General features: G+C 45.5%; 1 protein-coding gene across 1 annotated transcript; it reads left to right on the plus strand.

Annotated features, from left to right (window-relative positions):
- Positions 1-2,678: 2,678 nt before the first annotated feature.
- LOC309415173 (amyloid-beta A4 precursor protein-binding family A member 1-like) lies at positions 2,679-106,219 on the plus strand (the record flags this gene model as incomplete). Its single annotated transcript, XM_082012613.1, has 12 exons — positions 2,679-3,830; positions 27,572-27,670; positions 32,022-32,061; positions 34,277-34,422; positions 70,242-70,274; positions 70,821-70,907; positions 71,544-71,729; positions 100,363-100,542; positions 101,322-101,534; positions 104,894-105,013; positions 105,654-105,794; positions 106,148-106,219. The coding sequence occupies 12 exons, from the start codon at positions 2,679-2,681 to the stop codon at positions 106,217-106,219; spliced, it is 2,469 nt and encodes an 822-aa protein (XP_081868739.1).
- Between the last annotated feature and the right edge of the window lie 37,960 nt (positions 106,220-144,179).

Consider the following 144,179-nt stretch of genomic DNA (forward strand, 5'->3'; position numbering starts at 1 on the left):
CTTTTTCAGTTAAAAGATACCCCCCCAAATTTTCTAATACTTCTTTTTATGCAGGTCTAAATCCATGAGCTACTTCTGTTTGTTTTTTGTTTATATGAAGTCCTAGAAAGCTCAGTCAGTTTTGTGTATGGTATCTTTACCTGTTCAATAATGCTTTTATGATTTCTTAATTAGTATTTTGTATCTATGTATTATGTCCTAGGTTTGTTTTGGTTTGGTTGGTTTGTTTTTGAGAAAGGTGGGAAAGGTATGTATTAGAGGCTAAGCATAGCATGTTCGATTTATGCAAGTTATGTATGTGGTGTTTGGTCTGTCTGGAGCCTGGGCCAAGATTTCCTTTTCCTCTCTTTTAAGGACTTAGTTTTAAAGACTAAAACAATGGGTATGGCACAGAGAAGGTGAAACACTTGCTGAAATGGAAGCTACACTTGCTGGGGGTTCCTATAGAGCTGTAGCACAAATAACTCCTAGCGGTCCTCTCCTGCCTGTCAGGAACTCTGATGGACAGCAGCTGAAATCACTATTGCTTTTTCTCTGTAGGAGTAAAAAAACCCACCACCAACAACAAAACAAACCCCCAAAAAAACCTAATTTAAAAACCCAACAACCATTTCTGTGGCTTTGCACAGAGCTTGTTTAGTGCAGCAGTGTAATTTAAGACTCTGTCCTAGGGTGGTTTCAAGGATTTCCGAGAAGGGTAGACACATATACACAGACTACAAGGAAAAAGCAGTAAGCATTTTATTAACTACAAGCATGCGTTACACTAAGCGTATCTTGCAAAGCAATTGTCTTACCGACCCGAGGACTGTGAGGAAGGTGGCCCATCTGTACATTCTTGAGTTGTCCTGCGCCGCGCACTCAGCCCAGCAGTCGGTAGGTGCCAGCTTTATGTGGGCGTCCCCACGGAGGCAACGGTGGCCTTGCTGTACACCGGTCCCCCTGCTCTTCAGGAAACCCCGGTATTTATACATTTGCAGAGGAGCGGGTTTCGACATACGTGACCAGTGAGTGCCGAAACACGCCTCTGTTGCTGACTCTCAGCATAGGGAGCCTATGGCGTATGCGCCCGCTGGTCAGGCGCGCTGCACACACCATAGCCATCCCATCTATTGGTTCGTAGGCTCTGTACACACGGCATATTATCAATCATGCTTAAGCCAATAGCAAGGTGTTGCAAGGATTCCTCCCTCCACATCCTCCCCTAGTATTGTTCAACTTTCTTATCTCTGTGGGAAACCGTCTGGTTTCTCTCACCCGGCCTGTTATCTACTTCTCACCCAGCTATCTGTTTTTTCTCTGTGCTAACTGCGGTGTTCTCACGGATCAAAAGTCCATCTTTTAACCCCTCTGCTGCAGTTTTCTCACTGTCTGCTTCTCACTCAGTGTCCAACTACGGACCAAAATTCCATCTTTTAACCTCTCCGTATACATGCCACCGCGTGGTCCGTGGTTGGAACACAATGATATTCTACTATTCTTCTCACAGGCCAAAAGTCCACCTTTTTAACCCCTCTGCTGCGGTTTTCTCAGCTATCTACTTCTTACCCAGGGTCCAACTACGGACCAAAATCCCATCTTTTAACCCCTCCATATACAGACTCTCTGCCTGAGTTCACTAAGTTTGATTCAAGTTCTATTACATGTGTTGATTTTTAAATTATTAATGTATCTGAAATATTTTATAGCATCTTTTTATAGCATCATTTTATATATCAAAATATATCATAGATATATATCATAATTATAATTGTTGGCAGACCTCTGTTGTAATTATGTCATCATGTGAGATTTTTTTACTCTGAGCAGAACGCATTTGGTAAAACTAAAATGTATCACTAGTCTCAATGTGGCAAGGGTCACAGTTATGAATATTTGTAATGTCTATTCCCTGTTTTAGGAAAGGCATTTGGGGCAGAAGTAATTTTGCATAATTTCAGATATATTTCATGAAGATGTCTATACTGGAGCTAGCTATCTTATGCTTCTCTAGGGAAGAGAAACGGGCACTTTGCATTGCACCCTAAAAGTGTATTTTTCTCTCCATTGACTAAAAGGTGCCCTAGGATGAGGATCTCGGTTGAAGATATCATGTTGGAAATGTCTAGTCTGCAAAGGTATCATATATCTGACCAATTGCAGACTACTGCAATGGGATAAAATCTCTTTGTCATTTTACACTGCCACATCCTACCACAATATCTCTACCACAGTTGAGCCCCTGGTGTAAATTAGTTGCTTTGATGTGCATCTTGTCTGCATTGTCTAGATGTCTGTCCAGTCCATAGAAGCACCTCTTGGACTGGTCTGAGATAGTGCATTCTTTCCCAGAGAATTTGTCCATAAAACTGTAAACTGCAGTTCTCAAAGGAATTGTGGTCCCATCTCTGAACGAATGGTGCTGGTAGAAATCAATTTGCATTGGAAGGTCACGCTGTTGTGCTGGTTGTCCTCTGACTTCAGAGCTGATGAAGCCAAAACTTTGTTGAAGAAGCAAGGGTGCCTTTTGCTACTCTGGGTTTGTTTGTTGACTCCACATTGTGGGGCTTATTTGTTTGACTGTTTTGTTTGTGGTTGTGTTTGTTGTTTTTTTTTAATAACATCACTCTCTTAATTTCTTTCCAGTCTTGGTAGACAAAATGTCTATAGAATAAGTGGCCTACACACCAGAACTTTCCATGAACCATTCAGTCATACTGTTTGAGGCAAAGGTGAATGAAGAGCCAGCAAATGAAGATATGAATGAATCAGTGGAAGCTGACTTGGAGCACTCGCAAGTAGAAGAGGAACGACAGTCTGTGATCTGCTATTCAAGGCACAGAAACAGCAACCAAGGGGTACCATCTGGGCAGAAAGAGGAAGGTATGCTAGCTCGATCAGCCAGCACTGAGAGTGATTTCCACAATCACATGGACATGGTGGAAGGGAATGTTATAGCCACAGCAGAGGATGGCTATGATGTAGATATAGTACAGGAAAATGAGGATGAGAGTACATATGCAGTGCAGTACAGGCCTGAGTCTGAGGAGTATGCAGAAAATGCTGAAGCAGAGCGCACTGAGGCTGTTCATAATCGAACAGTGCCTGATCATGTACATTTCCATTCCATTGAACATGAGGAAGCAATGAATGCAGCGTACTCAGGTTATGTCTACGCTCATCAGCCCCTCCACCAAGGAGAGGATGAGCGGTATGCTGAACCCTATGCTGACTATAGGCAGCAGGAGCATGTGTATGAGGAGATAGGGGATGTGCTGGACCTTGATGTTAGGGAGGGGCTTCACCTCTATGAGTGGGAAAGGGAGGAAGCTGACAACTATCGCAAGGAAGCTCTTGGTGCCCGCCTTCACCATTATGATGAACGATCTGATGGAGAGTCGGACAGCCCTGAGAAAGAGGCAGAGTTTGCTCCATATCCAAGAATGAACAGCTATGAACAAGAGGAAGATATTGATCAGATTGTGGCAGAGGTGAAACAGAGTATGAGCTCTCAGAGCTTGGGCAAGGCTGCTGAAGACATGCTAGAGGCAGAGCAGAGCTTAGAGCATGCACATACTCTCCCTGGCAGGGGGCACAAAAGCAATGGTCAACTGTCAGCTGGCTCTAGGGCCACAGCCAACTCAGGAGAGTCAGTACAGAGGTGCAGAAAGGAAAAAAGGGATGCAATATCACTGGCCATCAAAGATATTAAAGAAGCTATTGAGGAAGTGAAGACAAGGACTGTTCGTTCTCCTTATACCCCTGATGAACCAAAAGAACCTATTTGGGTGATGAGGCAGGACATTAGCCCAACCAGGGACTGTGATGATCAGAGGCCACTAGATGGACATGTAAGTATACAGAGCTATAGGCTCACATGTTACAATTAAAGGAACAGGGACCATATAATACACATTACAGTGAAATTGAGAGGGTTATACTCTTCTGTGACTCATTTTATTCCTCAGTAAAGTATGTAATGCTGTATCTATTTGTTGTGGTTTAACCCCAGCCAGCAACTAAGCACCACACAGCCGCTTGCTCACTCCCTCCTGATGGGATGGAAGGGAGAATCAGAAGGGTAAAAGGGAGAAAACGCATGGGTTGAGATAAAGACAGTTTAATAGGTAAAGCAAAAGCTGCACATGCAAGCAAAGCAAAACAAGGAATTCATTCACTGCTTCCCATCGGCAGGCACGTGTTCAGCCATCTCCAGGGAAGCAGGGCTCCATCATGCGTAATGGTTACTTGGGAAGACAAAATGCCATAACTCCGAACGTCCCCCACTTCCTTCTTCTTCCCCCAGCTTTATATGCTGAACATGACATCATATGGTATGGAATATCCCTTAGGTGAGTTGGGGTCAGCTGTCCCAGCTGTGTCCCCTCCCAGCTTCTTGTGCACCCCCAGCTTTCTCGCTGGTGGGGTGGGGTGAGAAGCAGAAAAGGCCTTGACTCTGTGTAAGCACTGCTCAGCAATAACTAAAACATCTCTATATTATCAACAGTTTTCAGCACAAATCCAAAACAGAGCCTCATACTAGCTACTGTGAAGAAAATTAACTTTGTCCCAGCCAAAACCAGCACACACTTTTAAATTTTTACTCAAAAGGATGCATAAGGCGTATACATATATGTTGTCAGCGCACCAAATTTTCCTTTATGAAACACTGCTGACTTCATTAGAGTTGTACTAGAGATGAACTTGACATAGAAAGTTCTATTGACTTTTTTCTTGAAACAAGTGCTACTACATTTTATTTTCCATCCACTGGACAATTAGAATAACTACCAAATAATTTACCTTACGGTATAGAACCTTGTGTATTCCTGTTAATTCTGGACTTGTCAGTTTTGTTTTCTGTCAAATAATAATGCTAACAGTTTCTATGAAAAACTTGTGAATATTATTCACTATTTCTATATCACAGATGCAGATCTGAAAAGATTCAGGCTCCTTATCTGCTTACAGTCTCTAGAGATTTGCTATGAATCCTATTATATTATATTATATTTCACTTCAAAATGACCTACAACGATCATCTAGTCCAACTGCCTGATCACTTCAGGGCTGACTAAAAGTTAAAGCGTGTTGTTAAGGGCATTGTCCAAATGCCTCTTAAACACTGACAGGCATGGGGCATTGACCTCACAGAATCACTAAGGTTGGAAAGGACCTTCAAGATCATCAAGTCCAACCATTAATCCAGCACCACCATGTTCCCTAAACCATGTCTTGAAGCGCCACATCCACACGTTTTTTGAACACTTCCAGAGATGGCGACTCCACCACCTCCCTGGGCAGCCTGTTCCAATGCCTGACCACCCTCTCGGTGAAGAAATTTTTCCTAATATCCAATCTAAACCTCCCCTGGCACAACTTGAGGCCATTTCCTCTCGCCCTATCGCTGGTTACTTGGGAGAAGAGACCAGCGCCCTCGTCACCACAACCCCCTTTCAGGTAGTTGTAGAAAGTGATAAGGTCTCCCCTCAGCCTCCTCTTATCCAGACTAAACAACCCCAGTTCCCTCAGCCGCTCCTTGTAAGACTTGTGCTCCAGACCCCTCACCAGCTTTGTTGCCCTTCTCTGGACACACTCCAGCACCTCAGCATCCTTCTTGTAGTGAGGGGCTCAAAAGTGAACATAGGATTCAAGGTGCGGCCTCACCAGTGCCGAGTACAGGGGCACGATCACTTCCCTACTCCTGCTGGCCACACTATTCCTGATACAGGCCAGGACACTGTTGGCCTTCTTGGTCACCTGGGCACACTGCTGGCTCATATTCAGCCGGCTGTCAACCAGCACCCCCAGGTCCTTTTCCGCCGGGCAGCTCTCCAGCCACTCCTCCCCAAGCCTGTAGCGTTGCATGGGGTTGTTGTGGCCGAAGTGCAGGACCCTGCACTTGGCCTTATTAAACCTCATACAGTTGACCTCCGCCCATCAATCCAGCCTGTCCGGATCCCTCTGCAGAGCCCTCCTACCCTCCAGCAGATCAACACTCCCACCCAACTTGGTGTCATCTGCAAACTTACTGAGGGAGCACTCAATCCCCTCATCCAGGCCATCAATAAAGATATTGAACAAGACCGGCCCCAGAACCGAGCCCTGGGGAACACTGCTTGTGACCGGCCGCCAGCCGGATTTAACGCCGTTCACCACAACTCTCTGGGCTCGGCCATCCAGCCAATTCCTCACCCAGCGAAGAGTAAACCTGTCCAAGCCACAAGCCGCCAGTTTCTCCAGGAGAATGCTGTGGGAGACGCTGTCAAAGGCTTTACTAAAGTCCAGGTAGACAACATCCACAGCCTTTCCCTCATCCAATAGGCAGGTCACCTGGTCATAGAAGGAGATCAGGTTGGTCAAGCAGGACCTGCCTTTCATGAACCCGTACTGGCTGGGCCTGATCCCTTGGTTGTCCTGCAGGTGCCCTATGAGCGCTCTCAAGATCAACCGCTCCATGATCTTCCCCGGTACAGAGGACAGGCTGACAGGCCTGTAGTTCCCAGGATCCTCCTTCCGGCCTTTCTTGTTGAAGGGCGTCACAATGGCAAGCCTCCAGTCTTCTGGGACCTCCCCTGTTAACCAGGACTGCTGATAAATGATGGAGAGTGGCTTGGCAAGCTCCTCCGCCAGCTCTCTCAGTACTCTCGGGTGGATCCCATGAGGCCCCATAGACTTGTGGGTGTCCAGGTGGCATAGCATGTCCTTGACTGCTTCCTCCTGGATTATGAGGAGTACATTGTGCTCTCCATCCCCATCTTCCAGCTCAGGGGGCTGAATACCCTGTGGATACCTGGACTGGCTATTAAAGACTGCGGCAAAGAAGGCATTAAGTACCTCAGCCTTGTCCTCGTCCTTGGAGACAATGTTCCCCGCCATATCCAGTAAGGGATGGAGATTCTCCTCGCCTCTCTTTTTGTTGTTAATATATTTGTAAAAACATTTTTTATTATCCTTTACGACTGTGGCCAGACTGAGCTCTAGCTGGGCTTTCGCCTTTCTAATTTTGTCCCTGCTTGACCTAACGAGATCCTTGTACTCTTCGTGAGTTGCCTGCCCCTTCTTCCAGAGGTGATAAACTCTCCTCTTTTCCCTGAGCCCCAGCAAAATCTCCCTGTTCAGCCAGGCTGGTCACCTTCCCCGCCAGCTCTTCTTACAGCACATGGGGACCACCTGCTCCTGCGCCTTTAAGAGTTCCTTCTTGAAGACTGTCCAGCCTTCCTGGACCCCTTTGTCCTTCAGGACTGTCTCCCAGGGGACTCTCTCAACCAGTGACCTGAACAGGCCAAAGTCTGCCCTCCGGAAGTCCATGGTAGCAGTTTTGCTGACCCCTCTCCTTACTTCCCTCACAACCGAGAATTCTATCACATCGTGGTCGCTAAGCCCAAGACGGCCTCCAACCACCACATCTCTCACCAGTCCTTCTCTGTTTGTAAACAGCAGGTCCAGCACGGCACCTTCCCTGGTGGGCTCACTCACCAGCTGTGTCAGGAAGTTATCCTCCACACACTCCAGGAACCTCCCAGATTGTTTCCTCTCTGCCGTGTTATACTTCCAGCAGATGTCTGGTAGGTTGAAGTCCCCCACAAGAACAAGGGCCAGCGAATGCGAGACTTCTGCCAGTTGCTTATAGAATGTCTCATCTGTCTCTTCGTCCTGGATGGGTGGTCTGTAACAGACTCCCAGCAAGATATCTGCCTCATTGGCCTTCCCCCTCATCCTTACCCATAAGCACTCTACTTGGTCATCACAGTCATTGATCTCTATGCAATCAAAACACTCGCTAACATACAGAGCCACCCCACCACCTCTCCTTCCCTGCCTATCCCTTCGGAAGAGCTTATAGCCATCCATAGCAGCACTCCAGTCATGAGAAGCATCCCACCATGTTTCTGTGATGGCAACTACATCATAGCTGTCCCGCTGCACAATGGCTTCCAGCTCCTCCTGTTTGGTGCCCATGCTGCATGCATTGGTGTAGATGCACCTGAGCTGGGCTATCGATTTCAACTCTGGCACGCCACCCCTAGGCTCAACTCCAGTGAGCCTGGTTTTATCCCCTCCCCCCTCCAAATCTAGTTTAAAGCCCTCTCAATGAGGCCTGCCAGCTCATGAGCAAGAATCCTTTTGCCCCTTGGAGACAGTTGCACTCCATCTGCTGCCAGGAGGCCCGGTGCCGTGTAAACCGTCCCGTGGTCAAAAAACCCAAAATTCTGACGACGGCACCAGCCCCTGAGCCATGTGTTGATCAGGTGTGCTTTCCTGTTCCTTTCAGCGTTCTTCCCTGTCACTGAAGGGATTGATGAAAACACTACCTGTGCTCCCGCTCCATCGACCAGTCGCCCCAGTGCTCTCAGGTACTTTTTGATTGCCTTTGGGCTTCTTAGTGCAACCTCATCATTGCCAACCTGCATGACCAACAGTGGGTAGTAATCAGTGGGCCGAACCAGACCAGGGAGTTTCCTGGTGACATCTCTCACCCAGGCCCCAGGGAGGCAGCCGACTTCCCTGAGTTGGGTCTGGTCGACATATTGGGCCCTCTGTACCCCTCAGAAGGGAGTCACCTATGACAATTACCCCCCTTTTTTCTTAACACAGGACGTCTTGATGCATGGGGCTGGCTGACTCGCTCTAAGCACCCCCTTGGATGGACCTTCATCAGGGTCCTCATGTTCCAGGCCCTCACATTCCAGAGCCCCATACCTGTTGTGTAAGGGCAGCTGGGACGGTGAGGGAGGCTGGGAGGGGATTCGCCAACCTCTCCGAGGAGGGACCTGCTTCCATTTCCCCTCATCTCTTAGGTCCCCTCCTTCTGCCCAGCAGCAAGAGGGCAGGGCATCCCCTGCTGCTTGTGGAGCCTCCACCAGCTGCCCCTGCCTCAGGGATGGCCGGGTGTGGCTCCACCAATCTCTCTCTCTCTCACACTCCCTAATGCTCCTCAGCCTCTCCACTTCCTCTTTCAGCTCTGCCACCAGGCTGAGCAGGTCACTCACCTGGTTGCACCGCACACAGGTGGTGTTTCTGCTGGTCTCTAGAACAACTGACAGGCTCAGGCACTCTTTGCAGCTGGATAATTGGACAGCCGCGTGCCTGAGCGGGAGCTCTGTCTGTGTTGCCACATTCTTTCTGGCCACGGTTTTCAGCTGAGTGGCGACCATGGCTGAGCCTCCTCTAGGAGAACGATGGCCACTTGTCAGAGAACCTCTAGTGCCGGGGTGGGGGACTGCGCCCTGCCCGTACACCTTCCCTGCACGCCCTGCCCGCGCGAACTGATGGGCAAACTGTTGCGCTACGTCCTTCTGACGCGCCATGTCCTGTTTGCCCGCCCTGGTCGCCGAGCTCCGTGTCGCTCGCGCTCCCTGGGGCTGCTCTTGTAGGCGAGGTGCTTTGGCTGCCGCCGCTCCTGTCCCCGCCCATGCTGAGTCAGAGCTGCTGCTCATCAGGAGCCCGCTCTGCCGGCCTGGGGGGGGAACTGGGGCACCCTCTCTCCCCCTGTGCTGCCGCCTTCGCGGTTTGGCCGCTTCAGGAAGGGTCACCCGGCGCGATCCTTCGCTCCGGAGTCCTTCGCCTCGGTGGCTTCACCTCTCTAGGAAGCCTGTTCCAGTGTTTGACCACCCTCTTCATAAAGAAATGCTTCCTAATGTCTAGCCTGAGCCTCCCCTGGCGTAGCTTTAAAACATTCCCACGCGTCACTGGATACCAGAGAGAAAAGATCAGCACCTCCCTCTTCACTTTGTCTCCTCAGGAAGCTGTGAAGATCAGGTCACTCCTCAGCCTCCTTCTCTTCAAACTAGATAAACCCAGTGTCGTCAGACACTCCTCATAGGACATGCCTTCCAGCCCTGTCACCAGCTTTGTTGCCCTCCTCTGGACACATTCAAGGACCTTAACATCCTTCAACTGTGGGGCCCAGAACTGCAGACAATACTCAAGGTGAGGCCACACCAACATTAAATACAGAGGGATAATCACCTCTCTTCACCAGCTGGTTATGCTGTGTTTGATGCACCCCAGGATGCGGTTTGTCTTTTGGCTGCCAGGGCACAGTGCTGGCTCATATTGAGCCTGCTGTCAACCAGCACCCCCAGATCCCTTTCTGCAGGGCTGCTCTCCAGCCACTCCTCTCCCAATCCATACTTGTGTCCAGTGTTACTGCATCCCATGTGCAGAATCCGGCATTTGTTCTTGCTAAATTTCATGCCATTGATTGCCCAGTTCTCCGATCTATCTAGATCCCTCTGCAAGGCCTCTTGTCCCTCAAGAGAGTGAACAGCACCTCTCTGTTTAGTATCATCAGCAAACTTGCTAACTGTGCATTCAGCTCCTGCATCCAGAGCATTGATAAATATATTGAACAGAACTGTCCCTGGAATTGAGCCCTGAGGACCACCAGCCAGATGTAGCCCCATTCACTACAACCCTTTGAGCCCTGCCCTTCAGCCAGTTCTTCACACAGTGCACCATGTACCTGCTCATCTCACAGTTGGACAACTTGTCCAGAAGGATGCTGTGAGAGACAGTATCAAAAGCCTTACTAAAATCCAGAAAAACCACATCCACCGCCTTCCCTTCATCCACTAGGTGGGTGACCTTATCATAGAAGGAGATCAAAATAGGCACAACATTCCCTTTGTAAACCCATGTTGACTGTGCCTGATGACTGCATTGTTCTTTAAGTGCCTTTCAATAGCACCCAGTATGATCTTCTCCATAATTTTTCCCGGTACTAACAGGTCTGTAGTTTCCTGGGTCTTCCCTCATGCCCTTCTTGTAGATTGGAATAACATTGGCTAGCTTCCAGTCAGCAGGCAACTCCCCAGACTCCAAAGACCTTTGGCAGATCACAGAATCACAGAATCACTAGGTTGGAAAGGACCTTCAAGATCATCAAGTCCAACCATTAATCCAGCGCCACCATGTTCCCTAAACCATGTCTTGAAGCGCCACATCCACATGTTTTTTGAACACTTCCAGAGATGGCGACTCCACCACCTCCCTGGGCAGCCTGTTCCAATGCCTGACCACCCTCTCAGTGAAGAAATTTTTCCTAATATCCAATCTAAACCGCCCCTGGCGCAACTTGAGGCCATTTCCTCTCGTCCTATCGCTAGTTACTTGGGAGAAGAGACCAACACCCTCATGGCCACAACCCCCTTTCAGGTAGTTGTAGAGAGCGATAAGGTCTCCCCTCAGCCTCCTCTTCTCCAGACTAAACAACCCCAGTTCCCTCAGCTGCTCCTCATAAGACTTGTGCTCCAGCCCCCTCACCAGCTTCGTTGCCCTTCTCTGGACACGCTCCAGCACCTCAGCATCCTTCTTGTACTGAGGGGCCCAAAAGTGAACACAGTATTCAAGGTGCGGCTTCACCGGTGCCGAGTACAGGGGCACGATCACTTCCCTACTCCTGCTGGCCACACTATTTCTGATACAGGCCAGGACGCTGTTGGCCTTCTTGGCCACCTGGGCACACTGCCGGCTCATGTTCAGCCGGCTATCAACCAGCACCCCCAGGTCCCTTTCCGCTGGGCAGCTCTCCAGCCACTCCTCCCCAAGCCTGTAGCGTTGCATGGGGTTGTTGTGACCCAAGTGCAGGACCCTGCACTTGGCCTTATTAAACCTCATACAGTTGACCTCTGCCCATCGATCCAGCCTGTCCGGATCCCTCTGCAGAGCCCTCCTACCCTCCAGCAGATCAACACTCCCACTCAGCTTGGTGTCGTCTGCAAACTTACTGAGGGAGCACACAATTCCCTCATCCAGATCATCTATAAAGATATTGAACAAGACCGGCCCCAGAACCGAGCCCTGGGGAACACCGCTTGTGACCGGCCGCCAGCCGGATTTAACGCCATTCACCACAACTCTCTGGGCTCGGCCATCCAGCCAGTTCTTTACCCAGCGAAGAGTAAACCTGTCTAAGCCACGAGCTGCCAGTTTCTCCAGGAGAATGCTGTGGGAGACGCTGTCAAAGACTTTACTAAAGTCCAGGTAGACAACATCCACAGCCTTTCCCTCATCCACTAGGCGGGTCACCTGGTCATAGAAGGAGATCAGGTTGGTCAAGCAGGACCTGCCTTTCATGAACCCGTGCTGGCTGGGCCTGATCCCTTGGTTGTCCTTCACATGCCCCGTGAGCACTCTCAAGACCAACAGCTCCATAATCTTCCCCGGTACAGAGGTCAGGCTGACAGGCCTGTAGTTCCCAGGATCCTCCTTCCGGCCCTTTCTGTAGATGGGCGTCACATTGGCAAGCCTCCAGTCTTCTGGGACCTCCCCTGTTAACCAGGACTGCTGATAAATGATGGAGAGTGGCTTGGCAAGCTCCTCCGCCAGCTCTCTCAGTACTCTCGGGTGGATCCCATGAGGCCCCATAGACTTGTGGGTGTCCAGGTGGCATAGCATGTCCTTGACTGCTTCCTCCTGGATTATGAGGAGTACATTGTGCTCTCCATCCCCATCTTCCAGCTCAGGGGGCTGAATACCCTGTGGATACCTGGACTGGCTATTAAAGACTGCGGCAAAGAAGGCATTAAGTACCTCAGCCTTGTCCTCGTCCTTGGAGACAATGTTCCCCGCCATATCCAGTAAGGGATGGAGATTCTCCTCGCCTCTCTTTTTGTTGTTAATATATTTGTAAAAACATTTTTTATTATCCTTTACGACTGTGGCCAGACTGAGCTCTAGCTGGGCTTTTGCCTTTCTAATTTTGTCCCTGCTTGACCTAACGAGATCCTTGTACTCTTCGTGAGTTGCCTGCCCCTTCTTCCAGAGGTGATAAACTCTCCTCTTTTCCCTGAGCCCCAGCAAAATCTCCCTGTTCAGCCAGGCTGGTCGCCTTCCCCGCCAGCTCTTCTTACGGCACATGGGGACCACCTGCTCCTGCGCCTTTAAGAGTTCCTTCTTGAAGAATGTCCATCCTTCCTGGACCCCTTTGTCCTTCAGGACTGTCTCCCAAGGGACTCTCTCAACCAGTGACCTGAACAGGCCAAAGTCTGCCCTCCGGAAGTCCATGGTAGCAGTTTTGCTGACCCCTCTCCTTACTTCCCTCACAACCGAGAATTCTATCATGTCGTGGTCGCTAAGCCCAAGACGGCCTCCGACCATCACATCTCTCACCAGTCCTTCTCTGTTTGTAAACAGCAGGTCCAGCAAGGCACCTCCCCTGGTGGGCTCACTGACCAGCTGTGTCAGGAAGTTATCCTCCACACACTCCAGGAACCTCCCAGATTGTTTCCTCTCTGCCGTGTTATACTTCCAGCAGATGTCTGGTAGATTGAAGTCCCCCACAAGAACAAGGGCCAGCGAATGCGAGACTTCTGCCAGTCGCTTATAGAATGTCTCATCTGTCTCTTCGTCCTGGTTGGGTTGTCTGTAACAGACTCCCAGCAGGATATCTGCCTCATTGGCCTTCCCCCTCATCCTTACCCACAAGCACTCTACTTGGTCTTCACAATCTTCGATTTCTATGCAATCAAAACACTCCCTAACATACAGAGCCACCCCACCACCTCTCCTTCCCTGCCTATCCCTTCGGAAGAGCTTATAGCCATCCATTGCAGCACTCCAGTCATGAGAAGCATCCCACCATGTTTCTGTGATGGCAACTACATCATAGCTGTCCCGCTGCACAATGGCTTCCAGCTCCTCCTGTTTGGTGCCCGTGCTGCGTGCATGATAGAGAGGGTTCCTGCCATAACATCCGCCAGCTCCTTCAGTACTCTGGGATGATTCCCATCAGGCCCCATGGACTTATAAACATTGAGCTGATACAGCTGGTCCCTTACAATTTCAGTGTCCCCAAATGGAAAGTCACTTTTCCGGCAGTTGTGGTCCTCCAACTCAGAGGGCTGGGCAGCCCAAGGTCTCTCAGTATTATTAAAGACTGAGGCAAAAAACAAGCATTGAATACCTCTGCCTTTTCTTCATCCCTATTAGTTGGGTGACCATCCTCAACACATATCAGTCCAATGTTTTCCTTGGACCTCCTCTTGCTATTAACGTACTTTAAAAAGCCTTTCTTGTTGTCTGACATAACCTTGGCCATTTTCAACTCTAGTTGAGCTTTGACCTTTCGTATCTTTTCCCTGCATATATGAACCATGGCTCTGTAATCTTCCTGCGAAGCCTGATCTTTCTTCCAGAGGTCATGCAATTTCTTTTTCCTCTTTGGCTGCAAGAGGAACTCCCTGTTCAGCCAAGCTGGTCTTCCGTTCCGCTTGCTTGACTTTTGACACAATTGGATTGCCTGCTCCTGTGCTTCCGAAAGGTGGTTCTTAAAAACTAACCAACACTCGTAGACTCCTCCTGGACACCCACAAGTCTATGGGGCCTCATGGGATCCACCCGAGAGTACTGAGAGAACTGGCGGTGGAGCTTGCCAAGCCACTCTCCATCATTTATCAGCAGTCCTGGTTAACAGGGGAGGTCCCAGAAGACTGGAGGCTTGCCAATGTGACGCCCATCTACAGGAAGGGCCGGAAGGAGGATCCTGGGAACTACAGGCCTGTCAGCCTGACCTCTGTACCGGGGAAGATTATGGAGCGGTTGGTCTTGAGAGCGCTCACAGGGCATGTGCAGGACAACCAAGGGATCAGGCCCAGCCAGCATGGGTTCAAGAAAGGCAGGTCCTGATTGACCAACCTGATCTCCTTCTATGACCAGGTGACCCGCCTAGTGGATGAGGGAAAGGCTGTGCATGTTGTCTACCTGGACTTTAGTAAAGTCTTTGACAGCGTCTCCCACAGCATTCTCCTGGAGAAACTGGCGGCTCGTGGCTTGGACGGGTTTACTCTTCGCTGGGTGAGGAACTGGCTGGAAGGCCGAGCCCAGAGAGTTGTGGTGAATGGCGTTAAATCCGGCTGGCGGCCGGTCACAAGCGGTGTTCCCCAGGGCTCGTTTTTGGGGCAGGTCTTGTTCAATATCTTTATAGATGATCTGGATGAGGGAATTGTGTGCTCCCTCAGTAAGTTTGCAGATGACACCAAGTTGGGTGGGAGTGTTGTTCTGCTGGAGGGTAGGAGGGCTCTGCAGAGGGATCTGGACAGGCTGGATCGATGGGCAGAGGTCAACTGTATGAGGTTTAATAAGGCCAAGTGCAGGGTCCTGCACTTCGGCCACAACAACCCCATGCAACGCTACAGGCTTGGGAGGAGTGGCTGGAGAACTGCCCGGCGGAAAGGGACCTGGGGGTGCTGGTTGACACCCGGCTGAACATGAGCCAGCAGTGTGCCCAGGTGGCCAAGAAAGCCAACAGCATCCTGGCCTGTATCAGAACTAGTGTGGCCAGCAGGAGTAGGGAAGTGATCGTGCCCCTGTACTCGGCACTGGTGAGGCCGCAGCTTGAATCCTGTGTTCACTTTTGGGCCCCTCACTACAAGAAGGATGCTGAGGTGCTGGAGCGTGTCCAGAGAAGGGCAACGAAGCTGGTGAGGGGGCTGGAGCACAAGTCTTACAAGGAGCGGCTGAGGGAACTGGGGTTGTTTAGTCTGGAGAAGAGGAGGCTGAGGGGAGGCCTTATTGCTCTCTACAACTACCTGAAAGGGGGTTGTGGCGACGAGGGCGCTGGTCTCTTCTCCCAAGTAACCAGCGATAGGACGAGAGGAAATGGCCTCAAGTTGCGCCAGGGGAGGTTTAGATTGGATATTAGGAAAAATTTCTTCACTGAGAGAGTGGTCAGGCATTGGAACAGGCTGCCCAGGGAGGTGGTGGAGTCGCCATCTCTGGAAGTGTTCAAAAAACATGTGGATGTGGCGCTTCAAGACATGGTTTAGGGAACATGGTGGCGCTGGATTAATGGTTGGACTTGATGATCTTGAAGGTCCTTTCCAACCTAGTGATTCTGTGATTCTGTGATTCTGTGAAGGTGAGATGAAGCTGAGTCAAATTACAACTCCCTGCATTTCGCCTTTGTGCTCCGAAACCAGTTTAGCCGGGTGATCCCATACAGATGGACATGTCAGAAGGGTGAACCATCTTACAGAGAGACCTGGACAGGCTGGAAGAGTGGGCTAGCAAGAACAGTATGAAGTTTAACAAAGACAAGTGCAAAGTCCTGCACCTGGGTCAGAATAACCAAAGAGCCCAGTACAGGCTCACAGGATCTCTGTGGCTGGGGAGCAGCCTTGCTGAAAGGGACCTGGGGGTCCTGGTGGACAACAAGCTGAACATGAGTCAGCAGTGTGCTTCTGCAGCAACAAAGGTAAATTGGATCCTGGGCTGCATCCGCAGGGGCGTTACTATCAGAGGTAGAGATGTGATCATCTCACTCTCCTCAGCACTTGTCAGGACACGCCTGGAGTACTGTGTCCAGTTCTGGTCCCCACAATTCAAGTAAGATGCAGACAGACTGGAGAGGGTCCAAAGGAGGGCCACGAAGATGATCAAAGGGTTGGAGAGCCTGCCCTATGAGGAAAGACTGAAGGAGTTAGTTTTTTTTATCCCTGGAGAAGAGAAGGCTCGGGGGGACCTCATCACGGTATTCCAGTATGTAAAAGGGTGGCTACAAAGAGGATGGAGGCTCTTTTTTCACAGAGAGTCGCATGGAGAAGACAAGGGGCAACGGGTACCAGTTGCACCGGGAGAGGGTTCATCTCGACATAAGAGAGAAATTTTTTACAGTGAGAACACTTATTCACTGGAACAACATCCCCAGGGACGTGGTAGAGTCCTCATCTCTGGAGGTTTTCAAGATGCGATTGGACAAGGTGCTAGATAATCTCATCTAGGCTCCCTTTCCCATGACAGTTTTGACAAGATGATCTTTCGAGATCCCTTCCAAACTGGGCTATTCTGTGATTCTATGTATTTTTATCCAAAAGAAATGCTTTGTAGGTATATGAAAAAGAAAAATGCTAACAGCTCAGTGCTCATGGACAATTCTATCATAAAAAACTGTGGTAGTCATGTGATGTAGAAGGTAGTTAACAAACTTATGTGAATAAATAATCGATTCAAGTACCTATTTAATATTGAATGATGTGAAGTATTTACTGACAAGTGCCTTATGCAATCTCATTTAGTGATGTATAGTTTCAGAGGAGATGAATGAGCTCCAGACATCTTGTTTCTGTTGCAGTTGTATACTTATGTGTTTGAGGAAAATTGAAAGATATGTTAGTATCCTTGTGCTAAATGTATTTGAAGCTTGAGAAAAACTCTAACTCAAGTGAAATGATCCGATTGCTTATCCTTCTAACTTCTATTAACCAGAAATCTTTTTTAAGCAAGACTTGGCCATCACTGAATATGGCCTCATAAGTGCCTCCTTTTCATAGAATCATAGAAGAATAGAATAGATCTATTCAATTGGAAGGAACCTACAACAATCATCTAGTCCAACTGCCTCACCACTTCAGGGCTGACCAAAAATTAAAGCATGTTATTAAGAGCATTGTCCAAATGTCTCTTAAACACTGACAGGCATGGGGCATTAACCAGCCTGTTCCAGTGTTTGACCACCCTCTTAGTAAAGAAATACTTCCTAATGTCTAGTCTAAACCTCCCCTGACGCAGCTTTAAACCATTCCCATGCGTCCTGTCACTGGATACCAGGGAGAAGAGATCAGCACCTCCCTCCCCTCTTCCCCTCCTCAGGAAGCTGTAGAGAGCAATGAGGTCGCCCCTCAGCCTCCTTTTCTCCAAACTAGACAAACCCAGTGTCATCAAACACTCCTCATAGGACATGCCTTCCAACCCTGTCACCAGCTTTGTTGTCCTCCTCTGGACACATTCAGGACCTTAACAACCTTCTTCAATTGTGGGGCCCAGAACTATATTCTGGTTACAGAATACTGAACACACACAGTATTCAAGGTGAGGCCACAGCAACACTAAATACAAAGGGATAATCACCTCTCTTGAATGGCTGGTTATGTTGTATTTAATGCACCCCAGGATGTGGTTTGCCCTCTTGGCTGCCAGGGCACAGTGCTGGCTCATATTGAGCCTGCTGTCAACCAGCACCCCCAGATCCCTTTCTGTAGGACTGCTCTCCAGCCACTCCTCTCCCAATTTATACTTGTATCCAGCATTACTGTGTCCCAGGTGCAGAATCTGACATTTGGACTTTTTAAAATTTCATCCCATTAATCATAGCCCAGTGCTCCAATCTATCCCTCTGCAAGGCCTCTTGTCCCTCAAAGAGAGTCAACAGCACCTCCCAGTTTGGTATCATCAGCAAACTTGCTAATCGTGCATTCAGCTCCTGCATCCAGATCAATGATACATATATTGAACAGAACTGTCTCTGGAATTGAGCCCTGAGGAACACTGCTGGTGACTGGTTGCCAACCAGATGTAGCCCCATTCACTACAACTCTTTGAGCCCTGCCCTTCAGCCAGTTCTTCACCCAGCCCACTGTGTACCTGTTCATCCTACAGTTGGACAACTTGTCCAGAAGGATACTGTGAGGGAGAGTATCAGAGGTTGGAAGGGACCACTGGAGATTGTCTCATTCAGCCCCCCTGCTCAAAGCAGGGGCAGCTAGAGTGGATTGCCCAGGATATTGTCCAGTCAGGTTTTGAATGTCTTGAAGGACGCAGCCTCCACCATCTGTTCCAGTGTTCAATGGCCCTCATGGTGTATTTAAAAAAAAAAAAAAAAAAGTCTGGCTCTGTCATCTTTACACGCCCCATCAGCTATTTATATAGATTGATAAGATCCGCCCTGATCTTTCTCTTCTCCAGAATGAACAGTCCCAAGTCTCTCATCCCCTCCTTTCATGAGAGATGCTCCAATCCCTTAATCAACTTCATGGCCCTTTGCTTGACTGGCTCCAGTATGTCCATGTCTTTCTTGCACTGGGGAGCCCAGAACTGGACACAGGACTCTGTTTGTGGCCTCACCAGTGCTGAGTAGAGGGGAAGGATCACCTCCTTCAACCTGCTGGTGACACTCTTCCTAATGCATCCCAGGATGCTGTTGGCTGCCTTTGCTGTGTGGGCACATTGCTGGCTCATGTTCAACTTGGTATCCATCAGGACCCCTGGTTCTTTTTCTGCCAAGCTGCTTTCCAGCTGGGTGGCCCCCAGCATGTATTGGTGTCTGGGGTTGTTCCTCCCCATGTGCAGGACTTGTCATTTCCCTTTGCTGAACTTCATGACGTTCCTGTTGGCCCATTTCTCATTTTGTCAAGGTCCCTCTGGATGGCAGCACAACTCTCTGGAGTATCAGCCACTTCTTCCAGTTTTGTATCATCTGTTTTTAAATATAATATCAGTTCATTTTGCATAGTGGCAAGAATAATGACATCGAGCAACTGACACTGTATGGAAAAGGCTATGCAGCTGCAATTAGATTAGATATTTTGTGCATAGAACTGGAGAAGTGCAGTTCATGCCCTCCTGAACAATGCATGATGAACCAGCATTGATTTTTTGGCACATACACATCAGAGAGAACGGCATACAGGGATTCCCTTTAGAAAAGGCCATGGTTGTCCTAGGTATATATTCTCATATATACGCCTTCTGGAAGGGCAGGGCCCTGTATCTTCAAACTAGTCTCCTACGGAAGAATGATAGGCAAGAGCTATCTCCACCCGGCAATTGTATGTTGTGAATGCTCTTAGCTGAGTATGGGAAGGAGACATTTAAAGGTACAAATAGAAGATGTATGCAGTGCGCAAATCATAGGTCTTGAGATATACTGCTGCAAAAAATTGGTAAACAGCATCACTCCTCTAAAACGAGCAGATTTTAGTATTAGAAGACATTCTAACCAACTGGGTTGAGCAGGATAGGTTTGATGCTATTGTCTTTCCTATTATGAGTTTTGTTATTAAATCCCATTGTAAAGGGCAGTGAAGGACTCTCAGGTGAAGTGGATCACATTGTTAGACTGAAGCAATGCAATTAAGATGGAGAATTTTTGGATGTACTGGGCTAAAAGAGAAATGTAGGTAGGTCTTCAAGGAGGAGGAAAAAAAAAGGTTGCAGGTGCTTATTATTATTAAGAATCCTGGAAAAAAAAGCACTTTACAAGTCAGTAGCAGAGTTTTCTGTTGTAATAATAGGAAGACTGACATTCATTTATTGTTTGTATCTTGACAAAGTTTTAGTTAGGTTTCTAAACCAGTTCTATTACTCTTAAAGAAGCAGTATTGGACATTTTCTTTAGACATTAGTTTATAGTGTTTTCAAGTAGCTGCATAAATCCTCCATGATGTATCAAATATTTCTTGCTATTGGTATAAAAGCTACTTGTGGGCTGTAGTGTACGTTGTATATTGTACCTCTGTGCTTTCATTTTGCTGAGGAAGACAAACAGGCAATTATTCTTCAAAGACAAAACTTGGACATAAACTTGGGAATAACTCTAATTGCATGTCTTGCAGCACACTGTAGATAGTATGATGTTTGGATTTGGGTGGGAGTTGGTCAGGCTACTGACCAGGCTACTTTCTTTCAGAAACTTTTGTAACAAACATGGAAAGACAGTTCCTAGAAGGCAGCTGTATGATCTTTCTGATAGGTCAATAAGAATAATATTCTGTAGACAAGACTAGCTTAGGATTTTTGTGATGCTACTTGTTGGGATCACCCTGCCAGGGCTCGACCTTAAGGAGAAGGAGCTGTGGCGTTGATCTGCACAGCTCGGCCTTAAGGAGAAGGAGCTGTGGCATTGAGAAGCTGGTAAACAGCTGGATATCTGCACAGCTCGGCCTTGAGGAGAAGGAGCTGTGGCATTGAGAAGCTGGTAAACAGCTGGACACCTGCAGGGCTCAGCCTTGAGGAGAAGGAGCTGTGGTAAACAACTAAGAGGAAGTAAAGGAGCGCGTGGACACCTGCAGGCAGCGAATCCTGACTGTGGAGAAGTGTGTGGACTGTGTGTGGTAACCAACCAGGGCGTATTTTGTGGCGCGTGAAAGAGCTGTAACTGGATAAAAAGCGGGCACTTGTAGCAATAAAGGTCTTTGGCCTGAAACCCCGCCAGAGTCCGTGCCCTGTTACTCCACAAATGGCGCCCAAACAGGGACACAAATCATAGGAAGAGACGACCGGTGGAGTAGCCCACCTGAGGAGAAAATAGCAGCGGACCAGAGCTGCAGGAGAAAGTAGCAGCGGACCAGAGCTGCAGGGGAAAATAGCAGCAGACCAGAGCTGCAGTCTGGATGAATAATCACCAAAGAGGTGAGCAGCTGGGGACATTAAGTAATGGGGTCGCAAATATCTTCAGAAGAAAAAGCAATCCTTTGTATTATAGTAAAAAATTTGAAGAAAAGGGGGATTACTTATGATGAACAAACTCTGTGATTATTGTTAGCATTTTTGAAGAGCCAGGGGCTAGCAGCAGACTCTGCAACAGTTTTTGAGCTAGATACTTGGGACAAAGCAGGAAAATTGGTGTTTGAGGCAGCCTCTAAAGAGGATCATACGGCTGCGAAAGTGTTAACAACCTGGCGATTAGTCAGAGACTATAAAGGCGATAAAATCAGAGCGGACGGCGGCCGCAGCAGCTGCCGCTGCCACAGCCTCGGGGGGAGAAGGGAGGCCGAGCTGGGGATGATGAGAACGAGCGATCCCCACCCACGCCCCCCACCCACACCCCCGTCCCACCGCTAACGCAACCAACGGAAGTGGCGAGTCCTCCTTGGCCCCCGCCTCCTGACCTGGAACATGAGCGCTGGTCGCTCATGCCGCAACAGGAGGGAGCTGCCTGGGGCGATCCTTCCCCCAAGTCGAGATACGACCCTGCCCAACATTGGCAAAGCATGAGACAAGAGGCCTTGGCACAGGGGGAGGGGATGGAGCGAAGTGGGTACCGGCCAGGTCGGTACAGCCGGCAGTAAGATCAGAAGATCCTGTCACACGTCCCACGGACGCAGTCAACTCCGACGTACCGCCAGCTGACGCTTTCACTCTTTTGTATGGGGAATGACGGCTCATTGACTATCCCAGCAGCACTCCCTGGACGTTCAAGAGCAGGAAATTCAATATGCCATGTTTATAAAACGGTGTTGTGGGTTTGTTCTATGTCGTTGTAATTATTGTCACAAATGTATCATTTCTTTTGCAGGGAATCAAAGAGTATATTTGAGTAAGACGCTCTCCCCACGGTGTATACGGTGTAACAGAGTTGGGGGGATAGAGAATTTTGGGTAACTTGCAATCTGCCAGAAGTTTTTTGGGCGGTCGAAATAGGGCAATGACAACCTACCTCAAAAATGACTTTTTGCAACAACCAAGCAGACCCAAAAGAATGGAGTTGTCATATGCTAATAGATATGGGAGCGGATGTAACCATTATTTCCAGCAGGGACTGGCCTGCAACCTGGCCAACACATAATCCAGCCATGGGTTGATTGGGGTCGGAGGCGTCTCTAATACCATGCAAAGTTCAGTACTCTTGCAATGTAAGAACCCAGAAGTGTATACAGTAACAGTAAAATCATATGTAGCTCCAATCCCAATCAATTTGCTAGGGAGAGACGTTTTGGGACAAATGAATTGTGTTCTAAGTAGCACTCCTGAACATTTTGTGGAGCAGCCATTGAGGAGCGACTAATACTCAAATTGACATGGAAAACTGATACACCGGTTTGGGTGGATCAATGGCCGCTATCTCAAGAAAAGGTCGCTAAGCTACAGGAATTGGTAAAAGAGCAATTAGAAAAGAAACATATTAAACCCACTACAAGTCCATGGAATACACTTGTATTTGTAATTCCTGGGAGAAAAAAAAAAAAAAAAAAAGAAAAAATTCACAGAATTTAAGAACCGAAATCAGAACATTGAACGATGTTCAAAAATTAGTGGGAGATTTGAATTGGATTCATAATATTTGTGGAATAACAAATGTAGAAATGACACCATTGTTGAATCTGTTATCAGGACTTTGGAAGATTTAAATATGTTCATGTTTCAGTTGATTGCTATTCTGCAGTAGTTTGGGCCACTGCACAAACAGGAGAAACTAGTAGACGTGTACAAAAGCATTTGCGAGCTGCATTTGCAGCCCATGGTATACCCCTACAAATTAAAACCGATCATGGTCCTTGTTATGTAGCCCAGTCAACCCAACCATTTTTTGCTCAATGGGGAGTGACGCATGTTACTGGAATACCACATTCCCCAACTGGACAAGCTATTGTTGAACGAATGAATCATTCCCTGAAGCGTTTATTGCAAAAACAAAAAGGGGGAGAGGCTACCACACCACCCCAAGAATGTTTGAATAAAGCCTTGTGTTAAATTATTTGCATCTAGCAGAAGGAGAAACAGTACCTCCCATAATAAAACATGTAAAAGGAATGACAGGAAGCCTATGTGAGTTAACACAAAATATGAAAGTAAAAGTTAAAAATTTGGAGAAGAATATGTGGGAAGGACCTTTTCAACTGCTAACCTGGGGACGAGGTTATGCTTGTGTCATTACAGATTCTGGAACTCGTTGGGTACCCGCAAAATGGGTAAAACCATGGGTGAAACAGTCTCCATCGTCATCGTCGGACACATCCTGACACTATCAGGTGTCGTCGCAATCTGGTTGCCACCTCAGCCAAAAGAAAATGTATGGGTAAATCACACTGAAATTCACGGTATCATAAGAGGAACATGGAAAGCTTTTAGGGCAAACCGCTCTATAACTACAAGTCCTTTGGTAAGATATAATATTGGTTTTCATAGTTTTGTACAAGCGCTTTTTCCATCGCTAGGAATAGTTTCCATCGCTAGGAGTAGTACAGCTAGAATTGATTGCCTTGTAACATTCTGCTATTGGCTTAAGCATAGTTGATATGCGACTGCTGGATTATGGTAAGATGCCGTGTGAACAAAGCCTACGAACCAATAGATGGGATGGCTGTGGTGTGTGCAGCACGTCTGGCCAGCGGGCACATGCGCCATAGGCTCCCTGTGTTAAAAGGTGACAATGGAGGTGAGTTCCGACACTCGCTGGCCACGTGTGTCGAAACTCGTTCCTTGGCAAATGTATAAATACCGGGATTTCCCGAAGAGCAGGGGGATCGGTGTACGGCAAGGCCACCGTTGCCTCCGTGGGGACGCCCACGTAAAGCTGGCACCTACCGACTGCTGGGCTGAGTTCACGGCGCAGGACGATACAAGAATGTACAGATGGTCCATCTTCCTCACAGTCCTCAGGTTGCGAATGATCCATCAGGTTTTGTTTATAGATAAACAAAAAGGGGGAGATGTTGGGATCACCCTGCAAGGGCTCGGCCTTAAGGAGAAGGAGCTGTGGCATTGAGAAGCTGGTAAACAGCTGGATATCTGCACAGCTCGGCCTTGAGGAGAAGGAGCTGTGGCACTGAGAAGCTGGTAAACAGCTGGACACCTGCAGGGCTCAGCCTTGAGGAGAAGGAGCTGTGGTAAACAACTAAGAGGAAGTAAAGGAGCGCGTGGACACCTGCAGGCAGCGAATCCTGACTGTGGAGAAGTGTGTGGACTGTGTGTGGTAACCAACCAGGGCGTATTTTGTGGCGCGTGAAAGAGCTGTAACTGGATAAAAAGCGGGCACTTGTAGCAATAAAGGTCTTTGGCCTGAAACCCCGCCAGAGTCCGTGCCCTGTTACTCCACAGCTACTGGAACAACCATTAACACATTTTAAGCAGTGCTGAATTTCTATATGTCATCATTTAGATTAGTTTATGTAAAAGCTTTTTTTATTATTTTTTTGGCATATGAATATGAGAGCTTTCAGGTTTTTCAGAGAATTCTTTGTGGATACATTTGGTGTTGAAGAATCATATGCTTTTTTTTGTCTCTTTGCTTACTGCTTAAAGCTCAGTCTTCCAATACCTGTATATGATGTCATTGTTAGGTTGACAGTATTTCACAACTTTTATGTCCTTTTATGTTTAACCTTAATATAAACAGTATTATATTCTAATGGGAATAGGAATGTGATGGGAATGCTTTCCCAAGGGAATAGGAAATGATACTTGTGCAGTTGAGTCAGCACAGAACTGTAACATTTTATGTCACATAGTAAGTTAGGAAGTATATAACTCAAAGTACTTGTGAGAGTGCTAGGGTTCTTATGGGTGATAGATGATTCATCATTTTCATAGTGCAAGTATATTCCCATATTCTAGGTGCCATTTCACAAAATCACCTTTTCTGTATGTCTTTTTTTGCCCCACAGTTGTGAATTAAAAAAAAGAAAAAGCAAGGGCTACTGTTTACCTAGGATGCATCTGTATAAAGAATTGCTTTCTAACTCTTTGGTAGCCTCTACTAGTTGAACGTGATTCTGGAATTTCTTTTTAGTAAACATACAAGATAGGCCTTTTCAAGAAATGAGGAAAAGGAGGAGGGGGGTGGATTTTTTTGTTGTTGTGTGTTTATGAAGAAAAAGCAGCAGAAATAAGATTTCATAGTGTTATAAATGATTTAGTCCCAAACAGGATTCCAATTCAGATTTACAATTTATTAAGCAAATAGACGCAAGCAAACAGCGCTGGGTGCGCCGGGAGTCTCTGCTCCACCAAGACGCACATGGTACAGTTCCTGTTCCTGGTTTATATCCTGTCCGTTAATACGTATTCACGAATAGGCGTGTCTTCTTCGGCGCATGCCCTCTTCTCCTTCTAGAATCTTCTCGAATCTTCCTCAGCGTGATCCTGTTCGCTAATACATATTCATGAACAGGCGTGTCTTCTAATACATATTAATGAACAGGCATGTCTTCTTCAGCGCATGCCCTCTTCTCCTGCTAGAGTCTTCTCGAATCTTCCTCGGCGTGCCCCCAGGATGACCCCAAACCTTATGCATGCACTTTCTTTACACAATACTATGCGGTCAGTGGTCAAACTGGTTTGAGCTGATATACCAGCAAAGTAGTTTAACTTTCTCCTGTAAAATACCCCTTTTTATGGTGCAGGAGAAATCCATAAAAGTACAGAAGATTACACTTCATCACACGAATCAGATGAACATATTTCACAATAGCATAATATTTGATAGAGTTCAAGATTTAAGCTGGGGTGGGAATGCAGCCAAGAATTTGCTTCTGAGTTATTTTTGCTGCCATCTCAAAGCAGAAATATAGTCATATTTCAGTATTATAACACTAGCTGGCTTAGAGAAGGGATGTAATAATTGCTTATGAAGCTAGAAGGATAGTATTTGACTGTTTTACTATTAGTGACAAACTGTACTGATCTGGCAAAGCAAGGACCACACAGATTTTTCCTGACAGGAACTGCAGCTTGTGGAGAGGACCTATGATGGAGCAGGGGAAAAATGTGAGGAGGAAGGAGCGGCAGAGAGGAACTGTTATGGACTGACCTAAATCTCCTGTTTCCCATCCCCCCTGCATTGCTCGGGGTGTGGAGAAATAGAGTTGGGAATGAAGGAGTGAAGTTGAGCCTGGGAAAAAGTGGTAGGGGTTTGGGGAAGGTGTTGTTTCAATTTTTATCTTTGTTTCTCACAATCTAAATCTACTTTCATTGGCAAAAACTAAATGAATTTTCCTCAAGTACATGACAGTAATTGGTAAGTGGTCTTCCTGTCTTTATCTCGACCCATAAGCTTTTCCATCTTCTTCCCCTGTACTGTTGAGGAGGGGGAGTGAGAGAGTGGCTGGTTGAGTGTGTGGCAGCTGACCGAGGTCACAGAATCACAGAATCACAGAATCACTAAGGTTGGAAAAGACCTTTAAGATCAAGTCCAACCATCAACCCAACACCACCATGCCCCCTAAACCATGTCCCGAAGTGCCACGTCTACACGTTTTTTGAATACTTCCAGTGATGGTGACTCCACCACCTCCCTGGGCAGCCTGTGCCAATGCTTGACCACTCTCTCAGTGAAGAAATTTTTCCTAATATCTAATCTAAACGTCCCCTGGCACAACTTGAGGCCATTTCCTCTCATTCTATCGCTAGTTACTTGGGAGGAGACCAACACCCACCTCACCACAACCCCCTTTCAGGTAGCTGTAGGGAGCGATAAGGTCTCCTCTCAGCCTCCTTTTCTCCAGACTAAACAACTCCAGTTCCCTCAGCCACTCCTTGTAAGACTTGTGCTCCAGACCCCTCACCAGCTTCGTTGCCCTTCTCTGGACACGCTCCAGCACCTCAACGCCCTTCTTGTAGTGAGGGGCCCAAAACTGAAGACAGTATTCAAGGTGCGGCCTCACCAGTGCCGAGTACAGGGGCACAATCACTTCCCTACTCCTGCTGGCCACACTGTTTCTGATACAGGCCAGGATGCTGTTGGCCTTCTTGGCCACCTGGGCACACTGCTGGCTCATGTTCAGCCAGCTGTCAACCAGCACTCCCAGGTCCTTTTCTGCTGGGCAGCTTTCCAGGCACTCTTCCCCAATCCTGTAGCGTTGCATGGGGTTGAACCCACCACAGTTGTCTACCAGCTATTAATTTTTCAACATGCTTAATTTAATATATTATTGGCAAAGAAAAAAAGTTTTCTGTGACAATTTAACTGTTTAGATATGTCTCAACATCCCAAAAGACTGTGTGATCATTGCAATGAAAAGGAAGGGCTATAACACTTCAGAAAGTGTTTGTCATGTTTTGGTGTTTTCCTCATTTCTTATTCCCACTGTCAAACCAGAGATATTTCTACATCAGTCACTCAAATTATGTAATTTTATTTTCTTACCATGTCTAGTCTCTATCTCCTGATTCCTCTTCACCCTGGGGTGCTGAACCAAGTAGGCAACATCATCAGGATGTCTGCAGTACAGCAGAGACCTCCACTAATAAAGAGGTAGTGCAATCTTTTTAAAGCTACCATCTTGTCTGTATTGCTTATGCCTTTCTATTTTCTTTTTCTCTTTGTACATTTGTAATCTCCTCTCTTGTACCAAAACAGCAACAAAAAGAAAAAACTGGTTTGACATTTTTCCTTTGTGCTTGCCTCCCTGTCTGACTGAATGCATAACATACTGTATCTAAAACAATTTGTGATGGCATTCCTTACTCTATGTTTGGCCATAACAACACTTGTTTAACAGGCTAGAGGGTATTGCTTTATTGAGGAACAGCTGCCAACGTCACCTCTGTATTCAGGGCAAGAGGAGCTAGCCTTCTTCCTTATCTCTGGAGAATATCTTGCCATAAAGAAAGTAACATTTCTCAGCCCAGTGAATAGGCCCTTCCAATGTAGTAATTTAATGCTGCCTACTATCTTATTGATGAGCAAACTGACCGATAGGAATAAGTGATTTCTCAATAGCCTGCCAACGATTCACAGACAGAACTGGAACTAGAATCTAGGAGTCCTGACTCTGGGCTCCTTGAAAGCAAGCTATACACTTCATTTTGTTTTGTTAAGGCCTGTACCTGGCAGGTTTCCACACTGCATTAGTCCCACTGAGATAAGATGAGAAACTTTTTTTCAGACTTCAGTGTTAGATTTGTTAACAGAGATCTGTAAGCAAGTAGACACAGTTGCTGACAGATAACTTCATACACAGAATCACAGAATCATTAAGGTTGGAAAGGATCTTCGAGATCATCAAGTCCAACCGTTAACCAAACACCACCATGCCCCCTAAACCATGTCCCGAAGGGCCACGTCCACAAGTTTTTTGAACACTTCCAGGGATGGTGACTCCACCACCTCCCTGGGCAGCCTGTGCCAATGCTTGACCACTCTCTCAGAAAAGAAAATTTTCCTAATATCTAATCTAAACGTCCCCTGGTGCAACTTGAGGCCATTTCCTCTCATCCTATCACTAGTTACTTGGGAGAAGAGACCAACACCCACCTCGCCACAACCCCCTTTCAGGTAGTTGTAGAGAGCGATAAGGTCTCCCCTCAGCCTCCTTTTCTCCAGGCTAAACAACCTGAGTTCCCTCAGCTGCTCCTCATAAGACTTGTTCTTCCGACCCATCACCATCTTTGTTGCCCTTCTCTGGACACGCTCCAGCACCTCAACATCCTTCTTGTAGTGAGGGGCCCAAAACTGAAGACAGTATTCAAGGTGCGGCCTCACCAGTGCCGAGTACAGGGGCACAATCACTTCCCTACTCCTGCTGGCCACACTATTCCTGATACAGGCCAGGACGCTGTTGGCCTTCTTGGCCACCTGGGCACACTGCTGGCTCATGTTCAGCCGACTGTCAACCAGCACCCCAGGTACTTTTCTGCCGGGCAGCTCTCTAGCCACTCCTCCCCAAGCCTGTAGCGTTGCATGGGGTTGTTGTGGCCAAAGGGCAGGACCCGGCACTTGGTCTTATCAAACCTCATACAGTTGACCTCTGCCCATCAATCCAGCCTGTCCAGATCCCTCTGCAGAGCCCTCTTACCCTCCAGCAGATCAACACTCCCACCCAACTTGGTGTCGTCTGCTTGTGCTTAGCTATCAGCTAACACCATGGTATCTTCTACAAATGAATAAACCAATCTACTGTAACCAGAAATATTGGTTGAAATTTAAACAAGACTTAGTCCATTCCTTTTTTTTTTTCTTCATTATCATCTAGGGCAAAAAAAAAGCTTGTAGCCTGTGTATATATATTAATTTAAATCTATGCTTGCATTTAGAAAGGGATGGAAGCTTTCAGAAGACTTAGGAATTTTGTCCTTAATTTGTCCTGCACCAAAGCCTTCAACAGTATTGGACTGTGTCATTATCATTTCATCTACAATATTCTGTAGCTTGCTAAAGCCTCTGGCTTTATTCAGTTTATAGATGTAGTTGCTTTGTGACAACTCTAAAGGCTGACAGTTGTTAGATATCATTAATCTCACTCAAAGGAAAAAATTAACAAGATGCTACCCATTTTAGTTTTCAATATGTGATCACATATAGTGTTAAAAGTAATTTCAGTCAGATGTGTTGTGGGGTGCTGTGGTTTTTTTGCATGCAAATAAGCAACACTGCATGGTTTAGTACCTCCCTTACAAAAATAATAATGGCAAAGCCTCATGATTTTTGGGAAACACTTTTAGGTCTTAACAAAACCTTTATTTAAAATGTAAGTTTTACAGTGTTCAGTTGATGGACAAAAACAGCAATTCAACATTAATTACCTATTTTTTTATTACTCATGGATATATAATTAAAAATTGATTCCCCTTTTTCAATAATGTTATCTGATACCTTGTTATTACTTTAGTTTTATCAGTGTTTCTTGACATGGATAATGAATGAAAAAATTGTCTGTGTAGAGCCTTTGTAATAAAAACATTAATTTGATGTTAGTTTACACAGCTTTATCCTGAAATGAAGTTTTACTGGCTAGTCAGATTACTGAATATCTGTCAAACCTGTAATTATATACATAAAATTTGGTTAAGCCTTGAGTCTTTTTAAAAAAATTATACATATGCTTTGAAAAGGATACTTATGTGGATAAGCTGCCTCTGATTTTTTGGAAGTGTACAGTTGTTTTGTTCTCTAGGACTGTCAGAATCCAGCTAATTGAATCTCTGCTAGCATCACAGTAGCAGCAATTGCATGCAATTATTGAAGTGAGTATAGATGGCGCAGTAAAAATAAAGTCATCACAACAAATTGAATAACCAAAGAACAGCCACTCCTGATTTGAAACGAAATGCTTGTGTCCTCTCAGTATTTGATTTCCCTTAAGCATTTTCACATTGCTTAGTCACAAATTTCTCTCTGCTGATATTGTCTCTGAGAAGAATCATAGAATCATTTAGGTTGGAAAAGACCTTTAAGATCGCGTCCAACCATAAACCTAACACTGCCAAATCCACCACAAGAGCTTTCATGATTTTGCTGGACAACTCAGCAACTCTCATGAGGAAAGGCCAAGTATTTTAAGGTTCTCTAGGCTCTGTTTTCTGTTTCATGAGCCTTTTTTGGTTTTCTGCCAATTATTTTAGTGAGGACAGCATAGTAGGATGAAAAATATTACTTATTCCTCGTGTCCTTGTAACAATACATGGAAAAGACTCACTGGATTAGTCATTTACCTGTCACATAAGTGTGCACTGCCCAAGTGATTGATTTGTCACAAGTGTACAGAACCTGTTAAACTGCCTATCGTAAAAGAAAACAACTTGGTATATATGTGAATATGTAAATGCAACTGAACCTCTTCTGAGACACTGGACTTCATCCTGATCATACATGGATCTTGTTTTGATATATGTATGTGTATATATATAGGAGTTGATCCAAATTTAATGCATTGTAGAATGAGGTTCAGATTTATTTCAGAAAGGTTTAGTAGCAGCATATGCTTTAGTATACCTATTACCATGTTCTTTTATACAAAGTTGTCTTTAGTAAATTCTCCCATATCTATATATTGTTGAATATAACAAAATTATGAGTCTCCCTGAAGTTATCGTTTCTAGATGTTTATATTGTTGCCACAGAGTCTTTCATAGAAAATTACAGTTGGAAATGAGATATTATTTTAGTCTATGCATTTACGAATGTAGGATGGTTGTTTTGGTTTTTTTCTATTAGTCCACCTTTCATGAAAGTGAGACTTTACTTGATTCTTTACTTGATTAAACAAACAAGGAATAAATGCCTTGCTTGCAGTTTTCATTGTCTAAATAATGCATGTTTATATGCTTTTGTGCTTGTTACAGCATAAACATAATCAGTGTAGAACTGTTATTAAATGCATTTACTCCAGCAGATATAGGTGGCTACATAGCCTGTCAAGAACAATCCTAATAAGTAATTAAATTTGGTTCATAATTAACAGAGCAAGTGAATGCTTTTTGTCATGAGTAATAATAATAGTATTGGTCCGTTTTAAATATCTCTATATGTATTTATTTGGAAAATGTCTTTGAGAGATTATATATTTTCCTGTATTTCTGTTTGTTAAAGAGAGCACAGCACTAATTAGTAGTCAGGAAGCATGTTGCCAAAAACCAAGAGCTAATTCAAAATAATGTACTGTGTTGCCTGCTTGATGAACATGTTAATAGAATATACCATATTTAGGGATAATAACACTCTAATAATTGGTCAGACTTTTAATTTGAAAGTAAATATTTTCCTAATAAACTCTCACCATCTTTTGCTAATAACTATTACTGTGATTTCATTTTTATGGAGGAATTTTTAATGTGTATTTAAGCATCCTTTGTTCTGTTTGAAATCTTATTTGTCTTGATTACAGTCCAGAAAAAACTTGGCTTCATTCCCAACATATGTTAAAGGTAAGATATATTTCATAACTTAATTTTTTTTTCATTATATGAACTCAAATGTTTTTAATGTATAGAACTTTATTTTTATGTGCAGAACATAAAACTTGCTAAGGTTGGATGAACTGATTTAGATTAAACTGTGTCCAATCTGGCATTTGAATTAAACCCTAGTAGGCTTTTTTGGAAGTTGAGTAAAATCTCTCTCTTATTATGTAACATTTTATTGATGGCTCCTGCCACCTTTCTACTGGGTTGTTATCAATATAATTTAAATCACTGATTTAAAAAAAACCCGAGGAATTCATAATGTATGTGAATGTATGTAGAGAGTAATTTTTTGTCTGATAAGGAATAGAGGTTAGACAAAACAGTCAAAATCGCCACAAAACTGAGATTTAATTGGCAGGCAAGTAGGAGAAAACTTGCACTGATTTTCAGGTACTTATCCTCTGATTAAATAACCCTTATGCTTTATAGAATGGCAAAAAAAAAGCTGATGTCATATTTAATTTGGAATGTCTTCGAATTCTTTGATTGCTTTACAGTGTACTGTCTTTAGACTGTAAATTTTATCATTGGTTTAGTCTTTAAAAGTATATATTTATATTTAAATTACATAGATTGCTTTGAAACTAGCTGAGGTTTGGAAATTCAAGGATCTGTGTCTGGTAGACAGCCCTCTTCTCTGTCACAGACCATTTTAAAGTGTGACCCTGCCCCCCAACAAATAAAAAAATCTCTTAGCATTCTCTGAGATATTGGTCCAGTGGGCAGTTGCTTAAAACATCAAACACACTGGTTTTATGCATGTAATTGATAGTCGGAGAAAAACTTTCATCTGCACTACACTTTTATTCAACAGATAATTTCATACTCTACCATAATATATGGAGGGGGGCTTGTGAAGAACAATACTGTTCTTCTGCAAGTGTGTTCACATCTCATAAAAATAAAAAAAGTTCCTCTCTCCTTTTGAATATGCTTCCTGTCTTATCTGTACCTCTTCCACCTTATGTTTAACATTTTGTGTTTTGATCAAGAACTATGCTATAAAGGGTTTGGTAATGGAAGTGGTGATAATGCCGTTATGCATAGAGTAACAAATATCAGCTATTAAAATACTGTATAGTTTCAGGGCTTGAGCAATAATATGCCAATATGTATCACTTCTAGATGTCATATAATGACATTTTGGGGGTAAAGTTCTCAGTCCTTATTAATGTAATCTTTGGTGAATTAGAAGAAAATAGGCATTTTTGTGTTATGTTCAACTTCAGGCTTTAGCACCTCTTAAATCTCAGGCTAACTCTTGAGTTGACTAAAAACTCTGTTCTAAAAGGATCAGGTTTTGTTCCTAGCAAAATAGAGAGCAAAACTATACTTCTTGATAAAATATAGACAATTTTACCAATTCTCTCAAATTCTCTCAAATGATGGCTATCTGTACATTTTCACTGGCCTTGAACATAGATTTTTTTTTCTTACTTGTAGCAAAACAAGAAGCTTCTTGCGTAAAATTTCCTTTTTCTCAGATCATGAGAATTTTAACATATATAGAGAAAAGCCCTGTCTTCTGCAGATATAATCCCCAAACACCTGAAAACCTGTATATTATACATGTTTCTCTGTACTGACTTGTGAGGTGATAAATACCTCATCGACTTTTAACTTTGCACAGAAGCTGATGAGAGATGAAGTCATTAAGTATCTTGCAGGACTAAGACAGTAACTTTTTCCAAACGCAATAACCCTTGCTCTGTATATTTACCATCAAAATCTTTTTAACACCTCCTCCCCCCCCAACATAATACTCTTGTTGGGAACGAGTGTGATTTTGATAATATTGATCTCCTCTATTATGTGTGTGTGTGTATCATAATTGTAAAGCACTCTTGAGGAGATTCCACTACCTGTTAAAAATGCTGAGAGAACAATTTAAGTATTCTTGTTTCTATATAAGAACAAAACTAAAGAGATTATTTTGCTCTAGAGTGAACCCTGCCTTATAAGAGAATGTTCTATTGTGAGAAACTGAATTAGCAATTAGTTTCTGCTGGAGAGATGTTGAGAAGACATGCTCGGTGTTTTGTATGCCTTGATTAAAAGTATTGGTTGTCATGCCATCATGTTAAAGTGAAGTAGTCCTTAGGTACAGGCTCAAGTAGTCAGAATTATTTTTTTTTTTTACTATGGTTTAATGCGATTTTCCCCCCTGTATTTGTAGTTCCTGGACTTTGTGATCCTGAAGACTTGATTGATGGAATAATTTTTGCTGCCAATTACCTTGGCTCCACTCAACTCCTTTCTGACAAAACTCCCTCCAAGAATGTGAGAATGATGCAGGCACAAGAGGCTGTCAGCAGAATCAAGGTGAGGGATGACTATTGCTGTTTCTCAAGTTGGTGTTTTAAAGCTGTGAACTTCTTGTACACTTAGTCTTCTCATGTTGGGTTATCTGTGGTTTCAGAAACGTGAAGTGACTAATCTTTCTTTTTGCAAGATAAACCACTTATTTAATGATGCTTTTGGAACAAGGGTGAAAGGAAAAAAAGTTCCAGATAATTCTAATTTGTACAGTACTTCTGCTCTGTTCTGTTAGCCAAAAATCTATAATTGTCAGGGCAGGCTCAAAATGAGAGACAAAGACATATGATTCAAAGGCTCTAGGCAAGTAATAGATCAAAGAGGCTGAGCTCTGCCTGCTAGCCAGTTTTATTAGCTCTCCTGATGACAAACAGGGCAGATGTAGACATACTATTTACAGAACATCATCTCCTTTGAACAGATACAAGAATAAACCTGACACCACCACCACCCCCAAGGGTGTGCCCCTACAACCTCCAGTGGATCTGGCTTGGCGGGATAATGGACATGAAAAGCCTGAACCTTAGCTGGGGTATGCACCTCTGACACAGGCTCCCAGGAATGGTCGTCCGGGCCATACCCTGCCCAATCAATCAAATATTGCAGGGTACCCCAGGATGGATTCCAGTACTCCTAGAATCCAAAATAGCCCAGACGTGATAATGTCTCTGGCCCTGGACCATAATTGGAGGCGGAGGTTAAGGTTGCCGCTAGAAGGGATCTGGGTGAATGGGTTTTAACAGGGAGACGTGAATAACAGGGTGAATCTTGAGAGCATGTGGAAGCTGCAGAAAAAAAGCGACCAGACTAACCTGGGACATGATTTTATATAGGCCAAGATAACAGTAGTCTAAATTAGAAAAAAAAATGCACCAAAAGAACATGTTCACCAGACAACCGAACATAGTCCCCAACCGCAAAGTTGGTGCTGGTTACCAACATCTATCTGCATAGTCTTTGTAAGCAGCCTTTGCTTTTTCCAGCTGTTCTTGAAGAAGCAAATGTATATGTCACAACTGCTCAGGGGAGTCCTCAGGGGTGTAAAAGTCAGTTCTTTGCTGGCCGAGGAGGGAGACAAGGATGCTTAGCATAGAATTACCAAGGGAATTTATTCTCCTATTTTTAACTATGCACACAGGGATGTCCCAGCCTAATGCATGGAATACCCCCATATATAGAGGAAAGCAGGGTTTATATATGTTATAGTACAGTTGTGTAGACCAATCAAATTATTCATGTTAAGGGGTGGGCTAATCAGTTACTATTGTTCATGTAATCAGTATGTAATTGTCCCATGCAGGATCAGTACATGCTTGTCCTGTACAGGTGGTGTGTATGTATGTATCAGTGGTGTGTATGTATCATTGTTCTAAACCAATGTCCCGTGCAGGTGTGTGTGTGTAGGGGTTATACTGGATTCTGGTCAACTGCGATTCTGGCTGTGGTTATATGTCTGGGGTTTTTTTGAAAGGTAAATCTTCTGTTGTTTTATCGTGGGTATGGGGTGTTCTCAGACAGTGAGAGCCAGCTTAAGTTGGGTCTTCAGGTCACATCGACTCTGAGATAAAAGCTCATAGTCTGAGGTAGCATTTGTACTTCTAAGGAAGTTGTATTGCCTTTCACAGGGGAAACCCCCTGGGCAGCCTCTGGAGTAGTGGGGTGGTCATGGGGATGAAAACCATACTGCACGTAAAAAGGGGTCTGCTGCATGGAAGAGTGGACACTGCTGTTATAGGCAAATTCTGCCAATGGTAACACAGAGACCCAGTCATCCTGATGGTAATTAATATAATAATGGAGATACTGCTGCAGGATCTGGTTCACTCACTCTGTCTGACCATTAGACTGTAGGTCTACCTACATACAGGTAGGAAAGACAGTTGCACCCCCAGCAGGCCCATAAGCTGCCTCCAGAACTGGGCAGTGAACTGGGCCCCTTGATACATCACCATGCTATCCAGCAGGCCATGGCAGCAAAACACATGTTGCAAAAACAAATGCACAGTCTGAGGGGCTGTGGGCAGCTTCTTTAGTAGAACAAAAATAGCAGCCTTCATAAACAAGTCTACCACCACAAGCACTTCTGTCTGCCCCTGAGACACAGGCAAGTTCACAATAAAATCCATTGAAATAATTCACCATGGCCACTCAGGAGTTGATAAGGGATGTAGTAGACCCTGCAGCCTCTGTGTCGGTTTCTTGGCCTGGGCATTGACACTGCAAGCAAGAACAATAGCTCGTGACATCTGCAAGTACAATAGGCCACCAGTACATCTGTGTGACTCGATGCAGTCTTCCAATGACCACCATGCCCTGCTGTCAGCATATGCCAACAGTGCTGAAGGAACCGTATGTGCAGTGGGCCATCAGGGATATATGGTCACTCATCAAGATACAGACAACCATCCTTCTCCTACAGATTCTGTATCCCCTGCCTGAAACTGCATGACCAAAGAATCACCAACCATTGCCCAATGCACAGAACTTAAAAAGGCATGGGCCAGCATGGATGCAACAAAATTTTGCAGAGATACAAAATTATAGGGGGGTGGATCTGCTTCAGCAGCTCCTGCTGGGGCTTCCTGACATGAGAGGGCATCCACCCTAACATTCTGTTTGCCCAGTCTGTAGGTGATAGTGAACAGAAACTGAGAGAAAAGTTGCCTGATAAGTCAACTGGGGAGAGAGGCACTTCAGGTTCCTAAAACATTCCAGATTTCAATAGTCAGTCAGTACCAAAGCGGGCTTGGCAGGACCCATGAGAAAGAGCCTCCACTCAGCAAACACCTCATGGATGGCCAACATCCCAGATACCAGAATTCCTGTCTGCAGCAGTCAACTGGCAGAAGAAATAGGCACAAGGATGAAGCTGTCCATCCGATGGACCATGCTGAGAAAGTACCACCCAAATGGCATGGGCAGAAGCATCTACCTCCAATACTAAAGGACGACTGGTATCTGGGTGGGCCAAAACCTGGGTAGTAGTAAATGCCTGCTTCAAGTCATAGAACCATAGAATAGTTTGGGTTGGAAGGGACCTTTAAAGGTCATGTAGTCCAACCTCCCTGCAGTGAGCAGGGACATCTTCAACTAGATCAGGTTGCTCAGAGACCTGTCCAACCTGACCTTGAATGTTTCCAGGGATGGGGCGTCTACCACCTCTCTGGGCAATCTGTTCCAGTGTTTTACCACACTCATTGTGAAAAATTTCTTCCTTCTATCTAGTCTAAATATACCCTCTTTTAATTTAAAGCCATTACCCCTTGTCCTATCGCTACAGGCCCTGCTGAAAAGTCTGTTCACATCTTCCTTATAAGCCCCCTTTAAGTACTGGAAGGCTGCAATAAGGTCTCCCTGGAGCCTTCTCTTCTCCAGGCTGAACAATCCCAACTCTCTCAGCTTTTCTTCAGAGGAAAGGTGTTCCATCTATCTGATCATTTTTGTGGCCCTCCTCTGGACCCGCTCCAACAGGTCTGTGTGTCATGGTTTAGTCCCAGCCGGCAACTAAGCACCACGCAGCCACTCACTCAACTCCCCCACGGTGGGACAGGGGAGAAAATCAGAAGAGTAAAAGGGAGAAAACTCATGGTTTGAGATAAAGACAGTTTAATAGGTAAAGCAAAAGCCGCGCACGCAAGCAAAGCAAAACAAGGAATTCATTCACCACTCCCCATGGGCAGGCAGGTGTTCAGCCATCTCCAGGGAAGCAGGGCTCCATCACGCATAATGGTTACTTGGGAAGACAGACGCCATAACTCTGAACGTCCCTTCACCCCTTCCTTCTTCTCCGTTCCAGCTTTATATACTGAGCATGACGTCATATGGTATGGAATATCCCTTTGGCCAGCCTGAGTCAGCTGTCCTGGCTGTGTCCCCTCCCAGCTTCCTGTGCACCCCCAGCCTTCTTGCTAGCAGGCCAGCACAAGAAGCTGGACTGTCCTTGACTACTTAGCTACAACTCAGAACATCAGGATGTTGTTGACATTTTCTCATCCCAAATCCAAAACGTAGCCTCACACTAGCTTCTGTGAAGAAAATTAACTCTATCCCAGCTGAAACCAGGACACCATGTCTTTCCCGTGCTGAGGGCTCCAGAGCTGGATGCAGGACTCCAGGTGAGGTCTCACCAGAGTGGAGTTAGAGGGGCAGAATCACCTCCCTCGACCTGCTGGCCACGCTTCTTTTGATGCAGCCTAGCATACGGTTGGCCTTCTGGGCTGCAAGCACACATTGCCAGCTCATGTCCAGCTTTTCATCCACCAGGACCCCCAAGTCCTTCTCAGCAGGGCTGCTCTCCATCCCTTCATTCCCCAACCTGTATTGATACTGGGTGTTGCCCCGACCCAGGTGCAGGACCCTGCACTTGGCCTTGTTGAACCTCATGAGTCATCAAGTCATCAAAGGCCCCCTGAACCTCAGGCATCTACTAAAAAAGGACATGCTTACGAGTCAGTGCTGTGACCAGAGCTACCTTTTGAGCAAAATTCCGAATAAAACACTGATAAAAATTTTCAAATCTCAAAAAGCACTGCACGTCACACACCATTGAGGTAGCCTGCCAATGACGAACAGTGTTGATCTTCATGTCCATGCTCATGCCTCAGGGCCCATTGAGTACCCTGAGACGTCCATACACTGTTGGAAGAAGGCATGCTTCTCCAGCTTGGCATAAAGGCAATGGCGGTAAAGGTGGGAGAGAACCTCCCAAACATGGACAACATGTTCCTCCTATGTGGTCAAGTAAACTAAAATGTCATCCAGATATGCAATGACATAACTGTCCAACATATCACAGAAGACATCATTCACAAAGCACTGAAAGGTGTCAGGGGCACTACACAGGCCAACAGGCATCACACAGTACTCAAAATCGCCATACTTGCAAACAAAGGCAGTTTTCCACTCATTGCCCCGACAAATGCAAATAAGATTATAAGCCCCCCTCAGATCCAGTTTAGTAAACCAGCACGCCCACTGCAAACACTCCAGTTGCAAAACAGCTCAGGAATGAGGGGCAAGGGCTATCAGTTCTTGACGGTAATATTATTCAGTCCCCAGTAGTCCACACATGGCCTCAAGTCTCCAATCCTTCTCCATACAGCTATGGCATCATACAATTCAAATCATGAGTTATTTTCCCCCAAGGTTAAATCTCCTTGAGGTACGCATTGGATTTCCCCATCCTTCCACATTACCTACCAAGTGCACTTGGATCCCTGAGCAAAAGGAGTAACCCATGCTGTCTTTCCCAGCCAGTTCCTTATGTGCAATATGGGGACCTTATCTCCTTCCGCAGTAGATAGGGGTTTCGTTTGTGCAGGGCCAGGTCAGTTAGCAGATCCTCTAGTGTTAACCAGCCACGTGGCTTCTGCTAAATTTGCATCCCAGTGCTTGAATGTCCCAGCACCCATGGCTCTCAGTATAGGTTTTAATAGTCCATTGTATTGTTCAATCTTCCCAGAGGCTGGTGCATGATAGGGGATGTGATACACTTAATACACCTATGTTCCTCGGCCCAGGTGTCTATGAGGTTGTTTAGGAAAATGAGTCCCATTGTCTGACTTGACTTAATTCTTTCTGGGGTGCTGTGCTGCCACAGACCATGCTTTTCAAGGCTCAGGATGATGTTTTGGGTGGTGGTATGGGTTACAACAACTTAAAGGTATAGCCATTACAATTTCCACCCCATCCTCAGTAGTCCACACATGGCCTCAAGTCTCCATCCTTCTTCTTTACAAAAAATACAGGGGCACCAAAGGATGGAGCATTGAATAAAACCCTGGGCTAAGCCATTCTCACTATAAGCCTTCAAGGCCACCACCTCTGGTCGTGACAGAGGATAGATACGACCCAAGGGAAGAGGAGCGTCTGGTAACAGCGCGATAGAACAATCATACACTCAATGGGGAGCGGAGGGTAAGGTCTCTGCTCGCTTTTGCTCAAAGACATCCAAAAATACCTAAATTTTGGCGGCAGTGCCCCCAACATGCCAGCAGATGGCTCGGGGGAGTCGACGCTGTCGGCACCGTACACCCGGCAGGCACTAGCGCCTGCCTGGAACCCTGGCTAACTACCGCCGCCAGAGCCCGCTGTACCCCGCCGGCTGCGGAGGGAGGGGGGACAGCAGCAGCAGCAGCCCCCGCCTCAACAGCAAGTAAATTCATCTCTGTGCCCAGTGACCCATCGGATCGTGCCAAGGCGTGCCCAGGATGATTGGCTAAAAGGGCATAGAGAGGACAGAATAAGTAATAAACTCCCAGCATCCTGGGGCGACAGAGAGCTGCAGAAGCAGGATCTGCCACTCAGTAGGACCTGCCCCTGCAGCGGGTTTCCCCTCAGTTTCCCGACTCAAAAATGGCAGGCGCTGAAAGAGGCAATTCAGAAAAGGGCAGAAAATCCCAACTGTCCCCAAAGGTAGCCAAACCAACCATCTCCTCTGCTGAGTCCTCAGACTGGGCAAACCCTGCCCCAATTTGCATCGGCTCCCCCACCATCGTGCTGTGAGCAGCAGGGCCGGGGCTGGTAGGGCAGACTCGGGGAGTGGCCACATGGACTCCAGCCCCAGAACCACCAGCATGGCACCTGCTCCGCCCCCCTGCCAAGCAGAGAGGGCCACTGGGGGCAGCGGGGGTCCGAAGCCGGAGCAGAACCAGGCAAGCGCAGGAGTTATGCCCCTTCAGATGCACGTTTAAAGGCAGCCTGCAAATCTGCTGGTGCCAAACCTTGGGCTACCTCTCAACAGACATCACCAGCTAGGTCATGAATACAGAGGGGCAACAAAAGGTCATCACCCCAGTTCAGTACTGATGACATGCAGATTGACATAGGATCACAGAATCATAGAATCATTTAGGTTGGAAAAGACCTTTAAGATCATCAAGTCCAACCGTAAACCTAACACTGCCAAGTCCACCAATAACCCATAAGCACCACATTTACAAGTCTTTTAAATAACTCCAGCAATGGTGTCTCAACCATTACCCTGGGCAGCCTGTTCCAGTGCTTGACAACCCTTTCAGTGAATAAATTTTTCCTAATATCCAATCTAAACCTCCCCTGGAGCAACTTGAGGCCATTTCCTCTCATTCTATCACTAGTTACTTGGGAGAAGAGACCAACACCCACCTCGCCACAACCCCCTTTCAGGTAGTTGTAGAGAGCGATAAGGTCTCCCCTCAGCCTCCTTTTCTCCAGGCTAAACAACCCGAGTTCCCTCAGCTGCTCCTCATAAGACTTGTTCTTCAGACCCATCACCATCTTTGTTGCCCTTCTCTGGACATGCTCCAGCACCTCAACATCCTTCTTGTAGTGAGGGGCCCAAAACTGAACACAGTATTCAAGGTGCGGCTTCACCAGTGCCGAGTACAGGGGCACGATCACTTCCCTACTCCTGCTGGCCACACTATTTCTGATACAGGCCAGGATGCTGTTGGCCGCCTTGGCCACCTGGGCACACTGCTGGCTCATGTTCAGCCAGCTGTCAACCAGCACCCCCAGGCCCTTTTCTGCCGGGCAGCTCTCCAGCCACTCCTCCCCAAGCCTGTAGCATTGCATGGGGTTGTTGTGACCCAAGTGCAGGACCTGGCACTTAGCCTTGTTGAATCTCATACAATTTGGCCTTGGCCCATTGATCCAGCCTGTCCAGATCCCTCTGCAGAGCCCTCCTACCCTCCAGCAGATCAACACTCCCACCCAACTTGTTGTCATCTGCAGACTTACTGGGGGGTACACTCGATCCCCTCGTACAGATCACTGATAAAGATATTAAACAGAGCTGTCTCCAATACTGAGCCCTGGGGAACACCGCTTGTGACCAGCCGCCAACTGGATTTAACTCCATTCACCACAACTCTCTGGGCTCGGCCATCCAGCCAGATATTTACCCAGCGAAGAGGAAACCTGTCTAAGCCACGACCTGCCAGTTCCTCCAGGAGAATGCTGTGGGAGATGCTGTCAAAAGCTTTACTAAAGTCCAGGTAGACAACATCCACAGCCTTTCCCTCATCCACTAGGCAGGTCACCTGGTCATAGAAGGAGATCAGGTTGGTCAAGCAGGACCTGCCTTTCATGAACTCGTGCTGGCTGGGCCTGATCCCTTGGTTGTCCTGCACATGCCCTGTGAGCGCCTTCAAGATAAACCTCTCCATAATCTTCCCCAGTATCAAGGTCAGGCTGACAGGCCTGTAGTTCCCGGGATTCTCCTTCTGGCCCTTCTTGTAGATGGGTGTCACATTGGCAAGCCTCAAGTCGTGTGGGACCTCCCTTGTTAAACAGGACTGCTGATAAATGATAGAGGGTGGCTTGGCAAGCTCCTCTGTCAGCTCCCTCAGTACTCTCGGGTGGATCCCATCAGGCCCCATAGACTTGTGGATGTCCAGGTGGCATAGCAGGTCCTTTATTGCTTCCTCCTGGATTATGGGCTGGTTATTGTGCTCTCCATCCCCATCTTCCAGCTCAGGGGGCTGAATACCCTGTGGATACCTGGACTGGTTATTAAAGACTGCGGCAAAGAAGGCATTAAGTACCTCAGCCTTTTCCTCATCCTTGGTGACAATGTTCCCCCCCATATCCAGTAAGGGGTGGAGATTCTCCTTGCCTCTCTTTTTGTTGTTAATATATTTGTGAAAACATTTTTTGTTACCCTTTATGACTGTGGCCAGATTGAGTTCTAGCTGGGCTTTTGCCTTTCTAATTTTGTCCCTGCTTGACCTAACAAGATCCTTGTTAGGCCGGGAGGGGATTCGCCTGCCACCCTGAGCAGGGACCTGTTTCCATTCCCCCTCTTCCCTTTGGTCCCCTCCTTCTCCCCAGCAGCAAGAGGACAGGAGATCCCCTGCTGCTTGTGGAGCCTCCACCTGCTGCCTCTGCCTCAGGGATGGCTGGGTGTGGCTCCACGGATCTATCATCTCCCTCTCACACTCCCTGATGCTCCTCAGCCTCTCCACTTCCTCTTTCAGCTCTGCCACCAGGCTGAGCAGATCGTTCACCTGGTCACACTGCAGCCTTTTACTCATCCTTGGTGACAATGTTGCCCCTCGCATCCAATAAAGGATGGAGATTCTCCTTAGCCCTCCTTTTGTTGCTAATGTATTTCTAGAAACATTTTTTATTGTCTTTTACAGCAGTAGTCAGATTAAGTTCTAGTTGGACTTTGGCCCTTCTAATTTTCTTCCTGCATAACCTCATGACATCTTTGTACTCTGCAGGGCTTTAAAAGCATCCTCTGCAGACACACCTGCAGGGGCTTGGGGACCAGACCTGGTATTCCAAGTGGGGAGGGTCTCTTTAATCTCTTTAAGCTAGTTGTCAGGACAGGCACAGGATGAGAGACAAAACCTTAGGATTTGAAGGCTCTAGCAGGCAATAGCTTGAAGAGGCTAGCTCTGCCTGCTAGCCAGTTTTATTAGGTCTCCTGATAACACGACAGCAGCAGCTGAAAATGTAGTATTTACAAAAATTCATCTTTTTTGAAAGTGTAACTTTGGTAATGCCTTGGTGGTTCGTTATACATTACCTTTAAGTTGCATGAAAAAAGGTTTGGGGAAAACTAATATAACCATCATGTACCTAGTAGTAGTTATTAGCTATTAGCTCACTCATCTCATAGTAGTTATTAGAACGGCCTTTGCTTTTCTTCATTAAACTGCCTTTATCACAACCCACGAGTATTTAATCTTATATTCTTCCCCTGTCCGAGGAGGAGGAGTGAGAGAGTGGCCTGGTGGGCACCTGGTTGCCAGCCAAGGTCAACTGTGGTGGGTTGACCTTGACTGAATGCCAGGTGCCCACCAAAGCTGCTCTATTACTCCCCTTCTCAGCTGGACAGGGGAGAGAAAATATAACGAGAAGCTTGCGGGTCGAGATAAGGACAGGGAGAGATCAGTCAGCAATGGGCAAAACAGACTTGACTTGGGGAAATTAATTTAATTTATTACCAATCAAAACCAGAGCAGGATAATGAGAACTAAAACCAAATCTTAAAACACCTTCCTCCCACCCCTCTCTTCTTCCCAGGCTCAACTTCACTCCCAATTTTCTCTACCTCCTCCCCCTGAGCGGCACAAGGGGATGGGGAATGGGGGTTGTGGTCAGTTCATCACACGTTGTTTCTGCCGCTCCTTCCTCCTTGGGGGGGACTCCTCACACTCATCCCCTTCTCCAGCGTGGAGTCCCTCCCATGGGAGATAGTGCTCCATGAACTTCTCCAATGTGAGTCCTTCCCACAGGCTGCAGTTCTTCAAGAACTGCTCCAGCCTGGGTCCTTTCCATGGGGTGCAGTCCTTCAGGAACAGACTGCTCCAGCGTGGGTCCCCCACGGGGTCACAAGTCCTGCCAGCAAACCTGCTCCAATGTGGGCTCCTCTCTCCACGGGTTCACAGGTCCTGCCAGGAGCTTGCTTCAGCGTGGACTACCCACAGGGTCACAGCCTCTTTTGGGCATCCACCTGCTCCAGCGTGGGATCCTCCATGGGCTGCAGGTGGATATCCGCTCCACTGTGGAGCTCCATGGACTGCAGGGAGACAGCCTGCCTCACCATGGTCTTCACCACGGGCTGCAGGTGAATCTCTGCTCTGGCGCCTGGAGCACCTCCTCCCCCTCCTTCTTCACTAACCTTGGTGTCTGCAGAGTTGTTTCTCTCACATATTCTCACTCCTCTCTCTGGCTGCAATTGCTGTTGCCTTTTTTTCCCCTTCTTAAATATGTTGTCACAGAGGTGCTACCACCATCACTGATTAGCTCGGCATTGGCCAGCGGCGGGTCCGTCTTGGAGACGGCTGGCATTGGTTCTATCTGACGTAGGGGAAGCTTCTAGTAGCTTCTCAAAGAAGCCACTCCTGCAGCCCTCCTGCTACCAAAACCTTGCCACGCAAACTCAATACAGTCAACCCACCACATTCATTTCACAAATTAAAGTTCTACTGTGTGCACCCTAATAAATGAGTAGGCATGCACATGGTTGTAGCAAATTTATTTTGGAGTTGAGGTCCATGTAATTGCATTTCTGTCTTGGTAAAACCCTAGGATGTACATAGGAACTTTCTGAATCCATGAGTGAATTCCAGGAGATCACTTCTTTACTGGAATGAACTGCAGGGCGTGTAATGCCACTACACATTTGTTTGACAGTTACTTCTTTTCTACTTCTAGGTGAAATTCATGAAACTTACTTACTTATAAAGCCCTGAGCCTTAGGGTCTCCAGTAAGGCTTTTGATACTGTCTCTCACAGCATCCTTCTGGACAAGTTGACCAACTGTGAGATAAATAGGTACATGGTGTGCTAGGTGAAGAACTGGCTGAAGGGCAGGGTTCAAAGGGTTGTAGTGAATGGGGCTACATCTGACTGGCAACCAGTCACCAGCGATGTTGCTCAGGGCTCAATTCTAGGGCCGGTTCTGTTCAATATATTGCATCAGTGCTCTGGATACAGGAGTTGAATGCACAGTTAGCAAGTTTGCTGATGATACTAAACTGGGAGGTGCTGTTGACTCTCTTGAGGGACAAGAGGCCTTGCAGAGGGATCTGGATAGATTGGAGAATTGGGCAATCAATGGCATGAAATTTAGCAAGAACAAATGCTGGATTCTGCACATGGGACACAGTAACACTGGACACAAGTACGGATTGGGAGAGGAGTGACTGGAGAGCAGCCCTGCAGAAAGGGATCTGGGGGTGCTGGTTGACAGCAGGCTCAATATGAGCCAGCACTGTGCCCTGGCAGCCAAGAGGGTAAACCGCATCCTGGGGTGCATCAAACACAGCATAAACCAGCCGGTCAGGAGAGGTGATTATCCCTCTTTATATAACATTGGTGCGGCCTCACCTTGAATACTGTGTGCAGTTCTGGGCCCCACAATTGAAGAAGGTTGTTAAAGTCCTTGAATGCGTCCAGAGGAGGACAACAAAGCTGGTGACAGGGCTGGAAGGCATGTCCTATGAGGAGTGTCTGATGACACTGGGTTTGTCTAGTTTGGAGAGAAGGAGGCTGAGGGGCAACCTCATTGCTCTCTACAGCTTCCTGAGGAGGGGAAGAGGGGAGGGAGGTGCTGATCTCTTCTCCCTCGTATCCAGTGACAGAATGTGTGGGAATGGTTCAAAGCTGCACCAGGAGAGTTTTAGACTGGACATTAGGAAGCATTTCTTTACAGAGACAGTGGTCAAACACTGGAACAGGCTTCCTAGAGAGGTGGTCGATGCCCCATGCCTGTCAGTGTTTAAGAGGCTTTTGGACAATGCCCTTAATAACATGCTTTAACTTTTGGTCAGCCCTGAAGTGGTCAGGCAGCTGGACTAGATGATCACTGTAGGTCCCTTCCAACTGGAACTATTCTATTCTGTTCTAATTTTCAGATTCAAGATTATAAAGTTATTCTTTTTAATGGCCTCCTTAAAAGAAACTTTGTGTCCTGCACAAGAATCATAAAATAATCACAAATCACGTAATCACATAATTCTTGAGGTTGGAAGGGACCTCTGTAGGTCATCTTGTCCCACCCCCTGCTTAAGGTAGGGTCCACTAGAGCAGGTTTCCCAGGACTGTGTCCAGTTGGGTTTTGAATATCCCCAAGGATAGAGATTCCACAACCTCTCTGAGCAACCTATTCTGGTATTCAACCACACCCTCACAGTAAAAAAGTGTGGTTTTAGGCTTAAGTGGAATTTTCTGTGTTTCAGTTTGTGCCCATTGCCTCTTGTCTTGTCACTGGGCACCACTGAAAAGAGCCTGGCTCCATTTTGTTTACACTTTCCCATCAGATATTTATATGTATCTGTAAGATCCCCCGATCCTTCTCTTCTCTAGGATGAACAGTCACAGCGCTCTCAGCATCCCCACATATGTCAGATATTCCAGTCCCTGAATCATCTTTGTGGCCCTTCTCTGGACTCTGTCCCATATGTCCACGTCTCTCTTGTACTTGGGAGCCCAGAACTGGACACAGGACTCCAGGTGTGGCCTCACCAGCACTGAGTAGAGGTGAAAGGATCACCTCCCTCGACCTGCTGGCAACACTCATGCTAATACAGCCCAGTAGGGGGTTGGCGTTCCTTGTCGCAAGGGTACACTGCTGCTTCATGGTCAACTTGTTGTCCATTAAGACCCCCAGATCCTTTTCATGAGGTTCCTCTCTGCCCATTTTTCCAGCGTGTTGGAGTCCCTCTGAATGGCAGCACACTCATCTGGTGTATCAGCCACTCTTCCCAGTTTTGTAGCATCTACAAACTTGCTGAGGGTACACTCTGTCCTGTCATCTAGGTCATTCATTTGAATTAATGAAGAAGTTAAACAGTATTGGAGCCAGTATCAACCTCTTTGCCATACCACTGTTAACCAGCCTCCAGATAGACTTTGTGATGCTGGTCACAACCCTTTGAGCCTGTCACTTCAGACAGTTTCCAGTCCACCCAAATGTCCACTTATCTAGTTGGTCTTTCATCAGTTTGTCTATGAGGATGTTATGGGAGATGGTGTCAAAAGTCTTACTAAAGTCAAGATAAACAGCCACTCCTCTCCCCTCATCCACCAAGCCAGTCACCTCATCATAGAAGGCTATCAGGTTGGTCAGACGTGTTTTCCCCTTCATAAATCCACGCTGACTACTCACAATCACCTTCTTGTCCTTCATGGGCCTGGAAATGGTCTCCAGGATTAGTTGCTCCATCACCTTCCCAGGGATCAACATGAGGCTGAACAGGCCTGTAGTTCCCTGGATCCTTGTTCTTGCCCTACTTGAAGATAGGAGTGACATTTGCTTTCCTCCAGTCCTCAGGAACCTCTCCTGATTGTCATGACCTTTCAAAGATAATTGAGAGTGGCCTTGCAATGACATCAGCCAGCTCCCTCGGCACTCGTGGGTGCATCCCATCAGGCCCCATGGACTTGTGTTTGTCCAATTTGTTTAAATATTCCTTAACCTGATCCTCCTCTACCGATGGCAAGTCTTCCTTGCCCTGGACTTTCCCACTCGTTTCAGGGATATGGGATTCCTGAAGGCAAGTCTTACCAGTAAAGACCAAGGCAAAGGCGGCATTGAGTACTTCAGCCTTCTCCATGTCCTTTGTGACCAGGTCCCCATTTCCATTCATCAGAGGGCCCACATTTTCCCTAATCTTCCTTTTGCTGCTGATATACCTGTAGAAACCTTTCTTGTTGCCTTTCATGTCCCTCACCAGATTCAACTCCAGGTGGACTTCAGCTTTCCTAACCCCATCCCCGCACACTTGGATAGTGTCTCTATATTTCTCCCAGGTCACTTTTCCCTGCTTCCACCTCCTGTACGCTTACTTTTTATGTTTGACTTTAGTCAGGAGTTCTTTGTTCATTCATGCAGTTCTCCTGCGGCCTTTGCTTGATTTCCTGCTCTTTGGGATGGACTGTTCTTGAGCTTGGAGGAAGTGATCCTTGAAAATCAGCCAGTTCTCTTGGACCCCTCTTCTCCCCAGGACCATCTCCCATTGGATGCTTCCATGCATATTCCTGAACAGGCTAAAGCCTGCTTTCCTGAATTCCAGGGTTGTGATCTTGCTTAATGCCTTGTTTCCCTCCTCTTGGGATCCTGAACTCTGCCATCTCATGGTCACTGCAGGCAAGGCTGCCCCCGACCTTCACATCCCTGACCAGTTCTTCCTTGTTTGTATGTATGAGGTCCAGCAGAGCACCTCTACATCGGTTCCTCAATCACCTGCATCAGGAAGTTGTCATCAATGCAGTCCAGAAACCTCCTGGATTGCTTGTGGCCTGCTGTGTTGTCCCTCCAACAGATATCGGGGTAGTTCCAGTCCCCTATGAGGACCAGAGCCTGTGAACATGAGGCTTCTTCCAGTTGTCTGAAGAAAGCCTCATCTACTTCTTCCTGATCAGGTGGTCTATAGCAGACACCGACCAGTGTTGTCCACATTGGTCTACCCGCTAATCATGACCCATAAGCTCTCAGCTGGCTCATCACCCATCCCTACTCAGGGGTCCATGCATTCCTGCTGCTCTCTCACATAAAGGGCAACTCCCCCTCCTCGCCTTCCCAGCCTGTCCTTCCTAAAGAGACCGTATCCATCCACTGCAGCACTCCAGTTGTGTGAGCTATCCCACCATGCCTCTGTGATCCAAATGAGTTCATAACCATATAAATACACACAGAACTCTAATTCCTCCTGTTTGTTCCCCATGCTGCGTGCATTAGTGTACAGACAGTTCAGAGAGGCACCCAGCTGTGCTGATTTCCCAGAAAGGGTATGAGAACTTTCCCCACAGTTCTGTCTGGTAGACACTTACATTTTTATGTGGATATCCGTGGGGTGGGCCCCCTTCAGCCCTGTTTTGTCGATTACAAGGTCCCTTCTGTTCACGTTACCCCATACACTTTGCTTGCCAACCTGGTCCACCCCTTCGTCAGGTGTTTGTTGGTCACTCTCTCCCTTCCCTCTCCTTCCTAGTTTACCCCAGGTTGGCCAGCCTGTTGGCAAAAAAGCTTTTACCCCATTATTCAGGTGGATCCCATCTATTCCAAGGAATCTTCAATCCTCAAAGATAGAGGGTCCCATGGTCATAAAAACTAAAACCCCGTTGCTGACACCAGCTGTGCAACCTATTGTTGACCTGCAGGATCCATCCAGTCCTCCTCAAGCCCTTTCCCCTCACCAGCAGGATAGAGGAGAACACCACCTGGGCTCCATGCCTTTGATCATTGCCCCCAGAGCCACGCAGTCATGCTTGATACTTTCCAGGTCACCCCGGCAGTGTCATTGGTGCCCACGTGGAAGAGTAGCAGGGGGTAATAGAGCCTGTCAAGCCTTGGCTGTTGTCCTGGTTTCAGCCAGGATAGAGTTAATTTTCTTCATAGAAGCTAGTGTGGGGCTATGTGTTGGATTTGGGATGAGAAAATGTTGATAACGTGCTGATGGTTTGAGCTGTTGCTAAGTAGTCAAGGACAGTCCACCTTCTCGTGCTGGCCTGCCAGCGAGCAGGCTGGGAGTGCATGGGAAGCTGGGAAGGGACACAGCTGGGACAGCTGACCCAGCCTGGCCAAAGAGATATTCCCTACCAAATGACGTCATGCTCAGTATATAAAGCTGGGACGAAGAAGAAGGAAGGGGTGGAGGGACGTTCGGAGTTATGGCGTCTGTCTTCCCAAGAAACCATTATGCGTGATGGAGCCCTGCTTCCCTGGAGATGGCTGAACACCTGCCTGCCCATGGGGAGTGGTGAATGAATTCCTTGCTTTGCTCTGCTTGTGTGTGCGGCTTTTGCTTTGCCTATTAAACTGTCTTTATCTCAAACCATGAGTTTCCTCACTTTTACTCTTCCGATTCTCTCCCCCATCCCGCTGTGGGGGAGTGAGTGAGTGGCTGCGTGGTGCTTAGTTGCCGGCTGGGACTAAACCACGACAGCTGTCTTGCAACAGCGTCCTGGATCCAAGCCCCCAGCAAGCAACAAACCTCCTTAGGTGACAGGTCAGGTTGGCAGATGGGGATCTCCATCCCCTGCAGCAGGGACTCTCTCATTACTATTGCTCGATGTTTCCTCCTGTTTTTCCTGCATATCTCAGGTCCAGCTGGCTTGAGTGCTTTGTTGGGCAAAGCTCCCAGGCCCTTGTCAGCTATGAGGGCACTGACTCTGTCCTGTGTTGCAAATTATGAGGTGGAGCAGGAGCCATCCTCCTGGTGCCAGAAGTCACAAGCTTCTGGCCTTTGCCATTATGGAAGTCTCAGAGATATGGTTGACCTCTTTCTTATCATCTCTGATGCTGCGCAGTCTTTTGACCTCCTGCAGCTTCTTAACTTGGCAACACAGATCCTCAATGAGCACACAACTCCTGTGGACTAGAAGACTGTCTCCCAATGCCCTGGCCTCAGCAAGAGGCCCCAGACACCCCCTACAGAGCTGCATTCTCCTTCTGGAGCTCTGTCTGGGTCAAAACCTCTGATGTTACAAGGTCAGTTGTTCCAATGGCTGCTACGGACCTCACCACCATTGCTGAGGAAGTATATTCTGTTCTGAGCATAGTTGCTGATCCCCTTCTTTGCATCCTTCTGTGCAAACTGCTACATCTCATGGCTGTTTCTGTTGGCAGCGCTCTGTAGCACAGATGTAATTTAGGTTGGAAGTGACCTCTGGAAGTCTCTGGTCCAACCTCCTGCTCAAAGCAGGGCCAACTTAGAACAGGTTGCTCAGGGCCTTTTCCAGTCATGTTTTGGATATCTCCAAGGATGGAGATCCCACAACCTCTCCTGGGCCCCTGTTCCAGTGTCTCACCACCCTCATGATGAAAAATGTTTTCATCATATCTAATTGCAAATTCCCATGTTCCAACTTGTTCCAGTTGCTTCTCATCCTATCCCTGCATGCCTCTGAGAAGCCTGGCTCTGTCTTCTCTACACCCTCCCATTAGCTAGCTGTAGACAATAATATGTCCCCTGAGCCTTCTCTTCCTAAGGCTAAACAAAACCAGCTCTCTCAGCCTTTCCTCGTATGTCATGTGTGTCAAAGCCCTAATCATGTTGGTGGCCTCTGATGGACTTGCTCCAGTGTGTCCATGTCTTTCTCGTACCGGGGAGCCCAAAACTGGACATGGCAATCTCACAAGTGCCAAAAAAGAGGGGGCAGAATAATTTCCTTCACCCTGCTGGTGCCCATCTTGCTAATGCAGACTAGTATGGGGTAGGCCGCTTTTGCCGCAAGGGCTCACTGCTACCTCATCATTCACTTGTCCACCAGGACCCCCAGGTCCTTTTCTGCAAAGCTGCTTTCTAGCCACTTGGCTCCAACCTGTCCTGTTGAATGGGGTTATTCCTCCCCAGGTGCAGGATTTGCATTTCCCTTTGTTGAACTTCACGGAATCATAGAATAGAATCATAGAATAGTTTGGGTTGGAAGGGACCTTTTAAGGTCATCTGGTCCAATCCCCCTGCAATGAGCAGGGACATCTTCAACTAGATCAGGTTGCTCAGAGCCCCGTCCAACCTGACCTTGAATGTTTCCAGGGATGGGGCATCTACCACCTCTCTGGGCAACCTGTTCCAGTGTTTCACCACCCTCACTGTGAAAAATTTCTTCCTTATATCTAGTCTAAATCTACCCTCTTTTAAAGCCATTATCCCTTCTCCTGTCGCAGCAGGCCCTGCTAAAAAGTTTGTCCCCATCTTTCTTATAAGTCCCCTTTAAGTAATGGAAGGCTGCAAGAAGGTCTCCCCGGAGTCTTCTCTTCTCCAGGCTGAACAACCCCAACTCTCTCAGCCTTTCTTCATAGGAGAGGTGTCCCGTCCCTCTGATAATTTTGGTGGCCCTCCTCTGGACCTGCTCCAACTGGTCCATGTCTTTCCTGTGCTGAGGGCTCTAGAGCTGGATGCAGGATTCCAGGTGGGGTCTCACCAGAGTGGAGCAGAGGGGCAGAATCAGCTCCCTTGCCCTGCTGGCCACACTTCTTTTGATGCAGCCGAGGATATGGTTGGCCTTCTTGGTTGTGAACGCACATTGCCGGCTTATGTCCAGCTTTTCATCTAGCAATATATCCCCAAGCCCTTCTCAGCAGGGCTGCTCTCAATCCCTTCATCCCACAGCCTGTACTGGTACTGGGTGTTGCCCCAACCCAGGTGCAGGACCTTGCACTTGGCCTTGCTGAACCTCATGAGGTTCATATGGGCCCATTCCTCAATCTTGTCCAGGTCCCTCTGGATGGCGTCCTGTCCCTCAAGCGTGTCAACCACACCATTTAGCTTGGTGTCGTCTGCAAACTTGCTGAGATGATTGAGCTCAATCCCACTGTCTATGTCATTGATGAAGATATTAAACAGTACTGGTCCCAATATGGACCCCCAAGGGATACCGCTCGTCACCGATCTCCATCTGGACATTGAGCCGTTGACCACTACACTCAGGATGTGACCATCCAACCAATTCCTCATCCACCAAACAGTCCACAATTTCTTTAAATTTGTCAGTTCATTTCTCCAGCACCAGTATTCCTGTTGCCTAGCTGCTTTGTGGAATGTTTCTTAAAGTGTACAACTCTTAAAAGTATTCGAACAGTAATTGTGCTTTCGGCTATATAATTTAAATATATACCTGCCAAAATACAGACGGAGGGCACTTGGAAAAGAAACAGGGTTATAGGGTTGCATACTGGAGATCATGGTCAAGTAGACCATCGTCTCTGAATTCCATAAGTCCCTTTGGAATGTTTTTTGTCCTTCAGTCTCCCAAGGATAATGTGTTTCCTGCAACACTGGTGAATGCTTTTTAGAGGCTACTTCTACAATGACATGAAAAATCCCATGGCATATTTTTGCATTTACTTAAAATTTTCATGCAGTACAGCTGAGCATAACGAACGCTGGTGATGTTTGTATACCTTTGTAATGTGCCTCTGTGCAAAATCCTAAATTGCTGCCATTTTGGAGCAAATGGGATATCATCAACCTTTGAACCAACAGAATACTTTTCAAGCCTTTAGTTTAGAAATACTGTGATGTCATAAAACCAGCTTTATCTCCTCCATGTACTGCAGTTTGGAAATACTGCTCTAAAATACTGCTTTTAAAGAAGTCATGGCAGACTCTGAGGCCACATTTCTGGACTATGCTTCTTCAGAATTTATTCTTAATGGATGGGATAGCACAATGGAGCTTTGTTTTTAAACAGTCTGTAATGCAATCGGAAATAATAAAAAAACATTTTTCATGGGCTGTATACAAAAGGTAAGAGCCTGCAGGTTGCAGTTTGGGAATACCTGCTCTAGATGAAGTAGCTTTTGGGTTAACACAGGTTTGCTCATAATTTAAAACTAGGCCAGAACCTTTAGAACATTTGGACTCCACCCACTTATGGTGATCTTGTTCTTGTAAGGTTGCGGGAGAAGGATGGACTTCACAACTCTATGAGAGTTATATTCCAAAGCCATTTATTGTCTTGTCTGACGCCAAAATATAATTTTTGCTTAGTCACTGCGCACACACTCATGATTGGTTACAGCTTGTTACACACATTATTGCAATTGGCTATATACAAAATATCACGCGCTGTCCACGCGCCTCTCACACAGTCAGGATTCGCTGCTTGCAGGTGTTCCTGCACTCCTTTGCTTCCTCTTAGTTGTTTACCACAGCTCCTTCTCCTCAAGGCCGAGCCGTGCAGATATCCAGCTGTTTACCAGCTTCTCAATACCACAGCTCCTTCTCCTTAAGGTCGAGCCATGCAGGGTGATCCCAACATCTCCCCCTTTTTGTTTATCTATAAACAAAACCTGATGGATCATTCGCAACCCGAGGACTGTGAGGAAGATGGACCATCTGTACATTCTTGTATCGTCCTGCGCCGCGAACTCAGCCCAGCAGTCGGTAGGTGCCAGCTTTACGTGGGCGTCCCCACGGAGGCAACGGTGGCCTTGCCGTACACTGGCCCACTGCCCTTCGGGAAATCCCGGTATTTATACATTTGCAGAGGAACGAGTTTCAACACACGTGGCCAGCGAGTGTCGGAACACGCCTCGGTTGTCACCTCTCAACACAGGGAGCCTATGGCGCATGAGCCTGCTGGCCAGACGTGCTGCACGCGCCACAGCCACCCCGTCTATTGGTTCGTAGGCTTTGTTCACACGGCATCTTACCATAATCCAGCAGTCACATCTCAACCATGCTCAAGCCAATAGCAGTATGTTACAAGGCAAACAATTCTAGCTGTACTACTCCTAGCGATGGAAACTACTCCTAGCGATGGAAAAAGCGCCTGCACAAAGCTATGAAAACCAATATTATATCTTACCAAAGGACTTGTAGTTATAGAGCGGTTTGCCCTAAAAGCTTTCCATGTTCCTCTTATGATACCGTGAATTTCAGTGTGATTTACCCCTACATTTTCTTTTGGCTGAGGTGGCATCCAGATTGCGATGACACCTGATAGTGTCAAGATGTGTCCGACGATGACGATGGTGACTGTTTCACCCATGGTTTTACCCATTTTGCGGGTACCCAACGAGTTCCAGAATCTGTAATGACACAAGCATAACCTCGTCCCCAGGTTAGCAGTTGAAAAGGTCCTTCCCACATATTCTTCTCCAAATTTTTAACTTTTACTTGCACATTTTGTGTTAACTCAAACAGACTTCCTGTCATTCCTTTTACATGTTTTATTATGGGAGGTACTGTTTCTCCTTCTGCTAGACGCAAATAATTTAACACAAGGCTTTATTCAAACGTTCTTGGGGTGGTGTGGTAGCCTCTCCCCCTTTTTTTTTTGCAATAAACGCTTCAGGGAATGATTCATTCGTTCAACAATAGCTTGTCCAGTTGGGGAATGCGGTATTCCAGTAACATGCGTCACTCCCCATTGAGCAAAAAATGGTTGGGTTGACTGGGCTACATAACAAGGACCATTATCGGTTTTAATTTGTAGGGGTATACCATGGGCTGCGAATGCAGCTCGCAAATGCTTTTGTACATGCCTACTAGTTTCTCCTGTTTGTGCAGTGGCCCAAACTACTGCAGAAGAGCAATCAATCGAAACATGAACATATTAAATCTTCCAAAGTCAGCGACATGTGTCACATCCATCTGCCATAGGTTGTAGCGAATGCAATCCTCGGGGACTAACTGTAATCGCGATTCCTGGGCCTATTTGTTGACAATCAGCACAAGTCTGTATAATAGCTCTAGCGTCACCTGCACTTAGATTAAATTGTCTCGCTAAAACTTTGGCAGATTGATGGAAAAAGGCATGAGAGGCTTGTGCTTGACCTAAACGGTCCGGGGCAGGTGCAGCCCATACTGCGGCAGTCACCCAATCGGCTCTTGCATTTCCTTCCACCAATTCCCCTGGAAGGTTGGTATGGCTGCGTATATGCATAACGTAATAAGGATGTCATCTTTTCTGCAATAAAAACCAAAGCATTCTAAATTGTTGATATAGCTGTTCCTGCTGTACTTGTCTGAGGATTGAACCTTCCAATCTTTGGAGTACTCCAACTACATATAAAGAATCAGTAATTATATTCACAGGTTCTTCAGACCATAATTAAAAGGCTTCAATTACTGCCTGTAGTTCTACCTTTTGAACTGATCCTGGCACGACAAGTACCCGTTCTTTCCATTCTCCGTGCTCTCGCCATACTATTGCTGCCTTGCCTGTTTTCCCACCACCATCCATAAATACTGTAGCACCTTGAACTGGATATTGACTACACTTTGATTTTTCTTCTACTTCATGTTTTGTTTTTTTTTTAAAAAAAGGTAAACATTTTGTGTGATGGATAATGAATCTGAATGTCACCTTCAAATCCTGCTAATGCAGTTTGCAAGGGAACAGAGTGCTGCAAAGCCCAAGTCAAATATTCTTGTTGTAATGGTATTAAAATCGTTTTCGGGTCCTTTGCTGATATATCAATAATTCTGTTGCGCCCTTTCATAATCAAACTTGCAAAACACTCTGCTTTCGTGGTGATGGTTTTTCTCTGCTGCTGAGGCAAAAAGACCCACTCTAAAATTCTCAATGGGTCCGCTTTTGATTCTGGCTTTGTTATCCACTGTATTATAAGTGCATAGGGATGTCGCTCGTGATTGATTACTGCCAAAGGGATCCCTATCGAGGGGTCTATCCTAGAACTAAATGCATGAGTCACCTTTTCAGAAATGTTTGCTACTGCTTCCCGGGCTTCCTTGGTCAATTGCCGAGGAGAGTTTAACCTGCTATCCCCTCGCAACAGCTGAACCAAGGGCTCCATATCTTGGTTTGTGATCCCACAAATAGGTCGAATCCAATTAACGTCTCCTACCAAGTTTTGTACATCATTTAATGTTTTAATCTGAATTCTGAATTCAACTTTCTGGGGGGTCACCGACGTTTCAGTGATCATCCACGCCAAATACCTCCAAGGCGCTTCAGCTTGTATCTTTTCCGGCACCACTTGCAGCCCACTTTGCCTCAAAAGCTCAACGAGCTCCCCGTTCATTTCTTCTGGATTTAATTGATCACCAGCCAACAATATGTCATCCATACAATGATAGATGAGATATTGAGGCCACCTTTTTCTGATTGGCTGTAAAGCCCAATTTACATAAATTTGACACATCGTGGGTGAATTTTTCATGCCTTGTGGCAATACTGTCCAATGATATCTTTGCATGGGTTGCACCTTGTTTGTACTTGGGACTGAGAATGCAAAATGTTTGGCATCGTCTTTATGCAGAGGGTTTGTAAAAAAGCAATCTTTGAGATCTATAATCAAAAGCTTCCAATACTTCGGTATCATACAGGGAGATGGTAGCCCTGGTTGCAAGGCTCCCATGTCCACTATACCTTATTGACTTCTCGCAAGTCATGTAATAGTCTCCATTTTCCACTTTTCTTTGGAATCACAAAAACAGGTGTGTTCCAAGGACTAGTGGTTGGCACAATATGGCCTTTTTCTAGCTGTTCTTTTGCCAAATCTTCCAGGTGGGCGATCTTTTCTGCGGTCAGCGGCCATTGATTTACCCACACTGGATCATCGGTTTTCCATTCCAGTTTGAGCACAGGTCACGTTTCAATGGCTGCTACCGAAAACCCTGCGGATCGCTAGAGAGTGATATATTCATTGGACTCAGTACATCCCGCCCAAGCAGACTTAATGGTAAGACGGCTTCATAGGGTCGTACTGAACACACTAGCCCGTCTGGATTTTCACAGGTTAGAGTTGTTACGCTCTGTTGTGTTGCAGAAAACCCACCAACCCCTACAAGTCCGTGAGCTGGAGACCGAGCCAGCCAGCCTGGCGGCCACTCTCGCTGATTGATTATGGTCACATCAGCTCCTGTATCCACTGACATATCGACGGTCCATTGTCGCGGTCGCACGGTGGGGTCAGGATGCCTAAACTTCATTTTCAAAGTCGGTTTTCTTCTGCTGATATCTAATGCTAGAAAGATTTGTGGTCTTCCTGTTGAGCCAAACCCCCCATTCCCCCTCACTGATTGCGCTGCCTGAGGTACAGAAGCAGTAAAATGCACCAGTTGTGCAATACGTGTGCCTGCAGGAACCGCAACAGGAGGAGATGGAGTCCACAACATTACTTTGATGGTTCCCGTATAATCAGCATCAATGACTCCAGGGAGAACAAAAAGTCCCTGCTTTGTTGCTGAAGATCGTCCTAATAACAAAGCACTCAATCCATATCCTAATGGTCCATTCGCGTTAGTCGGGACATCATAAACCGACATGTCCCATAAGGTAACTTCTACTGTTGTTTCCACATCCATTCCGACGCTCCCTCTGGTTTGGGCGCTGAGGCTTGCCAAGCAGCCTGGTGGTGCTTCCCCATTTATGTCGTCGCGCAGGGTGCCTTCGCGCTCGGTCGCCCGTTTCCCAATTTCATACCATCCCGATGATACTTTGAACAACATTCTGAGGCTTGATGACCAAATTTTTTACATTGACCACATGGTGCTCCTGCTGGGCCTATTCCTTGCTGAAAGGGTCCTTGTTGGAAGGATTTATGACCTATCTCAATCTGCCTACGTCCTTCCTTGTGGCCTTGCGCTGAGCTCTAAAATGGCCTGTTTTTCCACTATTAAAACATTTTTTCTCCCCTTTTCCATTTATAAATGGCTTAATTGCTGCTGCAAAGGCACTTGCGAGTGTTTCTGCCTGATGTGTGGCAGAGCCTACTCTGTTGCAGGCTTCTACCATTTGTACTAACGTTGCTTCTTTTGGCAAAGCTAACAAAATTCTTTTACAATCTACATTGGCATTTTCTACCGCTAAATTCAACAACACTGCTAGTTTTGCGTCTTCATTGGTATACACCTTATTCAAAGCGTCTCTCAGACGATCAACAAAAGACATATATGGTTCATCTCTCCCTTGTCTAATTTGAGTGTAAGATGGTTGCCTCTTTCCCTCCTCAGGGACTGTTCGCAACGCATTCAACGCTAGTCGCCCAACTAATTGCAAGGCTTCTAAGGGCAGCTGAGCTTGCAACCTAACATCCACAAATGGTCCCTGGCCTGTCATTTGTTCCATAGTAATGTTCTGAAGCGGATCGCCGTCTTGACGCTCCAGGTTTCTCAGGGCTTCTTGCATACAGAGTTTATACCATCTGTCTGCCCACAATAACCTTTGGGTTGGTGTCAACAACATATCTATCATCTGCCAACAATCCCATGGTGTAAGAACCATTCCCGTGAATATGTTATCTAATAGAGCTTGCGTGAAAGGTGATTGCAAGGCATAATTTTGCACTGCCTTCTGTACTTCCTTAATCAAGCCCCAGTGAAATGGGTCCTAGCGATTGGGCCCGTGAGGCTGTACACTAATGGGAAATGCCATCAGTACCTCCGTTTCCTCGTCTTTCATTGCTCCTAAAAAAACATCTTTCCACCGCTCCCTAGGGTCGCCTTTCATCCTAGGCTCTTGCCTCCCTATAGTCTCTACAACAGGCTCTTCTCCTTCGTCGCTGCTATCAGGCAACGGGGGCCGTAAAGGTGGCAGGGGCTCGGCTGAGGTCTTCAAAACTACGGCTTTCGATTGGTTAAGTCTGGGTGGTTTCGGGGGTAGTGAAGCCCGCCCCATCGATCTTTCACACGGGCACACAGAGGAACATTGAGTACATTGTTCTGGGCAGCTTTGTCCCGTCTTGCCCTCACATACATCATCGTAGATCTGTTTCTCTGACTTATCTAATGCGGCCAGTTCACTCGGTGCATCTGGCACCTCAGGAGGTGCAGTCGGAGTCGCTGAAGGTCCTGGACCCTCTGACTCGGTTAAAAAGGGATTGGTTGAAAGCAGTTTAACAGCCTCCTCCATATCAGCTGCAGCTTTTCTCTCTGCCTTTAAGGCTTTTAATGTGGTTAATATCAACTTCCACGCCGTCACTAACTCTGTGGCGGTTTTCTCAATATGTTCCCATAACATTTTTCCTATCTCCTCCCACGTCTCTGCCTTAAACGCCACAGATGGATCGGGGGTGTACCCTTTCTTTCGGCTCCAAATTAGAAGCCTTCTAAGTGTATATTCATCATATTTCAGTCCTCTCTTAGAGAGCATATGCAGCAGGAGTCTGACTATCGCCCCTTCTTCATGCGATGTGTTCTGCCCCATGCCGCCCCGGTTGCTCACCTCACCTCGCTGGGTGCTTCTCCGTTGCAACGTATTCCTTTTTCTTTTTCCTTGCGTCAGTCCCGCTGACTGCAATTCTTCCAACCGGGCTTCTCCCGCGGCGTCCTCTGCGCTCGACCGGTGTTCAACGATGAGATCCCAGAGATCGTATCACATCGGGGTCACCAGTTGCGGGAGAAGGATGGACTTCACAACTCTATGAGAGTTATATTCCGAAGCCGTTTATTGTCTTGTCTGACTCCAATATATATCATAATTTTTGTTTAGTTACTGCACACACAGTCATGATTGGTTACAGCTTGTTACACACATTATTGCAATTGGCTATATACAAAATATCACGCGCTGTCCACGCGCCTCTCACACAGTCAGGATTCGCTGCTTGCAGGTGTTCCTGTACTCCTTTGCTTCTTCTTAGTTGTTTACCACAGCTCCTTCTCCTCAAGGCTGAGCCCTGCAGATATCCAGCTGTTTACCAGCTTCTCAATACCACAGCTCCTTCTCTGCAAGGCCGAGCCGTGCAGATCAATGCCACAGCTCCTTCTCCTTAAGGTCGAGCCATGCAGGGTGATCCCAATATAAGGTTATTTCAAATGACTGCTGTGACAGTTGTGCAAACCTCCCTATTTAGTGTGATAAGAGACTGAGGTTGTGCTTGTTTTCCAAAACCAAAAGACTTATTTGAATGCTTCACCAATAACAAGCCACTTAGTTAATCTAAAAACTGATGCAAATTGATTTGTTTCGGATGAAAGCAGCTCTTGGTAACTTTCACCTCCTGAAAATATCACAGAATCACAGAATCACAGAATCACCAGGTTGGAAAGGACCTTTAAGATCATCAAGTCCAACCATTAATCCAGAACCACCATGTCCCCTAAACCATGTCCTGAAGCGCCACATCCACACGTTTTTTGAACACTTCCAGGGATGGCGACTCCACCACCTCCCTGGGCAGCCTGTTCCAATGCCTGACCACCCTCTCAGTGAAGAAATTTTTCCTAATATCCAATCTAAACCTCCCCTGGCGCAACTTGAGGCCATTTCCTCTTGTCCTATCACTAGTTACTTGGGAGAAGAGACCAACACCCTCATCGCCACAACCCCCTTTCAGGTAGTTGTAGAGAGCGATAAGGTCTCCCCTCAGCCTCCTCTTCTCCAGACTAAACAACCCCAGTTCCCTCAGCCGCTCCTCATAAGACTTGTTCTCCAGACCCCTCACCAGCTTCGTTGCCCTTCTCTGGACACGCTCCAGCACCTCAACATCCTTCTTGTAGTGAGGGGCCCAAAACTGAACACAGTATTCAAGGTGCGGCCTCACCAGTGCCGAGTACAGGGGCACAATCACTTCCCTACTCCTGCTGGCCACACTATTCCTGATACAGGCCAGGACGCTGTTGGCCTTCTTGGCCACCTGGGCACACTGCCGGCTCATATTCAGCCGGCTGTCAACCAGCACCCCCAGGTCCCTTTCCGCCGGGCTGCTCTCCAGCCACTCCTCCCCAAGCCTGTAGCATTGCATGGGGTTGTTGTGGCCAAAGTGCAGGACCCTGCACTTGGCCTTATTAAACCTCATACAGTTGGCCTCTGCCCATCGATCCAGCCTGTCCAGATCCCTCTGCAGAGCCCTCCTACCCTCCAGCAGATCAACACTCCCACCCAGCTTGGTGTCATCTGCAAACTTACTGAGGGAGCACTCAATTCCCTCATCCAGATCATCTATAAAGATATTGAACAAGACTGGTCCCAGAACCGAGCCCTGGGGAACACCACTCGTGACCGGCCGCCAGCCGGATTTAACACCATTCACCACAACTCTCTGGGCTCGGCCATCCAGCCAGTTCCTCACCCAGCGAAGAGTAAACCCATCTAAGCCACGAGCCGCCAGTTTCTCCAGGAGAATGCTGTGGGAGACGCTGTCAAAGGCTTTACTAAAGTCCAGGTAGACAACGTCCACAGCCTTTCCCTCATCCACTAGGCGGGTCACCTGGTCATAGAAGGAGATCAGGTTGGTCAAGCAGGACCTGCCTTTCATGAACCCATGCTGGCTGGGCCTGATCCTTTGGCTGTTCTGCAGATGCCCTGTGAGCACTCTCAAAACCAACCGCTCCATAATCTTCCCCGGTACAGAGGTCAGGCTGACAGGCCTGTAGTTCCCAGGATCCTCCTTCCGGCCTTTCTTGTAGACGGGCGTCACATTGGCAAGCCTCCAGTCTTCTGGGACCTCCCCTGTTAACCAGGACTGCTGATAAACGATGGAGAGTGGCTTGGCAAGCTCCTCCGCCAGCTCTCTCAGTACTCTTGGGTGGATCCCATCAGGCCCCATAGACTTGTGGGTGTCCAGGTGGCTTAGCATGTCCTTGACTGCTTCCTCCTGGATTATGAGGAGTACATTGTGCTCTCCATCCCCGTCTTCCAGCTCAGGGGGCTGAATATCCTGTGGATACCTGGAGTGGCTATTAAAGACTGAGGCGAAGAAGGCATTAAGTACCTCAGCCTTGTCCTCGTCCTTGGAGACAATGTTCCCCGCCATATCCAGTAGGGGATGGAGATTCTCCTTGCCTCTCTTTTTGTTGTTAATATATTTGTAAAAACATTTTTTATTATCCTTTACGACTGTGGCCAGACTGAGCTCTAGCTGGGCTTTTGCCTTTCTAATTTTGTCCCTGCTTGACCTAACGAGATCTTTGTACTCTTCATGAGTTGCCTTCCCCTTCTTCCAGAGGTGATAAACTCTCCTCTTTTCCCTGAGTCCCATATGGTGCAAAGTATTTGGTAGAAGCTTAGCAGATTTGTTTTCAGTGCCTGTGCTCAGTCCATTAGCTTATCAAACTGTTATATGTTGTACAGTACTTTCTGAAAATGCAAATGTCAGATTGTGTTAGTTTAAAATTAGGTCAGCTGTCAGTATCATTTCCCACTGTCCTAGTGCTTACCCTATTCTCTTCCATGAGCTTTCATACAGGGTGTTTGTTCCCTTTGTTCTTACCTTAATAGAATACATGAAACAAAAAAAAGAACAGTTCTTTTGTCTTGTGGCTGCAAACATTGTCTGAACATTCTACAATGGTGTAAATTTAGTCTATCATAACGGATTTACTGTGGTTTGAGAGTATGTGCTTAGGTTGTACATTAGAACTCCAGACCGTCTCCCATGGAAGATACTTGCTATAGAGTTGTAACCTTCCTTCAAAATCTATCTATTTCTGCTTTTTGTAAGACATTTTTCCATTTGAGTCCACAAAATGCCAGTCACTAATTGTAAATCACCATAGGCTGAGTTTTAGTTTAACTTAGATTTCAGTTGAGTTTAGTAAATTACAGACTCTTCCCTAAAGGAGTAGGCTTAAAAACTAGATTTGAAAGATGTACCTGCTTCGTCATTTAATTAAAAAAGCAGTTTTGACACTACAAAACTGTTCTGTTGTATTGGGTCTGGCTGAGATGGAGTTAACTTTCCCCATAGCAGCCCTCATAGTGCTGTGCTTTGTATCGGTAGCTAGAAAGCTGTTGATAATACACCAGCGTTTTGGCTACTGCTGGGCAGTGCTTCCACAGCATCCAGGCTCTCTCCCCAACATTCCCCCCTCACCAGTAGGCTGGGGGTGGGTAAGGTCTTGGGAGGGGACATAGCCAGGACAGTTGACCCAAATTGGCCAAAGTGATATTCCATACCATATGATGTCAGCTCAGCAATAAAAGCTAAGAGAAAGGAGGAAGAGTCGGGGGGCATTCGTTTTCCGACATTTGTCTTCCGGAGCAACCACTATGTGTACTGAAGCCCTGCTTCCTGGGAAGTGGCTGAACATCGCCTGCTGATGGGAAGTAGACAGTAAATCTTTTGTTTTCTTTTGCTTCCGTGCACGGCCTTTGCTTTCTGCTTATTAAACTGCCTTTATCTTGACCCACGTGTTTGATTTTGCATTTCTTTTGTGGGGAGGATGAAGGAACTTGGGAATATGCTAGTACAAACAGTGACTATGGGCTTTGTCCTGGCATTGATGGCGATGCTGTGCTGGGGGAGCTATCCTGTGGAGGGGATGGGGGAATACATCTTTACTGAAAGAGTGGTCAGGCGTTGGAACACACTGCCCAGGGAAGTGGTGGAGTCACCATCACTGGAGGTGTTCAAAAAACATGTAGACGTGGCACTTTGGGACATGGTTTAGTGGGCATGGTGGTGTTGGGTTGGTGGTTGGACTTGATGATCTTAGAGGTCCTTTCCAACCTTTATGATTCTATGATTCTGTGATGATTCTATCTCCCACTCCCTACCCAGGATTTATGTGAATGGTTTTATTATGCAGGCTCCTGAGGTCTTTGTTCAACCTTATGTGAGCTGTTTAATACTATTAATTAACACTGTTGGCATATTATGGGGTCTGTGGAATCTGGTCTTGTCCTGGTGTAAGAGAAGATGACTTCTGGATGAGGCGATACTGAAACGTGTCCTGAGGCATCCGGTCCCTGGGTGGCAGGGTGTGTGGAAGGATTTGGGCAGGTTCCTAGGATGGTTATCACCTCCCATAGCCTGTGACTTTACACCTGAGCGGGTGTTGGGATCACCCTGCATGGCTCGACCTTAAGGAGAAGGAGCTGTGGCGTTGATCTGCGCGGCTCGACCTTAAGGAGAAGGAGCTGTGGCACTGAGAAGCTGGTAAACAGCTGGATATCTGCACAGCTCGACCTTGAGGAGAAGGAGCTGTGGTAAACAACTAAGAAGAAGCGAAGAAAACAGGAACACCTGCAAGCAGCGAATCCTGACTGTGTGAGAGGCGCATGGACAGCACGTGATATTTTGTGCACAGCCAATTGCAATAGTGTGTGTAACAAGCTGTAACCAATCATGAGTGTGTGCGCAGTGACTAAGCGAAAATTATGATATATATTGGAGTCAGACAAGACAATAAATGGCTTCGGAATATAACTCTCATAGAGTTGTGAAGTCCATCCTTCTCCCGCAAGCGGGCAAGCAACCCTGGCAAACTGATGCGCCACTTGATAGAAGGGTGCCTTGCCTACCCCAATGAAAACCAGCAGCTCCTAGCACTGTACTGGGGCCTGGCCTGTGCCTATCGAGCCACAGTTCAGTACTCTCAGAGGACTGTGGTTGAGGCAGGGAACCAAACTGCATCTGAGGACACCATGATTGAGGCAGGAACCCAAACAGTAAAAACAACTACAGTAATTGCCCCAGTAGTGAAAAAGAAACAGTGGACAAGGAGAACAATGGGTCCATACCATCGCTTAGTAAGGGAGGAGGAAGAAGAGGAAAGGTTTGATCAAGAACCTGGTCCTTCAACAAGGAGGCTGGAGGAAGGAGTGGGAGAATGCAGAGAGGAAGCAGGAACTACCTGGCCCCTGACCTCATCAGAACTTTGAGACATGCGGAAAGATTACAGCCGCCAGCCAGGTGAGCAGATTGCTGCCTGGCTGCTCCCATGCTGGGATAACGGGGAGGACAGTCAGCAATTGGAAGGCAAGGAAGCCCAACAGCTGGGATCCCCCGCTAGAAACCAGGGAATTGAAAGAGGAATTAGAAAGGAGGCAGCAATTTGCAGTCTCTGGAGATGGCTCCTCTCAAGTGTGAGGGCAAGATATCCATTCAAGGAAGATCTCGTGAACTCCCCAGGAAAGTGGGCTACCGCAGATGAAGGCATCCAGTACCTGAGAGAACTAGCGGTGCTGGAAGTCATCTACAGTGATCTAGGCGATGATGAGGTCTCCAAAGATCTGGAGGATGTCCTGTGCACACGGGCTATGTGGAGGAAGGTGATTCAAAGTGCCCCAGTGTCATATTCTAACAGCTTGGCAGTGATGTATTGCCCAGATATAGATACGCCAACGGGCCAATGCCTTGGCTGTCAGGGGCACCCCCAGAAATCAGTCATCTCCTGCCCAGTCAGAGGGAAAGGGACCCCCAGGCACATGCCATGTGGCACACTCTGTTTTTTCCTGCGGGATCAGGGAGAGCACATGACGAAGGCATGGAAGGAAGAATAGCCACGAGCAGGTCGAAAGCTTATGGGTAAGAATCAGGAACTGAGGCAATAAAGGGAACCTTGTGGTTGGTGTCTACTACAGGCCACAAGATCAAGGGGAGTCTATGCATGAAGTCTTCTCACTCCAGCTACAGGAAGCATCACGCTTGCAGGCTCTCATCCTGCTGGGGGAGTTCAACCACCCCGACATCTGCTGGATAAGTAGCACAGCAAGCTGTAGGCAATCCAGGAGACTCCTGGGGTGCATGGAGGATAACTTCCTATGCCAGGTAATAGACAGCCCTATCAGAGGGGATGCCATACTGGACCTGTTGGTCACCAGCGCAAGTGAGCTAATTGGTGACGTCAAGACTGGAGGCAGCCTGGGCTGCAGTGATCATGCACTGGTGGAGCTCGTAGTCCTGAGGGATAGGGGGCAAGCAAAGAGTCAAGTCAGGCCCCTGAATTTTAGGAAAGCAAACTTCCAGCTCTTCAGGGAGTCAGTCAGTAGTACCCCTGGGAAACTGCCCTCAGGGACAAGGGAGCAGAACAGAGCTGGCAGATCTTTAAGGATGCTTTCCATAGAGCGCAAGAGCTCTCGATCCCCAGGTGTAAGAAATCAGGAAAGGAAGACAAGAGACCAGTACGGCTGAGTGGAGACCTGCTGGGCAGACTAAAGGGCAAGAAGGAAATGCACAGGCAGGGGAAGCAGGGACAGGGATCCTGGGAGGAGTACAGGGACGCTGCCCGGTTGTGTAGGGATGAGGTCAGGAGGGCCAAGGCGTGGCTGGAGCTGAACTTGGCAAGGGATGCAAAGAATAATAAGAAGGGCTTCTACAGGTATGTCAGCCAGAAAAGGAAGGTCAAAGAAAGCGTACTCCCCTTGATGAGCAAGGCTGGCAGACCGGTAATAACGGATGAGGAGAAGGCTGAGGTAATCAACGCCTTTTTCACAGAATCACAGAATCATTAAGGTTGGAAAAGACTTTTAAGATCATGAAGTCCAACCATCAATCCAACACCACCATGCCCACTAAACCATGCCCCGAAGTGCCACATCCACACGTTTTTTGAACACTTACAGTGATGGTGACTCCACCACTTTTTGTGACACTCGCACCACTTTTTCCTCAGTCTTCACTGGCAGTCTCTCTTCCAACACCTCTCGAGTGGATGGACTGCAAGATGGGGACTGGAGGAGCAAAGTCTCTCCCACCATAACAGAAGATCAGGTTAGAGACCACCTGAGGAACCTGAACATACACAAGTCTATGGGGCCTGATGAGATGCATCCCAGAGTCCTGAGGGAATTGGCTGATGTAGTTGCCAAGCCACTCTCCATGATATTTGAAAAGTCATGGCAGTCAGGTGAAGTCCCTGGAGAATGGAAAAAGGGAAACATTGCACTCATTTTTAAAAAAGGTAGCAAGGAGGACCCTAGGAACTACCGACCCGTCAGCCTCACCTCTGTGCCTGGGAAGATCATGGAACAGATCCTCCTAGAAGCTATGCTAAGGCACATGGAGGACAGGGAGGTGATTCGAGACAGTCAGCATGGCTTCACCAGGGGCAAGTCCTGCCGGACCAACCTAGTGGCCTTCTATGATGGAGGGACCACATCAGTGGACAAGGGAAGAGCTATGGATGTCATCTATCTGGACTTCTGTAAGGCCTTTGACATGGTCCCCCACAATATCCTTCTCTCTAAATTGGAGCGATAGGGATTTGATGAGTGGACTGTTTGGTGGATAAGGAATTGGTTGGATGGTCGCATCCAGAGAGTAGTGGTCAACGGCTCAATGCCCAGATGGAGATCGGTGATGAGTGGTGCCCCTCAGGCATCCTTATTGGGACCAGTACTCTTTAATATCTTAATCAATGACATAGACAGTGGGATCGAGTGCACCCTCAGCAAGTTTGCAGACGACACCAAGCTGAGTGGTGCAGTTGACATGCCTGAGGGATGGGATGCCATCCAGAGGGACCTGGACAAGCTTGAGGAATGGGCCCGTGTGACCCTCATGAGGTTCAACAAGGCCAAGTGCAGGGTCCTGCACCTGGGTCGTGGCAACCCCTGCTATCAGTACAGGCTGGAGGATGAAGGGATGGAGAGCAGCCCTGCCGAGAAGCACTTGGGGGTTCTGGTGGAGGAAAAGCTGGACATGAGGAGGCAATGTGCATTTGCAGCCCAGAAGGACAATTGTATGCTAGGCTGCATCAAAAGAAGTATGGCCAGCAGGTTGAGGGAGGGGATTCTGCCCCTCTCCTCTGCTCTGGTGAGACCCCACATGGAGCACTGCGTCCAGCTCTGGAGCCCTCAGCACAGGAAAGTCATGGACCTGTTGGAGAGGGTCCAGAGGAGGGCCTCAAAAATGATCAGAGGGCTGGAACACCTCTCCTATGAGGACAGGCTGAGAGAGTTGGGGTTGTTCAGCCTGGAGAAGAGAAGGCTCTGGGGAGACCTTACTGCAGCCTTTCTGTACTTAATGGGGGCCTATAAGAAAGATGGGGACAGACTTTTTAGCAGAACCTCTTGCAATCGGACAAGGGGTAATGGCTTTAAACTAAAACAGGGCAGATTTTGACTCGATCTAAGGAAGAAATTTTAAGCTATCCCTGCTCACTGGATGGGAGTTGCACTAGATGACCTTAAAAGGTCCCTTCCAACCCAAATATTCTATGATTCCATGATTCTATGAAGTGGGATCGTGAGCCCACCTTTATGCTGTAAGCCTGTGTACGTGAAGTGAGAGGGAAGACAGCTGTTATAGAAGGGGCCAACCAAGAAGGCTGTCAGCATAGTTGCTGTAGAAAGTCAAGGAGGAAATCGGTGATCTCCCAGACACAGAAGAACTGAAATCACTTCCCTTGATCCTGCTGAGTGGACTTCTGGTCTGGCACCGCAAAGGTGAGACAGCAAATACTCTGACGAGGAACAGGAATAGAGGGTCCCTGCCTTTGACCAGTAGGAGGGAAGAGATGACCGGGTGTACTGGACTGTGTGGATTTGATGGCCTGACACATCAGACCCACAGAAGTGCAAGGCTTTGGTAGACACTGGTTCACAGTGTACGCTGGTGCCATCAGGGTATAGGGGCACAGAACCCATGTGTGTCCAAGAATGTAATGGTATAAGAAATATCCTTATGGAGGTGTCACAGAAAAACCTGCTCTCCTAATGCGTGGGTGTATTTGCATAAGAGGAGATGTAGTTGTGGGCAGAAGGGTTCAGTCAGATATAACTTCTATTTTTTTTCCAGGAAAGTTTAACATATAGCTGTGTTTGGGATTAAAGATTGCATGCATTGGGATTTATGATTCCATGTGTGTGTGAGACCATTAAGCAATTTGCATTTAAATTCTTTAAATCTGAGAAATTTGGAATAATAATGGGTGGGATTCTTTTCTTGCATCTTATGCTGACTTTACTTTGGAGGAGCCACTCTCAATTTGTACTGCTGTAAATGAGGAAAAGCTCTTGGAGAGTGGGGGAGGAAACTGTTTCTTCAGAGTAATGTTTAAATGGGAAAAAAAACCTTTTATATACTCTCCTGGTGCAGATCTCTCTTCATTTTTAAAAAACTGTTAAATGTGAAACTCTTTTTTTTCTTAAACCAAAAAGAAAAGAAGGAAATTAATCTAAGCAGAGACTAATCCAGAACAAGTAATAGATTGAGCCCTGGCATTAGTGTATAGATTCCTGTTTGACTTAAGAGTCTTTGCAAGTTCTTCTCTAACTATTTTCCATCTCTATTACATGCTAAACAGATGGCACATAAATTAGCCAAAGGCAGGAAGAAGGTGCAGTACAACCACTATCAGCTTGATGTTATGGCTGTTCTTTTGTTTGCTTTGTTGTTTTTTTTTTTACCTTTTTATTTTGTGCTTTTCTTTTCTGTATCCAACAAGGTTTTTTAGGTTTATTTCTGAGCTACCATGTCAGTTAACAGTTCTCAGAAATCAATTGCTTGGCTTCTGGAGGTAGATAGCACGTTAATAGCATGTTGTCTGACTGTGAAGACCCTCTTGCCAGAACTGCACTATAAGTTATTTAAAACTGCACCCATGGTACACATTTTTCCATTATTCTGAGCAGTCACTGTTGTTAAGCCCCTGTATGGGAAGGGCAGTCAGAGTGGTTTTTATGGGATTAAAAATTTAACAAATTGCATCTAACCCACTTTCATATCTAATACAGGGTTTCCATATCTTTTTGTTTATCTTTAGCTTCTGCAGTCTAATACTTCGTTTTGAATTGCTGTTCTGGTGACTGTGTCTTGTTTGTGATCTAATATCATTGTTAAGGGTGTTACCTAATGTTATTGACTCTATTCCATTTATTTGCAGGCTCCAGAAGGTGAATCTCAACCCGTGACTGAAGTGGACCTCTTCATTTCCACACAGAGAATAAAAGTATTGAATGCAGACACACAGGTATGGACAAAGAAGCACCTTTGCCAGGTCAGGCCTTGTCAGTGTTATAATAATAGTCCTTTGAAATAGACCTTCATCTACCTGCCAAAATTTGACTTTCAGGGAGTGCTGGCTCTTATAGTTCCCTCCAAGACTTCCTGGTCAGAAATCTATGCTCAAGAACCACATCACACATGGAATTAATCAGAATTGTCTGACTGATTTAGCAGGTATGCTAACTGCAGTCAGCCCAAAAGATAAGAAGTTTTGTTCACATTATACAGCATTCTAGGCAGTCTAGTACCATAATACAACAAGTACCAACTGTCCCCAGACAAGCCTGAAGTATTTGGTTGTGATAACTAATTTGAAGTTCTTAGTCCTCAGCATGTTGTGTGTGTTCAGGCCAAGATACCCAAGTCTTTGTGTTCTTTTCCACAGTAAACTTTCTTTTTCAAAATGTGCATTTTTTGGTTTGCCTTTTTTGAAAGTTGGTTCCTCTTGGCACCTCCTTTCATACAGGAGACCTTTTTTTCCTTTTTGTAGACATTTACTTAATAAAGGTGTCATATTGCCATTAATCTCTTTATAAAACACCAGAAGTGCAATAAGAATTTGCTTAAAACAGCATCTGATACCATTTTTTCTATCCTCCAGGAAACTATGATGGGTTATCCTCTGAGGACCATTTCTTACATTGCAGATATAGGGAATATAGTTGTTCTGATGGCTCGTAGACGCATGCCGCAATCAAATTCCCGGGACAATGTGGAAGCATCTCACCCCTCCCAAGATGGAAAAAGGCAATACAAAATGATTTGCCACGTCTTCGAGTCTGAGGATGTAAGGATGTTTTTTATCTTGTGATTTTTCTAGGAGGTAAAATGTGAGCATATCTTGACAGTCTTGAAGGTCTATAGCCAATGGTCCCGTTTGGCTTGTTAACTGCATAAAAATATTTCATCAAAGTAGAAGAACTTGCTTTCTCTTTGCATGATGGAACCCTGTGTTTTACTTGCAAAGTCAGTATTTATAGAACTTACTTTTTTTCAAGTAAATTTAATACTTTCCTAGAGACAGTGAAGGGCAGATTCTAAAAGAACACTGTTACCACAGCTTACATATACCAGATCAGGATCTGTGAGAGTGAGCATCCATCAAAGAAGCTTATTTTCATAGGGAGCTTCCATTCCCTAGTGTTGCCACGAGGATCTCTGATATATGCCGTAAAGGGGCTTTTTTTGTTTGTTTGGGTTTTCTTTTGATATGATGATAGAGTTCAGAAGGAGTGGCTGAAATTATTCCCCCCCCCCAGTATGATCTTCTCCATAATTTTTCCAAGTACTGAGGTTAGACTAACAGGTCTGTAGTTTCCTGGGTCTTCCCTCATGCCCTTCTTGTAGATTGGAATAACATTGGCTAGCTTCCAGTCAGCAGGCACCTCCCCAGACTCCCAAGACTTTTGGCAGATGATAGAGAGAGGTCCTGCCATAACATCCGCCAACTCCTTCAGTACTCCGGGATGAATCCCATCAGTCCCCATGGACTTATGAACATTGAGCTGATACAACCGGTCCCTTACAATTTCAGCATCCACAAATGGAAAGTCACTGTTCCTGCAGTCGTGGTCCTCCGACTCATGGGGCCAGGCAGCCCAAGGTCTATCAGTATTATTAAAGCATTGAATGCCTCTGCCTTTTCTTCATCCCTATTAGTCAGGTGACCATCTTCAACAAGTATCTGTCCAATGTTTTCTTTAGACCTCCTCTTGCTATTAACATACTTAAAAATGCCTTTCTTGTTGTCTGACACAACCCCGTCCAGTTTCGACTCTAATTGAGCTTTGGCCTTTTGTGTCTTTTCCCTGCATATGTGAACCATGGCTCTGTAATCTTCCTGTGAAGCCTGACCTCACTTCTGGAGATTGTACAATTTCTTTTTTCTCTTGAGCTCCATGAGGAGTTCCCTGTTCAGCCAAGCTGGTCTTCTGCCCTGCTTGCTCGACTTATGACTGTGCTCCCCCCCATCCCCAACCTGACCTTTATTTCCCATAACCCTGCTCAAGCGATAATCACCCGTGGTGGTCATGATGGCTGCATCCAGCTCAAAGGGGATTTGGGAGACAGATAACAACACAATAGCCAAGGGCTAATTTGAGCAGTGCGCCCATCTAACCACAGTGCTGGTCAATGAAACTAAAACCTGTGGTCGGTATGCAAATATGACTATGAGTCAGTCATCTTATCCCCATAAATAGTGAGCAGCCCAAGAGCCCTTTGAGCTCTCCTGCATGGCAGTGGTCCTTTGAGTAGGGATGCCTCTCAAGGTTACACCTGCTGCAGAGATCCCTTACTCCTCAATACTGCAAGATCCCTTGCTGCAACAGAACCTCGGTAAGTGACTAATAGCTTGCTAAACTTTGTAAGCTTCGCTAAGATTATATCTTAGATTGATTGTGCACATATAATCTGTTAGACATAAACTGTTGACCAAGTCTGGGACTAGGATTGGATCCAGCTGCACCTACACTCCTCTGAGTAGGAGTTTAGAAAGCAAGGGGGTCCTCTCTGAACTTCATGACTCAACGGGAGGGTCTCCGTGACAGTTTTGTCTGAGTTACCCTGTCCTCAATGCAGTAAATAATCAAGTGTACCTTGCCATCAAATCTTGTTAAACCACTGTTGCATTTGGTATCAAGCTTTGTTAAATCACTGGTTTATATCAATAAACATATTGCTGCTTCTCTCTTATGAGTGAAGTGCATCACTCCATCCTCAACAATGACACAGTGGAATTGCCTGCTCCTGTGCTTCTAAAAGGTGGTTCTTAAAGACTGACCAGCACTCGTGGACTCCTAAGACCTCAAAAGCAGATTCCGAGGGTACTCTGCTAAATAGCTCCCTGAATAGCTTAAAGTTTGCTCTCCTGAAGTCCAGGGTAGCAGCTCTGCCATCCTTTTTTCTCATTACACTGAAAATTGTAAACTAAACCATTTCATGATCACTGTGGCCAAGACAGCCACCTACTATCACATCCCCCATGAGTCTTCCTCTATTCACAAATAGCAAGTCTAGGAGGGCATCTTTCCTAGTTGGCTCACTGAGTACTTGTGCCAAGAAGTTATCATCTTCAACATACTTCAGGAATTTCCCAGACTCGCTCATCACAGCAGTATCATATTCCCAGTTGATGTCTGGGAAGTGGAAATCTCCCATAAGGACAAGGGCTACCAATCCTACCCCCTAGCAGGGCCTGTTGCAATAGGACAAGGGGTAATGGTTTTAAACTAAAAGAGGGCAGATTCAGACTAGGTATAAGGAAGAAATTTTTCACAATGAGGGTGGTGAAACACTGGCACAGGTTGCCCAGAGAGGTGGTAGATGCCCCATCCCTGGAAACATTCAAGGTCAGGTTGGACGGGGCTCTGAGCAATCTGATCTAGTTGAAGATAACCCTGCTCATTTCAGAGGGTTGGACTAGATGACATTTAAAGGTCCCTTCCAACCCAAAGATTCTAAGATCCCTCCTGAACAGCCTGTAGCCCTCCATCCCAGCACTCCAGTCGTGGGACTCATTCCATCAAGTCTCACTAATACCAATGATATGATAGCTCTGTGAGCCAACCAACGCTTCCAGTTCATCCTGTTTGTTTCTTATACTGCGTGTGTTGGTGTACAAGCATTTCAGATACACTCCTGAGCCCTCCATGCTCCCAGGAGCAGTGTAAATGTTCCCACTAGCAATGCCATCCTCAGGCAATGCCATGCCAACCCTTGGCTTACCTCCTGAAGCCTATTTTCATAGGGAGCTTCCATTCCCTAGTGTTGCCACAAGGATCGCTGATATATGCCATAAAGGGGTGTTTTGGGCTTTTTTTGTTTGTTTGGGTTTCCTTTTGGTATGATGATGGAGTTCAGAAGGAGTAGCTGAAATCATTCCACTCCCAAGAAAAGCCCAATCAATAACGTCAGGAATTCCAAAAGAGTGTCCTTTGTAATTACAAAGTCTCTTTATAATACTTTGGTTGCTGTTTAAATCAGGTGATGGTCATCTTCCTCTTCATTGTTATCAATTTGGGGTAAATGCCCTCTCAGACAGTTGTGGGTGTCCCATTCACACCCACTGTTACACTCACCCACTGTGGTGGGTTGATCTTGGCTGGCTGCCAGGTGCTGACCAACCCACTCTCTCACTCTCCCTCCTCGGCAGGACAGGGGGAGGATACAAGACGAAAAACTTGTGGGTCAAGATAAAGGCAGTTTAGTGAAGAAAAGCAAAAGTCATGCACAGAAGCAAAGCAAAGCAAAAAAAAAATTATTCTCTACTTCCTGTCAGCAGCCAATGTCCAGCCAACTTCCCGGGAAGCAGGTCTTCAGTACGCATAGCAGTTGCTCTGGAAGACAAACGCCTGAATAACAAATGCCTCCCCTCCTCCTCCTTTCCACCAGCTTTTATTGCTGAGCACGACATCATATGGTATGGAATATCCCTTTGGCCAGTTTGGGTCAGCTGTCCTGGCTATGTCCCCTCCCAACCTCTTGCCCACCCCCAGCTTACTTGCCTTTGGGGGCAGGGAGGGTTAGAGAGCCAGCCTTGATGCTGTGCAAGTACTGCTCAGCAGTAGCCAAAGCACTGGTGTGTTATCAACACCTTTCTAGCTACCAATGCAAAGCACAGCACTATGAGGGCTGCTGTAGGGAAAATTAACTCCATCTCAGCCAGACCCAATACACCCACTCACACTAGTATCTTATTGTGTGTTCTTACCCAGGCCATTTTACCAAATGTGGGTACATAAGCACCCCCACAGAGGGCTGAGTTGTCTGTTATCAAACCTGATGTCCTCTCCTCACTATTTAAAACCCAAAAATTTATAGAAAGAAATATCAATGCACATAACTTGTTGATTTTATGTAGTTTCTTAAAAAAAACTAAACTAAATAAGCAAGGGGTAAAAACATACACAAATACATCAAATAAATCAACATTATGACTAGTGACTATCAAACTGATAGAATGAATGCTTATAACAAACTTGTTCTAACACACTTTGGTCAAATCTGTTGTTATCTCAACCCTTCGAGTCCCTGTTTGGGCACCAAAAAGGACTGTTGTAGTTTAACCTGGCAGGTAGCTAAACAACCACACAGCTGTTTGCTCACCCTCCCCACCAGCAGGATGGGGGAGAGAATCGGAAAAAAGGTAGAACTCGTGGGTTGAGATAAAAAGTGTTTAATAGGAAAGGACAAAAAAATAATAATAATAATAAAGATAAAAGAATATACAAAACAAGTGATGCACAGCACAACTGCTCATCACCCGCTGACCGATGCCCAGTTAGTTTCCGAGCCATGGCACCTCCCCAGCCAACTCCCCCAGTTTATATACCGAGCACAACATCATATGGTATGGAATATCCCTTTGGCTAGTTTGGGTCAGCTGTTCTGGCTGTGTCCCCTCCCAGCTTCCCATGCACACCCTGATTTCTCACTGGCAGGCCAGCATGAGAAGCTGAACAGTCCTTGAGTGCTTAGCAACAACTGAAAACATCAGCATGTTACCAACACTATTTTCATCCCAAATCCAAAACACAGCACTATACCAGCTATTAGGAAGAAAATTAACTCTATCCCAGCCAAAACCAGGACAGTATCCACCCCTTATTCTATACCATCTACATCATGCCCAGGTTCTACACTTTCCAATACATTCCAATTAATCACTACCACTTTCCCTGTCTTTTGATACATACATACAGATATCAGTCCCTTAGTCGATGTGCCACCCCTCTAAAATGTCTGCATGACTCATTTACTCCATGACTTTGGGTTCCATCTGTCATAACAGTCTCTCAGGGCAGAAGACATAGTGTGTGGTGTTGGACTGTTGCATGCTGAAGCCAGTCTTGGTTCTATCACCTCTGCTCTTTGTTTCGGTTCATGAATCTGGGTGGTTCTTAAAATAATACCATTAATATGGCATATAGCAACCATAGTAGTGACGACATGCAGTATTATATAGCAATTAACATCATATAATTCAAATCATTGGCTTTTTCCCCCCAAAATCAGATCTCCTTGAGGTACACATCGGACTTCCCCATCCTTCCGCAACACCTACCAAGTGCACCCAGGTCCCTGAGAAAAAGCAGTTGCACAAACGGGTTTGCCTTTGCCCGAGGCAGGAGTAACCCAGACTGTCTTCCCCAGCATATTTTTTATGTGTACCACAGGGACTTTATCCCCTTCTACAGTACGTAAAAGTTGTGATTGGGCAGGGCCGGCTCTATTAGTAGATCCCCTAGTGTTGACTAACCAGGTGGCTTTGGCTAAATGTTTATCCCAATGTTTGAATGTTCCGTCACCCATTGCTCTCAGTGTAGTCTTTAACAGTCCGTTGTATCGTTCAATTTTTCCGGAAGCTGGTGCATGATAGGGGATATGATACACCCACTCAATGCCGTGCTCTTTGGCCCAGGTGTCTATGAGGTTGTTTCGGAAATGAGTCCCATTGTCCGACTCAATTCTTTCGGGGGTGCCATGTCACCATAAGACTTGCTTTTCAAGGCCCAGGAGAGTGTTCTGGGCGGAGGCATGGGGCACAGGGTATGTTTCCAGCCATCCGGTGGTTGCTTCCACCATGGTAAGCACATAGCGCTTGCCTTGGCGAGTTTGTGGAAGTGTGATATAGTCAATCTGCCAGGCCTCTCCATATTTATATTTCAGCTGTTGTCCTTCATACCAGAGAGGCTTTAACAGCTTGGCTTGTTTGATCGCAGTGCCCGTTTCACATTCATGGATAACCTGTGCAATAGCGTCCATGGTCAAGTCCACCCCTCGATCCCGGACCCATCTGTATGTTGCATCTCTTCCCTGATGGCCTGAGGTGTCATGGGCCCACTGAGCTATAAATAATTCACTCTTATGTTGCCAGTCCAGATCCACCTGAGCCACTTCAATCTTAGCAACCTGATCTGCCTGATGGTTGTTTTGATGTCCTTCAATGGCCCGACTCTTGGGTATATGGGCATTTACGTGGCGTATTTTTACAACTAGGTTCTCTAGCTGGGCAGCGTTATCTTGCCATAATCCAGCAGCCCAGATGGGCTTGCCTCTGTGCTGCCAGTTGCTCTGCTTCCATTGCTGTAGCCACCCCCATAGAGCATTTGCCACCATCCATGAGTCAGTATAAAGATAGAGTATTGGCCATTTTTCTCGTTCAGCAATATCTAAAGCCAGCTGGATGGCTTTCACCTCTGCAAACTGACTCGATTCACCTTGTTCAGCAGCTTCTGCAACTCATTGTGCAGGACTCCATACAGCAGCTATTCACCTTCGCTGTTTTCCTACAATACAACAGGACTCATCAGTGAACAGGGCATATTGTTCAACTCCAAAACTCTAGGGGTCAACCTCGGGTCTCCCCTGATACTTTCTGCCAGAGACTCCAGGTAGGGCCGTTCTCCCCGGCTGCGGTGTAGAGCACATTTTTAACACCTTGTCCTGCCTGGACTGGCCCAAGGGCTACTGCATGAATTGTTTCCTGTTTAATTTATTCGAAGGTTTGTTGTTGCTCAGGGCCCCATTTGAAATAATTTTTCTTCCGGGTCACTTGATAGAGAGGGCTTACAATCGGACTGTAATGTGGAATATGCATTCTCAAAAAAAACACAATGCCTAAGAAAGCTTGTGTTTCCTTTTTTCGAGTTGTTGGGAACATAGCTGTTACCAGATCCATTGGGATCTGACAATGCCCATCTTGCCATTTTATTCCTAAAAACTGGATCTCCTGTGCAGGTCCCTTGACGTTACTTTGTTTTATGGCAAAACCAGCTTTCAGAAGGATTTGAATTATTTTCTTCCCTTTCTCGAAAACTTCTTCTGATGTGTTGCCCCATACAATGGTGTCATCAATGTATTGCAGGTGTTCTGGAGCTTCACCCTGTTCCAGTGCCGTCTGAATCAGCCCATGGCAAATGGTAGGGCTGTGTTTCCACCCCTGGGGCAGTCGATTCCAGGTGTACTGGACACCCCTCCAAGTGAAAGCAAACTGTGGCCTGCACTCTGCTGCCAAAGGGATTGACAAAAACTTTGCATAGTGTTAAATAGAGCTCGGTAGGCATGGGCCAGGCCCCAGCACATTGCAATGATTTGTGGCTCCATAGAACTGCCAGGCTGACAGCATACTTCTTCCAAATATTCTGCTAGTTTATCAGGATTCTGCACTTGTTCGGGAGTGAAGTTCCAAAACACTGGAGGTGTGACGCGGAAGTCTCGGACACGACGCATACGACCAATATGATCAGGTCAATGCCGTTTATTGTCTTGTCTGACTCCAATATATATCATAATTTTCGCTTAGTCACTGTGCACACACTCATGATTGGTTACAGCTTGTTACACACATTTTTGCAATTGGCTATATACAAGATATCACGCACTGTCCACGCGCCTCTCACACAGTCAGGATTCGCTGCTTACAGGTGTTCCTGTTTTCCTTGGTTCTTCTTAGCTGTTTACCACAGCTCCTTCTCCTCAAGGCCGAGCCATGCAGATATCCAGCTGTTTACCAGCTTCTCAACGCCACAGCTCCTTCTCCTTAAGGTCGAGCCGTGCAGATCAACGCCACAACTCCTTCTCCTTAAGGTCGAGCCGTGCAGAGTGATCCCAACAGAGGTGCCCACCGCCCTAGGCATTTGCCCATGCTGTTCCACACACCCTGCCATTCATAACTATCCAGCCTTGGGGCAGATCTCTGGATGATAGTCTTAAAGTGCTTGCTAACCTTAGACAAAACCGAAACAGTGTTCCCCAGAAGTCCCAACAGAAGTATTTTAACTACCCAAGGGTGTTCAAAATACTGAAAAGTTATTGTGATGAAGGAGGAAACATTATGATAGAGGGTAGCAAAGGTGCCATTCTGCATTTCCTCCATAAAAAGCCTTTCGGAGGCAGAAGTATAACTGCTAATTGTCTCTACAAGATAGTATCTGAAATACAGTAATGGCTTTAGTACAGAGCTCAGATACCACATTAAGCTCAAGGTCAGTGTCCTAAAAACAAATCTCGCAGGCAAGACATTACTAATCATTGCAGAGTACAGCAGCCACCAAAGGGATTGAGAAAAACACATTAGCAATATCAATGGTGGCGTACCACTTGGCTGCCTTTGACTCTAGTTCATATTGAAGTTCTAGCATGTCCAGCACGGTAGCACTCAGTGGCGGCGTGACTTCATTCAGGCCATGATAGTCTACTGTCAGTCTCCACTCTCCATTAGACTTTCGCACTGGCCATATGGGGCTGTTAAAGGGTGAGCGAGTCTTGCTGATCACTCCTTGGCTCTCCAGCCGACGAATCAGCTGATGGATGGGGATCAGGGAGTCTCTGTTGGTGCGATATTGCCGCCGGTGCACTGTTGTGGTAGCGATCGGCACCTGTTGTTCTTTGACCCTGAGCAACCCCACCACAGAAGGGTCCTCTGAGAGACCAGGCAAGGTGGACAGCTGTTTAATTTCTTCCGTCTCCAAGGCAGCTATACCAAAAGCCCACCGGTCCCCCTTTGGGTCCTTGAAATGCCCTCTCCTGAGGTAGTCTATGCCCAGGATGCACGGAGCCTCTGGGCCAGTCACAATGGGGTGCTTCTGCCACTCATTCCCAGTTAGGCTCACTTCGGCCTCCAGCACAGTCAGCTGTTGGGATCCCCCTGTCACTCCAGAAATACAGATGGGTTCTGCCCCTATATGGCTTGATGGCATTAGGGTACACTGTGCACCGGTGTCCACTAAAGCCTTATACTCCTGTGGGTCTGACATGCCAGGCCATCTCATCCACACAGTTCAATAAACTTGGTTGTCCCTCTCCTCCGCCTGGCTGGAGGCAGGGCCCCTCTAATTCTGGTTATAGTATCCATTTCCTACTTCTTGTGAATACAAATCAGACATCCCTTTATTAAGGTCGGAAGTCAGTCCAGCCCTTCTAGTCTGGGAAAACTCACTGGAAACTGGAGTGGCAATTTTCCTGCAAGAACCTCCTTTTGTGATTGTTTATCCTTGCAACTCACGTACCCGTGCCTCTAAGGTCGAGATGGATTTTCCATCCCACTTCCTCATGTCCTCTCCATGGTCACGCAGGTAAAACTACAGGGTGGCCTGAGGCGTGTACCCCCTTTATCCTCTCTCTTGAGCAGAAGAATGCTTACTCTTAACAGCTGAGATACTGGTTCGTACAGGTGGGGAGCAGACCATATCGTCTTTGAATCGCTGAACCTCTCGGGACAGTTTCTTGGCTATCATGTCTGGCAGTTTCTCCACAGCTGAGACGCAGGCCTGTAGGGAGGAGGAGAGATTTTCTTCATATTGCCAGAGTTGGCCAGCCTATTCATCCACTGTTGGTCCCTCTTCATCTTTCCAGGTCATTATTGCTAATGAGTTAGCATATGACTGTGGTACGCTCCATACAAACTTCTGCCACAAGTCATGTGCCCTGGATTTTATCTGGATCTGTGTTGTCTGGGTTATTATAAATCACCTCCACCACGGCTAATTCCCTCAAGTACTGGATACCTCTCTCCATGGTGGTCCACTTGCCTGAGTGACATATAATATCTTCCTTGAAGGCATACCTTTCCTTCACGCCAGACAGGAGTTGCTTCCAGAGGCTGAGGGCTTGTGTCTTTTCCAATCGCCTTGTCAATGCCCCCTTCCCTAGACCGGGACCCCAGCTGTTTGTCTTCCCTATCCTCTAATTTCCTGACTACTGGCCTCGTTATCCCAGCATCGGAGCAGCCAGGTGACAATATGCTCGCCTGGACGATGGCTAAAGTCTTTTTACATACCTTGCAGCTCACTAAGGGATAGGGATCAGGTGGTTTCATATTTGTGTCAGACATGATCCTTCTTATGTGTTCTAGGGTGGTTTTGAGGATTCCCAAGAAGGGTAGACACATATACAAAACCCATGGGGCGGCAGGCAAGACCACTGCCCATGAGGAGGTTTTTGTTTTTGTTTTTTTTAATTCCAAGTATGAGTGGCCTTTGTCCAGATTCCTGAGTTGGGTTCAGTAATACAAGGCCCCGGGCCAAAAGCCCTGGGGTTAAAGCATAGTAAACGTAGACAGTTGCTGGAGCCGCTAGATACAGCGTGACGTCAGTATGGTTCCCTTTTTCCTCCGGCGGGCTACTCGCACCGCGAAACGGGTAGCGAGATGGTCACATTTCTGCACTAACTCCTCCCGCTGTTTTATTTCACTAAGGAGAGCTTGTTGTTGTACAACTGTAGTCACTTTAAGCTCCCGTAACTGATCCTCCAGTCCCTGTGTTCGCCCCCATTGTACTTTATAGGTAAATAGGAGGGCACCCCCCATCCACCCAGTGTGCTTAAGGCGATCCTTCCCTTTTGTATGTGATGTTTCTACGAACCCTTCCCAATATTTTAAAACCTCCATGGAAGACTCTTTGGTCCATGGTTCTGGGCATACCTGAGTACAGGTTTCCCACTTGTCCCAAAGGGTATTCCAGGGTTCCAGGGTCCATCCTGATCTCTCAATTGGGGGTGCTGAGCCACTAGTACCCGTCCCAGATTTCCAGGGCCTTTTTAGAGCCATTATGTTGAGTGAATCTACAGATTTATTTAACAGTAGGTCAGTGGGTAAGATGTGCTGTCCACACCAACCACAATCTATGTTAATGAACTACAGACAATTCCTACACAAGCAACAAGGACTCCGTCCCGCGGTAAGCCTTGTTGTCAGATTTATGCCTACACTTTCATGCGGGGAGCCTCCCATTCACTACTTCTTGATCGACCACTCCGCACCGGAGTGGCGCAACCTACAGATAGTTACCAGCTCCACTATCTGCGTCCCACCCACTTGTGTCTATGTGCCTCCCTCTTTACGGGAGTTGTCTGTACCGGAGTGGCACAACCTACAGATAGCTACCGGCTCTGCTATCTGTGTCCCACCCACTTGTGTCTATGTGTCTCCTTCTTTATGGGAATCCCATCCTCATCGCCAATTATGTTCTAGGGTGGTTTCAAGGATTCCCGAGAAGGGTAGACATATATACACGGACTACAAGGAAAAAGCAATAAGCATTTTATTAACTGCAAGCATGCGTTACACTAAGGGTATCTTGCAAAGCAATTGTCTTACCGATCCGAGGACTGTGAGGAAGATGGCCCATCTGTACATTCTTGTTTCGTCTTGCACCGTGCGCTCAGCTCAGCAGTCGGTAGGTGCCAGCTTTACGTGGGCGTCCCCACGGAGGCAACGGTGACCTCGCCGTACACTGGTCCCCCCGCTCTTCGGGAAATCCCGGTATTTATACATTTGCAGAGGAGCGGGTTTCGACATACGTGACCAACAAGTGCTGAAACGCACCTCTGTTGCTGACTCTCAGCATAGGGAGCCTATGGCATATGCACCCGCTGGTCAGGCGTGCTGCACACACCATAGCCATCCTGTCTATTGGTTCGTAGGCTTCGTTCACACGGCATATTATCAATCATGCTTAAGCCAATAGCAAGGTGTTGCAAGGATTCCTCCCTCCACATCCTCCCCTAGTATTGTTCAACTTTCTTATCTCTGTGGGAAACCATCTGGTTTCTCTCACCCGGCCTGTTATCTACTCACCCAGCTATCTGTTTTTTCACTGTGCTAACTGCGGTGTTCTCACGGATCGAAAGTCCATCTTTTAACCCCTCTGCTGCAGTTTTCTCACTGTCTGCTTCTCACTCAGTGTCCAACTACGGACCAAAATTCCATCTTTTAACCCCTCCGTATACACTATGCTCGAAAATATTATCATGGAAAGTACATGTCTGTAGGTCTAAAAAAAGCATTGATCACTTAATAGCCTGAACATATTCTGAGGACATGAGCATGCCTCAGTCAGAGTAGTTCAAAAATAGCTTATGAACATGCTAAAAAATCCAAATGAGTAGGAAAAAATATAACTCGGAAAGAGTTAAAATAGAAATATATCTGTTAGCAGCAAAGACATTTCCACTCTAAAGAGCTTGTAAATCCAGTGGAGCTATAGAGCCTCTTTTAGATAGAAATCTCACATATTTCACTGTCATCTTTTCTTCTTCTGGGACAGCTGGGTATGTAGAAGAATTTATTCAGTTAAGCTGACTGTGATACATCTTAAGCCTTCAAATGGGTGATGGCCAAAATGTGTCCCTGGTTGGAACTGTCCTTATCTTAAAAAAAAAAAAAAAACAACAAACCACAACAGATTTTCCAAGTGTCATTGGCACTGGATATTCAGAACAGCTCATCTCCTAAAACATGGCCAAATGTTGGGCATCTAAATGGCAGTTGATCTCTTCTTGGATGTCCATCTCTGTGTATGTACCTGAATGTACAAGTCCATATATATCTCCTCTCTTGCAGATAGTGTGCTGAGCTAATAAGTTGCAGTGCACTCATCTTCTTGCCATATTGTTCTTGCCATCAAATTGCTTTGATTTGAAAGTTTGCAAAATAATGGAAGTCCAGACTGTGTTCTGTTGACTTTTTCAGTGCCAGCAAACATGTTTTTTGTCATCAACAGGTTTAGAGCTAGCTTGAGTAGATATAAGATACAAACAGTTTTTATTTTTGGATTGAGAACCTTTTCCTTACTGGGACCTGAATTGGCCTGCATGTAAAAACACAGCTTAGCTGCATTCCTACATCCCCAGCACACCCCCACACTGTAGGCTATGGAGTTCTCCCATCCTCTTTCCCTCCCCTTCCCCCTAACCAGAACTACACACCAGAGGGCAGTTTCATTCCACACTGTGACCAGCACTCCTACACTCCACAGTGCTTCCTACGCCCAGCGCACTGGTTATACACAGCACTGTTCCACACAGTTTCCTGCAATGCTCCCATCAGTTCTGCACTCATGCCATGTTGCTTTCCACTTGTTAACAATATGTATATCATTCCAAGTTTACCTTGATCACCTCACAACAAAGGATTCCACTAGTCTGCTCTTTTCAGCTGCTTCCTTCCATGGCACAGAGATCAGAGCTTTCCCTTTACATGCCTTTGTTTTTCTATCCATCCCCATCCTCTGCCACCAGTAGCAGGTGGTAGGAGCTAGAATCATAGAATGGTTTGGGTTGGAAGGGACCTTCAAAGATCATCTAGTCCAACCCCCCTACCATGGGCAGGGACACCTTTCACTAGATTAGCTTACTCAAAGTCCTGTCCAACCTGACTTTGAACGCTTCCAATGATGGGACATTGACACTCTGCCTCCTGACACCCTGCCCCTTGGCCAATATCAGCAGTGTAGACAGACTGCCAACACCCTTCCCCCTGACTGACATCGGCAGCATAGGCAGGATGCCGCTGACATTATTCATGTAAGGTATGATCCTCTCAAATAACACTACTATTAGTGGAGCCATGGGGCAGCATGACTCTTACCCACATTCAAAAGGCATTTGCACAATTGGCTGTTGCTGCCAGACACCGAGTGTCCTTGGCAGTCCACCACAGCCATGGCATCACTTATGATCCTATGTTTGCTATTGGTGATTGGATGAGTTGCCATATGGACGTGTTCTTGCTCATCTTTCCTACTGTCGCAATAAAGCTTTGTTTTATAACGTTGTCAGACTCCATTACCATTTGGATCACAGGCATCCACAGCTTCTCTGTGCAACTTGTTCCAGTGTCTCACCACCCTCATCGTAAAAAATTTTCTTCCTTATATCTAGTCTAAATCTACCCTCTCTCACTTTAAAACTGTTGCCCCCTGTCCTGTCACTACAGGCCATGGTAAAAAGCCTCTCTCCATCTTTCTTATAAAGCCCCCTTTATATATTGAATGGCTGCAATAAGCCTTCTCTTCTCCAGGCTGAGCAACCCCAACTTTCTCAGCCTTTCCTCATAGGAGAGCTGTTCCAGCCCTCTGACCATTTTTGTGGCCCTCCTCTGGACCTGCACTAATAGGACACTAGGGACTCCAGAGCTGGATGCAGTACTCCAGGTGGGGTCTCACCAGAGCAGAGTAGAATAGAAGGGCAGAATCACCTCTCTCAACCTGCTGGCCACGCTTCTTTTGATGCAATCCAGGATACAATTGGCCTTCTGGGCTGTGAGCGCACACTGGCAGCTCACATCCAGCTTTTCATCTAGCAGTACTCCCAAGTTCTTCTCCGCAGGGCTGCTCTCAATCCTTTCATCCCCCAGCCTGTATTGATACTGGGGATTGCCCTGATCCATGTGCAGGACCTTGCACTTGGCCTTATTGAACTTCATGAGGTTTGCATGGGTCCACTCCTGAAGCCTTTCAAGGTCCCTCTGGATGGCACCCCTTCCCCCTAGTTTATGAGCTGCACCTCTCAGCTTGGTGTCATCTGCAAGCTTGCCGAGGGTACACTCAATCCCACTATGTCATTAAAGAAGATATTAAACAGTACTAGTCTAAGTACAGACCCTTGAGGGACACCACTCATTACTGGTTTCCACTTGGACATTGAGCCATTGACTAACTCTTTGGATGTGGCCTTCCAGCCAATTCCTTATCCATCTAACAGTCCATCCGTCAAACCCATATCTTTAGCAGCAAGAATTTTGTGGGACACAGAGCCTTACAGAAGTCCAGGTAGATGACATCCGTAGCTCTTCCCTTGTCCACTGATGCAGTCACTCCATCGTAGAAGGCCGCTAGATTAGTCAGGCACAATTTGCCCTTGATGAAGCCAATGCTGGCTATCTCTAATCACCTCCCTATCTTCCATATGTTTTGACATAACGTCCAGGAGGATCTGTTCCATGATCTTACCAGGCACAGAGGTGAGACTGACTGGTTGGTAGTTCCTGGGGTCCTCCTTACTACCTGTTATAAATGATTGAGTCCCAAACAGGATTCCAATTCAAATTTACAATTTATTAAGCGAATAGAGGCAAGCAAACAGCGCTGGGTGCGCTGGGAGTCTCTGCTCCACCAAGATGCACGCGGTACAGTTCCTGTTCCTGGTTTATATCCTGTCCGTTAATACGTATTCATGAATAGGCGTGTCTTCTTCGGCGCATGCCCTCTTCTCCTTCTAGAATCTTCTCGAATCTTCCTCAGCGTGATCCTGTTCGCTAATACATATTCATGAACAGGCGTGTCTTCTAATACATATTAATGAACAGGCGTGTCTTCTTCAGCGCATGCCCTCTTCTCCTGCTAGAGTCTTCTCGAATCTTCCTCGGCGTGCCCCCAGGATGACCCCAAACCTTATGCATGCACTTTCTTTACACAATACTATGCGGTCAGTGGTCAAACTGGTTTGAGCTGATATACCAGCAAAGTAGTTTAACTTTCTCCTGTAAAATACCCCTTTTTATGGTGCAGGAGAAATCCATGAAAGTACAGAAGATTACACTTCATCACACGAATCAGATAAACATATTTCACAATCCCCCATCTTTTTCTTTATAGTATTGATTTGTGTTTTCATTTCCAATTGAGTATAACCGAGTAGATTAATCTAGTAACAATCCCCCACATATCCTCAATACAACTATCCCCATTTTAGTAAGCCAATCACCACCCATAAAATCTCCCCAAAATCCTCCTAGATTGATTCCATTCCAAGTTTGTCTCTCAGGAGGCCATTCGTTCTCCCTAATTTATGGGTAACAGGAAAAAACTAGGTTTTATTGTTGATTACAGGTATGCGCTGTACAATTAGAAAAGGTCCTCACTTTTTCCATTTTTCTGGGGTAAACCCCAGCTGGACTTGTTCCAATATTGACTACAGTTATTTGCCATAGTCAGAGTCCAAGGAACTCACCCCCAAGTAGAACTAGAAGAGGTCCGGTCAGGGCCATAGTGATCGGCGGTCACAGCCCGAAGGGGTTGCAGCCCTTGGCAGACCCTTTTTAAGCCGCAACACCAGTTCCCCTCCGGTCTTGCCCTCTTCTTTCCTTTAAGGGGGTGCTTTCTTAGTACCCAAATTAATTGAGCACTGCTTGTGAAGGCCAGAGCTTTGCTAGATCAGTGGTTTGTCCAGACCTGAGCAGTTGCCCGAGCCTGACGATCCTCTTTATTTGCAAGGCTTTATGGCTACAGAAAACTGCCAGTTAGCGTGCAACACTAATCTTACAAATACACACCACCTTCTACACAAAGGACAAATTCTAGTTCCAGCTCCTTTTTCCTGTTCTTCTTTTGCCAACAACTCCTTCCGATTATACTCGTTTGGAGTACCCATTGTTGTTTCCTATTACCCTTTCCCATTGTTTTCCAAACTTGGGGATTACTTACATTTCTCTCCATAGCTTCCCATGGCCATCGTTCACCTTGATTTGTTCCACCACAAACGTAGCAATTAGTTATATTCAATGACTTTACAAATAGATTTTTAGCAACTGTGGGAATTTCATGTTTCACTCCTGTTTCATTACAGGAGTAGCCGCAATAAAATTCCCACAGCAATTTAGTCAGATGTGACCTTCCACTCCTTCACTGGACCTTTCACTCGCGACACATGTGTCCATCCTTTTTCAGCAGTTCTCACAGCTGTTTCTGTAGTTAATAAAACAAGGAAAGGTCCTTCCCAGAGTGGAGATAAGTTTCCTTCTTTCCATGTTTTTATCAGAATTTTATCTCCTGGTTCTAACTGATGAATTGCAAATCCTAAAGGTGGTGTTTGGGCCACCATCCCAATCTCTCTTAATTCTTTTAATCTTTTTCCAATGGTAATTGTATATTGTTGGATACTATGATCCTCAATTACATTGTTCCCCAGAGGCATTCCTTGAAAATAAGGCATGCCATATAACATTTCATATGACGATAATCCAGTCTCACTGTATGGTTTCGTTCTTATGTTTAGAAGTGCCAATGGTAAACATTTCGTCCAGGGCATTTGTGTCGCAATCATTAATTTAGCCAATTGTTGTTTTATTGTTTGATTCATTCTTTCTACCTTCCCCGAGCTTCGTGGGTGCCACGGAGTGTGGTATTCCCACTGTAGAAGTAAAATGTGTGCCCTGGTCAGAATCAATGTACTGGATTATCCCATATCTAGGTATCAAATGTTCCAATAAAATTTTTACCACCATCTGTGCCGTAGCTCGTGCTACAGGGTACGCTTCTACCCACTGTGTTAAATGATCTACTATTACCAATAAATAGTTTATCCTCCCTACCTTAGGCAATTCAGTGAAATCGACTTGTACTTTCTCAAAAGGTCTGTAAGCTGTTTTTCTCCCTCCCGTGGGTGCTTGTCGAAACACTGTCTTATTTACCTTTTGACAGGTTAAGCAACCTTGTGTAATTTGCTTTGCTATTTCAAAAATTCCAATACAACCAAATTGTTTAAGAAAATGATCACTTAACGCTTTTGTACCCCAATGTGTTTGCGCATGCAAACGTTCAACATTTCTCGCCCATCAGGCAGCGTCCATTTTCTTTGTTCTAACTTAGCTCCTATTTTCTCCAATTTTGTTTGTTCTTCTGGCGTAAACTTCTTCTCTCTTTCCTCTCGTTCTTCTTTGCTGGTGTCCTCCTTTGTTTGTATTACATTAATTTTGGCAACTTTAGTCCTCAAGGCTGCTTCCTGGGCCTCTTTATCTGCTAAGTTATTTCCTCTAGTTCGGTAATCTAATCCCTTTTGGTGTCCCCTCACATGTACCACTGCTATCTCCTTTGGTTCTCTTAACGCCTTCAAAATCTTTACTATTAATTCTTGATGTATTAAATTCCTCCCTTGAGAAATATAGTCCCGCTTCTTCCTTTTAATAATTCCAGGGCCCTACATAGGGCATACAGCTCACAAGCCTGAGCTGACCATGATGGACTCAGAGGTCCTGATTCCACAAGTTCCAAGTCCTTATTAATTACTGCATAACCCGATTTTCTCTTCCCTTCTACCACTCTGGAGGAGCCATCTATAAACAGCGCTTCTCCATTTTCCAACTCAGCATCTCTTACATCTGGTCTCACCTTTGTCTGGGTCTCAATTACCTCTAAACAGTTATGTTGTAATACCTCTGATGGTTCTCCAAACAAAAATTGTGCTGGACTCTGAGCAGAAGTCACCCTCAGTTCTAAGTCAGGGGAGTCTATTAGTATTGCTTCATACTTTAGGATTCGGCTGTCCGTTAACCATTTTTCCGCTTTTTGTTGTAAAACATTTCTGACATTGTGTGGGGTATACACTTTTAAAGGAGAACTAAAGGTAATCTTCCTAACTTCTTCTATTAATAATGCTGTAGCAACCAAAGCTTGGAGACAAGCAGGCCATCCTCTGCTTACTGGATCAAGTAACTTAGAACAATACCCCACGGGTTTTTTGATTCCTGTCCAGTCTTGAGTAAGAACTCCATATGCTGTCTGGCTTGATGTATTCACAAAGAGATAGAAAGGTTTTTCTAGATCTGGGAGGCTCAATACAGGTGCTTGTATTAATGCCTTTTTTACTTCCTCAAATCTCTGATCATCTTCAATAAACCACTTAAGTTGGATATTAGTTAATTTTTCATATAAGAATTTTACTTTATCACTATAATTTTCAAGCCATGGTCTACAATATCCTAATAATCCCAGTATTTGCCTAGTTTCTGTTTTAGTTTGTGGGGGTCTTAAGGATAGAATCCCAGATACCCTATCAGGATCTAACTTCTTCCTTCCCTTACTCAGCCAATGTCCTAAGTATTTTACTTCTTGTTCTACAAACTGTAGCTTTGATCGGGACACCTTTAATCCCTTTTCCCCTAGAAAAATTAACAATTTAATGGTGGCTTTTCGGATCCCCTCTTCAGTTTCTCCTGCTACTAATAAATCGTCCACATATTGCAATAATTTTACCTCCTTAGGTATTGTGAAATCTTGTAGAATTTTTTCTAAAGTTTGTCCAAATAGATTTGGTGACTCTGTAAACCCTTGTGGTAACACAGTCCATCTTAATTGTTGTTTTCGTGCTGTTTCAGGGTCCTCCCACTCAAAAGCAAAATAATCTCTGGATCCCTCATCCAGAGGACAGGCCCAAAAAGCATCTTTCAAATCTATTACACTATACCAAGTATGTTTGGGAGATATATGACTCAATAAAGTATAAGGATTTGCCACCACAGGGAATTTAGTGATTGTTCGCTGATTTACAGCTCTTAAGTCCTGCACCATCCTGTATGACCCGTCCGGTTTCTTTACAGGAAGAATGGGCGTGTTATGAGGTGACATACATGGTTCTAGGGTTCCTTTTTCCAAAAGTCTGTCAACTACAGGTTTTAATCCTTTTTGACCCTCCATAGGTATAGGGTATTGCTTGATTCTAATTGGGCGGTGCGGATCTATTATTTGAACCCTTATGGGGTCCATTTTTATCTTTCCAGTTTCCCCTTCTTTATACCACACTGAGGGGTTAATAGCTTCTTCATCCTCTTGTGTTAAAGTGTATAATTTAATCTGCAATTTGTCCCCTTGACTCTGAATGCTCAAGTTTAACTTCAAAATCAAATCCCTTCCTAATAAATTGTATTCCGCTTCAGGGAGCAAAAGTAAATCATTAAGACAAATTTTCTTTTCTGTTTCTACTTCTACATCTTTCAATATATTTACTTTAAAAGGCTCTCCTTTTGCTCCTACTACTGACACGTAACTCTTCCCTTTTTCTATTCCTTTTGGAAGTTTTTGAATGGTTGACTTTTCGGCCCCTGTATCCACTAAAAATAAAACTTCCTCTTTATGGGGACCAATTAATAATTTTATCAAGGGCTCTGTTGATGTTGAAGTCCCCAGAAGATAGAGCCCCTGACACCCCTAGTCTTCTTTGATAAGGCTGTCCCCGGGGTGTCTGCTCTATTCTTTTTTCCCTTTTCTCTCCAGGAGTCGTCTTATTTTTCTGACTTTCCCTTACTGCTGCTACAAAAATTTTTGCTTTTGCTTTTTGTTTTTCTTCGTCCCTCCTAACATAGACTTTCTGGGCTTCTCTAAGTAACTCCTCTAATCCTCTTTCTTGCCAGTCTTCCAATTTTTCTAATTTCCTTCTTATATCCCCCCAGGATTTAGCTACAAATTGTGTTCTAAGGAGTGCGGTCCCAGCCACTGTATTCGGATCAATTCCAGAATACATTTGTAGGTTTTTCCTCAACCTCTCCAACCATTCTGTTGGAGATTCGTCTTTCCCTTGTTGTTCATTAAATGCTTTAGTAATGTTTTGCCCTCGGGGAACCGCTTCCCTTATTCCCTGTATGATTAACGTTCTCAAATCCCTCATATTTTGTCTTCCTTGGGGTTGTTGATGATCCCAGTGGGGATCCACATTTGGCCATTTCTGATCTCCCGGGGGTCCTGCCTGATTCTGTCTTTCCCAAATCATTCCCCTTTCCTCAACAGTGAATAGGATCCCTAAAATGGACTGTATTTCTTCCCAGGTATAAGTATTGGGGCCTAGGAATTGGTCCAATTTTTCAGCTACTCCGAGGGGATCATCTAATAGGGTCCCCATTTCTTTCTTGAAATTTCTTACATCTGTGGTATTTAATGGGACTGCCACAAACCCGATGCCTCCCTGATTGCCTCCGAGGGGTACTTCTCGTAAGGGATATAGAGAAGCTCCCTCAGATACAGCAGTCCTACTTCTCGTACATGCAGCCGGAGGTCGATCTAATTCCGGTGCTGTTGGTGGTGGAGATAGGGGCAACGGTGGTACAGATAGAGGTACTACGGCCACCGGAGGGGGAGCCGCCGCCGGAGATGGATTATTAGAATATGGAGGCGGTAGGTTATCCAGTGGCTCCCATTTATCATCTTTTTGCTTTTCACTTTTCCCCTCTTCTTCTTCCTCAAACTTTTCATCTGTTTTTAATGTAAGTATTGAGGCTGGAAAAGAACGTAAAGTTCTGTCCCATAATCCTGCATAATCACTTTCCTCCTGACTAAAAGGTTCCTTTGAATTAACATATATATTTAAGGCCTGGCAGACCCAGTCTTCAAAAGATCCAAAAGCGGGCCAAAAGACATGTGGTCTCAAAGGTTCTTTTGGCCATTCTACCATACAATATTGAACTAATTTTAATTTACTTTTTCCTTTTCTGGGGCCCCTATCATTCCAATTTTCAATCATTATTCCTAGTGGACTCTCCGGAGGTATTTCTAGTAATTCGTTCCCTTTCTTCTGATCCTGGGTTCTCGATTTCGTCTGACCCATCTAGGAATTTTTACTGTGGCAATTCCTACAGCCTTGGCTACCAGTAAGGGTGTCTTGCAGGGGGTTTAGGACCTATCACCCACCCACGAATCCTCCAAGAATCGCTTCGGTCCTTCACCGGCCAAGTCCCTCGCGGGAGATTGGAACCGCGGTTAGAAGACCTCCACAATCGCTTCGGAACTAGGTTCCGTCTCAGTCACACTCTTACACACACAGGCAACCGAATCCTACCCAACCGAGCGGTATACACCTTAAATACTTACGACTCCGTTGTCTTCGTTCGGATCTTCGCGCGCAGAATTACGGGCAAAATAAACTGCTGCAGACGGCAAGGGAGCTCATAAAAAATCAAATTCTTTGCTTGCCCCTATTCAGGTTCAGGATGGCGTTAGTCCCGACCCGACCCGATCAGGAGCCACCAAAAGGTGGGGCGCCCCTCCTAGATCAAGTCAGAATTCAGGAACCAAGACCCTCCCAGACAAGCCCCCAATTGTGATAAATGATTGAGTCCCAAACAGGATTCCAATTCAAATTTACAATTTATTAAGCGAATAGAGGCAAGCAAACAGCGCTGGGTGCGCCGGGAGTCTCTGCTCCACCAAGACGCACGCGGTACAGTTCCTGTTCCTGGTTTATATCCTGTCCGTTAATACATATTCATGAATAGGCGTGTCTTCTTCGGCGCATGCCCTCTTCTCCTTCTAGAATCTTCTCGAATCTTCCTCAGCGTGATCCTGTTCGCTAATACATATTCATGAATAGGCGTGTCTTCTAATACATATTAATGAACAGGCGTGTCGTCTTCAGCGCATGCCCTCTTCTCCTGCTAGAGTCTTCTCGAATCTTCCTCGGCGTGCCCCCAGGATGACCCCAAACCTTATGCATGCACTTTCTTTACACAATACTATGCGGTCAGTGGTCAAACTGGTTTGAGCTGATATACCAGCAAAGTAGTTTAACTTTCTCCTGTAAAATACCCCTTTTTATGGTGCAGGAGAAATCCATGAAAGTACAGAAGATTACACTTCATCACACGAATCAGATAAACATATTTCACATACCTATTTAAAAATGGGTGCAATATTCCCTTTTCTCCAGTCACTAGAACAGCTCACAGGGAGTAATGGAGCAGTGAGTGAAAGCTATGGAGCATCCAGTAGCTTTAGGAGCAGAGCAGCCAAGAGCAAGCTATAGGCATAGGATAGAGCCATATAGACTAGGCAGAGTGGGCTGGAAGCCCACTGAACTTCATTCATGAAATTCAAGAAGGACCAATGACAAGTCCTGCACCTAGGGAGGAAGAAACCCTGGCAACACAAAACAGACTGGGGACTGACTAGCTGGAGAGCAGTTCTGCTGAAAAGGCCCTGGGGGGGTCTTGGCAGACAGCCATGCTGAACATTAGCCAGCAGTATGCCCTGGCAGCTAAGGCAGCCAACAGCATCCTGGGTTTGATTAAAAGGAGCATAAGCAGTAAATTGCAGGAAATGATTCTTCCTCTCTACTCAACACTCATTAGACCACCTCTAGAATACCACGTCCGGTTTTGGGCCCCTAGCCGCATCCAATACAAGAAAGGCATTGACAAACTAGAGTGAGTTCAGCAGAAGGCCATCAAGACCATCGGAGGCTGGAGCACTTGCCCTATGAAGAGAGGCTGAGGGAAAAGGGCTTGTTCGGTCTGGAGAAGAGAAGGCTTCCAGGAGATCTAACAGCAGCCTTCCAATATCCATGAGGAGATCATCAAGAAGATGGAGCCAGCCTCTTAGAAGTTGTGCATGGTGGGAGTATGAGAGCTAACAGGCATACATTGAAACAAGAAAGGTTCAGAATGGATACAAGGAAAAAATATTTCATCATGAGGACCGTCAAGCATTGGAACAGGCTGCCCAAAGAGGTTATATAGTCTGTCCTTGAAGATTTTTCAATACCTGACTAAAAACCCTACGTAACCTGGTCTGACCTTATAGCTGATTGCTTTGAACAAGAGGTTGGACTAGAGAGCCTCTGAGGTCCATTCCAACATGAACGATTTTGTGATCGTGGACCACTTCAGTCACATTAAGGGCTGGATCTGCTCAATGGGCCAGTTGTTTCCACCTTTTCCATACTTTGACAGTAACTTCAAACACTGTTGTGAGAATTTTAAAAGAAAGCATGAGTGAGAAGGAAGAGTAGGAAATAGAATCATAGCATCTTTCAGTTGGAAGGCACCTTTTAAGGTCATCTAGTCCAACCCCTCTGCAGTGAGCAGGGACATCTTTACTAGATCAGGTTGCTGATCTAGTTGAAATCTATCCTCTTTTAGTTTAAAAACATTACCCCTTGTCCTATAGCTACAGGCCCTTCTGAAAACTCTGTCCCAATCTTTCTTATAAGCCCCCTTTAAGTACTGGAAGGCTGCAATAAGGTCTCCCCAGAACCATCTCTTGTCCAGGCTGAACAACCCCAAGTCTCTCAGCCTTTCCTCATAGGAGAGGTGTTCCAGCCCTCTGATCATTTTTGAGGCCCTCCTCTGGACCCGCTCTAACAGGTCCTTGTCTTTCCTGTGCTGAAGGCTCCAGAGCTGGACGCAGTACTCCAGATGGGGTCTCACCAGAGTGGAATAGAGTGGCAGAATCACCGCCCTTGACCTGCTGGCCACGCTTCTTTGGATGCAGCCTAGCATATGGTTGGCCTTCAGGGCTGCAAGCGCACATTGCCGGCTCATGTCCAGCTTCTCATCCAGCAGTACCCCCAAGTCCTTCTCGGCAGGGCTGCTCTCAATCCATTCATCCCCCAGCCTGTATTGATACTGGGGGTTGCCGCGACCCAGGTGCAGGACCCTGCACTTGGCCTTGTTGAACCTCATGAGGTGCACACGGGCCCATTCCTCAAGCTTGTCCAGGTCCCTCTGGATGGCATCCCATCCCTCAGGCATGTCAACTGCACCACTCAGCTTGGTGTCGTCTGCAAACTTGCTGAGGGTGCACTCGATCCCACTGTCTATGTCATTGATTAAGATATTAAAGAGTACTGGTCCCAATAAGGATGCCTGAGGGACACCACTCATCACCGATCTCTATCTGGACATTGAGCCATTGACCACCACCCTCTGGGTGCAGCTATCCAACCAATTCCTCATCCACCCAACAGTCCACCCATCAAATCCATCTCTCCTCAGTTTAGAGAGAAGGGTGTTGTGGGGGACCATGTCAAAGGCCTTACAGAAGTCCAGATAGATGACATCCATAGCTCTTCCCTTGTCCACTGATGTGGTCCCTCCATCATAGAAGGCCACTGGGTTGGTCAGGCAGGACTTGCCCTTGGGTGAAGCCATGCTGGCTGTCTCGAATCACCTCCCTGTCCTCCATGTGCCTTAGCATAGCTTCTGGGAGGATCTGTTCCATGATCTTCCCAGGCACAGAGGTGAGGCTGATGGGTTGGTAGTTCCCAGGGTCCTCCTTGCTACCCTTTTTAAAAATGGGTGCAACGTTTCTGGTACCACAAGTCTTATAAGGAGCGGATGAAAGAACTGGGCTTGTTCGGTCTGGAGAAGAGGATGCTGAGGGGAGACCTTATCGCTCTCTACAACTACCTGAAAGGGGGTTGTGGCGACGAGGGTGTTGGTCTCTTCTCCCAAGTAACTAGCAATAGGTCAAGAGGAAATGGCCTCAAGTTGCGCCAGGGGAGGTTTAGATTGGATATTAGGAAAAATTTCTTCACTGAGAGAGTGGTCAGGCATTGGAACAGGCTGCCCAGGGAGGTGGTGGAGTCACCATCTCTGGAAGTGTTCAAAAAACGTGTGGATGTGGCGCTTCAGGACATGGTTTAGGGGACATGGTGGCGCTGGATTAATGGTTGGACTTGATGATCTTGAAGGTCCTTTCCAACCTAGTGATTCTGTGATTCTGTGATAAGCTTTTGACCTGCTTGTGGCTATTCCTCAGAGACAACTCTTCACACTCTATCCATTCCTTGATGTAGAGGGCAACGCCTCTGCCCTTCCTTCCTCACCTGTCCCTTCCGAACAGCCTGTAGCCATCCACAGCCACACTCCAGTCGTGGGATTCGTCCCACCAAGTTTCAGTAATGAAAACCAGGTCGTAGTTTTCCAGCAGCACAGTGGCTTCCAACTCCTCCTGTTTGTTGCCCATGCTGTGTGCATTGGTGTAGAGACACTTCAGCTGGGCTGTCGGCTGTGTCACCCTCTTAGAGGAACACCCTTTAGTTCCTTTGTGGACTTTCTCTGGTGCAACAGGCTGAGGGGCCTCGCTAGCCCCCCGTCCCTCTAACCTTGGTGTGTCATCCCACAGCTTGTCATTGGCAAGTCTGATATTATTCCCCTCCCCCTTCATGTCTAGCTTAAAGTCCTGTCAATAAGTCCCACTAGCTTGTAAGCGAAGTCCCTCTTCCCCTTTTAAGAAAGGTTAATCCCATCTGATACCAGCAAGCCAGGTGCCATGTAGGCCATCCCATTATCAAAAAAACCCCAAATTGTGGCAGTGGCACCAGTCAGAGAGCCATGCATTAATAGACTGGTCCTGTCTGTTTCTTCCTATGTTGCTGCCTGCAACTGGAAGGAGGGAGGAAAAAATAACCTGTGCTCCAGATTCCCTTACCAACCAACCCAAGGTGCTGAAGTCTCTTTTAATCGCTCTTGGACTATGAGCTGCAGCTTCATCTCCACCCACATGGAAGAGCAGTAGTGGGTAATAGTCCAAGGGCCACACAAGGCTAGGAAGTTTCCTAGTGATGTCCTTAACCCAGGCCCCAGGGAGGCAGCAGACTTCCCTAAGAGAAGGGCGTGTCTGGCATATTTGACCTTCAGTTCCTCTCAGAAGGGAGCCGCCTACAACTATAACCAGTCTTTTCTTCGTCATGGAGGTGGTCATGATACAGGGGGTAGGCCTTTCTGACCTTGGCAGCACCTCTGGCGTAGCTGTACCATCATCCCATCATCCACATCATCCATGGACTGTCCTTCCACATCCAGAGCCCCATACCTGTTGTACAGAGGCACCTGGGGAGGTGAGGTGGGGTGGTAGGTGAAACCCCTCCTTGCCTGAGCCTGGACTTGCCTCTATTTGCTCCTTCCCTTTAAGCTACTGCCTTCAACCTGGCAAGGGGAAGATACAGGACCCCCTTGATCTTGCATTTTTTCTGGTGGCTGATCCAGCTTCTGTCTCAGGGAGGGCAGAACATGGTTCCTCAAGTCAATCTTTCTCAGACTCCCTGATTCTTCTTAACCTTTCTACCTCCTCTCAAAGCTCTGCCACCACACTGAGCAGATCATCCACCTGGTCACACCTCAGACACTTGTTCCCACTACTGCCATCAGTTACCAGTGAGAGGCTCTGGCACTCTCTGCAGCTTGAGACCTGGATGGCTGCATGTTTCCATGGAAGCTGTCTCTGGGTTGCCACATCCATTCTGGCGAGTGCAGAGGACATGGCTTTCAGCCAGATGGCTACCATAGCTAAGCTCCTCCTGAGAGGGTGATGAACACCAATAGAACTCACCTCTTGAGATGTTGGGGCTACTACGCCCTCCCTGGGTGCCCTTCCACATGAACTGCCATGCTGCGCCCTGGATGACAAGCCACGCTCTCTTTGCCCACTCTAGTCGCTAGCGCTCCCCAGGCTGCTTTTTATAGGTGTGGGCCCGCCGTTGCTCTGGCAACGCCCAGGCCTTGTCAGCGTCTCCCACGAGAGCTGCTGGCTCCTGGTGGGTCTCTCCGCTGCCCTGGCCTTTCCTTGCCTCAGGAAACCCCCTGTGCACCAAGATCTGCTGTTCTGCTGCAGGTCAGGACGGCTCTGGAGCAGCTTCCCTCGGCGACTCACCACTAACTAAACTAAACTAAATACCATAGCATCATAGCATAGCTGAGGTGGGACAGCACCTCTGTTGTCCAAAAAGTGGGATCGTATATCCAGTGTGCAACATGCTAATATACACACAGAGTAGAGGTATTTTATTTAAAGCGTATTTGCGCAGATATGGGTGCTAGGTGGTATTCCACAAAGCTAGCACACCACACAAAGGAATCACCACATGTTTATCCTGTTACACGATTAGCAAAAACAACAGAGAACCCACCCAAGTTTACATTCATTGGCTAGTAATTACCATATCACTTATTATTAGCTACACATATTCAAATTGGCATGCATGTTCCTAGAAAGAGGGGGGTAATCTGCATAGTCTCTCAACTGAGTTGGTGGTTGTGATCTCCCCCTGCCGCCTTTACCTTTATCCTAGTTACTGTGGATTCTGCTGATCTCACGACAGTTACATTTTTCAAGAGTGCAGGAACAACTCAGTCGTCATGGTTTACTGCTTAAGTACAAATACTTCTTTATCTTCTTGACCACCAAATCCCATTTCATTAATCTTTATGATTGTGTTAACTCCTACTGATCTGCACACTAGAATCTTCCATTTGCCTCAGATATCACCTCTAGAGATTGTCTAGTTGAACCCCCCCTGCTCAAGCAAAGTCCACTAGAACAAGTTGCCCAGGACTGTGTCCAGTTGTGTTTTGAATATCTCTAAGGATGGAGACTTCAAAACCTCTCTCAGCAACCTGTTCCTGTATTCAATCACATCCTCACAGTAAAAAAGTGTGTTCTTAGGTTTAAGTGGAATTTTCTGTGTTTCAGTTTGTGCCCATTGCCTCTTGTCCTGTCACTGGGCACCACTGAAAAGAGCCTTTGTGGCACTTCTCTGGACTCTCTCCAGTACGTCCATGACTCTCTTGTACTGGTGTCCTGGTTTCGGGACCAGGAACTGGACATGGGACTCCAGGTGTGGCCTCACCAGCACTGAGTAGAGAGGAAGGATCACCTCCCTCGACCTGCTGTCAACACTCCTCCTAGTGCAGCCCAAGATACTTTTGCATTCTTTTAAAGGCCTTCTCATTATCTTTTAAAATGCTGTTGTATGCTTTCTAGAAGGTGTGTTTATTTTTTATTGATGGCTTGCCTTTGTGCCAGAAGTGAAAACTAGCACAGGCGAGACATCAAGTTCTCCCTCTGGACTCTCAATTTCAAGTAATGCAATGGGTATACCTTTATGTTAGCAGTAGTTAGCTGTGAAAGGAAGGCTTTACTTGTGTTTCTTATGTGTAGTTACTTGTTCAGATGGGTTCACTGCATGGATCACTATGTTCACATTCTGGTTTGCTTTTTTAATTATTACTTTAGGTTCTTTTCTTTTTAAATTTATTACAGCTCCTTAACTTGTAGACATGAACCATTTTGCAGCGTGTTTATGACAGAGAAAGTGTCAGTGAATGAAACCATTGGAATGTTTGATATTCTTCTTTTCTTCTTTGGAAATTACTACAGGCACAGCTAATTGCACAGTCTATAGGTCAAGCATTTAGCATGGCCTACCAAGAATTTCTGAGGGCAAATGGAATCAATCCAGAAGACCTAAGCCAGAAGGAATATAGTGACTTGCTCAACACCCAGGACATGTACAATGATGATCTGATTTATTTTTCCAAATCTGAAAACTGCAAAGATGTATGTGTCTCTCTGCTTTTTTTCCATAACACCATTAAGCTCATGTATCCTAAGTTCAGGCCTGTACTGGCAACAATTAGAAAGCTATTAGTGTTTCCAATAAATAACCTCACTGAGGTAATTTCTATCCTACCCAGTAGGTTTATCCTGTGGGCAATTCTGTTTTAAGAGCAAGCAGTGAACCCTAAATTTATTTATAGTTGAATGATTAACTGTCTCTGTGTGTTCTTTTTACCAAACAATTTTCACATTTGAGACATTACATGTCAGTGAAGTGAATATACAGTAGATGGTATAAAATTTTTGGAGGCACTGAGGTTGATGAGTGGTTGACCCCAGATTTTAAAAGGCTATATATTTGCTGCTGGTTTTATTAGTAAAGATGAAGTAGTGTAACACGGCAACACATGAGTAATTGTTTCCGAAAACACAGTCCAAAACAGTAGTTTAAATCCCTCCCTGACTTAGTTCTGTCCACCAAAGTCCATCATGCCAGGGTTCCTTCTACACCAGCTCCCTCCAGCTATATGAACAGATGAGTTCTATTTGGGGGGAATTTTGAATTAAAAAAAATCTTTAGTTTTAATGTTATTTGATGGTTGAAGGTATTTAAACTGTGTTAAACTATATACCCTACTGTGTTTTGCCTTTGAATAAGAAAGGCATTTTGCAAATTAGAAGCCTGTGTTTGTTTATACGGAGACATATGGGGGGTGGGAAGATCAGTTCCATAGATGAGAAAAAAGCTTTTGTTTGAAACTCTCTTTCTTATGATTCAGGTATACATTGAAAAGCAAAAAGGAGAAATTCTAGGTGTAATGATTGTGGAATCTGGCTGGGGATCCATTTTGCCTACAGTTATCATAGCCAACATGATGCATGGAGGAACAGCAGAGAAGTCTGGGAAACTAAATATAGGGGACCAGATCATGTCAATTAATGGGACCAGTTTGGTTGGCTTACCACTCTCAACATGCCAGAGCATTATAAAGGTACAGAGAATATTCCTGGATATTACATGTTTTAAAATCTTTATTGGAGTAGTGGGAGAGCAAAAAGTATAGAACTATTTGTTGTTTGCTAACTCTGATCTTGTGCATTTTATAGCAGTTTCCTTTTGATAACCTTAAAGTAGAGGGCAAATTCTTTTTTACCTATTTTCTGGGCCCTAAGAAGGGAGCTATGCATTTAGCTGCTTAGACCAGGGCACGGTGCAGGACTTCAGGCCCCAAGGGAATATTTGGATCCAAAAGGAAGATGTCTGTTACTATCTGGAGGCATCTAAACTTCATAGGACAATCTGAGACATAGGTGCCTAAAATCTGCATTGGTGCAATTTTAGCCATTTAAATTATTCTTGTGATCTAGTTCCTAGAGAACCGAGTCATTTTTTTTAAAGTTTGTTTTTTTTAAAACATATTTTAACTTTTTTCTGAACTTTGAATTTAAAAGAAAAATTAAGCCTATTTATTTTCTGTAGAAACAACTTGAGTGTATTGGAAAGTATAATGTTTCTTTGAACTTGGCTAAATGGTGGGATTTTTTAATTGGAAGAACTTTCTTTTAATTGACATGAGAGCATGTAAATGCAAAAAGCAGGTGAGTCAACTGGAAATGAAGAGCCTCTGGGGTAGATGCAACATACAAGAGAATGGGTATTTAAACATCAAAGTTTCAGGAGGAGGGAAGATGCAACCTTTAAGAATGTTGGAAATTCAGCTAAACTGTCTTCTGGGTTACCTACTGGAATAGTCAATTGCCACAGAACTGCTGCATATTGTAGCATGTAGACATACAATGTAATGCTATATATGACTATAGAAATCCTTCCATGTCCCTGCTGGGTAGTGGTGTTCTGCAGTAAAAAAATGTTTGTTTAGTAATTCACAAAATAAGTATGTCTTTGTTGCCCATGGATTCCTTTCTTAATGCTTGAACTAAAAAATTCACTATAAAGATCTGATATTCTAGTTTCTGAAAATGTAAACACCATGCACTGACAAGTAATAGATATTTAAGTCTCTGAGACCAGCTATTCTGGATTCAGTGAATTCAAATGATATCTTGTGAATGCAGTATATTAAAACCTTGGTAACAGCACTCTTTTTTTTTTTTTCCTGAAGCAGAAAAAACCCTTAAGTATCTCTGTGCCAACTTCAGTGGAACAAAGCTCACCACCCTTCATGTTATCAGCTTTGTCATACTTGTTTTCTATCCCATATCAGTTTTATTTGTAAGACTGATGTGTGCTTTTCTCATACAGATGGACTTTTGCTGTGATGCGTTAAGAATTCAAAAAAGCTAGCTTTGCTGTCTCCTGCCTTTAGAGGCCTTTCTACTCCTTTTTCATAGATACATGAGGCTGTTGCCAGAGGAACTGCTAGCCATTTATCTTTCTGTTAAGAAGGTAGTTGATTCATTTGTAGGTCTTTATAGCCATGCATCTAGAACTGCTTATGTATCATTTTTGAGTAACACAAATGAATCCCCAAATGAAACATCAGTCACCCAAGTATATACTTCAATGTTACAGAAATATCCTAAGATTGTAAACATTTTTAGTATGCTATAAGGACTCCTATGAAAAGATAAGCATTTTATATAGATGAGCAGAATATCTTGCAAGTACTTCACATAAGGTTTTTTTTAAATTAGAGATGTAAGCCTTGCTACTAATTGACTATGAACCATTTACAAACTGACAAAACTAGGAAGGAACTTTCCATGTGTGATGGTTATTCCCTAATTGTATTATGCAACTGTCATGTCCAGATAGAATCACAGAATCACAGAATCACTAGGTTGGAAAGGACCTTTAAGATCATCAAGTCCAACCATTAATCCAGAACCACCATGTCCCCTAAACCATGTCCTGAAGCGCCACATCCACACGTTTTTTGAACACTTCCAGGGATGGCGACTCCACCACCTCCCTGGGCAGCCTGTTCCAATGCCTGACCACTCTCTCAGTGAAGAAATTTTTCCTAATATCCAATCTAAACCTCCCCTGGCGCAACTTGAGGCCATTTCCTCTTGTCCTATCACTAGTTACTTGGGAGAAGAGACCAACACCCTCATCGCCACAACCCCCTTTCAGGTAGTTGTAGAGAGCGATAAGGTCTCCCCTCAGCCTCCTCTTCTCCAGACTAAACAACCCCAGTTCCCTCAGCCGCTCCTCATAAGACATGTGCTCTAGACCCCTCACCAGCTTCGTTGCCCTTCTCTGGACACGCTCCAGCACCTCAACATCCTTCTTGTAGTGAGGGGCCCATAGTTAGAAGCACTGACTTTTCATCCTAGCAGAATGTCAGTCTTGAGTCAGTACCAAGTCTAGAGTTAGGTTCAACAAAATCAGCAGCATTAAACTGCATGTAGAGACATCAGTATATTACCTTAGCTGTAATAGGAGTTATTTTTATGAATGAAATCCTAATCTTGTTGAAGTCAGTGGCAGGCAACCCATTGTTTTCAATGGGACCCATATTTGACTTTGTGCATATGAAAGAAATTCAAAAGCAGGCATTGGCATTGATAAATGTTAACATGATTGAAGCTTGAAGCTACCGTACTGTCTACATAGCATCTCTTTCCCATATGGGTTCTGTTTATTGAAGGCTAAATGCATGTAAATGCAACATTTAAGAGTGTGTTCAGTTCTATATGTTGTATAGAAAAAAGTAATCTAACATTGGAGTTGGATTTGTCTACAAGAAACAGCTCTGAACGCTTGAATATGTGTAATGGTCAGACTCTACAATTATCTCCACTTTTATGTTAGGGTTTTCCTTCTTCATTTAGTTCTTCTGGTAGCAAAGATTTAATGGTGAATGTGATAAATCCAGTTTAGAAGGGAGGGGTAATGTAAATGTGAGTATTGCTTATACATGGACTTGACATTTGCATTACAGAATTGAATATAACTATACCAGAAAGCCACTTATTTGTAACTATCAAACTTAGCTGCATATTTTAAATTTCATTTCCCAGCCAGAATGTTTGGCAGTTTTCTGGTCAACTGCACAGACCTGCTTTTTATTTCCTTTGCTTCCTTTAGAACAATAATTTGTGTTCTCAAATGAAGAAATTGCCAACAGGAAGCTAGATTTTTTAAAACCACCACATCAGCTTCTTGACAAGAAGAGGTTTATACTGCATCATTCAATTCACTGTGCATCCTGTTGCTTGTGTCTGGTGTTCAGGAATCCTGTCTCATAATGCTACATTCAAAGAACTGCTTATTCAGGGCTATTCCCATGTTAACATTCTAAGTATCGTTTTTCCTAGTGCTCATGTTAAATTGTTTCACCCCATCTTTGTCAGCATTTTTCATGGTGATGGTTATTTTTTGCAGGGTTTGAAAAACCAAGACCAAGTTAAACTGAATGTAGTTAGATGTCCTCCAGTAACCACAGTCTTGATCAGGAGACCTGACCTCAGATACCAGTTAGGCTTCAGTGTACAGAATGGGATTGTAAGTAGCTTCCAGATCTTCTGGTGATGCTTTTACATATGTTAAAGTTTACATATGTAATGAATTGTATTTTTTCCCTCGCTGCAGTAGGAGCTCAGTACACATTTTAAGTCTGAGATATAAAAGCTGAACTGGTCAAAGTTATTCATCTGATTTTTTTCCCAGTCAAAAGTAGGAAAAGAAACTTTATTTCATAGCTTTAGAATCAATCAAAGGAGTAAAAAGTCTGGTTTAGGTTAAAAAAACAAAAGTGTATGGAGAAGGCTGATTTCAGTCTGTATCATTTGTGTCTCTGACCAAACCATTGTATATGGTCTCAAAAGAAAGAGTCTGTCTTTGATTCTCTCTTAATGCAAGGCTTATGTACTTACTTTTTGTAAACTATGGTTCTTCATACATTCTTAAATTTTCAAACCATGAAGTAACAAGTATAATATGGATAGCTTTTGGTGGATGGGTTTTTTGCTTTTGGAAGAGAATGTGTAGTACTCAATTGCTAATAAACGTTACTTTCAATCAGTGATCCACTACATTTTAGACTTTGTTGCAAACATATGTATTTAAATACTGAATTATCATTTGTGGTCAAAAGCCTCTGTTTCATATAAAAACTGTGATAATTTTGTCCTTTCTCTTCCAGATCTGTAGCCTTATGAGAGGAGGTATAGCAGAGCGAGGAGGAGTGCGAGTTGGCCATCGTATCATTGAGATCAATGGGCAGAGTGTTGTAGCAACACCTCATGAGAAAATTGTTCACATTCTCTCAAATGCTGTTGGTGAGGTAGGAGCAAACAGTGTGCCTAGACAGTATTACATATTTCATCATCATTGCCTCTTCTGGGTTGTTACCGTTCAAACATAAATACTAGAAGTGAGAGTGAGAACCACCAAGGCTTTTCTTATTGAACTGCCCACAACTTCAGATAAAATTGAGATGGTTGGTAGATACTCAGCACCTTAGAGAATCCTTTTTCCTCAGACCTTAGTATGGATATGAAAATTCTCAGGCTTTCCTTTTCCCTTCTGTCCTGTTACCTCAGCTAGTTTCCTCCCTAGTGCTCCCTAGGCTATGGACACTCATACTTTTGGCTGTATGCCTAATAGTATTGATTAACATGTCTTATTACCTTCTAGATTCATATGAAGACCATGCCAGCTGCTATGTACAGACTGTTGACTGCGCAAGAGCAACCAGTTTATATCTAAGTCTGACACCTCACCTTCACAACATGCATGAAGGATAGTTTTCCTCGTTACTGCTTCTGTTTTTAGTGCTGCATTTGTGTCCGCAGATACATTTCTCTCTCCCCAACATTTGCTGTGTATAGGGGGGGAAGGAAAATACAGCCATGAGACTTTTTGGTTGCACCTTATACAAGTAAAGCTTTATGCAACTCCACACAGAGAGTAAATAGCAGCAGCAGTGTCCATGGTAAGATTCACAAAAAGACAACTTTACATGCCTATGAAGAATGAGTAACTGATGCTGTCCAAATTCATGCCCTTTAATTTCTGTTCTTCAGGGTAGTAGAACCCCAAAAGGTGCACCGTGAGTTGGTACAGACAATGCAATTTTGACATGTTTCAGCAAATAATTCAGGAGATGTGATTTTTTGCAGTTGGGTCCCCCAGGTTTCTATTTTTGAAAATACTTCTTTTTCAAATGCAATGTGTCTTTTATATGCCCATTTCAGAGGTTAAATGAGGGGGGAGGGGAGTGATCTCTAAATATCCAGCAACTTTATGAAGCTTGAAAATAATAGGTCTGCACACTGTTCTAAGTAATTTTGTTGCACTGAGCCAGTTTAAAAGTATTTTTTGTTGAAAGACATCGTTTCATTGACATTTTTCTTTAGAAATGGATAAATGGGAGAAGTAAAGGTAAGGTGGTAATAAATTTATTTATTTATTTTGTTATATAAGTTAATTTGTGATTTGTTTTTCCATATGACACCTAGAGGATGTGTGAGTACTATATGGATTTGTATGAAGAAGAAATGTAGAGGTGTACGAAATGCGGGATTTGATTGGTCTATAACTTATATCAGGGACAAAGGGGAAAAACAGTAAAAGAATAAAGTAGCTGATGGCTCTTTTTCCTCAAGAAGAAAACACCCCATTTTGTATAGCTACATTCTTTCCGTACTGCATACTGCTGTTTACACTGAATTTGAACCATATATTTAGTCCAGACTGATGCCTTGAATTTTCTGAAAACAACAGTTTCTGCTGTGTCTTATTGAGATATAAAGGCTCAGTGTGACTAAAAACAAGATCAGAACACATATGGGGAAAAAAAATCCCATCCTTTTTGCTTGAAAATGGTGTGATGCTTATAGCCATTAGTTTCTCAATTACTGTGGAATGGACTGTGCAGTGCATTGTGTTTGGAGACAAGTAATGATACCTGGACTTTATTCCAGAGATTCCATGGATGTGTGTGTACATATGCACACTTCTGTTGATGAGAGCCATGAAAACTCTGTTTTTATCTGAGCACTTGGTTTCCATCTGTGGTCAGAGATTTATTGTTGCCTTTCAGAATCCACGGACATACATGGGCTGAACAGAGAGAAAGAAAAAATAAGATTTATATTTCAATGGGCAGTAAGGAAGATAATGGAACAGAGCATAAGCTATTGTAGTAAGTGAATACATTTTAGTTTGAAAGTAGTGTACAATGACTTGATTTACTGTAGTTCTTGTTGCATAATTTAATCTCGATCTCTGGAATAGCAGATTTTGCAAGCAAATAGTATTAGTATTCCAGGTTAGTATTTACCTGTGCTATCAGACCGATGTAAATAAATTGTGAATGACTTGTGATTAGAGTTTTTAATTGTAGACATCTGACTTATGGAGATAACTTGAAATTTTTCATAACTTCTTATAAATATAGCAATCTATCTAAATAGTATATATAACCATATACTATTTAGTAGGTTATATACAGTGCAGCCTTTCCATAAGTTGCCTGAGGAAACTCAACAGTCTTGAAGACAGTTATCACACTTCTGATTCCTACTGTGTTTTACACCCTCAACTTCACTTCTTGTTTTTGTGGTTCTGTCCAACTCATGATGAGGGGTCTTCCCATTGACTTCAGTGGGAGAAAACCTAAGCACACAAAAAATTGAATCATTAAAAACAAGGCTGTTTTCCTGCAATCAAGCTTATACCTAGTTATAAGCACCCGAGTACCTAACCTGTTGACTTCATGGTGAACAGATGCTTAAAGCTTAGTGTAGGATTGGAGTCTAGTGAAGAATCTTCATTGTTCGAATTAATTGTAATATGTGTATAAGATCTCTACACTGGAAAATTTCCGGTGTGCACTCCCAATAAGTCTTGTAAACAGTCCCACCATTTTAGTTTGCAAAAGTAAAGATAGTTGCAACAAAAATGAGCTCAAAAGGAAGAGTTCCAATTTTCTACAGTAGTGCAGTAGTTTATTAGATTAGATGTGTGAATTCTCAATGGATTCAAAAAAATAAACTGCCATTTTACATTCCTTCTTCTGTAAAAGGTCTGAAAAGTTTTTTTCCCTCTTCACTATTTCATATATTCTTATTAATGCTTCAATGTTTACATTAAGGATGAAACATCCTTTTAATTTTTATTAGCAAGTTTCCCCACTTGTTTTGAATCTTGTTTTGATTTGAGATTTGGTTGGAATTTCCAGATTTGTTTTGTTTTGTGTGTTTTTTCCTTAATTTTCTAAATTAAATCAGTTTCTGAAGGTGGCAATGTGCATGAGATCTCTTGTACATATTTTGTGCAGTGCCTAGACTCTCTTGTATTATTGTTCTGCAAAAAGGTTGAATAGGAATTATTATAAGGTATTGGGAAAAGTATAGTATTGTATTTGTAACAATATTGTTCTTTGTAAACACTGAACTTGGTGATCTCTCTCTTTATATATATAAAGCCTAGAATGTGAGCCTGAGAATCTGAATGTAATTCCTCTGATGTTTTTTGTCACAGGTCTTTGACCCTTTCTCTGTAATGGAGCTGCAACGGTTTCATTTGGGGGGGAGTTTTGTTGTGATGTATTTACTGTGCTACATCCCTTTATTTAGCAGAGCACTAATGTCTATAAGAATTGCAACAATAAAATACAGAACAAAAATACCTCAGACAAAGCTGAGAGTTTGCTGATAATAATTTAGGAAGTGGCTTGCCAAAACTGAATGAATGCATGCTAAGAAGGTGTCCAAATTTCTCTTCTGCCACTTAGTCTGCAGTAATGTATATGTGCATCTGCAGAATCAAACACATAATATTGACTATGTATTTAAAACAGCATTGTTTTAGGGTAATAAATAACACAACTGCTCCTAAATTATATCAGTTACTTAGCTAAGGTTGTGTCCCAGTTTTCAGTTCTTGCCACATGTGGATCTTTCCATAAATATGTTCACTATTTAAATATGCAATGCATATGGCAGAACTGTTATTTCGCTGTCTAACTTTAAATATGTTTTTCACGTAGAAAACAGCATGGTGGGTTGACCCTGGCCAGCAGCAAAGCACCCACCCAGACTCTTGCTCATTCCCCTCTCCTGTGGGATGGGGAGAAAACAGAAGGAAATCAAGAAGACTCATGGATTGACATAATAACAATTTAATAGGGAAAGCAAAAGCTGCACGTGCAAGCAAAGCAAATAGAGGAATTAATTCACTACTTCCCTTCAGCAGGCAGATTTCCAGCCACTTCCTGGAAAGCATGGCCTCAGAATGTGTAACAATTGTTTGGGAATGCAAACATCATAACCACCATAACCTCCTCCTTTCCCTGAGATTTTACTGCTGAGCACGACATCATATGGTATGGAATAGCCCTTTAGTCAGTTTGGGTCAGATGTCCTGGCTGTGTTCCCTCCCAATCTCTTGCTCACCCCCAGTCTACTTGCTGGGGGCAGGGGGGGAGAAAATGAGAGAAAACCTTGATGCTGTGCAAGCACTGCTCAGAAATAGCCAAAACACTGCTGTGTTATCAACACTGTTTTAGCCACAAATGCAAAGCATAGCACCATACAGGCTGCTATGAAGAAAGTTAACACCATCCCATACAGACCCAGTACAAACAGCTTCTTTCCTATATTAGTAATTATAATTTAGCAGCCTTCTATGATGGAGTGACTGCATCAGTGGACAAGGGAAGAGCTACAGATGTCATCTACTGTTTAATATCTTCATTAATGACATAGTGAGATTGAGTGTACCCTCAGCAAGTTTGCAGACAACACCAAGCTGAGTGGTGCGGTTGAAAAACTAGATGGAAGGGATGCCATCCAGAGGGACCTTCACAGGCATGAGGAGTGGACCCATGCGAACCTCATGAAGTTCAATAAGGCCAAGCCTGGGTCGAGGAAACCCCAGGTATCAATACAGGCTGGGGGATGAAGGGATGGAGAGCAGTCCTGCCGAGAAGGACTTGGGGGTATTGGTGGATGAAAAGCTGGATGTGAGCTGGCAATGTTCGCTCGCAGCCCAGAAGGCCAACCGTGTCCTGGGCTGCATCAAAAGAAGCGTGGCCAGCAGGTCGAGGGAGGGGATTCTGCCCCTCTACTCCACTCTGGTGAGACCCTACCAGGAGTACTGCATTCAGCTCTGGGGTCCCTAATGTCCTGTTAGAGCGGGTCCAGAGGAGAGCCACAAAAATGATCAGAGGGATGGAACACCTCTCCTGTGAAGAAAGGCTGAGAGAGTTGGGGTTGTTCAGCCTGGAAAAGAGAAGGCTCTGGGGAGACCTTATTGCAGACATTCAATATATAAAGGGGGCTTACAAGAAAGATGGAGAGGCTTTTTACCATGGCCTGTACTGACAGGGGCAACAGTTTTAAACTGAGAAAGGGTGGATTTAGATTACATATAAGGAAGAATTTTTTTTATGATGAGGGTGGTGAGACAATGGAACAGGTTGCCTAGAGAAATTGTGGATTCCCCACCATTGGAAGCATTCAAGGTCTGGTTGGACAGACCTTTGAGCAACCTGATCTAGTGAAAGATGTCCCTGCCCACAGGATGATCTTTGAAGGTCCCTTCCAACCCAAACCATTGTATGATTCTAAGATTCTAATTCTTAAACCACTATTCTCTTTCCAAAGTCTTCAGTATGTTATATTCTTAGCACATAATACAGCTTGAATAAAAGCATCTAGTTGCAATATGTTTGTCCTTACAGCAAATCCTGGGATTGCCTGTGAGAAAACTGAAAAATATTTGTATTATTATAGGTTGACTTAATGACAACATGGTAATATTGGAAAAATATTTATGCACAAAGATTCTGATATTATAAAAAATCAGACCTTTTTAAAGCATAAGAAGAAAATAGAGAACACCCACAGAATTTACATTCTGTTGGAGCAAGTCCAGAGGAGAGCCGTGAAGATGATCAGAGGGCTGGAGCACCTCTCCTATGAAGAAAGGCTGAGAGAGTTGGGGTTGTTTGGCCTGGAGAAGAGAAGGCTGCGGGGAGACCTTCTTGCAGCCTTCCAGTACCTGGAGGGGGCCTACAGGAAAGCTGGAGATGGACTTTTTACAAGGGCATGTAGCAATAGGACAAGGGGTAACAACTTTAAATTGAAAGAGGGTAAATTTAGATTAGATATAAGGAAGAAATTCGTCACTATGAGAGTGGTGAGGCACTGGCACAGGTTGCCCAGAGAGGTGGTAGATGCCCCACCCCTGGAAACATTCAAGGTCAGGTTGGATGGGGCTCTGAGCAACCTGATCTAGTTCACAGAATCACAGAATCACTAGGTTGGAAAGGACCTTCAAGATCATCAAGTCCAACCATTAATCCAGCGCCACCATGTCCCCTAAACCATGTCCTGAAGCGCCACATCCACACGTTTTTTGAACACTTCCAGAGATGGCGACTCCACCATCTCCCTGGGCAGCCTCTTCCAATGCCTGACCACCCTCTCAGTGAAGAAATTTTTCCTAATATCCAATGTAAACCTCTCCTGGTGCAACTTGAGGCCATTTCCTCTTGTCCTATCGCTAGTTACTTGGGAGAAGAGACCACCACCCTCGTCGCCACAACCCCCTTTCAGGTAGTTGTAGAGAGTGATAAGGTCTCCTCTCAGCCTCCTCTTCTCCAGACTGAAGAACCCCAGTTCCCCCAGCCGCTCCTCATAAGACTTGTGCTCCAGACCCCTCACCAGCTTCATTGCCCTTCTCTGGACACGCTCCAGCACCTCAGCATCCTTCTTGTAGTGAGGGGCCCAAAACTGAACACAGGATTCAAGGTGCGGCCTCACCACTGCCGAGTACAGGGGCACAATCACTTCCCTACTCCTGCTGGCCACACTATTGCTGATACAGGCCAGGACACTGTTGGCCTTCTTGGCCACCTGGGCACACTGCCGGCTCATGTTCAGCCGGCTGTCAACCAGCACCCCCAGGTCCCTTTCCGCCGGGCAGCTGTCCAGCCACTCCTCCCCAAGCCTGTAGCGTTGCATGGGGTTGTTGTGGCCAAAGTGCAGGACCCTGCACTTGGCCTTATTAAACCTCATACAGTTGGCCTCTGCCCATCGATCCAGCCTATCCAGATCCCTCTGCAGAGCCTTCCTACCCTCCAGCAGATCAACACTCCCACCCAACTTGGTGTCATCTGCAAACTTACTGAGGGAGCACTCGATTCCCTCATCCAGATCATCTATAAAGATATTGAACAAGACCGGCCCCAGAACCGAGCCCTGGGGAACACCGCTTGTGACCAGCCACCAGCCGGATTTAACATCGTTCACCACAACTCTCTGGGCTCAGCCATCCAGCCAGTTCCTCACCCAGCGAAGAGTAAACCTGTCTAAGCCACGAGCCGCCAGTTTCTCCAGGAGAATGCTGTGGGAGACGCTGTCAAAGGCTTTACTAAAGTCCAGGTAGACAACATCCACAGCCTTTCCCTCATCCACTAGGTGGGTCACCTGGTCATAGAACGAGATCAGGTTGGTCAAGCAGGACCTGCCTTTCATGAAGCCATGCTGGCTGGGCCTGATCCCTTGGTTGTCCTGCAGATGCCCTGTGAGCACTCTCAAGACCAACCGCTCCATAATCTTCCCCGGTACAGAGGTCAGGCTGACAGGCCTGTAGTTCCCAGGATCCTCCTTCCGGCCTTTCTTGTAGATGGGCGTCACATTGGCAAGCCTCCAGTCTTCTGGGGCCTCCCCTGTTAACCAGGACTGCTGATAAATGATGGAGAGTGGCTTGGCAAGCTCCTCCGCCAGCTCTCTCAGTACTCTCGGGTGGATCCCATCAGGCCCCATAGACTTGTGGGTGTCCAGGTGGTTTAGCATGTCCTTGACTGCTTCCTCCTGGATTATGAGGAGTACATTGTGCTCTCCATCCCCATCTTCCAGCTCTGGGGGCTGAATACCCTGTGGATACCTGGACTGGCTATTAAATACTGAGGCAAAGAAGGCATTAAGTACCTCAGCCTTGTCCTCGTCCTTGGAGACAATGTTCCCCGCCATATCCAGTAAGGGGTGGAGATTCTCCTTGCCTCTCTTTTTGTTGTTAATATATTTGTAAAAACATTTTTTATTATCCTTTACTACTGTGGCCAGACTGAGCTCTAGCTGGGCTTTTGCCTTTCTAATTTTGTCCCTGCTTGACCTAACGAGATCCTTGTACTCTTCGTGAGTTGCCTGCCCCTTCTACCAGGGGTGATAAACTCTCCTCTTTTCCCTGAGTCCCAGCAAAATCTCCCTGTTCAGCCAGGCCGGTCGCCTCCCCCGCCAGCTCTTCTTACGGCACATGGGGACCGCCTGCTCCTGCGCCTTTAAGACTTCCTTCTTGAAGACTGTCCAGCCTTCCTGGACCCCTTTGTCCTTCAGGACTGTCTCCCAGGGGACTGTCTCAATCAGTGACCTGAACAGACTGAAGTCTGCCCTCCGGAAGTCCATGGTAGCAGTTTTGCTGACCCCTCTCCTTACTTCACTGACAACAGAGAATTCTATCATGTCGTGGTCGCTAAGCTGGACTGTCCTTGACTACTTAGCAACAACTCAAAGCATCAGCACATTATCAACATTTTCTCATGACAAATACAAAACATAGTCTCACACTAGCTTCTGTGAAACCAGGACACCCCCTTGATGAGCAAGACTGGCAGACTGGTTACAGTGGATGAGGGGAAGGCTGAGGTACTTGACAACTTCTTTGCCTCAGTCTTCACTGGCAGCTTCTCTTCCCACAACTCTCCAGTGGATGGCCTGCAAGACAGGGACTGGAGGAGTAAAGTCTCTCCCACTGTAAGAGAAGATCAGGTTCAAGACCACCTGAGGAACCTGAACATGCACAAGTCTATGGGACCTGATGAGATGCATCCCAGAGTCCTGAGGGAATTGGCTGGTGTAGTTGCCAAGCCACTCTCCATGATATTTGAAAAGTCATGGCAGTCAGGTGAAGTCCCTGGAGAATGGAAAAAGGGAAACATTGCACTCATTTTTAAAAAAGGTAGCAAGGAGGACCCTGGGAACTACTGACCCAGCAGCCTCACCTCTGTGCCTGGGAAGATCATGGAACAGATCCTCCTAGAAGCTATGCTAAGGCACGTGGAGGACAGGGAGGTGATTCGAGACAGCCAGCATGGCTTCACCAAGGGCAAGTCCTGCCTGACCAACCTAGTGGCCTTCTATGATGGAGGGACCACATCAGTGGACAAGGGAAGAGCTATGGATGTCATCTATCTGGACTTCTGTAAGGCCTTTGACATGGTCCCCCACAACACCCTTCTCTCTAAACTGAGGAGAGATGGATTTGATGGGTGGACTGTTGGGTGGATGAGGAATTGGTTGGGTGGTCGCATCCAGAGGGTAGTGGTCAATGGCTCAATGTCCAGATGGAGATTGGTGACAAGCAGTGTCCCTCAGGGGTCTGTACTGTGACCAGTACTCTTTAATATCGTAATTAATGACATAGTGGGATTGAGTGCACCCTCAGCAAGTTTGCAGACGGCAGCAAGCTGAGTTCTGTGGTTAACATGCCTGAGGGATGGGATACCATCCAGAGGGACCTGGACAAGCTTGAGGAATGGGCCTGTGTGAACCTCATGAGATTCAACAAGGCCAAGTGCAGGGTCCTGCACCTGGGTCGGGGCAATCCCCAGCATCAATACAAGCTGGGGGATGAATGGATCAAGAGCAGCCCTGCCGAGAAGGACTTGGGGGTATTGGTGGATGAAAAGCTGGACATGAGCCGGCAATGTGTGCTCACAGCCCAGAAGGCCAATCGTATCCTGGGCTGCATCCAAAGAAGTGTGGCCAGCAGGTCAAGGGAGGTGATTCTGCCCCTCTACTCTACTCTTGAGAACCCACCTGGTCTACCACATCCAGCTCTGGAGCCCTCAGCACTGGAAAGACCTGTTGGATTGTGTCCAGAGGAGGGCCACAAAAATGGTCAGAGGGCTGGAACACCTCTCCTATGAGGACAGGCTGAGAGAGTTGGGGTTGTTCAGCCTGGAGAAGAGAAGGCTCTGGGGAGACCTTATTGTAGCCTTTCTGTACTTAATGGGGGCCTATAAGAAAGATGGGGACAGACTTTTTAGCAGAACCTCTTGCAATCGGACAAGGGGTAATGGTTTTAAACAAAAAGAGGGTAGATTTAGACTAGGAAGAAATTTTTCACAATGAGGGTGGTGAAACACTGGCACAGGTTGCCCAGAGAGGTGGTCAATGCCCCATCCCTATTAACATTCAAGGTCAGATTGAATGGGGCTCTGAGCAACCTGATCTAGTTAAAGATGTCCATGCTCATTGCAGGGGGGTTGGACTAGATGACCTGTCAACCCAAAGATTCTATGATTCTATGACCTCCAGAGGTCCCTTCCAACCTCAAGCGTTCTATGATTCACTACCTACTCTGGTGCCACAGAGCACCTCCTCCTCCTCCTCTGTGAACCTTGGTGTTTACACTACTGTTTCCCAATCTTTTTTTTTTTTCTTTTTCCCTCCTCCTTCTCTGCCTGTGTGCAGTTTTTTGCCTTTTCTTTAATATGTTTTCACAGTGACCATCAAGTTGTCTGATGGGCTCAGCTGTGGCCTGTGGCAGGTCCTTTCTGCAGCCGGCTGGAACCAGCTGTGTCCAGTGCAGGGAAGCCCCTGAACTCTTCCCACGGAGGCCACCCCTGCAGCCAACTCTCTACCAACACCTTGCCACCTACACCCAGTACAAAGGAACAGCACTATTTGTAATAAATATGCATATTTCATACTGTCATGGTTTAACCCCAGCCGGCAACTAAGGACCACAGAGCCACTCACTCACTCCCTCATGGTGGGATGCGGGAGAGAATTGGAAGGATAAAAGTGAGAAAACTCGTGGGTTGAGATAAAGACAGTTTAATAGGGAAAGCAAAAGCCGCGCACACAAGCAGAGCAAAACAGGGAATTCATTCACTGCTTCCCATGGGCGGGCAGGCAGGTGTTCAGCCATCTCCAGGGAAGCAGGGCTCCATCACGCATAATCGTTTCTTGGGAAGACAGACGCCATAACTCTGAACATCCCTCCACCCTTTCCTTCTTCTTCGTCCCAGCTTTATATACTGAGCATCACGTCATATAGTATGGAATAACCCTTTGGAGAGTTGGGGTCAGGGTCAGCTGTCCCAGCTGTGTCCCCTCCCAACTTCTTGTGTACCCCCAGCCTACTCGGTGGTGGGGTGGTGTGAGAGGCAGAAAAGGCCTTGACTCTCTATAAGCACTGCTCAGCAGTAACTAAATCATCCCTGTGTTATCAACACTGTTTTCAGCACAAATCTAAAACAGCCTCATACTAGCTGTTATGAAGTAAATTTCCTCTATCCCAGCCAAAACCAGCACACACTAATGTTCTAACTCAGTTGTTTTTTGTTTGGTTGGTTTTTTTAATATGTATCAGCAGCTTACAATATACAAGTTGGAAGTTTTTTTCCTGTTTTAAAAAATGCACGTGCTACTCTTTCCCTGAAAATATTTTCAAACTCTCAGTTATTTCCTGTTGGTGACACTTTTCACTCCAGTATAGCCCCTGGCCACATCGACTATGGATAACAGAAAAAGCACCAAGTAACACATTCGCATGGGTAATGTCTACATCAGCACAGTATAACCACAGATTAGCAGGACACACTGTCATATACAGAATAAAAAGCTGAAAATATGCCAGATGTTGAACTGATTCAGACTGAGTAACAATTCACATCTGTTTCTTTTTACCTTTTCATGTCACAGCCTCAGATGTGTGCTGCAAACATCAAGCAAGCCTCCAAAATTCATCATTTTTAAAGATGAGTTGAGTAAATTGCACCCCAAAAATGACAGTGGGAATGGGAAAGAGCTAAAACTAAGAGGGCAGGAGGTGCTTTTCCCCTGCTATAGCAACTGACCCTTTCTTTCAGGCACATCTTGAAGAACACAGAATCAGAGAATGGTTGATATCAGAACAGACCTCTGGAGGACATCTGGTCCAACCCCCTCTGCTCAGTCAGGGCCACCTAGAGCAGGCTGCCCAGGACCATGTCCAGATGGCTTCCAAATGTCTCCAAGGATGGAGACTCCACAACCTCTCTGGGCAATCTGTGCCAGTGCTCAGGCACCCTCACAGGAAAAAAGTGTTTCTTGATGTTCAGACGGAACCTCCTGTGTTTCAGTTTATGCCCATTGCCTCTCGTCCTGTCACTGGACACCACTCAAAAGAGCCTGTCTCCATCCTCTTTGCACCCTCCCTTCAGGTATTTGCACATATTGATGAGATTCCCCCTGAGCCTTCTCTTCTCTAGGCTAAACAGTCCCAGCTCTCTCAGCCTTTCTTCATAGAAGAGATTCTCCAGTCCCTTAATCATCTTATTGGCCCTGTGCTGGACTCTCTCCATTATGTCTCTCTTGCACTGAGTTGTCCAGAACTGGACACAGCACTCCAGATGTGTCCCACCAGTGCTGAGTAGAGGGGAAGGATCACCTACCTCACTTGACCTGCTGGCAATACTCCTCCTAATGCAGCCCAGGAAATCGTTGGTTGTCTTGCCACAAGGGCACAGCCTCTTGTTCCAGTCACAGGAATACATGGGTTTTAGTGCTGCTCCTGCCCAAGGAGCACATAAATAACAGTGACCTTGGACACTCATTTTTTTTCTTATTTTCTCTAGGATGACTTACTGCATCCCTACTGTAAATGTTAAGACCTTTGCATCTAGGCTCACCACTTTTCAATAGTCCAGCTAAGTACATAGGAAAGAACTCCGTGCATTAATGCTGATGTCCTGGGATTCATCTTGCTAAGTGGTATGGACACACTGAGATTAAAAGAACAAGTACCACCACAAGCTTGACCCCACTAGAAAAAGGACAGTTTTAACTGATGTTAAATTTTGAGTGCAGTTGGACAACAGCTATAGTATTTTTTTCCACACTTGGTAGGCAAGGGGGAACCCAGATCACATCCAGCAGAGGTACCTGAGCTTGCCTAACAATTGTCCCAGCCCACGGACACCACCATAGGCAGGCCCGGGACCCCCCCCCCACAGGTAGGTCCAGCCCGCTCCCACCCCTGCCGCCTCTGTTCTGCTCCGCCGGCGATCCCGGCCTCCACCGCCAGAGGGTGACCTTGGCCGGGGATAGGCGCGGCCTCGGCCCGTCCTGCCCCCGCGGAAGCCCTTGGCGGGAAGGCGACGTCGCCGACTAACAGCACCCGCCGCGTGAAGTTTGCGGTCGCTATCCCTACTTTGCCACGCTCTAGCAGCTCCATGATGTAGCCAAAATGACTCCCGTCCACCGTGGCGGCGGGGAAGGGGGGACAGGGTGCTGCGCAGAGCTGCCAACCGTGTGGCCACGAGGCTGACAGCGAAGTTCCTGAGGTTGCTGGGCTGTGAAAATTTCATGAGGGGCGGCTGTGCCTCGGGAAGGGGTGGCCCTGCCGGAGCGCCACTCCCACCGTGCCGGGCTTATCCCGCGGGCGCAGAGTGGAGAGGTCGTGGGGCCGTGCATCCTCCCCCTCCTTGCAGTACATATGGTAAGGACAGGTAACTGATCTCTCCTTAGACCAATCAGTCTGAAAACGTATGCTCAGCCATCACAGCACATATATTTTTTCTAGTTCTGGTATTCCATGAGTTTGGCAAAAGAAAGCATTGTGCTCCCCGGGCACCTTGCCCTCCCCAGGCAGCCCTGTTGACCATGCATAGGGCACACTGGCATGGGTGCACAAGGTGCTGGGACAGCCACTGTGGTGTCCCCCTTAGTGTTGTCCCAAATATGGGTTCTTCCACCCAGTGTGCAGAGAGCCGAAAAACACACAGAGCTGAGATATTTGCTTTTATACCAAATCTGCGCAGAGTTGGGTGCTAGGTGGTAGGTCCACAAAGCTAGCACGCCTCAGTTAACACACAGGAAATATTTATACACTTCGAGCAACAATTATCAGTATTTTTAAAAGTTGGCTCAGTCACCCTTGCTCCTATTGGTTCCTGCAAGCCTTGTCTCCACTTAAAGTCAGAGCGTCCTCCTTTTTTACTATGTTCCTTTTTTGCTGTGTTCCGTGGGGAAGGGGCTTCTGTGAGTGGGGGGCTTTCCCTACCCGAAGGCGGGTTCTTTACCATGTTAATTAGGATAGTTCACTTAAAGTTCAGTAGTTGTGTTCCCTTTGTGGTTATCTTGTTCCTTCCCCTAAGGTTGCGCCTCGTTAACGACTCACAGAGTCTAAACAATACCCATAACTTCATTCCTCGCATATCTCCAACAAAACCCCCCTTTGAGACTGTCCTGGTTTCAGCCAGGATAGAGCTGGTTTTCTTCACAGAAGCTAGTGTGAGACTGTGTTTTGGATTTGGGATGAGAAACTGTTGATAATGTGCTGATGTTTTGGGTTGTTGCTGAGCAGTCAAGGACAGTCCAGCTTCTTGTGCTGGCCTGCCAGTGAGCAGGCTGGGGGTGCACGGGAAGCTGGGAGGGGACACAGCCGGGACAGCTGACCCAGACTGGCCAAAGAGATATTCCCTACCATCCGACATCATGCCCAGTACATAAACTGGAGTTGGCCGGGGGGCGGAAATCGCTGCTCGGGGACGGGCTGTCGATCACTGGGTGGTGAGCAATTGCTGTATTGGGCATCACTTGTTCTTGTACATTCCTTTGTTGGTATTATCATTGTTGTTTCCTTCTTTCTTTCTGTCCTATTAAACCGTGTTTATCTCAACCCACGAATTTTTTTCCCAATTCTCTTCCCCGTCCCACTGTGGGAGGGGGAGTGAGCGAGTGGCTGCGTGGTGCTTAGTTGCCGGCTGGGGCTAAACCACGACAGTCCTTTTTTGGCGCCCAACGTGGGGGTTGGAGTAGTCACAGTGCCTGCCACATTGCCATCAGACCCAGAGAGCCTCTCCCCCCTTTGCATAGTGTTAAATAGAGCTCGGTAGGCATGGGCCAGGCCCCAGCACATTGCAATGATTTGTGTCTCCTTGGAGCTGCCAGGCTGACAGCATACTTCTTCCAGATATTCTGCTAGTTTATCAGGACTGCGTGGTGCTTAGTTGCCGGCTGGGGCTAAACCACGACAGAGACTTAGATAAATAGTTCATATTTCAGATAAGTCTCACTTAGATCTTTTCATTTTAAAGTCCCCATCCTTGGGAAGCTTCAGAATTTTCCAAAACTGCTCTTTGGTTCCTTCCCATTGCCATATGTCTTCTTGGGATTTTTCTCCATCATTTATAGGGAGGTTTTCAGGACTGAGGAGTTTAAGTTCCTCTGTCGAGAGCATGCATACCCTGGGTGATTGCATTAGAGCTATTTGCTTCATTATGAGCCAAATCTTAAAGTAGAATATGATTGTAAGCAACAAACATAAACATGTTAGTGATAATGTCACCGAAATCGGGAATAAACCTCGTAACACCAATGTAGTGTTAAAAGGCAGGCATTCTTCATTCACGGCGCCGGGAACACGGGGGATAGCTCCTCCTAAATCATGTTCATCGATCAGTTCAAAAATCAAACATTTATAGGCAAGATTAATACATATTCATCAAGTGTCCATACAATGATTAGTTAAGTATTCCTCGCCTACCATGTAAATGACCACGCATGCTCACTATAATTTCTTGGGATTTTACTTCCTTAATCTTTTGAGTCGGAGGGTTTCTTGAGTGGGTGGTCTCTGAGTCGGTGGTTGCGATCTCCCCCTGCCGGAATTACCTTTCCCTCTAAGTTCATTTAAACTTGGCAACACTAAATACATCTTCACGGGCTATCGGTCCAATATGCAATCATTCACCCCACAGCCCTTTGTTTTAAGACAGGACTATAGAATGAATAATTACCCACCCACCGGACCGTAGAACTGACCAAGGTGTTCCTTCTTTCTGACTATTTGTTATTAGAACAAAACATAATACCATGATCACAAAGTTACACTTAACTCCTTGATAATTAAATCAAGATGGGAAGGGTTAGGTGGGTTCTCGAGCAGCATTGCTGGTGCATAATGTTCTTATAGTTACAACTTGCTACAAATTCACAAACCTATTTTCTAACCCTCTTTTATTTTAATTCCCTACCACCTTGGTTACAATAACAAGATCACAGCGGGATGCAGCATGAGATTAAGAATGCCGGTTGCTGTGGGTGACCATCCGAGGAGGGCTTACCACCATCTATGTTCTTCATCTTTCTTCACTCGGTCCAAAACACGATGTATCTCTTCTGTGTCATGGCGAACGGTGATTCAAGTCCTTTGTCCATCATCTCAGGCATGTTCCAGCAACCGGCATAGATCATTATGTTATAAAAGTTTTTTTTACCAGCGTGAGATTCATCCCAATGAGAGTAGGCTATAGATTTTTACCTAAAGTACAATTGGATTGTGACAGCTGAGAAGACGTAATAGGAGCTGAAGAGTTGAAATCACATCATATAATGTTAATAAAGTTACAAACACAAGTATTTGAGTGATTACTTACATGAACAGTGATATTATCTACAACTAAAAAATTACAAAGGGTTCTTATACATATACATATATAAGTACAGTTCCAGGGATCACTTCTGGATGTATCTCAAAGTGACAAACATTTTGCTCAGTGTCAAGGCAAATGTCCTGAGCTTCAATGGTGTTACTTTCGCAAATAAATCCCTGTGATTCCCGTACCACACATGCATCAATTTCAACAGTCTGCCATTTGTTATTAGCTCTTTGGGCCCATACTCTATGCTCCAATGGATAGAGTACAGTCCCGTTGTGATTTAATCCTAACGCAATGATCGGGTAGATGGTTTTTACTGATGCATTCTGTATGGTTAAAACAAAAGCCATGGCTTTATTACTAATAGGATCATAAGTGAAATTAAGTAGATATTGACGTGCAGAAAACAGACTCCACAATCTGTAAGATTGTAAAGTAGGTATGTTTATCCAGCGCTGGGCAGCACGGGGGGGCAGCCCCACCAAAAACCGTGTGCACCCCAACGCGGCACTTACTTCAAATATATACAGCAAAGTGTTGCATATACATAAAGTTTCGCAATATGCCTATACATATGCATGATCTGTCCCCGCTTCGTATTGAAATGAGTTTCAAGACGTTATTTCCATGAACTCCTCCCATCTGCGCTTGCGCAGTGCCTTCTGGTGGTGGTTGCTGAGGGTCGTGAGGATGAAGGCCGGTGGCTCCTCTTCGTCACCAGTAGTAACCCCTTGTTCTTACGCAGACTCAGTTGCTCTTTGGTTTTCGTCCAAACCACAAGGTCAGTTTCAGCCGGTTCTTGAGGCACTCTCCTGGTTCTTATCAGGGACCGTCCTTGTGAGGAGCCACAAGTCTTCTCGCTCCTGTCAGTTTATCAGGAACTGTCTTTGTAAGGAACTACAGATCTCTTGTTTCAGTTACTTTACGCAATAGCTAACAAGATTTCAAGCTTTATCTACTAATTAACTGCTAAGATTCTCTTAACCCCCTTCTCTCAATATCACCATGTTTGTAATTTTCTTTCAAATTCGGTTGCATTTTCCCAGATTATTTTTCCAAATTTCAGTGGGTAAGTTGCCATCTTCACCTTCTCTTACAATTGCTGCTATTGTAGATTGCACCCACAGTTGAACTTGAATACAACTAAGAGCTAGGGAAATACCTGGGCTACACCAAGTGCATCTAGGATTAATTGGTGATCCTTTTCATCAGCTCTTTCCCACTGAGGCAATACATCAGATAAGAGCCATTGATGAGTTCAGATCCTAAAGCTGATAGGGAGGACCGTAATGGATGTTCTAGTTTGTTTAGATCATGTGTGGCTGCACTAAGTTTGTTTGGAAGTATCTCAGCATTTATGCTGTTTAAGACTCCTAATCCTGTCCCTAAGGTACCAGTTACATCTCTCCTTGCTCGTTTTGAAGGGTAAGGCTCACGTAACCGTGCTAACCACCCTGCATAAGATGTACTTACACATGGTGAACAGGTTGGTTTAATGGCAGAGAGATTAATCTGTGTTGATAGTTCTACTCATTTGAGGGACCATGATGGGTTAAACATCACTTGCTGTCATCCTACATGTCTGATTACATATGATTCAATTTCAGAGATCAATGTGTAACCAAGGTGATGGGGGAATCAAACGATAATTAGAAAATAGGTTAGTAATAAGTTGTAAAAGACGTAATTATAGGAATAGGTTACGCACCAGTGTTATGCACCAGCAATGCTGCTCAAGAACCCACCTAACCCTTCCCATCTTGATTTAACTATCAAGGAGTTAAGTGTAACATTGTGATCATGGTACTATGTTTTATTTTAATAGTGAGCAGTCAGAAAGAAGGAACACCTTGGTCAGTTCTACGGTCCGGTGGGTAGGTAATTATTCATTCTATAGTCTTGTCTTAAAACAAAGGACTGTGGGGTGAATGATTGCATATTGGACTGACAGCCCGTGAAGGTCTATTTAGTGTTGCCAAGCTTAAGTGAACTTTGTAGGAAAGGTAATTCTGGCAGGGGGAGATTGCGACCACCGACTCAGAGACCACCCACTCAAGAAACCCTCCGACTCAAAAGATTAAGGAAGTAAAATCTCAAGAAATTATAGTGAGCATGCGTGGTCATTTACATGTTAGGTGAAGAATTTTTAACCAATCATTGTATGGAAACCTGATGAATATGTATTGACCTTGCGATCATATGCCTATAAATGTTTGATTTTTGAACTGATCGAGCGAACACGATTTGGGAAAACTATCCCCCGTGTTCCCGGCGCCGTGAATAAAGAATGCCTGCCTTTTAACACTACATTGGTGTTATGAGGTTTATTCCCGATTTTGGTGACAAATGGGCATATAGTTTCGGTGGTTGTGTAAGTAATCGGGTAGGAAATAGATCGATACGAAGTCAGGGTAAACTGTTGGAGTTGTATGAGGTTTAGGGATAGGTGTTAGCATGATCTTTAAGGATAGTCCATTTCCATTATCTTTCCCTGTATCTGCCCACAAGCACGCTACTGCCAGAGGTGTGTCACTGAAGAAGCTAACCTTAAAGTAGAGGTGTGAGAAGCAGCTTTCCCTCACCTTTTGATTGAGTTTGACTTGTCATTTTGATTACTATAGAGGTATGTCCTTTTAGATAGTTTGTCACATTACATTCAGTAAAGGTTCTATCACCTGGTGTAACAGAAACACAGTGCCTCTCTGTTTTTGTCATTATATGATTCCTTGTTGTCCTGGTTTCAGCCAGGATAGAGCTGGTTTTCTTCACAGAAGCTAGTGTGAGACTGTTTTGGATTTGGAATGAGAAACACTTGATAATGTGCTGATGTTTTGGGTTGTTGCTGAGCAGTCAAGAACAGTCCAGCTTCTCGTGCTGGCCTGCCAGCAAGGAGGCTGGGGATGCACGGGGAGCTGGGAGGGGACACAGCCGGGACAGCTGACCCAGACTGGCCAAAGAGATATTCCCTACCATACGACGTCATGCCCAGTACATAAACTGGAGTTGGCCGGGGGGCGGAAATCGCTGCTCGGGGACGGGCTGTCGATGGCCAGGTGGTGAGCAATCGCTGTATTGGGCATCACTTGTTCTTGTACATTCCTTTTGTTATAAATGATTTAGTCCCAAACAGGAATCCAATTCAAATTTACAATTTATTAAGCGAATAGAGGCAAGCAAACAGCGCTGGGTGTGCCGGGAGTCTCTGCTCCACCAAGACGCACGCGGTACAGTTCCTGTTCCTGGTTTATATCCTGTCCGTTAATACATATTCATGAATAGGCGTGTCTTCTTCGGCGCATGCCCTCTTCTCCTTCTAGAATCTTCTCGAATCTTCCTCAGCGTGATCCTGTTCGCTAATACATATTCATGAATAGGCGTGTCTTCTAATACATATTAATGAACAGGCGTGTCTTCTTCAGCGCATGCCCTCTTCTCCTTCTAGAGTCTTCTCGAATCTTCCTCGGCGTGCCCCCAGGATGACCCCAAACCTTATGCATGCACTTTCTTTACACAATACTATGCGGTCAGTGGTCAAACTGGTTTGAGCTGATATACCAGCAAAGTAGTTTAACTTTCTCCTGTAAAATACCCCTTTTTATGGTGCAGGAGAAATCCATGAAAGTACAGAAGATTACGCTTCATCACACAAATCAGATAAACATATTTCACACTTTGTTGGTATTATCATTGTTGTTTCCTTCTTTCTTTCTGTCCTATTAAACCATGTTTATCTCAACCCACAAGGTTTTTTTCCTAATTCTCTCCCCCGCCCCACTGTGGGAGGGGGAGTGATTGAGCGGCTGCGTGGTGCTTAGTTGCCGGCTGGGGCTAAACCACGACACTTGTGATTATCAATGTAAGGTTCTGTATTGGCTTTCCCATTCTTCCTGTGTTTCCATCAACTCTGATCATGTATGGTGTAGATCATCTGATTAGCAGTGAAAGTAAGAGTACCTTCATTAATATTCTTATTGTCTTTGTGATATAGTTTGAAAAGACCAGTGTTACCATGAACCATATTATAACTATAAATATTTCATTAGCCCACAGGGTTTTTACAATATCTTAGCTTTAGCGCTCCCATTCACTGTTCCTCTGGTGGAGCTCCCTTCACTCTTGTGTAGTGGAACCAGGAGCTGGTCCCTTCCACTTTTCTTTTAGTGGTTCATCCTTCCAGATCTGGATGTAAAACAGATGTCTGAGCTTGAAGTTATGTACTGGAGAGTCCAAAGGAAGTGGAGCCTGCTGGTTGAGATACCTGTGTAAAGAGGATAACGCCCACGAGAGAGATCACAGAATCACAGAATCATTAAGGTTGGAAAAGACCTTTAAGATCATCAAGTCCAACCATCAACCCAACACCACCATGCCCACTAAATCATGTCCCGAAGCGCCACGTCCACATGTTTTTTGAACACTTCCAGTGATGGTGACTCCACCGCCTCCCTGGGCAGCCTGTTCCAATGCTTGACCACTCTCTCCTTAAAGAAATTTTTCATAATATCTAGTCTAAACCTCCCCTGGTGCAACTTGAGGCCATTTCCTCTCGTCCTATCACTAGTTACTTGGGAGAAGAGACCAACACCCACCTCGCCACAACCCCCTTTCAGGTAGTTGTAGAGAGCGATGAGGTCTCCCCTCAGCCTCCTCTTCTCCAGACTGAAATAACAAATCATCTTTCAAAATTCCTTCACCTTTAATGTGTGTCTGATCATTCCAGCTACCTACCTCATTGACAGGATACGGTTTTCCATTTAATATGTCAAAGGGTCTTATCCCTTCCCTCACTCACGGAGTAATCCTAATTCCTAATCCTCATCAGGGCAATTGATAGGGTATCTACCCATTTAAGCTGGGTTTCTTGACATAATTTAGAAATTTGTCTTTTAAGGGTCTGATTCATTCTTTCTGCCTTCCCACTAGACTGTGGTCTCCAAGGGGTATGTAGATTCCATTGCAATTGGAGGAATCTCGACACTCCTTGGATTATTTCTAAAATAAAATGAGGTGCATTGTCAGAGGATAAGACCTCAGGGATTCTGAATTCAGGAATTATTTATTTTAATAACATTTTAATGACTTCCCTAGCTCGATTGTTGCGGCAAGGGAAAGGTTCTGGCCACCCAGAGAATGTGTCTACTAAAACAGGTAGATATTTATACTGCTCACACTTTGGTAACTCAGAGAAATCTATTTGCCAGTGCTCCCTGGGGGCTATTCCCCTTTTTTCTTCACCCATTGGTGGCTTTCTTTGAATCTTAGGCTTGTTTGTGCAGCACATCTGATGCCTTCTTATTATTAGGTCCGCACTTGATTGCATTTTTGGCCCTATAGCATATCTTCTGACACTGCTTATCATAGAATCAGCTCCCATGTGACTTTGTATCAGGTTTGCATGGCAAGGTTTTGAGGGGAGGGGTTGCAGGGGTGGCTTCTGTGAGAAACTGCTAGAAGCTTCTCCTATGTCCGATAGAGCTAGTGCTAGCCAGCTCCAAGATGGACCCGCCGCTGGCCAAGGCCGAGCCAATCAGCAACGGTGGTAGCACCTCTGCGATAATGTATTTAAGAAGGGGGAAAAAAAGGGCACACAGCATTTGCAGCCAGAGAGGAGTAAGAATATGTGAAACAATTCTGCAGACACCAAGGTCGGTGAAGGAGGGGGAAGAGGTGCTCCAGGCACTGGAGCAGATTCCCCTGCCATCCGTGGTGAAGACCATGGTGAGGCAGGCTGTCCCCCTGCAGCCCATGGAGCTCCACGGTGGAGCAGATATCCACCTGCAGCCCATGGAGGACTGGTAGATGCCTGAAGGAGACTGTGACTCTGTGGGAGGCCTGCGCTGGAGCAAGCTCCTTGCAGGACCTGTGGACCTATGGAGAGAGGAGTTCATGCTGGAGCAGGTTTGCTGGCAGGACTTGTGACCCCATGGGGGACCCACGCTGGAGCAGTCTGTTCCTGAAGGACTGCACCCCGTGCCAGGGACCCAGGCTGGAGCAGTTTGTGAAGAACTGCAGCCTGTGGGAAGGACTCACATTGGAGAAGTTCATGGAGCACTGTCTCCCATGGGAGGGACCCCACGCTGGAGCAGGGGAAGAGTGTGAGTCCTCCCCGTGAGAAGGAAGGAGCGACAGAAACAACATGTGATGAACTGACTGCAATCCCCATTCCCCGTCCCCCTGTGCTGCTGGGGTGGGGGAGGAGGTAGAAAATCAGGAGCAAAGTTGAGCCAGGGAAGAAGGGAGGGGTGAGGGGAAGGTGTTTTAAGATTTGGTTTTAGTTCTCATTATCCTACTCTGATTTTGATTGGCAATAAATTAAATTAATTTCCCCAAGTCGAGTCTGTTTTGCCTGTGACGGTAATTTATGAATGATCTCTCCCTGTCCTTATCTCGATCCACAAGCTTCTCGTTATATTTTCTCCCCCCGTGTCCAGCTGAGGAGGAATGATAGAGCGGCTTTGGTAGGCACCTGGTGTCTAGCCAAGGTCAACCCACCACAGAGTTTCTTCATGTAGTTTCTTGAGGAGAGCTTCCATCATTTTGGCTGTAGTAAGAACTTGCTGATTTGGGGTTTACCAACCATCCTTCCGTATCTCTTGAACATTTCCATATTCCCAGCAATTGATTCTCTTTTCCGCTACGCACTGTAACAGAGTTACATTATCATTCTCACCTCGCCATTGTTCTAAGTCTTTTGCCAATATGTTACCAAACAGAGTAGGGCTGTTTTTAAAACCTTGGGGAGGAATAGTCCAACACAGCCGCACCTTTCTTCCCCTCATGGGATTTTCCCATTCGAAGGCAAAGATTGTTTTGCTTTGTTCATCCACTGGGATACAAAAGCAAACATCTTTTAGGTCCAAAACAGTAAAATAGGCATTTGTTTCAGGTACTGAAGTTAGTAAGGCGTAAGGGCTCAGTACAGTGGGGTGCATGCCCATGGTTATTTGATTTATCACCCTTAAGTCTTGTACTAGTCTATATTCTTCAGCACGAGGCTTCTTTACTGGTAAAATAGGAGTATTAAATTCAGACTGACATTCTCTAAGCAGTCTGTATTGCATAAAAGTTTATCAAGGGCTCCAATCCTTTTTGTGCCTCCAGTCTGATAGGGTATTGATTTACACTTACTGGTTTTACCCATGGTTTGAATTCTGTTTTAATCCGAGTTACTTTTTTCACTTTATCTGGTTTCTTTGAGGCCCATATCAAAGGAATTACCACATTTAATATTGTGTCCGGGGTATTGTTTCCAGACTTTTCCGGGGTTTTATCTGTCAGTAGGCAGAACTGAGCCTTCCATGCTCTCTCTCTAGGAATATGTAACTGCACAGAATTCTCAGAAAAGGTTACTTGCACATTCAATTTACATGACAAATCCCGTCCTAGCACTGGAAGGGGGCATTCTGGCATATATAGAAACTTGTGAGTTATTTTAGTATTTCCAGTTTTACATTCCATAAGTTGTAAAAATTACCTTAATGTTCTCTTTCCCGTTGCCCCTACAATCGGTATTGCTTAGGGGGCCTTTACAACTACTTACTACTGAATGAGTGGCTACACTATCTATCAAAAAATCTAATGTCCATCTGAGTGGAGTGATGGGCAGTGCTCGCACAGCATCAAGGCTGTCTCTCCAGCATCTCCCCCCACACACACCAGTAGGCTGGTGGTGGGCAGGATCTTGGCAGGGGACACAGCCAGGACAGATGACCCAAACTGGTCAAAGGGATCACAGAATCACTAAGGTTGGAAGAGACCTCTAAGATCATGAAGGCCAACCATCAACTCAACATCACCATGCCCTCTAAACCATGTCATGAAGTGACACATACACACATATTTTTAATACTTCCAGTGATGGTGACTCCACCACCTCCCTGGGCAGCCTCTTCCAATGCTTGACCACTGTTTCAGTAAAAAAATGTTTCCTAATATCTAATCTAAACCTCCCCTGGTGCAACGTGAGGCCATTTCCTCTCCTCCTATCGCTAGTTACCTGGGAGAAGAGGCCAATGCCCACCTCACCACAACCCCCTTTCAGGTAGTTGTAGAGAGCGATAAGGTCTCCCCTCAGCCTCCTCTTCTCCAGACTGAACACCCCCAGTTCCCTCAGCCGCTCATCAGAAGACTTGTGCTCCAGACCCCTCACCAGCTTCGTTGCCCTTCTCTGGACACGCTCGAGCACCTCAATGTGCTTCTTGTAGTGAGGGGCCCAAAAGTGAACACAGGATTCGAGGTGCAGCCTCAACCAATGCTAAGCGCAGGGGCACAATCACTTCCCTACTCCTGCTGGCCACACTATTTCTGATACAGGCCAGGATGCTGTTGGCCTTCTTGGCCTCCTGGGCACACTGCTGGCTCATGTTCAGCCGGCTGTGAACCAGCACCCCCAGGTCCCTTTCCACCGGGCTGCTCTCCAGCCACTCCTCCCCAAGCCTGTAGCGCTGCATGGGGTTGTTGTGACCCAAGTGTAGGACCCGGCACTTGTCCTTATTAAACCTCATACAGTTGACCTCAGCCCATCGATCCAGCCTGTCCAGATCCCTCTGCAGAGCCCTCCTACCCTCCAGCAGATCAACACTCCCACCCAACTTGGTGTCATCTGCAAACATACTGAGGGAGCACTCAATCCCCTCATCCAGATCATCGATGAAGATATTAAACAAGACCTGCCCCAAAAACGAGCCCTGGGGAACACCGCTTGTGACCGGCTGCCAGCTGGATTTAATGCTGTGGAGTATTAAGGCACGGACTCTGGTGGGGATTCAAGCCAAAGACCTTTATTGCTACAAGTGTCTGCTTTTTATGCAGTTACAGCTCTTTCACGCACCACAAAATACGTCCTGATTGGTTACCACACACAGTCCATGCACTTCTCACACAGTCAGGATTAGCTGCCTGCAGGTGTCCACGCGCTCCTTTGCTTCCTCTTAGTTGTTTACCACAGCTCCTTCTCCTCAAGGCTGAGCCCTGCAGGTGTCCAGCTGTTTACCAGCTTCTCAGTGCCACAGCTCCTTCTCCTCAAGGTCGAGCCCTTGCAGGGTGATCCCAACATAATGCCATTCACCACAACTCTCTGGGCTTGGCCATCTGTGGTGGACCAATATGCAGTTTCTGTCTTAAACATTTCACAGTTCCGAGGAACTGACACCTTTTTTTTGGTACAAAAGCTTGAACATGCCTCGATATGGGGTGGACCCCAGAAAAGACCAAGATAAGGTGCTGTTGCCTGATTGAATACCAGGAGGAGACACCAAGAGGTGCCATTGCCTGATTGAACCAGCCTGTTGCATATGCATGCAGCCTGTTGTATATGCATGCAGACGGAAATTGTGGGACTCGGACTGTATAAAAATGACACCATCAGAAGCAAAAAGGGGGACCCCCACCACCAAGGAGCATCAAGAGGACCAACGGGATGCTGCTGGATCCACGGGTGGTGATATCTTCTTTGCTCTCTCTCTCTCTCTCTCTCTCTTTCTCTCTCCTCTCTTTGTCGAAGTGTAAAAGATGTGCTGTAGGGGACTTGTTTGTTTAGTTGAATTATTTAGTTAGAGTAGTTGCCATTGAGTCATTTATGTAACCTCATGCCTTGCATTTTGTATTATTAAATTGTTAAATTGGTTGGCTGGTGTTGTTTCACCTTAATTCAGTCCAGGGGGATCACGAACTTGGTCGTTGGTCTCACGGGGAAGGAGGTCATCCTAAACGACTCCTTTTCGGGCCATGACACCGTCCAGCTAGTTCTTTACGCAGCGAAGAGTACACCTGTCTAAACCACGAGCCGTCAGTTTCTCCAGGAGAATGCTGTGGGAGACGGTGTCAAAGGCTTTACTAAAGTCCAGGTAGACTGGATATTCCATACCATATGACGTCAGCTCAGCAATAAAAGCTAAGAGAAAGGAGGAATGGGGGGCATTTGTTTTCCGATGTTTGTCTTCCAGAGCAACCACTACGCGTACTGCAGCCCTGCTTCCTGGGAAGTGGCTGAACATCACCTGCTGATGGGAAGTAGAGAGTAAATCTTGTTTTCTTTTGCTTCCACACTCGGCCTTTGCTTTCTGCTTATTAAACTGCCTTTATCTTGACCCACATGTTTGGTTGGGGTTTTTTTTATCCTAATTTCTCCCCCCCATCCTGCTGAGTAGGGGAGTGATAGAGCGGCTTTGGTGGGTACCTGGCGTCTAGCCAAGGTCAACCCACCACTTCTGTGTAGTCAGTTTAGTTAAAAGGTTCATAGTAAATGTCTATCAAAGAATAAATAAGCAAAATGTGTGCTGTTCCTGTAATTTGTGTCACCTGCAGCAAAAGTGAATGAATAATGGAGGTTTTTATGTTCATCCCATGTTCTGTTCCCTGTCTCCCTCATTAGTGGACCTGTGTCTATGAATTCCAAGAGGGAGCCCTTGTGCGTCCTGTCTCACCTCTTTCTTCCCTGCGTTTGACTTATTGCATTGAAGAAGCCAGTGTAAATGTTGGTTACATCAAAGAACTGTGTTTCAGCCCTGATGGCCAGATGATGTCCTCCTCATGTGGTTATGGGATCCGCTTGCTGGGGTTTGACACACAGTGCAATGAACTTGTCAACCACTCAAAGAAGCTGTTTCCTTGCAGGAAATCTATTCCCTCTACTCTCACAATAATGTGGTACTCACAACAAAGTTTTCTCCAATACACTGTCAGATTGCCTTGGGGTGCCTTAGTGGACACATTTCTTTGTATCAGCCAAAGTTCTAGACACATCTTATAGCAACAGGAACTTAGATAATTACTTCAGTTTAGTTGAAGTGTGTTCTCTGCAAATTCTTTTACATTTGGACAAGATCATAATTACTGCTATCTATGAACATAACAATGAAATGAATTCCCAGCCCTTTCCTTTGAACATGACTCAAGGTGGGTTATCTAAAAGATACGTCAGCAGGGCACGGGTAACAGTTGAACCAAAACCCATCCGGGACCCACTGATATGTCACCTCTTTGTTACAAAGGAACTGGACTTCCTTATGTATACTTGTTTGGCCTCTTCTACTGATGAAACTTTTATACAGTGATTAGATAACCAAGCTGGGTTTGTGTATACCAGGCTATTGCCACAAAAGAAAAAAAGCAACCATTTTCTTTTCATAATATGAATTGGATTATTTCTGACTGGCTAGAAAAATTAGTCATTTCTTTGCAAATGTTTTGCTGCAGTTGAAAATTTTCAGGTTGTTTTTCCTTACCTGCATATATTGTATTTATTGCAAGAAGGAAAAATCCAAATGTAGCTGCATTTTCCTCGGTGAATTTAATAGCAAAACACTGATGTTTGGAGCAGGGAAAAAAAGAGATGAATAAGTAAACATCTTGCCCTGTAATCTGTTGTGGTTTAGCCCAGCCGGCAACTAAGCACCACACAGCCACTCGCTCACTCCCCCCTCCCCCAGTGGGACGGGGGAGAGAATTGGAAAAAAACTCATGGGTTGAGATAAAAACAATTTAATAGGACAGAAAGAGAGAAAGAAACAACAATGATAACAACAACAATAATACCAACAAAGGAATGTACAAGAACAAGTGATGCCCAATACAGCAATTGCTCACCACCCGGCGATCGACAGCCCGTCCCCGAGCAGCAATTCCCACTGCCTGGCTAACTCCAGTTTATGTACTGGGCATGATGCTGTATGGTAGGGAATATCTCTTTGGCCAGTCTGGGTCAGCTGTCACGGCTGTGTCCCCTCCCAGCTCCCCGTGCACCCCCAGCCTGCTTGCTGGCAGGCCAGCACGAGAAGCTGGACTGTCCTTGACTGCTCAGCAACAACCCAAATCATCAGCACATTATCAACATTTTCTCATCCCAAATCCAAAACACAGTCTCACACCAGCTTCTGTGAAGAAAACCAGCTCTATCCTGGCTGAAACCAGGGTGTAATCATTGCAAGCAAGCTCTTCCAAACGTTTCTCATAAAGTGACAAGTTAAATGGCCTCTGTTCAACAAATTATGTTCCCTAGCCTCTAGGGTTTCTGTTACGTTTACTGTAGGAAGCTGTGGATTGGTTCGATCCCATTTTACCTATTGTTTCCTGTACCTTGTTCTCACATTCGGCAAAGGCACCATCCTGGTACCACGCTTCAGCATGTAAAGAATGTACCCTTATGTGCCCTTGGCTCTGACCCCACTGGTCAATTAAGGCACCCCTTGCCAGTGTCTACGGGCAACTATGCGCATGTGACTTTATAACCTTCCATGTAAATATTTAAATTTTTATACACACTGATCCACGGATTCACGCCCTTTTCACTCTTATACAAATATCTCTTTTCAGGCATTGCACCTTTGAGTAGCTTGTCGCCATGACTTCGGAGAGAATCTGGAGGAGTCCCCAGTCAACAGGTCGGTGCACGCTGGAGTCCTGTCTGGTCCGGTTCTCTGCTGTCAGGGTCAGCAAGATGATCCGGGCAAGGAATTATGGCTGTCCCATCTAGGTCACCAAAATGTTGTCCCAAAGATGGGTTCTTCACTCAGTGTGCAAAGAGCTGATAACACACAGATTTGAGATATTTGTTTATTTCATGTCTGGGCAGAGATGGGTGCTGTTGAAGGTATGCGAAGAATGAAGCTGGGGGTATTGTTTAGACTCTGTGAGCAGTTAACAAGGCAAAACCTTGAAGGAAGGAGCAAGATAACCACAAAGGGAATCCAACTACTGAACTTTGAGTGAACTATCCTAATTAACATCTAATGTGCTGGAGAGAAAGAGACTTCACTGTAAGGTTCAAATAAACAATTTATTTGAACTTCATTCACAGGTGATTTAGAGAAATTCAAACTTAACAAATTCAAACTCAGTAACATCAAAGTGTTATTAAGTCAATATCTTTATTACAGTGCCAGACGCATGGGGGATATTTCCACCTAACATGCATGCCTCGTCTTACCAGCATCCGAATTATATAGAGTACATACATTTGTATTCATTATGATTATTTGCATAGTCATAAGATTTCCGGGAAATGATTAACATATTCAAATGTCCTTAACCCATGTGCTGTTAAATGAGTCCTTTTTTTTTTTTATTTAACCAATCATTGTATGGAAACTTGATGAATATGTATTAATCTTGCCTATAAATGTTTGATTTTTGAACTGATCGAGCGAACACGATTTAGGAGGAGCTATCCCCCGTGTTCCCAGCGCCGTGAATAAAGAATTCCTGCCTTTTAACACTACATTGGTGTTACGAGGTTTATTCCCGATTTCGGTGACAGTTTTGGCGACCCAGATGGGACACTGCTTGTGAATCTCAACGGATCCGTGGGATCACGGGCCCTCCAGCCGGCACTGAGGGATTCTCAGGGAGAACCTCTGATCCCCGGACCGAAGAATTCTGAGCAAGTCCCCTGGAAAGGTAATAAGGCATTCTTTAAAGGATTGAAGTAACGTGGGTTCGAGTCCCACTAGCTCGCTCGTAAGGCACAGCAAAAGCTACGCAGAGTAGGGCTGAAAGGTACCTCTGGAAAGGGTGAGGGTACGAGACCCTCACGAGTAACGCCTGCCTATAAGTCGCGGTGAAAGCCTCGCAAGGTTGGGCTAGGGGCCCGGGTAAGGAGGTTGGGGGATTTCTAGCAGGGGGCTAGAAGATCCGGAGGGAGCCTCTAAGAGAGTAGGGGTCCCTCCGACTAGTGCCTGTGATAGTGCACAATCACAACCACTAGTCTTGGGAAGATGGGAACATTTCCGAGTAAAAGATCTATCCCACAAAAAAAACCCCCTTTGGGATGTATTTTGAGGCATTGCAAAAATCTGGGAGGTGATCCTCTGACTCGGAAGCAATTAATTGAATATTGCAATATTTGGTGGCCAATGCATAGGCTGCACAGTGGGGAGAAATGGCCAGAAAATGTGACATTGCAATATAACACCATCTTGCAATTAACGTTGTTTTGTAAAAAGGAGGGTAAATGGGAAGAAATGGCTTATGTTGATTTGTTCTTTACACTACAAAATCATCCAGAATGGTAGAGACAGTGTGGAATACATCCGTATGATCCCATGGTAAAGACTGTGAAAAAGGGAAAATGTGATGAGAACTCGAAAAGGGGTTGTTCTACTTATAATACTAAAGAGAATTGTTGGGAAAAATGGAACTGAGGAGGAAGATATTGAATTAATGGTTGCTCCTCACCGAAGGTGGGAAAGGGGAAGAGAGGTCCAAAATTCGGAGGATGATAGTCCTCCTACTGCTCCCAAGGAAGGGGAAGCAACGGGATTCAGCCCAATTTCAGGGAGAAGGAGGGGGGAAGTAAGACTAACTTCCCTACAAGCCCCTCTCCGAGAAGCGGTGGGGAATGATGGTCCAGTGGTGGTGAAAGTTCCTTTTTCAATTACTGATTTAAGATCATGGAAAGAGACTGCAGGTACCTATCGGGAGGATCCCGAAAGGGTGGCTAGGATAAAATACTTGAAATTGCTTGGGCTGTATATAACAATAGAGTTTCAATGTGCTGTTTGCAAGGAGTGTGGGCACTGGAAAAGAGAATGTCCTAAGGCAGGAGAATTAGATCCGACTCTCTGAGCAATTAAATTAATGACTCTGGATGAAGAACTATGAAGGGGACCTAGCCCTACGATATTTGGGAATCAATTGGCCAAGGAATTAGAGATATGGAAGAGACCGGACCAAAAGGGAAGTGTTCTGCTATCAGTTTACTAAATTTCCTAGGCCAAGGAGGATATAGAGTCTCCAGAAATAAGGCCCAAATAGGAAAAGAAACAGTAATTTATTTGGGATTTGAAATATCCCAAGGACAGAGACGATTGGGAAATGAAAGAAAAGAAGCTATTTGTCAAATTCCTGAACCTAGTAGTCCGAAGGAATTGCGAGCTTTTCTGGGAATGATTGGGTGGTGCTGACTTTGGATTTTGGATTATGGATTGCATGTAAAGCCACTGTATGAGGCTTTAAAGGAATCCAAGGATCGGTATCTGACTTGGACACCTCAATGTCAGAAATCATTCAAAGAACTGAAAAAGGCATTAATGATGGCACCTGCTCTGGGATTACCTGATGTGACCAAACCTTTTGAGCTGTTTGCACATGAAAGGCAACATCTGGCTCTTGGAGTGCTGACGCAACGGCTGGCATCCTGGAAACGACCAGTGAGGTACTTCTCTAAACAACTTGACAACGTGAGTAAAGGATGGCCAGGATGTTTACGTGCTGTAGCGGCAATGGTATTGCTGATCAAAGAAGCCCGAAAATTTACTATGGGTCAAAAGATGGTGGTGTACGTACCGCATACGGTAATAACTGTTCTAGAGCAAAAGGGGGGTCACTGGCTATCCCCCAGCAGAATGCTGAAGGTTGTCCTATTGGAACAAGATGATGTGGAATTGAAAACCACACCGATTGTTAATCCAGCAATATTTTTGTCAACAGAGAATCCAACAGGAAATTAAGAACATGATTGTTTGTTAACTATTGAACAAGTTTATTCCAGTAGACCAGACCTGAGAGATGATCCTCTGGAAAACCCTGATCAGGAGTTATACACAGATGGAAGCAGCTTTGCGTAAGAAGGAAATCGAATGGCTGGATATGCTGCCTGTCACCACCTCTGAGGTATTGGAATCAAGGACACTACCTGTAAGTACCTCAGCACAGAAAGCAGAATTAGTGGCATTAAGGCGGGCTGTACAAATAGCTGAAGGAAAAAGGGTGAATATTTGGACTGATTCTAAATAAGTGTTTGGCGTAATCCATGCTCATGGAGCCCTCTGGCAAGAAAGGGGATTGCTGTCAGCCCAAGGAACATCAATCAAATATAAGGAAGAAATTCTCCAACTCCTGGAAGATGTGCAGAGACTGAAAGAAGTGGCAGCAATGCATTGTAAAGCTCATCAATTTGATCAGATGGCTGTAAATATAGGTAATCGATTGGCAGTCAAAGCTGCAAAAGAGGCAGCAGAACGAGGTATCCTTGCACTAGTACCAGCAAAACAAAAAACCAGGTGATAGTAACCCCGCAAATTATGACAGAACTCGCAAAGGAAAAACATGAACAAACACATTGGGGAGTAGATGCTATGGTTTCAAGTTTAAAAACATCTGTAGTATGTGTAGGAATGACAGGAATAGTTAAATCAATAATAGCTAAATGTCCAATTTGCCTTAAAAATAACCCCATGAACCAAAAGAGGCCAGCTCTAGGAATGATAAAACAAGGAAATTCTTCAGGAGATTATTGGCAAATTGATTTCTCTGAGTTACCCAGACAGAATGGATATAAGTATTTGTTAGTGTTAATTGATACATTTTCTGGATGGCCAGAAGCTTTTCCTTGCCCCACCAACAAATCTAGAGAGGTAGTTAAAGTGTTGTTGAAGGAAATAATACCAAGATTTGGAGTGCCATTGGGAATGTCTTCTGATAGGGGACCACACTTTGTGGCAGAGATAGTTCAACAAATCAGTAAAATTTTGGGTATAAAATGGGACTTACATACCCCTTGGAGGCCACAATCGAGTGGAAAAATTGAGAGATTGGATCAAATGTTGCAAAGACAAGTAAGTAAAATTTGTCAGGAAACATCTTTGAAGTGGCCACAGGCTTTACCACTAGCTCTCTTGAGAATCGGGATCCAACCAAGATCAAGAGACGGTGTAAGTCCATATGAAGTCCTGTATGGTAAACTGTACCAGACTCCTTTAATCCCAGGGGATATGAAGGTAGCTGGGGAAACTGATTTGAAAGTGTATCTAATTGCTTTAGGAAAAGTTCTTGGAGCACTTCGGAGATATATTGTGCTGACTGGGTCACTTGCCTTGGATACGCCTGTACATCAATATCAGCCAGGTGATCTTTAAACTTGGAACTCTGAACCACTGCAGGAAAAGTGGAGGGGACCATTCTAGGTACTGTTAACAACTTATACTGCAATCAAGGTTGGAGGAGTGGAACCGGGGATACACGACACCCGAGTGAAGAAAGCCCCGTCATGGAAGGTCATCAATAGGGATTCAGAGACTGCAAAGTTGACTTTAAAACATGTTTACGAAATTATCATTGGAAAATATGGAAAAATGGGTTTTGATTTGGAAACTGATGCTGTTGGGAGCATTGTTTGAGATGATAATGGATCAATTGGAAGGGAGAGTGAAGCAGAGCAGCTAATATACATTCCAAGGAGAACTCCAGAAGAAAATTTAATGGTAGGATTGATAAAAGAATTTGCAAATTTACAAAATGTAACCCAAATAACCGCATGTCTTCCAATTCCAAGAGCAGTAGGTGAATCAATTCCATGGGGAATCTTAACAACAAATTTGAGTGCAGTAAGCACAAGGGATGAACAATTATGCAAAGAAATAAGTAGAGGCCTCCCTGTACATGATCCCGAGGAAGCTGGACGTGTAGTCCGTAATTGTGAAAATCAGACTAAGCGAAAGGCAGAGGTTGCATGGGATTCAGTGTGGTCTATGGCTATTTTATCTCAATTTCAATATATGGCTAATACTTCATGGTGTTTTGCCTGGGATGGAACAGTCTTTACAGTTTTCTCATCAGTTAATGACAGGGGAACTACATCCAGGGGAAAGGAAGACAGTATCCTGGTGGAATTGTAAAAAGATATGTAATTGCAGTGCAGTTGATAGAGCAGTCCAAGAAGTTCCTCCCTTAGCAGCTGCATTGAAATATGGGTGTTGGTGTAGAGGACTCAAGAACGATTTAAATTTGACTGGTGTATATAAAATTAGAAGGGGATCAATATTTAGTTGTAGAAGATCTACAGTTCAGAGCCCAGGACATTTAGTTTGGGCAATGAGTGATGGAACTTGGACCACCCATTTACCGACGGATGGGAAAGTAAAACAAATCACTTTAGGAATGCCGACATTATGTCCAATCTGGAAGAAAGCTCCCTTTAGGGGAGATTCTGAAAATTTAAAGTTAATATGGACAAAAAGATCACAAATTGATGATGATGATTGGAATGAACCCCCGACAGGAGTGAAACTTGGATGAGCCTTAGAATCCTTATTGACTCCCTTGGCAAGTTACAGGAATAGGGATTGGTTATAGAAGTTGACAGGTCAAGTAGAAAGATTAGCCAAAATAACAAGGAAAGGATTTAAACAACTAAATTTACAGTTACAAGCCACTTCGAAGATGACCCTACAAAATAGGATGGCTCTAGATATGCTCTTACTAAAAGAACATGGAGTTTGTGGATACCTGAGGGATAGGATAGATCATTGTTGCATAGATATCCCAAATGTTACCCAGGATGTTGAATATGATTTGGACTTATTGAGAAAAATAGAAAAGGATACTCAGGAAATGCAACAAGACATGCAAGAAAATTGGTTTGATAAAATTTTCAGTGGATTGGAATGGAACTTGAGTTCTTGGGTGAAGTCCTTAATTGGTACTGTGTTATTATTATTAATAATATCTTTGGGAATATTATTCATTTATCATTGTTTGAAAAAGGAATTTACAAAAAGAGCTACCATTGATCGCAGACTTACACTTGCAATGACTACAAAACACCAAAATTTAAATGGACTAACTGATAATGCTCCTACCATCATACAATAAAGTGATTGAATGTTAATAAGGAAATTAATTTGTAATGGAAGTATTGAAAAGAAATTATTTCAAAACTTCCAAAGGGGGGAAATGTAACCAAGGTGGTAGGGAATTAAAATAAAAGAGGGTTAGAAAATAGGTTTGTGAATTTGTAGCAAGTTGTAACTATAAGAACATTATGCACCAGCAATGCTGCTCGAGAATCCACCTAACCCTTCCCATCTTGATTTAATTATCAAGGAGTTAAGTGCAACATTGTGATCATGGTATTATGCTTTGTTCTAATAACATGTAGCTAGAAAGAAGGAACACCTTGGTCAGTTCTACGGTCCGGTGAGTAGGTAATTATTCATTCTATAGTCTTGTCTTAAAACAAAGGACTGTGGGGTGAATGATTGCATATTGGACCGATAGCCCGTGAAGGCCTATTGAGTGTTGCCAAGCTTAAGTGAACTTTGTAGGAAAGGTAATTCCGGCAGGGGGAGATCGCGACCACCGACTCAGAGACCACCCACTCAAGAAACCCTCCGACTCAAAAGATTAAGGAAGTAAAATCCCAAGAAATTATAGTGAGCATGCGTGGTCATTTACATGGTAGGCGAGGAATATTTAACCAATCATTGTATGGAAACTTGATGAATATGTATTAATCTTGCCTATAAATGTTTGATTTTTGAACTGATCGATGAACACGATTTAGGAGCAGCTATCCCCCATGTTCCCGGTGCTGTGAATAATGAATGCCTGCCTTTTAACACTACATTGGTGTTACGAGGTTTATTCCCGATTTTGGTGACACTAACAGGTTGTGCTCCCTCTTTTGAGTTTAACAACAACCAGTTCTGCATTTCTAACCTTTCCAGGTATTCCTGAGGCCCATATTCCTGGGTATACCTGGCCTTTTATTTCTTGTATAATTTCTCCTTCCCAGTTTGGGGTACAGTAAGAACCAAACTTAAAATTTCAATGTGGTTCTTGTCTAGTATTTTAAATTCAATTTCTCCATCTCTAAATCCTATTTCAGCATTCATTTGTTCTAATAAGTCCCTTTTCTTACAATAAGCACACTGATCTTTTGGGAGGGGTTGATTTCCCTGAGATGGGGCACTTAGGCTACTTCTCATGGCTCCTCTCCTCCCATTAGTGTTGTTTCCTGGTGGGTTCCCAGAGGTTACCTGGCCCCCTGTGGTGCGCAAAGCAGCCGCTGTAGCACTGGCAATTGTTTTGCCCATTACTCTCTCTCTTTCTGACTATCTCTATTCCAATACACTTGCTAAGCAGTCTCCAGCAATTTCTCTACCAACATTGCATCCACATCCTCCCAATCAGGGTCAAACAATCCTCTAAACTCTCATTCTGTGAACCAACCTTTAAACATCTTTGTCCAATGCTATAAGCCAAGCAACATCTTTTTTGCTTCCCATTTTGCTTATTTTTGTCTTTTTCTATCACCAGGACCATAGGGTCCTGGGGTGCTAAATTGATTCCACGTTCTTTCTGCCATTCAGGGTGATTTCGCAGAGTGAAAAACATCTCTGTATAAACCACTTCATCCCATTTTCCCTCTCTCCAAAGGAACAACATTAGCTGTAATAATGTATTATATTTTAATGTCCCATTAAAGGGCCATTTTTTCTCCATCATCTAATTTATAGAGAGGCCACCACTGATTACAATACTTAATTAAAGTTTTTCTATCGACACTTCCTGGCACTCCCCCCAGATCTTTCCAATGCTGTAAAACACATCCCAATGGACTTTTCTTTAGAATTCCACTACTCTGTGATCCTCCCATATCTGATGCAAATTTTACTGTTAATAACCAAAATCCGATAAACGAAAAACCGATAATCAATACCCAAAATGCATTAGCCAAAACTCAGATAGCAGTTAACCAGACCTCCAAACGGGGATGCAGCCCCTCCAAATGGGGAATTTAATCCTCTCCCAAATGGGACGGAAGTCCCCCAAGTGTATACTGGTAAGGTTGCTAGCCACCCGGTGTATGCCGACCTGCGCGAATTGCTTCACGTCTTACGGACGGTCTCCAATGCGATCGATTGTCTTACCAAGTTCAAGATTTAAAGATGTCTTCTTACCAGAGGGTCTTTATTTGTCCCCGCAGTGATCTAACTGAGAACGGGAGTCTCTCCGGAAAAGATCTCCGGGGTTACCCAAGAGAGTCCCAGACTCATCGGGTCCCGCAGCCGAACAGAGGATGTCCCATCTGGGTCACCAAATGATTTAAAGAAATTCAAACTTAAGAAATTCAAACTCAATAACATCAAAGTGTTATTAAGTCAACATCTTTATTACAGCGCCAGATGCATGGGGGATATCTCCTCCTAACATGCGTCCCTTGTGTTACCAGCATCCAAATTATATAGAGTACATACATTCGTATTCATTATGATTATTTGCATAGTCACAAGATTTCTGGGAAATGATTAATATATTCAAATATCCTTAACGCATGCGCTGTTAAATGAGTCAGTGGTCTCCTGGTGGTCTCTGGTGGTCGTTTACAGTACTTAGCCCCCTTAACTTGTCTGTCCTTCAGATGAACTCTTTTCTCATGGGTCCCTTCCACCTGTCTTTTGCTTATCTCAACCTTGTGCTGGTTCTTGTCAGTTGTGTGGTGAAGATTAACCACAGGATAAAAGAAGTCTTCCACGGTACGGTTATTTTACACAATCCTTATAGAAGAAAATTCTATGGAAACTCATATTTGATTGATTATGCATGTTAAAAACCTTTTCCTTGTCTCATACCTTTGTTTCACAGGTCCAATATGCCACTGTTGCAGGTTTTTTATGGATACAAAGGAGGAATGCACTATTGCAATTAACAAAACCCCCCCACAATTCATATGAATCATATACAATACACTATTACAACCTACAAGTGATTTCCAGAATGTACTAACACAAACCACAAGTGTGCTAGATATTAATACCTTAAAAGAGTGCACTACTCATGATCTTAAAGCATGCCAAATACCATACGTATGTTTCTTAATCACTTACCCTCTCTCTCAGGTAAAGCCTCTTAATCCCTGGGAAGTTACCTTGTACAGCGTCCTGGACAAGGGGGGAAGGAATCTCCTACAGGCCAGCTGTATCGTTGGAAAAAGACTCCCCCATTTTCTACCCAAACTTTATGTTTTTTATTTCCTGATTTGAAGGGTGGGCAGGATTATGCCTGAGTGGATTATACCATCTGGAATGTTTATCTCTGGTGGTGTGATGGCCCCTTAGTCTGTATGGCTAATGTTGTGGTGTCTAGTACACAAAGTTACTGAATAGTGGTGGAATGGTACTGATTCAAAGAAATTCAAACTTAAGAAATTCAAACTCAATAACATCAAAGTGTTATTAAGCAGACATCTTTATTGCAGCGCCGGACGCATGGGGGATATCTCCTCCTAACATGCGTGCCTTGAAACAAAAGTTCATCCTTTATATACCTTAAAGACATGAATATTCACACATTTTCCGAGAAATCTCCACCTCCCTGCCTATCTACTACATTTATATAGCCAAGCGATTCTTTATCATCCTTGTTTGAGCACTCCTGCTAGGATGTTTCTATTCTCAAGATTAATTTCTCAGTCCTTGATCTTAACTCTTCTTTGTTTTAATTTCA

The sequence above is a fragment of the Phaethon aethereus genome, assembly GCF_964289735.1.
Source record: "Phaethon aethereus genome assembly, chromosome: W".
NCBI lineage: Eukaryota > Metazoa > Chordata > Aves > Phaethontiformes > Phaethontidae > Phaethon > Phaethon aethereus.